We start from the raw sequence: 124,785 nt of genomic DNA, 5'->3' as shown, positions 1-124,785 counted from the left end.
TAAAATGAAAGGAGGCTTTTAGGAGCTGATTCACATTCTCCCCATGTGAATTGCTTTTGGTCACTAGCCCTTCTTGTTCAGTGTCCAGCTATATATAATATAATCTTTTAATAGTTATGATAGTGATTAAAGCCACTGATGTAAAAAGTACAAATATTTAACTTGCAAACGTTCTGGGGGTTTTTTTGTAGTTTTTTTTGTTGTTTGTTTTTTGAGACGAAGTCTCACTATGTTGCCCTTGATAGGCTCACAGCAACCTCAAAGTCTTGGGTTAAGGGATTCTCTTGCCTCAGCCTCCCAAGTAGCTGGGATTACAGGTGCCCGCCACAACGCCCGGCTATTTTTTTTTGTTGTTGTAGTTGTCATTGCTGTTAGCAGGTCCGGGCCGGGCTGGAACCCACCAGCCTCGGTGTATGTGGCTGGCGCCCTACTCACTGAGCTACGAGCGCTGAGCCAGTTTTTTTGTTTTTTAACAGTGGGTTTGTTTCTTGAGACAGGGTCTCCTCGCTATCACCTGGGCTAGAGTGCTTTGGCGTCATCATAGCTTACTGTAACCTCAAACTCCTGGGCTCATGTGATCCTCCTGCCTCAGCCTCTGGAGTAGCTGCGAGTACAGATGCTACCAGGCCTGACTAATTTTTTCGTATTTTTTTTTTTTTGTAGAGACAGAGTCTCACTTTATTGCCCTCGGTAGAGTGCCGTGGCGTCACACAGCTCACAGCAACCTCCAACTCCAGGGCCCAGGTGGTTCTCCTGCCTCAGCCTCCCGAGAGCTGGGACTACAGGCGCCCGCCACAATGCCTGGCTGTTTTTTTGTTGCAGTTTGGCCGGGGCTGGGCCTGAACCCACCACCCTCGGTACATGGGGCCGGCGCCCTACCGACTAAGCCACAGGCGCCGCCCATTTTTTTCTATTTTTTGTAGAAATGAGGGTTTCCACTCGCTCTTGGTCAGGCTGGTCTAGAGCTCTTGAGTGGTTTTTCATTCCTACTTAAACATCTACATTTCTATTAAAGTTTTGCTTTTCTTCCTTCTAGTTTCAAACAACATATTTCATGTCTTATTACCTTTTTTTTTCTTTTTTCTGAGATGGAGTCTCACTTCGCTGTCCCAGGCCCTAGGCTTGAGTGCCTGGGAGTCACAGCTCACAGCAACCTCAAACACTTGAGCTCAAGTGATCCTCTAGCTTCATCCTCCAGAGAAGCTGGGTCTACAGACATCCAACACCATGCCTGGCTAGTTTTTTTCTATTTTTAGTGGAGACCAGTTTTGCTCTTGCTCAGGCTGGTCTGGAACTCCTGAGCTTGAGCAATTCACCGGCCTCTGCTTCCCAGTGCTAGGATTACAGGCATGAGCCGCTGTGCTGGGCCAATGTCTTATTACTTCTGCCCAAGGAACAGAAAGTCTGGAAAATTGGTACAAATGGGAAAAAAGGGTTTCATTAATGAAATGCAAAGCAAGCCAGGTGCGGTGGCTCTCGCCAGTAATCCTAGCACTTTGGGAGGCCCAGAAGGTGGATTGCCTGAGCTCACAGGTTGGAGACCAGCCCAAGCCAGAGCAAGACTTTGTCTCTTAAAAAAAAAGAAAGAAAGAAAGAAAGAAAAATAGCCAGGCATTGTGGCAGGCACTTGTAGTTCCAGCTACTTGGGAGGCTGAGGCAAGAGAAACACTTGAGCCCAAGAGTTTGAGGTTGCTGTGAGGTATAACACCAGGACACTCTACGGAGGGTGGACAAAACTAAACTCTGTCTCAAAAAAAAAAAAAGGGAAGCAACTCTAAAGTCTTTTTAAAAAGCATCAGTAGAGGGCGGCACCTGTGGCTCAGTGAGTAGGGCGCTGGCCCCATATGCTGAGGGTGGCAGGTTCAAACCCAGCCCCGGCCAAACTGCAACAAAAAAAATAGCCGGGTGTTGTGGCAGGCCCCTGTAAGTCCCAGCTGCTCGGGAGGCTGAGGCAAGAGAATCACGTAAGCCCAAGAGTTAGAGGTTGCTGTGAGCCATGTGACGCCACGGCACTCTACCTGAGGGCGGTACAGTGAGACTCTGTCTCTACCAAAAAAAAAAAAAAAAGCATTAGTAGAAAGCAACTGTGTAAAATGGATTTATTTCATGGTGAAATCCTTTGAAATCCCTACTCCTTGAGCCACAGGCACTACCCAAAGTCATTTTTTTAAACATCTTTTTTTATGGCTAAGTGGGTAGGGCACCGGCCCCATATACCAAGGGTGGCGGTTCAAACCCGGCCCTGGCCACACTGCAACAAAAAATAGCCGGGCATTGTGGCGGGTGCTACTCAGGAGCTGAGGCAAGAGAATCACTTTAACCCAGGAGTTGGAGGTTGCTGTGAGCTGTGTGAGCCACAGCACTCTACCTAGGTCAATAAAATGAGGCTCTGTCTCTACAAAAAAAAAACAACTTTTTTTATTTGTCTCTAACTGAAAAGGAAGATTATAAATCACAGAGTACATTTCTAGCATTGCCATTATGGTTATTCTTTAATATTTTTTTCTTTAAAAAAATATTTTTTCTTTAAATATCTACTGTAAAAAAAGAATTACACTTTTTGATGATAATACTGTATTTACTATTCATTTTATTCCAGGGCTAAATCATATTAAATAGGTTTGTGAGGGTTCTTAGCTTTTGGCTAGCTTTACTGTGATTGTTCTTTTTAATTTTTGAGACAGAGTCTCACTATGTTGCCCTCAGTAGAGTACAGCTCACAACAACCTCTAGCTCTTGGGCTGAAGTGATTCTCTTGCCTCAGCCTCTCACATAGCTGAGGCTACAGGCGCTCACCACAAAACCCGGATATTTTTTGTTGCTTTTGTCATTGTTGTTTAGCTAGCCTGGCGGGTTCAAACCTTCCAGCCAGGGTGTATGTGGCCAGCACCCTACCCACTTAGCCATGGGCGCCGCCTTTACTGTGATTTTTTTTTTTTTTTTTGTAGAGACAGAGTCTCACTTTATGGCCCTCGGTAGAGTGCCGTGGCCTCACACAGCTCACAGCAACCTCCAACTCCTGGGCTTAAGCGATTCTCTTGCCTCAGCCTCCCGAGTAGCTGGGACTACAGGCGCCCGCCACAACGCCCGGCTGTTTTTTTTTTTTTTTTTTTTTTTGGTTGCAGTTTGGCCGGGGCCGGGTTTGAACACGTCACCCTCGGTATATGGGGCCGGCGCCTTACCGACTGAGCCACAGGCGCCGCCCTACTGTGATTTTTAAAATAATATTTTTCAAAGACTTTTCACAAATCTTTAGTGTCCCTTATTTTTGCAGAATTGCATTTTGCCACATTTGTCATTAAAAAACTCACTTCCTTTTTTTTGTAAGTTAAGTTTTTCCTTTCAGCAAACGTAGGTTGCTATCTTGAGCACAGCAGAACACAGACTGCTGAATTATCATTGTTTTTTAAGCTTTCCCCTCAAAAAAAGCAGAATGAAAATGTCTTTGTGCACTATTTAGGAAAATAATTTAATGATTTGAAAGGTCAGACTCTTCAATGGAAGATTTGCCAGAAGACACAAAATTGATCTGGCAATGTATAAAAAGGTTCATGATCAGCTTAATTTATTCTCAGGCTTGTAAAGATTTTCTCTAGTGGAAAATTGTAGGTCCTGTTTATTTCAACTATGTTCTAAAACCAGATGGACTGTGGCAATGTGAGATTATATATATTATACACACACACATACACACACATCCTCCCTGGTTACTCATTTCTTTGTCTCTAAATGCTGTTGAGGCAATGAGGCATTTTAACAAGCCATTCAGTTGCCATAAACAGTTGCAAACAAAATTACCACAAAGCTAAACTGAGCCAGGTAAGAAGCCTGTTATGCTTAGACATAATAAGAAGTCAAAGAAAGCACAAAGGAAAACTAACAGATTTGAGGTTTTATATATATCAGGGTTAATTTGTTCCAAGCTACACCACAGGCTGGTAAAATGAGTCTAGGTTCATGACTTAACACTCAACTCAGCCTCAATTCACTGAGCATCTTTGTGATGACATCTTGCTAATTATAATTTGAGCTGGCTTGTTGCCCATAGCTCAGTGGTTAGGGCACCGGCCACCTGCACCAGGGTTGGCGGGTTCGAACCCGGCTGGGACCTGCTGAACAACAATGACAACAACAATAAAAAAATAGCCAGGCATTGTGGCGGGTGTCTATACTCCTAGCTACTTAGAAGGCTGAGGCAAAAGAATCACTTAAGCCCAAGAGTTTGAGGTTGCTGTGAGCTGTGACAGCACAGCACTCTACCAAGGGTGACATAGTGAGGCTCGGTCTCAAAAAAAAAAGAAATTATAATTTGAGAAGCAAACAAGACAAATGATAGGTCAGTAGGAAAAATATTATATAGAGATACAAAGGATTATAAGAAGAGGGAGGCAAAAAAGATGGTGAGGAAATAGGAAAATAATTTTATTAACAATTGGTCAAGAAGATTCATGGACTTTGCCTACAGTCGTCTCTCCTGCTATCAGAGTTGTGTCTCAGGTGTGGGACATAGTAAAGCCTTTTTCCTTTTCAACATGATTTGGTGAGAAAAGCTCAGAGAATCCAGGTCCCAAGTTTAGAGATTTCTCAGTGCCCTATAAAATGGTTCTGTAAAATGAGGATAAGGACACCCAACCTACAGGGCATTTGTAAGAAGTAAATGAGATCAGAAATGTACAGCATCCAGCACAATCCCACACAGATAGAGGGAGCCCAGAAAGTAGTAGCTATTTTCATGCTCAGAGCCCTTGAGTCCTTCATCAGAATGCAGGTTTAGTGGAGCCATTAGTATTCATGATTAATAATGTTTATGGGTCACAGGCAAGGGAAACAACTTGATCCTTCTGCTGGAGGAGAGGATGCACTCAAATAATCCAAAATGTTTAGCCAGCGTTGTAGCGGGTGCCTGTAGTCCCAGTTACTTGGGAGGCTGAGGCAAGAGAATCACTTAAGCCCAAGAGCTGGAGGTTGCTGTGAGCTGTGATGCTACAGCACTTTACTGAGGACAACATAGTGAGACTGTGTCTCAAATAATAATAATAGGGTGGCGCCTGTGGCTCAGTGAGTAGGGTGCCAGCCCCACATACTGAGGGTGGTGGGTTCAAACCCTACCCTGGCCAAACTGCAACAAAAACAAATTAGTTGGGTGTTGTGGTGGGCACCTGTAGTCCCAGCTACTCGGGAAGCTGAGGCAAGAAAATCGCCTAAGCCCATGAGCTGGAGGTTGCTGTGAGCTGTGACGCCACCGCACTCTACCGAGGGCGACAAAGTGAGACTTTGTCTCTAAAAAGAAAAAATATAATTATAATCCAAAATATTGATCTGAAATTATTTGTATTTCTTTGCTCACTCCTATAGACACCTGAAAGTATGGAAATGGGGTGTAGGTTTAAAAAAAATTTTTTTTTTTTTTTTGTAGAGACAGAGTCTCACTTTACTGCCCTCGGTAGAGTGCCATGATGTCACAGGACTCACAGCAACCTCCAGCTCATGGGCTTCTGCAGTTCTCCTGCCTCAGCCTCCCGAGCAGCTGGGACTACAGGCGCCCACCACAACGCCCAGTTATTTTTTTGTTGCAGTTCAGCTAGGGCCATTTTTTTGTTGCAGTTCAGCTAGGGCCAGGTTTTTGTTTTTTTTTTGTAGAGACAGAGTCTCACTTAATTGCTCTCGGTGGAGTGCCGTGGCGTCACACAGCTCACAGCAACCTCCAACTCCTGGGCCTAGGAGATTCTCTTGCCTCAACCTCCCAAGTAGCTGGGACTATAGGCGCCCGCCACAACGCCCAGCTATTTTTTTGTTGCAGTTTGGCCAGGGTGGGGTTTGAACCTGCCACCCTCAGTATATGGGGCCAGCACCCTATCCACTGAGCCACAGGTGCCGCCCTGGGGCTGGGTTTGAACCTGCCACCCTCGGTATTTGGGGCCGGCGCCCTACTCACTGAGCCACAGGCGCCATGGGCTGGGCACAATAGCTCAAGTCTGTAATCCTACCACTTTGAGAGGCTGAGGCAGATGGATTGCCTGACTAACAGGTTAAAGACCAGCCTGAGCCAGAGTGAGACCCCATCTCTAAAAATAGTTGGGCATTGTAGCAGGCACCTGTAGTCCCAGCTACTTGGGAGGCTGAGGCAAGAGAATCTCTGAGTAAAACAATCACTTGAGCCTAAGAGTTGGAGGTTACTGTGAGCCATGACACCACAGCACTCTACTGAGGGCAACAAAGTATGACTCTGTCTCAAAAATAAATAAATAAATAAAATAAAATAAAATATACATGGGAGTTTAGTTGCCATTTTGAGAAAATGTACATTCCTTTTTTTTTTTTTTTTTTTGGAGACCTAGTCTCACTCAGTGGCCCTCAGGTTGAGTGCCATGGTGTCATAGCTAATAGCACCCTCCAACTCCTGAGCTCGAGTGATCCTCCTGCTTTAGCCTCCTGAGTAGTTGGAACTACAAGCACCTGCCACAACACCCGGCTAGTTTTTCTAATTTTAGTAGAGATAGGTCTCACTCTTGCTCGGGCTTGCACATGTTTCCAGTCTTTCAGTGAAACGCTCTTTCTAGGCACCTTACATATAACATCATAAATCATAGATCAAAGTCAATGTGAGTTGTTGACACAATACATAAGGAAGTAGTTCATAAAGTTAAGTGAAAAAAGTAAGGGGAAGAAAAGTATACATACTATTAATCCTAGAAATGAAAGGGTATGCAAATACCCATATAGACACACAGATACACAAACACACATATACATACATATGTTATATGTTATACATATATGTAGCTATACATGTTTATGTATGCATATATTGTTTATATATATTTTATATATTTATATATTTTTTGAGACAGAGTCTCGGTATGTTGCCCTCAGTAGAGTGCTGTGACGTCATAGCACAGCAACCTCCAACTCTTGGTTTAAGCGATTCTCTTGCCTCAACCTCCCAAGTAGCTGGGACTACAGGTGCCCGCCACAATGCCTGGCTATATTTTTGTTGCAGTTGTCATTATTGGTTAGCTGGCTGGGGCGGCTTGAACCCGCCAGCCTCAGTGCATATGGCTGGTTCTGTAATCACTGTGCTACGGGTGCCGAGCCTGTTTCTTTATTCTTTAAATAAAAAGATAAATTATAAATTTATTTTAAAGTGGTTACCTATAAAGCAGCGATTCTCAACCTCTGGGTCGTGACCCCCAGGAACTGTATTAAAGGGCCGTGGCATTAGGAAGGTTGAGAACCACTGCTATAGAGGGAGGGAAGGGATTTATATTTCTCCAGGCCATGTGTGGCAGCTCACATCTGTAACCCTAGCACTTTGGGAGGCTGAGGCAGGAGGATCACATGTGGCCAGGAATTTGAGACCAGTCTGAGCAAGAACCAGACCCCCTCTCTACCAAAAATAGAAAAATTAGCCAGGTATGGTGGTGGGTGCCTGTAGTCCCAGCTACTCAGAGGCTGAAGCAGGAGGATCACTTGAGTCTAAGAGTTGGAGGTTGCTGTGAGCCAGGGTGCTGCCATAGCACTGTAGCCTGGGCAATAGAGTAAGACTTTGTCTCAAAGAAAAAAAAAGGAATACTACTACAAAAGAATGAAACATATCAAATACATGCAAATCCTTGAGTTAATTATGGTACTAATTATGCGTTTGTTTTCTAGAGCTGCCATAACAAACTACTACAAATTGAGTGGATTAAAACAACAGAAATTTATTCTGTTATAGTTTTGGAGGCAATCAAGGTGTTAGCAGGGCTATATACCCCGAGAGTCCCAGGGAGCGTCCTTCTTTGCCTTTTCCAGCTTCTAGTAGTTGCTGGCAATCTTTGGCATTCCTTGCTTTGTAGCTACATCATCACTCCACTCTCTTCCTATGGCTGACTTCCCTGTGTGGGTATCTGTGTGTCCTCTCCTCTTATAAGGACACCACCCTGCTCCAGTGGGACTTCATCTTAACTAGTTGCATCTGCAAAGACCTTATTTCTAAATAAGGTCACATTCTTAAAACTGGGATAGACAGGAATTTTAGGAGAACATTATTCAGCTACAGGATTCAGTGTAACAAAGCAATGATCTCATGTGTCACCTTTGGGAAATTATTGGAGAGAAACTAATTTTTGTAAAATAGTAAATAAAAGGAAAGAATTAAGGATGTATCCCACTTTACCTGTTTGAACTCTACCTCAGGGGTTAGCAGGTAGTAGATAAAGATACAAAGATACATCTTTTTATAAATGGCTCCAGCTTACAAATAAAACAGAAATGTTAAAATTAGAGTATCACCATTTTGCAGGCATTAATGAATTAATGAGTTTAAGGAATGATCATTGATGGCTGCTAATCTCACAAAAACATAATCACAAATATGTGACTCCTGATAAAATACTATTGGGAAGGGGTGGCGCCTGTGGCTCAGTGGGTAGGGTGCCGGCCCCATATACAAAAGGTAGCAGGTTTGAACCCGGCCCCTGTCAAACTGGAATAAAAAAATAGTTGGGCATTGTGGCGGGTGCCTGTAATCCCAGCTTCTTGGGAGGCTTGGGCAAGAGAATCGCCTAAGCCCAAGAGTTGGAGGTTGCCATGAGCTGTGACGCTACGGCACCTACTGAAGGCAATAAAGTAAGACTCTGTCTCTAAAAAAAAAAAAAAAGAAAGAAAGAAGTACTGAGGCTCAGCATCTGTAGCTTAGCTGCTAGGGCGTCAGCCATATACACCTGAGGGTTTGAACCTAGCCCAGGCCTCTCAAACAGCAAGGACAACTACAATCAAAAAATAGCTGGGTGTTTTGGTGGGTGCCTGTAGGTCCAGCTACTTGGGAAGCTGAGGCAAGAGAATTGCTTAAGCCCAAGAGTTTGAGGTTGCTGTTAGCTATGATGCCATGGCACTCTACCCAGGGCAACAGAGTCTCTGGGTAGGCTCTGTCTCCAAAAAAAAAAAAAAAAAAGCAATGTCTAGCAAGAGAAAAAAACCTTTGATCTTATTTAAGCCATTGTCACTTTAGGTCCCTATCATTTGGACTGAAAGTAATCCTCATGAATATAGTGGATATCTTTTGTTTTTGCCTCCCCAGCCACAATTTCCTGTTCTCTTAGGGGGACTTTCTCTACCCTATTTTCACTACCCTGTGGTGCTAGTGGACTGTGAGTCATCTTCTTTTTCCCCCAATAGGTAGGTGACCAAACAAAACTAACTAAGACCCCACCCCTCAATCAGGAATGGAAACCTGGGCAGAGTGGCAAAGGGGCCCTTAGGCACACTGTTAAATTACTGTAATGTCAGTACCCCAAAAATAAGATCCTTTTGGGTCCCAGAGTAGCCCTGGATTTTATCTTTTGTGAATTCTGGTTACTCAACTTTTCATTTGGTTTTCCTTTTAATCTGTGAGCTGCCTACTATTCTTTCCACTAATGTATATGTGTGTGTGTGTGTGTGTGTCTTAATCTGGAATAACTTTCTGTTGCCTGCAACCCATGACCCACAGCTGATGTTCTCCCATCATTTTAATCTCTCTGTGCTACTATAACAAACTATCACAGACTGGGTAACTTATAAATTATGGAAATGTATTTCTTTTCTTTCTTTCTTTTTTTATTGATTTTTTTTTTTTTTGAGACCGGGTCTCACTTTGTCACCCTTGGTAGACATACCTCATAGCAACCTCAAACTCTTGGACTCAAGCGATTCTCTTGCCTCAGCCTCCCTCTGAGTAGCTAGGACTGTAGGTGCCCACCACAACACCCGACTATTTTTTTTTTTTTTTTTTAGAGATGAGGTCTCACTCTGGCTCAGGCTAGTCTCAAACCCATGCACTCAGGCAATCCACACACTTCAGCCTCCCAAGTGCTAGGATTACAGGCATGAGCCATTGCACTCTGTGCCATTTTTTTTTTTTTTTTTAGATAGAGTCTCAAGCTGTTGCCCTGAGGCATGAACCACTGCACCCCACCTCAACATAAATTTTAAAATACTGAATTCAGGGCAGCGCCTGTGGCTCAGTCGGTAAGGCACTGGCCCCATATACCGAGGATGGTGGGTTCAAACCCGGCCCCGGCCAAACTGCAACCAAAAAATAGCCGGGCGTTGTGGCGGGTGCCTGTAGTCCCAGCTACTCGGGAGGCTGAGGCAAGAGAATCGCTTAAGCCCAGGAGTTGGAGGTTGTTGTGAGCTGTGTGACGCCACGGCACTCTACCGAGGGCCATAAAGTGAGACTCTGTCTCTAAAAATAATAATAATAATAATAATAATAAATAAATAAATAAATAAAATACTGAATTCAGGGCGGCGCCTATGGCTCAAGGAGTAGGGCACCAGTCCCATATGCCCGAGGTGGCGGGTTCAAACCCAGCCCCGGCCAAAAACCACACACACAAAAAAAATTAATTGATTAATTTAAAAAATAGTTTACAAAAAAAAAATACTGAATTCAATTATTAGAAAACTTGTAAGTATATTTAAAATGACCTGGTTATGGGAATCTCCTCTTTCTTTTTTTTTGAGACAGAGTTTCACTATGTCACCCTCGGTAGAGTGCTGTAGTATCACAGCTCACAGCAACCTCAAACTCTGGCTTAAGTGATTCTCTTGCCTGAGCCTCACAAGTAGCTGAGACGACAGGCCCCCGCCACAACATCTGCCTATGTTTTTGTTGTTGTTGTCATTGTCGTTTAGCAGGCTGGGACCAGGTTCGAACCTACCAGCCCTGGGTGCATGTGGCCAGTACCCTAACCACTGAGCTATGAGCCCTGAGTGGGGATCTCCTTTTTCTTTATTTTTATTTATTTATTTATTTATTTATTTATTTATTTATTTATTTATTTATTTTTGTAGAGACAGAGTCTCACTGTACCGCCCTCGGGTAGAGTGCCGTGGTGTCACACGGCTCACAGCAACCTCTAACTCTTGGGCTTACGCGATTCTCTTGCCTCAGCCTCCCAAGCAGCTGGGACTACAGGCGCCTGCCACAACGCCCGGCTATTTTTTTGTTGCAGTTTGGCTGGGGCTGGGTTTGAACCCGCCACCCTCGGCATATGGGGCTGGTGCCCTACTCACTGAGCCACAGGCGCCGCCTGGGATCTCCTTTTTCAATGGTCAACTTTGCTGAATCTAAATACAGATCAAATATTTCTGATGAACATTTAGTGTCTGAATTGAGTTATGCTGTAAAAGATACACTGAACTAAGATGTAATGTAAAATATATACCACCAGATTCGAAGACTTAGTATGAAAAAAAGAATGTAAAAGGCTGGGCTCTGTGACTCACGCCTATAATCCTAACACTGAGATGGGTGGATTGCCTGAGCTCAGGAGTGTGAGACCAGCCTGAGAAAGAGCAAGACCCCATCTCTAAAAATAGTCAGGTGTTGTAGCGGGCACCTGTAGTTCCAGCTACTTGGGAGGCTGAGACACCAGGATCACTTGAGCCCAAAAGTTTGAAGTTGTTGTGAGCTATAATGCGTGACGCCAAGGCACTCTACCAAGGGCAACAAAATGATAGTCAAAAAAAAGGAATGTAAAAAAAGAACATAAGGGGGCAGTGCTTGTGGCTCAAGGAGTAGAGCGCCGGTCCCATATGCTGGAGGTGGCAGGTTCAAACCTAGCCCCAGCCAAAAACCACAAAAAAAAAAAAAAGAACATAAGGGCCAGGTACTCACGTCTATAATCCCAGTACTTAGTTGGTTTTTTTTTTTTGAGACAGTCTCACTACATTAAACTCTTGGGCATAAGAGAGTCTCTTGACTCAGCCTCCCAAGTAGCTGGACTACAGGTGCCAACCACAACGCCCAGCTATTTTTTTGTTGTAGTTGTCATTGTTGTTTAGCAGGCCCAGGCTGGGCTCAGACCCGCCAGCTTCCGTGCATGTGGCTGGCACCATAACCACTGTGCTATAGGCGCCAAGCCTAATCCTAGTACTTTGGCAGGTCAAGGCTGGAGGATTACTTGAGACCACCCACAGCAAGAGCAAGACTCTGTCTCTACAAAAAAAAAACTAATAATAATAATAGAAAAATTAGCTAGGTGAAGTGTCAAGCAGCTGTAGTCCCAGCTACTAGAGTGTGAGACAGGAGGATCATCTGAGCCCAGGAGTTTGAGGTTGCAGTAAGTTACGATGACACCACTGCACTCTGACCTTGGTCATCTTGTCAAAAAAAAATAATATATATATATATAATTGTGGATGTGGAAATTGGAATCAGCTAAGGAGTGTAAAAAAGTTATTGCCCTCCCCTCAAAAAAAGAATGTAAAATATCCCAACAATTCTTATGTTGATTACATGTTGAAATGATAGTCTTTTTTTTCAGTTTCTGACTGGGGCTGGGTTTGAACCTGCCACCTCCGGCATATGGGGCTGGCGCCCTACTCCTTTGAGCCACAGGCGCCACCCAAAATGATAGTCTTTTAGCTATACTGGGTTGAGTAAAATATGCAATGAAAATGAATTACATTTGTTTTCTTTTACTCTTTTCAGTGTTGCTACCAGAACACTTATATGTGCGGTTTGCAATGTTCTATGGAACATTCCCAGGAAGCGAAGCTGGGAACCTTAGAGGATAAAGGAACAGCTTGTATTGGGATCTGGAGGGGTGAGAGAGAATCCTGTTATCTCTCCTTCTCCAATTCCAGGACAAAAGCTGTGAGTAAGCAGGAAGGACTGGACCCAAGCAAACAGCTTGCCCTTGGGTTAGACTGTTTGGCTGACTCTGGTTACTCTCTGACAGTCCAGGCTCAGCTTTGCTGGCCCAGCTGGACCCTGGAGTTCTTCTTCACCACCACGCCTGGCTAATTTTTTTATGTTTTGAGGAGCTGGGGTCTCCCTAATTACCAGGCTTCCTATTAATTTAATAATAATAAAACAAAAGAAAAATCTAAGCCAGGCACTATGACTCAGCACTTTGGGAGGCTGAAGTGGAAGGATAACTTGAGGCCAGGAGTTGGAGACCAACCCGAGCAATATTGCGAGACCTTGTCTCTACAAAAATTTTAAAAATTAGCTGGAGGTGGTGGCATGTGATTATAATCCTAGCTAGTAGGGAGGCTGAGGTAGGAGGATTGTTTGAACCTAGGAGTTTGAGGCTGCAGAGAGCTCTGATCACATCACTGCATTCCAGCCTAGGCAATAAAGTAAGATGCCCGCTCTAAAAAATAAAATAAAACAGGCTCAGCACCTGTAGCTCAGTTGCTAGGGCACTGTCCACATACACTGGGGCTTGTGGGTTCAAACCCAGCCTAGGCCTGCCAAAAACAATGAGAACTACAACAACAAAATAGCCAGGCGTTGTGGCGGGCGTCTATAGCGCCCACCTACTTGGGAGGCTGAGGCAAGAGACTCGCTTAAGCCCAAGAGTTGGAGGTTGCTGTGAACTGTGATGCCACGGCACTCTACCGAGGGCAACATAATGAGACTCTGTCTCAAAATTAAATAAATAAATAAAGAAAAGAAAAGAAAAGAAAAGAACTAAGCAGTGAGTTATTAGTACTAGCTTGTTCCTCCCCATCTTTACAGCCCTTAGTGAACTTGTGGACCCATAGAATTGAGAACACAAAGTTCATTCTCCTCATTGTACAGATGAGCAAAAAGTGGTGACCTAGCAAAGTCACAGAGTCCATTGATGGCTAAGCTGTGGTCAGGCTGGCAGCAGCAGGGACAGTTCCTGGGCCCCTACCTCAGTGTTCCTTCCCCAGTGCCATGATTCCAAGATAAAATGGCAACAAGGCTTACATGATCAAGAAAATACAGTCATTTTCTCTGGGCCACTAGGTGCTCATATTTAAGGAAATCTGGAGCATACCCTGAGGCTTTGGTCCTTTTCATTAAGAAGGCAGAGTATAGTTATACACTCGGATCTTCTTAATTTCCTTTTTGAAATCTATTACAGTGAGTTTAATTTTTACTCATATTTTTGGTAGGTAATACATGCACAGAGTATAACATTTGAGAACAAAAAAAGGGGAAATAAAAGTATCCCTCACATTCCTCTGCTCTAGGTACCCAGACTCCCTCCCAAAAATCATCACTCTCTCCAACTTCTTGTCTCTCATTCCAGATATATTCTATGCATCCATAAGCATGTATACATAACAGCGAATTTTCCTTATTTGAGCAAATTTGTGAATTTTTTCCTGCCTTGCAGTCCACAAGAATCAGAAGACTCCTGCCAAGTTGCTAATTAAAAGACCAGCATAGTGATTGGCACACATACTAAGAATTCAACAGCATTAGCCACCAGAGAAATGCAAATTGAAGACACAATGAGAAACCACTAGAAACCCACCAGAATGACTACAATTAATAAGACAGATTAAAAAAAAAAAACAGCTTTCAACACCAAGCAGTGATGGGGATACATTATTGAGAATGTGAAATGGAACAGTCAATTTGGAAAAATGTCTTATAGTTTCTTATAAAACAAATTATATGACCTGACAATCCCATCCTATGAACTTACCCATTATAAATGAAAATGTGTGTGTAAGGGCGGCGCCTGTGGCTCAGTGAGTAGGGCACCAGCCCCATATGCCGAGGGTGGAGGGTTCAAACCCAGCCCCGGCCAAACTGCAAAAAAAAAAAATAGCCAGGCGTTGTGGCGGGTGCCTGTAGTCCCAGCTGCTAGGGAGGCTGAGGCAGGAGAATCGCGTTAGCCCAAGAGTTAGAGGTTGCTGTGAGCCGTGTGACGCCTCGGCACTCTACCCGAGGGCGGTACAGTGAGACTCTGTCTCTACAAAAAAAAAAAAAAGGAAATGTGTGTGTAAAAAAAGGTTCTTAGCAGCTTTACTTATTTTATTTATTTATGTTTTTATTGCAGTTTTGGCCGGGGCTGGGTTTGAACCTACCACCTCCAGCATATGGGGCTGGTGCCCTACTCCTTTAAGCCACAGGCACCACCCAGCAGCTTTGCTTATAACAGCCCATGTTGGGGGGCAGCACCTGTGGCTCAAAGAAGTAGGGCACCAGTCCCATATGCCAGAGGTGACGGATTCAAGCCCAGCCCCAGCCAAAAACTGCAAAATAAATAAATAATAGCCCATGTTGGAAATACCCTAAGTGTGTTCATCAACAGGAAATGGATAAGCAACAATATATCCTACAATGAATTGCTATGCAGCAATAAAAAGAATGAACTTTTTTTTTTTTTTTTGTAGAAACAGAGTCTCACTGTACCGCCCTCGGGTAGAGTGCCGTGGCGTCACATGGCTCACAGCAACCTCCAACTCTTGGGCTTACGCGATTCTCTTGCCTCGGCCTCCTGAGCAGCTGGGACTACAGGCGCCCGCCACAACTCCCGGCTATTTTTCTGTTGCAGTTTGGCCGGGGCTGGGTCCGAACCGGCCACCCTTGGCATATGGGGCCGGCGCCCTACTCACTGAGCCACAGGCACCGCCCAAGAATGAACTTTTTTAATTTTTTTTTTTAGATAGAGTCTCATTCTGTCACCCTGGGTAGAGTGCCATGGCACCATAGTTCACAGCAACCTCAAACTTTTGGGTTTGAGCAATCCTCTTGCCTCAGCCTCTCAAATAGCTAGGACTATAGGTGTCTACCAATATGCCTAGCTGTTTTTTTTTCTATCTTTAATAGAGAGTGAGTCTTGCTCTCACTCAGGCTGGTCTGGAACTCCTGAGTACAAGCAATCCACCCTCCTCCATTTCCCAGAATGCTAGGATTATAGCCGTGAGCCACCATGCCTGGCCAGGAATGAACTTTTGACACATGCAACATGAATAAACCTCAAAAGCATTATGCTGGGACAAGAAGTCAGATTCAAGAGTATGTTCCACACCATTCCATGTTTATGAAGTTCTTAAAAAGGCGAGACTAACCTATAAAAAGATCACAAGATCACAACAAGAGGGCAGCGCCTGTGGCTCAGTGAGTAGGGCGCCGGCCCCATATGCTGAGGGTGGCGGGTTCAAACCCAGCCCCGGCCAAACTGCAACAAAAAAATAGCTGGGCGTTGTGGCGGGCGCCTGTAGTCCCAGCTGCTCAGGAGGCTGAGGCAAGAGAATCGCGTAAGCCCAAGAGTTAGAGGTTGCTGTGAGCCGTGTGACGCCATGGCACTCTACCCGAGGGCGGTACAGTGAGACTCTGTCTCTACAAAAAAAAAAAAAAAAAAAAAAATCACAACAAGACTTGCCTTTTGGAGTGAGGCAGAGATTGATTGGAAAGAGATATTCTGAGGGATGATAATGTTTTATATTTCAATGGTATTTGCATTAAACAGGTCCAGGGACTTGTCAAAACTCAGTAAATTAGGTGGGCACAGCAGCATGCACCTGTAGGGTGAGAGGCTGAGGCAAGAGGATCACTTGAGCCTAGGAATTTGAGACTACCCTGGGCAACATAAATCCTGTGTCCAAAAAAACCAAATAAACAGATTTTAAACATTTAAATAATAAACTCTGTGACGAGCTACTCGGGAGGCTGAGGCAAGAGAATCGCCTAAGCCCAGGAGTTGGAGGTTGCTGTGAGCCGTGTGAGGCCATGGCACTCTACCGAGGGCCATAAAGTGAGACTCTGTCTCTACAAAAAAAAAAGAAAAAAATCTGTGACAAATAAACTTTTATATATATATATATATATATATTTTTTTTTTTTTTTTTGGTAGAGACAGAGTCTCACTTTATGGCCCTCGATAGAGTGCCGTGGCGTCACACGGCTCACAGCAACCTCCAACTCCTGGGCTTAAGCGATTCTCTTGCCTCAGCCTCCCGAGTAGCTGGGACCACAGGCGCCTGCCACAATGCCTGGCTATTTTTTGGTTGCAGTTTGGCTGGGGCCGGGTTTGAACCCGTCACCCTCGGTATATGGGGCCGGCGCCCTACCGACTGAGCCACAGGCACTGCCCTGTGACAAATAAACTTAAGATTTGTACATTTCATTATAATCTTTACCTAAAAAAAGAAAAGGAACTATAAGCAAATGTTGAACTCTAATTAATGATATGCATGCTGAAGTGTTTAGGGGTGTACTGATTTGTGTAATTTGTTTTCTTTTTCTTTTTTTTGCAAACTCTTCTTCCTGCACACTGAAGTAAATTCTTTTGAAATGCATCAAAAAAAATAGATGAATTATTGAATGGTATGTGATAAAGCAAGTATAGTAAAATGTTCATTGTAGAATTTAGGTAGATATATGAATATTATCTGTATATTTTTCAACTTTTCTGTGCTTTCAAAAATTTTTCTTTTTTGCAGTTTTGGCCGGTGCTGGGTTTGAACTGGCCACCTCAGGCATATGGGCCCAGCGCCCTACTCCTTTGAGCCATAGGTGCCACCCAAAAAATTTTTATAATAAAATTTGGGGAGAAAAGATAAAAGAGAAGTACAGGTATCAAGAATATACTTCTCTGGGCGGTGCCTGTGGCTCAGTCGGTAAGGCGCCGGCCCCATATACCGAGGGTGGCGGGTTCAAACCCGGCCCTGGCCGAACTGCAACAAAAAAATAGCCGGGTGTTGTGGTGGGCACCTGTAGTCCCAGCTACTTGGGAGGCTGAGGCAAGAGAATCGCTCAAGCCCAGGAGTTGGAGGTTGCTGTGAGCTGTGTGATGCCACGGCACTCTATCGAGGGCCATAAAGTGAAACTCTGTCTCTACAAAAAAAAAAAAAAAAAGAATATACTTCTCTGGCTGGGCTCAGTGGCTCACACCTGTAATACTAAGACTCTGGGAAGCCGAGGTGAGCTCGAAACCAGCCTGAGCAAGAGTGAGATCATGTCTCTAAAAAATAGCTGGGCCTTGTGACAGGGCCTATAGTCCCAGCTACTCGGGAGGCTGAGGCAAGAGGATCACTTGAGCACAAAAGCTGGAGGTTGCTGTGAGCTGTGACAACACGGCATTCCAACAAAGTGAGACTCTGTCTCAAAAAAAAAAAAAAAAAAAAGAAAGAAAGAAAGAAAAGAAAAGGATATACTTCTCTGGTGGGGTCTGATGGCTCACACCTATAATCCTAGCATTTTGGAGGCTGAGCTGGGAAGATCACTTGAGCCCAGGAGTTCAGAGCCCAGCCTGAGCAACAACACAAGATCATGTTGAAAGGACATCTTATTAACGAATTAGCTAATAGAAAAAGATAAACTATCAAACAAAAAGTAAGAGAATAAACTCATGGTACATAATTGCCCATTCAAAGAGAAAACTCACAGCACAAATGACCCCTTTGTTTTATTTGATTTATTTTATTTATTGATTAAACACCTGAGACTCAACTAGTCTTAAAGCCTACCTTGTTATCTCTAGGAGTTTGTTTTACAGAGTTGAAGAGTCCTAAATTGGCCAATGAGGTTGCTCACGCCTGTAATCCTAGCACTCTGGGAGGCACAGGCAGGTGGATTGCCCTGAGCTCACAGGTTCGAGACCAGCCTGTGCCATAGCAAGACCTCATCTCTAAAAATAGTGAGGCATAGTGGCAAGTGCCTGTAGTCACAGCCACCTGGAAGGCTGAGGCAAGAGAATCGCTTGAGCCCAAGAGTTTGAGGTTGCGGTGAGTTGTGACTCTACCAAGGGCAACATAGTGAGACTCTTGTCTCAAAAATAAATAAATAAAATAAAATAAATTAAAAAATGAAAAGAGGCATTCAAAAGTCTTTTCTTTTAATGCTTGGAAACTAAAATCAACGTAGCAAAAAAAAAAAAAAAAAAAAAAAAACTCAAGAGATGCTGGGCCCAGTGGCTTACACCTGTAATCCTAGCACTTTGGGAAGCTGAGGTGGGTGGATCGTTCAAGAGTTTAAGACCAGCCTGAGTCTCCAAGGTCCCTTGGCTCGGCACCCATAGCACAGTGGTTACAGCGCCAGCCACATACACCGAGGGTGGCAGACTTTTTGAATCTGGCCCAGGCTAGCTAAACAACAATGACAACTGCAACCAAAAAAAAAACAAAACCAAGAAATAGCCAGGCACAGTGGTGGGTGCCCATAGTCCCAGCTACTTGGGAGACTGAAGCAAGAGAACCCCTTGAGCCCAAGAGTTTGAGGTTGCTGTGAGCTGTGACGCCACAAAACTCTACCAAGAGCGACATAGTGAGACTCTGTCTCCACAAAAAAAAAGACCAGCCTGAGCAAGAGTGAGACCCTATCTCCACTAAAAATAGAAAAAATTATCAGCCTCAGCAAGAGCAAGACCTTGTTTCTACTAAAAATAAAAAAAAAACTAGCTGAGCATCATGGCAGGCACCTATAGTCCCAGCTACTTGGGAAGTTGAGGCAAGAGGATTGCTCAAACCCAAGAGTTTGAAGTTGCCATGAGCTATGATGCCATACCCAAAGCAACAGAGTGAGACTGTCTCAAAAAAAAAAATTTTTTTTTTTTCAAGAGAAAAGTTGGAACATCAAGTTGAGGGAATCTTTTAGAAAACCCAAAAGACATGGATAGATAGAAAATAGCAAACAATGAGAACACTAAAGAACCAGGAGGTCCAACCATTCTAGTAATATCCTATAACAGAAAATTATAAACAAAGAAAAAGCAAAGGAGAAAAACATCCACGAATATGTTCAAAGGAAATTTCCCAGACTTGAAAAACGTGAGTTTACAGATGAACAGTGACAACCCAACAAATGAAAATAGACCCACCCTGGAGTACATGATTGTGAAACTTCAAAACACAGAACAATGGGAACAGATAAGACCCTACAAGCTTCCAAAGAGAAAACACAAGTGTTAAGGAAACAGGAAATAGGATGGCTTCTCAGGTTTTCAAACTGTTACACTGGTGGGGAAACACTTTCAAAATTCTAAAGTAAAATGATTTTCAAATCATGTATAACACTCTAGAAAATTCATAAGGAAAATGATTTTCAAATGAGAAATCTATTCATAGCCAAACTATTGATTAAGTAGGCGGGTAAAATAAGAACATTTTCTGACTGACAAGTTCTGAAAAAAAGTTTTATCTCCCACACACCATATCTAAGGATGCTACTGGAACATATGTTGCTCCCAGAGGAGGAAATAAACTGCAAGAGGCTAAGAGAAGCAGAAACTGAAGATCCAACATTACAGAAGAGCGAAGAGGCCTCTCAGGTTATAGTGAATGTTCTATCCCATGTCGGAGCAGGAAAACTCTGTGGCCATAAACCCACACTGGGTCTATAACTGTGGCCACTTCCTCTAGCGTGAATAGCCTGGGACAGCAAAAACCAGCACTTTTGTTAACTGTCTCCACTCTGATGACAGCCATGGATGTAACAACAGTGAGAAGTACATTCTTGCTGTGTCGCCCAGGATGGAGTATCGTGGCACAATCATCACTCACCACCTGACCCAAGAAGCATGTTCTTTTTGTTTGTTTGTTTGGGGTCTTGTTTGGTTGGGTGGGTGGAGGTTTTGTGAAGTCTCACTCTGCTCTCTGGGTTAGCGTGCAGGGGTATCAGGTATGCAGGCCTGGGCCAGGCTCAAAATCGCCAGCCTAGGTGTATGTGGCTGGCACCCTACTCACTGAGCTACGGGGCCCAAGCCTGAATGCCCCTTTTTAAAGAAACAAAATCTCCTTCTTATCCATGGGTGAATTATATTCTCTTAGCTGAAAATATTAATACCCATTTTAAAATAAAGCATTTCCGTTTGCCCACTGTTTTTGTTTTTCCTCAAATTTATTTGTTCTGATTATTTTGATGTTTGGCTTCCTTTCTGGAAATTTTCCTCATATGTCTTTTAATCTTTGATTGTCTGTTGCTGATCAAGGATAAGAAATTAAAAGTTACTGGGTAGCTCTGAAGAGGTGGGAGGATTCCTGGAGACCCCTCCCCATGTTAATATCTGTTTGATTTTTCCTCCCGAATTGAGGAGATTCTCTAGGGAAAAGCACCTTACCATCTACCCTGCTACCAGAGGGAAATTATCAGCATGGAACCATGAAAAAGGGTGTTAGGAAAGTTTGAGATTCAGTCTACTAAATCCCTTTGTTTTTGCTTTGTTTTCCAGGCTCTATGCCTGGTCCCATAGTTCACAAACATATACCTTCTGGTCCACTCTCTCTTACAGAGGAATCTCCAGTCTTTTGAAGGGGAAGGAGAGAGCAGCCAGCTTGCCTCGTACATGCTGCTTAGAGGTATAGGTTTCCTTGCTTGCTTCTCAGGTTTCATCCCTGCCGGGAGCCAAAACATATCACAAAAATGCCCCTTGCTATCTTGATTTTACGAGCAAACTATTCTCAGGAATTCAACCGTAAACGGCAACGGTACTTTCCCCTTGCATATCTCCTTAAAAATGCACCCCCCGCCTTAGGGATCTTCTCCGAGTAATTTTCCAGAAACTAGCCCCCTCCCCGCCCTGTTAGGAATAGCCCTTAGTTACTTCCTCGTTTGTGTGCTTATAAGTCCAGCTGAAAAATAAACTCCACGGAGCTTGATCAGACTCTTAACTTGCTCTCATTCTTTCGTGTCTCTTGTCCCCTCATTCGACTGACCCCTTTGTTTCCCAGGTCCCCGTTGAATTCCCCGCGGGCTGGGGCACATCCCATCTTTGTTATCTTACTCTCCCTTTACTCCCAGTTCTAGAGGATCTGGGTGCTACTAATTCCCAGCTCTTTGATTGTTTGGTGTGGATGTGGTGTCATCTCCTTTCCTCACTGGCAGTCTAGGTGGTTAAACCAGTTATAACTGCTCCAGCCACACATTCCCTCTTTCCTCTTCACTCTGATCTAGGACTATGTCTTTTTTTAAATCCCTTTTCGGAAGTTCTAGTGGGATTTTGTGTAGAAATAAAATTAGGCACTTGCATTCGTTCCATCATCTTAACCTGGAAATGAATACTATGTATTCACTTGCTTATACTACATCTTTCCCAGTAGAATGTAGGCTCCCTGATAGCAGGGATCTCTTTGGTTCATTTCCCATTTTCTTTTTTTTTTTTTGTGGTTTTTGGCCGGGGCTGGGTTTGAACCCGCCACCTCTGGCATATGGGACCAGCGCCCTACTCCTTGAGCCACAGGCGCCGCCCCTTTCCCATTTTCAATACCTAGACCAGCGGTTCTCAGGTTGCGACCCCTTTGTAACAATGAAAATACATCCTGCATATCAGATATTTACATTACAATTCATAACAGTAGCAAAATTACCATTATGAAGTAGCAACAAAAATAATTTTATGGTTGGGGGTCACCACAGCATGAGGAACTGTATTAAAGGGTTGCAGCATTAGGAAGGTTGAGAACCACTGACCTACACAGTGACTAGAGCAGAATAAATGAATGACCTTGAATGAAGGACCTAAGCAGGGTATAGTGCTGCATACATAAGAGGCATTTAATAAATAAGTATATAGTACATCTGGAAACATACATGTGTAACCTGTATGTTTGAGATTCAGTCTACTAAATCCCTTTGTTTTTAGAGTATTTATATTTATTAATTTTAATTGAACTTCTTGGACTATTTGTTGCCATGGGGAACATTCCAAGTAGGTACTAAAGGGTAAACTTGAAGAGTGTTATCAGCCTTTAAATTAAAGCTGATTATCATATGTAGGTTTTATATTAATTTTATAGCCACAACTGAACTTGTATAGTGGACTTTCACTTTATCAATCTAGAGCAATAATGATCTCAATGTGGCTGTGTCACATATTTGCTCAAAAACTCACGTCATATCAGAGTAAAGTTCACATACAAGGCACGCTGCTATCCAGCCTGTGACATCAATAACCACCAAAAATTCTACCCAGACCCACCTTTCAACTCTCACATTTTTTTTTTTCCTGAGACAGAGTCTCACTCCGTCGCCCTGGGTGGGATGCTGTGGCATCAAGCTCACAGCAACCTCTAACTCTTGGGCTCAAGTGATACTCTTGTCTCAGCCTACCAAGTAGCTAGGACTACATGAGTATATGCTATCATGTCCAGCCAATTTTTCTGTTTTTTTTTTTTTTTTTTTTTTTTTTTGCAGTTTCTGGCCGGGGCGGGGTTTGACCCGCCATCTCCGGCATATGAGGCTGGCGCCCTACTCCTTTGAGCCACAGGCGCCACCCCCCGTTTTTAGTAGTGATGGGGTCTTGCTCTTGCTTAGGCTGGTCTTGAATGCCTGAGCTCAAGGGATCCTCCAGCCTCAGCCTCCCAAAGTGCTAGGATTATAGGTATAAGCCACCATGCTGGGCCCAACTCCATCTCTTTGATGAAAGTTGTTTTATTAGCATAAATAGTTTTTTGCCTGCTAATAAGTAACAACATATTTGTAACCCACTTAGAGCACCAAGCATAGTGGTATGATGGCAACTGTATCTCTGTCTTGTTCATTTATTACTGATCCATTAGGCAACAGTAGCAAATGTTTCTTCAATTGAATTAAATTATTGGCCTGAGATCCCAGCCTTTTTTTCCTCCTGGTCTAAAGACATGAAGATGATCATTTTATTTTTTATTTATTTTTTCTTTTTTTGAGGCAGAGTCTCACTTTGTCACCCTTTGTAGAGTGTGGTGGTGTCATAGCTCACAGCAACCTCAAACTCTTGGGCTTAAGTGATTCTCTTGCCTCAGCCTCCCAAGTAGCTGGGACTACAGGTGTTGGCCACAACACCCCGTTATTTTTAGAGACAAAGTGTCACTCTGACTCATGCTGGTCAGGAACTCATGAGCTCAGGCAATCCACCTGTCTCAGCCTCCCAGAATGCTAGGATTACAAGCGTGAGCCACTGCACCCGGCCTCAATGGAAATTTTCATCAGCAGTAACAGCAAAGGGGATGTTGTTGCTCTACATTCTTAAAATTTCAACCGCTCTTTAAGGGAGATTTTTATGAACAGAATAAAAAGAAGATATCTTTTGGCTCGGTGCCAGCCACATATGCCAAGACTGGTGGTTAGAACCTGGCCTGGGCCCACTAAACAACGACAACTGGAACAAAAAATAGTGGGGTGGTGTGTTGGGCACCTGTAGTCCCAGCTACTTGGGAGGCTGAGGTAAGAGAATCACTTGAGCCTAAGAGTTTGAAGTCGCTGTGAGCTATGACATCATCGCACTCTACCAAGGGCCACATAGTGAGACTGTTTCAAAAAAAAAAAAAAAAAAAGAAGATATCTTTTGCCCTGGGAACATACTTATTTTGAAATAATTATAAGATAAAGCGCTTTAAGAAATGTGCAGAAAAGGTATTATTTCAGAAAACTGTTAAAATACTGGGCAACAGGCCGGGCTTATGCTTGTAATCCTAGCACTCTGTGAGGCGCAGGTGGGTGGATTGCCTATACTCACAGGTTCTAGACCAGCCTGAGCCAAAGTGAGACCTTGTCTCTAAGAATAGGCAGGCATCGTGGCCAGCACCTGTAGTCCCAGCTACTCAGGAGGCTGAGACAAGAGAGTTGTTTGAGCCCAAGAGTTTGAGGTTGCTGTGAGCTATGACACTATAGCACTCTATCGGGGGTACAAAGTGAGACTGTCTTAAAAAAAAAAAAAAAAAAGGAAGAGGGCCGAGCCTGTGGCTTAGTGAGTAGGCCGCTGGCCCTATATACCGAGGGTGGCGGGTTCAAACCTGGCCCCAGCCGAACTGCAACAAAAAGAAAGAAATCCGGTTTAAATTTTATGTAGCCAGCCAAGTTTAGGACTAAGCATTTCTTTTTTTTTTTTTTTTTTATTGTTGGGGATTCATTGAGGGTACAATAAGCCAGGTTACACTGATTGCAATTCTTAGGTAAAGTCCCTCTTGCAATCATGTCTTGCCCCCATAAAGTGTGACACACACCAAGGCCCCACCCCCCCTCCCTCCTTCCCTCTTTCTGCTTCCCCCCCCCATAACCTTGTCATTGTCCTCATATCAAAATTGAGTACATAGGATTCATGGTTCTCCATTCTTGTGATGCTTTACTAAGAATAATGTCTTCCACGTCCATCCAGGTTAATAGGAAGGATGCAAAGTCTCCATTTTTTTTAAAGGCTGAATAGTATTCTATGGTATACATATACCACAGCTTGTTAATCCATTCCTGGGTTGGTGGGCATTTAGGCTGTTTCCACATTTTGGCAATTGTAAATTGAGCTGCAATAAACAGTCTAGTACAAGTGTCCTTATGATAAAAGGATTTTTTTCCTTCTGGGTAGATGCCCAGTAATGGGATTGCAGGATCAGATGGGAGGTCTAGCTTGAGTGGGGACTAAGCATTTCAGTAAAACATTAACTAGCAGGAGTGGCCTAGCACTCTGGGAGGTAGAGATAGGATGATCCCTTGAAGTTTGGAATTGAAGACCCGCCTGAATCAGAGCGAGATCCCCTCTCTAATAAACACAGAAAAATCAGCTGGGCGTGGTGGTGCACGGCCTCAGTTGCAGCAACTCCGGATGCTGAGGCAGGAGGATCACTTAAGTCTACGAGTTTGAGATTGCAGTGAGCTATGTATGATTGGTACGTGGGCACTAGTGTGAGACCCTGTCCTAGGGAAAAAACCTCCAAAAAACAAGTAATAGCAAATGCGTATGTGAAGAAGAAAGTTTAACACATTTTTGGCTGCAGGAACATTGGTTATCGCTAAATAAGGGTGTGGTGTATAGCATTTTTCTTATAGTTTTAGATTTCACAATTTCTAGAAGGACCTTATCTCACCATATATAGTTACCATAAAAAAGATGATGAAAACGAGGCAGCCTTAAGACATCCTCTGGCAGAAGCTGGTAAGTGGGAGCGCGACTCCCGGAAACTCCATCTCTTTTCAAGCCCAGAATCCTGACCCAGGTGAGGGACGCCCCCAGACCAGAACGCGCCCAGGCAGCGTTAGCGCGCAAAGATGGCGGCGGCCGCGCCCCGCGGCCGGAGCCGAGCGCTCCCGAGCTTTCCCGAAGCCTAGAGGAACCCCGGGAGCCGCGCGGGCGGAGCGGCCCCGCCCGAGCCTGGAAGCAGCGGCGCCGGCGCGGGGGAGGGGAGGCCGGATGTGAGTAGAGCGGCCATTTCCTGTTTCTCTGCAGTTTTCCTCAGCTTTGGGTGGTGGCTGCTGCTGGCCTTTGGCTTCCAGTGCGCGGAGGGCGAGGCAGCGTGGACAGCGGCTCCGGCATCTAGCGCCCGGCCGTCAGCAGCCGCGCCTCTGCTCGCTGCGCTCCGAGCCCTCCGCTTCCCGCCTCAGTGTCCGGCCGCCGCCGCCGCGGCCCAGCGAGCGGCCCAGATGCAGGCCATCAAGTGTGTGGTGGTCGGAGACGGGTGAGTGAGCGGCGGGGCCGGGGTCGGAGTCTGGCTGCTGGGGGCGCGCGGGGGTGGGTCGGGACTTGGACCTTGGCAGGCCGGCGCCCGCCGCGGGTTCGCGGGGGCCCTGCGCCCGGGCCTCTCTGCGGGCGCGGGGAGCGGACGGGCGCCCCTACCCCACCCTGGCCGGCCCGGGCGGCGCGTGCCTGGTTCCGGCTCCTGGTGGGGGAGGGCCTCGCGCTCGCCGGCCGAGGGGAAAAGTGAACTCCACCCTCGGCCTTCCTCCCGAGCCTGCTCTGCGTCTGGCCAGACGCCGCCAGCTGCCCTGCCCTCGTTGGCTCTAATTAGGTGGGCTTGGAGATTTTTGCCTTTTTCAAAAAGAAATCCTTTCTGTTTTTGCATGAGTCCTTATGAGAGCTATGGTGGGTAACAGAGATCAACTCGATCCTGTTGGATGAATGTTTGCACTGGCCACTTTAGTGACACTTAAAACTTAGGACCGGATTTCCATGACTTGCTAGTTGGCCACTTTTAGGATTCTTAAAATAACTATCTTCGCCTTTTCCGTGAAGAAACTTTTTGAGACGGTAGTCGTGAAGAGCCGGGCGTGATAAGGTCTGTTCTTTCCTTTGAATGAGATGTGGTTATTTTAAAAAGAAGCAAAAATTGTCCTGCGTGTAATGCGTTAGGTATGGGATGTTGCAAAACTGGCTCCCTGTGACTCAAGGCGTTTCTTTTCATTACTGTCCGTGGTGGTTACAGGCCCTAGAGGAAGACAAGACTTGTCTTATGCAGTTTTTTCTCCCATAGAAACAAGAATCTCAGTGTAATCCTAGCAGAATTGCGCCTCTCAGCGTTGCTTGTTTAGGTTAGTGTTAACCAGGAAGCTAGAAGAATTACTACCACTTTTCATCAAACTCATAATGCAGCTAGTCCAATTTCAAGTTGAGTAAAGTAGAAGGAAAGTTCTGGCATCACTCTTAATGTTAGGTTGATAGTCTTCAGACTCGTCATTAGGACTGATTTTTATGCCTCTAGAAATGAATTTATGGATTCTGGGGTTATTTACATAATTCTACGTTAGATATTTGAAATTGTTTCTAATTAATTCAGACACAAGCACAATCAACCACTGATTTTTGTAAGCTACCTGTTGGATTTGTCTTAGAAGTGTGAAGGATTATTAACACTTCATATCCCATAAAAATAATTAAAAATGGAAAGTTTCAGTTAGGAATATGCATCCTATTTACTTTTAAAAGAAAGCTTACTTTGTCACTTGGAGAAAAATGCTCAGTTAATTGGTTTGATAGTGAAATCAGTGAATTAGTTTACTCTTTTTTTTTTTTTTTTTTTGAAGTCTTGCTGTGTTGCCCAGGGTGGCCTCAAATGCCTGCCTAACCTCAGGCAGTCCCCCTGCTTTAGCCTCTGGGAGTTGCTGAGATTATTGGCTCTAGCTTCTGCACCCCAGACCTCTGCTGTTTCTGTAGGCTTTTTATTTATTTATTTTTTTAAATAAATTTATTTTTTTAAAAAAGCGGAGGGCCCTCTGGCATATGGGGTCAGCGCCCTACTCCTTCCAGCTACAGGCGCTGCCCTCTGTAGGCTTTTTAAACTAGTCAGATACTTGTTGAATGCCTGTGGTGGGATTTGGATCCTCCTTTTGAATCCCACTCCTTCACAGATCCACTAGAGAGTCCTGCATTGGGAGGGAGTTCTTTTTTTTTTTTTGTAGAGACAGAGTCTCACCTTACCGCCTTCAGTAGAGTGCCATGATGTACACAGGACTCACAGCAACCTCTAGCTCTTGGGCTTTCGCGATTCTCCTGCCTCAGCCTCCCAAGCAGCTGGGATTACAGGCGCCCACCACAACACCCGGCTATTTTTTGGTTGCAGTTCAGCCGGGGCTGGGTTTGAACCCGCCACCCTCGGTATATGGGGCTGGCGCCTTACTCACTGAGCCACAGGGTGGCTCTGGGAGGGAGTTCTGACTAAATCACATATTGAGTATTAAGTGCCTCATAAGGTGCCTGGCCCCTTGGTGAGTTCTTAGTAAGTTGCAGGTACCATTGTTATTTATTATTGCTCTTTCTACTGCTGTGAGTCTTTGTGAGGGACATTAGGGGTAAAAAACACAGTTCCTGGCCTTGAGTTTTCAGTCCACTTTTCTCATACTGTATTTGATGGTGATGTTGTTGACTAAGGCTAAGTGATGTTAGAAATGAAATGTACTTTTACAAAAAACTTTAGGCCATATTACTTTTTATTTTGTTATTTTTAAAAATACTATTTTATTTATACTCATGTATGAAAAAAGTGGCTATACTATCATGTTTACAAACATATTGATATTGGAAACAGAATTCAGTAAAAAATCATTACTTAAATTTTATAAAGAACACACGAACATTAAAACACTGATTGGTTATAGAAAGCAGAATTGGGGGGAAACTATTAGCTATAATTTTCATTTTCATTAAAGAGCAGCACTCTGAGAATAATCAAACCAATTAGTAATATTCACCTATACTGCAAAATAATATGTACGAAGGAAAGTTAGTGATTGTACTGATTTTATTACCTTTATTAAGCCATTTATTTTTCCTCACACTCAATGCAAAGAAATAAAACATAATCTGAAGAAAAATATGTCCTTATCATTATTCACAATAAAAAGAATCTGCTTCATTCTGCAGGGGTGGGCAAACTGTACAGTAGGGAACACTTAATGGCTCAAGTGGATCAATGCACCATTTTGATTCTGACCCACTGAATAGAATCTCATCCATATCTGGTGACTGTAACTCCATGGGAGCTGTGAAAGACTGAACCAGATCTCACTAAATAAGAAAAGACCCTATACAAGAAAATATAACAATCAATCTGTCTATAAATTATATCTTTAAGCTCTTTCTTTAGTATAAGGTGGAAAAGAGGGCCCTTTCTGGAGCACATGGATGGAAGTATTACTATGATCTAAACACTGTTGGATTGATACTATGTTGCTATAATGAACATAAGGTACACATTGAAACCACTGTCAGATTAAGAAACTTCCACAATGGGCGGCGCCTGTGGCTCAGCGGGTAGGGCGCCGGTCCCATATGCCGGAGGTGGCGGGTTCAAACCCAGCCCCGGCCAAATTAAAAAAAAAAAAAAAAAGAAACTTCCACAATTTGTCTCAATTCTTCAAATAATGGAGCAAGTTCCTTTTCTAGGCTGACAATTAGTCCTGTATTGGCATTGCTGCTGGCTATGAAACTTACCACCAGAGGTAACCGATTAAATTGAACCACCTGGTAGGTGTTATAGTAACAGATCATACTTTTATTTTTTGAAAGTCCAAGTTTGCTTCCTTGGTCTGTTGCAAGGGCAAAAGTAGATAAGAAACCAGGTCTCAAAGCATGTTCTGGAGCATTATCATGGGCTACTTTAATAACAGGTACTCCATCTCTATCAAACACAATGATAGCATGGAGTCCTTCAACACTTGGTAACTTTTTATACAGGAATCACTTTAGGTCATCTGCCATGATGAACCCCTTTCTCCCGCAGGATCAATCTCCACGCCTGGGTTTCTGTCTACCCGTTTCTCTCTGCTGTCACTTCAGGGACAGCTTCAAAGACTGGGGCTTCAGCAAGCCACTGAGACATGACTCTTGACCTAGTCGGAGCTCCAGGACTAGCCCCTATTACTTTAAGTAAGGAAGGGTTTACAGTAAACATTACTAAAGTGAAAAGCATATAGGTACATAATTTTCTATAGCAAAAATGTGTTGTTTTTTTTTTTAATCTTTTAAATTTGTTTTTATTTTTTATTTTTTGTAGAGACAGAGTCTCACTGTACCGCCCTCGGGTAGAGTGCCGTGGCGTCACACGGCTCACAGCAACCTCTAACTCTTGGGCTTACGCTATTCTCTTGCCTCAGCCTCCCGAGCAGCTGGGACTACAGGCGCGCGCCACAACGCCTGGCTATTTTTCTGTTGCGGTTTGGCCGGGGCTGGGTCTGAACCCGCCACCCTGGGCATATGGGGCCGGCGCCCTACTCACTGAGCCATAGGCGCCGCCCATGTTTTGTTTTTTGTTTTTTTTTTTTTGCATTTAAGTAAATAAACTATATTCCTGATGATGAAGTTGGAATTTTTTCCCCCCAAAATTGGTAAAGCTGTTAAGTATGGCCCCAAATTTTGTAGCATTAAGAAACTATTTAGGGCGGCGCCTGTGGCTCAGTCGGTAAGGTGCCGGCCCCATATACCAAGGGTGGTGGGTTCAAACCCAGCCCCGGCCAAACTGCAACCAAAAAATAGCCGGGCGTTGTGGCGGGCGCCTGTAGTCCCAGCTACTCGGGAGGCTGAGGCAAGAGAATCGCTTAAGCCCAGGAGTTGGAGGTTGCTGTGAGCTGTATGAGGCCACGGCACTCTACCGAGGGCCATAAAGTGAGACTCTGTCTCTACAAAAAAAAAAAAAAAAGAAACTATTTAATTTTGTGGAATTTCAAGCAACGAAGGGCAATTTAAGCAGTGACAGTGAACTATAAATTTCATGTTTTCTTAAAAAAATGTGTTTTTTTTTTTGAGACAGAGTCTCACTTTGTCACCCTCAGTAGAGTGCAGTGGCGTTACAGCTCACAGCAACCTCAAACTCCTGGGCTCAAGCAATTCTCTCTTTTTTTTTTTATGTAGAGACAGAGTCTCACTTTTTTTTTTTTTTTTTTTTCCCTGGGCTTAAGCGATTCGCTTGCCTCAGCCTCCCGAGTAGCTGCCCGCCACAACGCCCGGCTATTTTTTGGTTGCAGTTTGCCCAGGGCCGGGTTTGAACCCGCCACCCTCGGTACATGGGGCCGGCGCCTCACCGACTGAGCCACAGGCGCCGCCCCAGAGTCTCACTTTTATGGCCCTCGGCAGAGTGCCATGGCATCACACAGCTCACAGCAACCTCCAACTCCTGGGCTTAAGCGATTCTCTTGCCTCAGCCTCCCAAGCAGCCGGGACTACAGGCGCCCAGCTATTTTTTGGTTGCAATTCAGCCGGGACCGGGTTTGAACCCACCACCTTCAGTATATGGGGCCAGCGCCCTACTGACTGAGCCACAGGCGCCGCCCTCAAGCAATTCTCTTGCCACAGCCTCCCAAGTAGTTGGGACTGCAGGTGCCTGCCACAAGGCCTGGCTATTTTTTTGAGACGGGATCTCATTCTTGCCCAGGCTGGTCTCGAACCTGCGAACTCAGGCAGTCCACCCACCTCGGCCTCCCAAGTGCTGAGGTTACAGGCGTGAGCCATGCGCCCAGCTTAAAAAAACATTCTTTTTTTTTTTTTTTTTTGTAGAGACAGAGTCTCACTTTATGGCTCTCAGTAGAGTGCCGTGGCCTCACACAGCTCACAGCAACCTCCAACTCCTGGGCCTAGGCGATTCTCTTGCCTCAGCCTCCCGAGTAGCTGGGACTACAGGCGCCCGCCACAACGCCCGGCTATTTTTTTTTTTTTTTTTTTGGTTGCAGTTTGGCTGGGGCTGGGTTTGAACCCACCACCCTTGGTATATGGGGCCGGCGCCTTACCGACTGAGCCACAGGCGCCGCCCAAAAAACATTCTTAAAATATATTTCTTGTATCTTTTGCTTTGACCCTGTGCCCTGGCTATAATGGTGTCATTTCTGGCTATAACTCCCTCCAGTTTGCCCTCCTCCGTCCTGGGCTTCTGAGGAAACACTGCTCCTCTTTGTTTCTTCATCCCCTGGGGTAGTATTGTCTTCTCACTATTGCTGGGCTTTGGGTGCGTCCCTTCTTATTTTGTCTACAACTTGGTAAATACCTCCTTCATTAAAATAAAATCTCTTTATTTGAACCCTATGGGATGAATTGTTTCCTTCTGGGACCTGATAATACACCTATATGAAAGTAGTCAAAGATAATTTAGAAAGCTTGTTGGAGGCTGGGCCTGGTGGCTCACACCTGTAAACCTAGCACTCTGGGAGGCTGAGGCTGGCGGATTACTTGAGCTCATGAGTTTGAGACCCATCTGAGCCAGAGCGAGACCCCATCTCTTAAAAAACAGCCCAGGCGTTGTTGTGGGCACCTATAGTCCCAACTACTTGGGAGGCCGAGGCAAGAGGATTGCTTGAGTCCAAGAATTTAAGATTGCTGTGAGCTATGATGCCAAGGCACTCTACCAAGAGTGACAAAGTGAGATTCTGTCTCAAAAAAAAAAAAAGGGTAATCTTATCATTCTGGGAGGCTGAGGCGTGTGGATTGTCTGAACTCACAGGCTGAACACCAGCCGGAGCAAGAGCGAGACCCTGGTCTCTAAAAATGGCCCGGTGTTGCAGCAGGTGCCTATAGTCCCAGCTACTTGTGAGGCTGAGGCAAGAAAGTCGCTTAAGCCCAATTGTTTAAGGTTGCTGTGAGCTGTGATGCCAGAGTACTCTTCTAGAGGGTGACAAGTGAGACTATCTCACAAAAAAAAAAACTGGCTCAGCTCCTGTGGCTCAAGCAGCTAAGGCACCACGCACTACACCTGAGTTGGCAGGTTTGAATCCGGCCCGGGCCCGCCCAAACAACAATGATGGCTGCAACCAAAAAAATAGCTGAGCCTTGTGGCAGGCGCCTGTAGTCCCAGCTACTTGGGAGGCGGAGGCAGGAGAATTGCTTGAGCCCAGGAGTTGGAGGTTGCTGTGAGCTGTGATGTAACAGCACTCTACCCAGAGCGACAGATTGAGGCTCTGTCTCAAAAAAAAAACAAACAAACAAACAAACAACTCTTTGATTTGGAGTTACAGTTAAAAGCTATGTCAGAACTACATTATAACAAGGGTGGGTTAGCCTGTATTCTTCTAATGGGTCATTTTCTATTTATTTACTCACTTTTTTGTGACAGTTTCACTTCCTTGCCCCCAGTGGAGTGTCGAGTCACACCTCACAGCAACCTCAAACTTCTGGGCACAAGCAATCCTCTTGCCTCAGCCTCCCAAGTAGTGGGATAAGTTATAGGCACCCAGCACAGCACCTGGCTGTTTTTTAGAGATAGGGTCTCGCTGTTGCTCAGGCTGGTCTCAAACTCCTGAGCTCAGGCAGTCCACCCACCTTGGCCTCCCAGAATTCTAGGATTATAGGCATGAGCCACTGTGCCCAGCTTATTATTTCCTATTAAGCAATATGATTGGTATTCAGGTATATAGTATGAGATACGATTTGATCCTTTTTTTTTTTTTTTTTTTTGAGACAGAATCTCACTATGTAGCCTTCATAGACTCAGTAGTGCTGTGGCATCACATCTCACAGCAACCTCAAACTCTTGAAACTTAAGCGATTCTCTTGCCTCAGCCTCCTGAGTAACTAGGACTATAGGACCCTGCACACAACGCCAGGCTATTTATTAGAGACAAGGTCTCATCTGGCTCAGGCTGGTCTCAAACCTGTGTGCTCAGGCAGTCCAATGCCTCGGCCTCCCAGAGTGCTAGGATTACAGGCATGAGACATAGCGCCTGGTTGGATTTGATACTTTTTTAATCTAAGATAGTCCTTTAATACAGGGCCTGTTACCTTATTTGCGGGGGACCTTTGTCTTAAGATTTTCTCTCAGTTTTACTAGATAATATAGCATCCTGCATTCAAGTATTTATAAGCAACTGGGTTTTTATGTTTGGAGAGAGTCTCACTCTGCTGCTCAGGTAGAGTGCTATGGCTTCAGTCTGTCTAGCTCATAGCAGTCCTGAAACTTCTGGGCTCGAGTGATCCTCCTGCTTCAGCCTCTATGAGTAGCTGGGACTACAGCCACATGCCTGGCTAATTTTTCTGTCTTTTTAGTAGAGATGGAGAATGGTGGGCGTCTTACTTATGCTCAGGTTGGTCTCAAAACTCCTAACCTCAACTGATCCTCCTCCCTTGGCCTCCCAGAGTGCTAGGATTACAGGTGGCTCCTGTGCTGGACCTAAACAACTGTTTTTAATAGTGTTATTTTGGCTTTGGTTGACTAGAAGGCTGTCTGAAGTGAATGACATCAAGCGCCTCAGTGCACTCTGTACAAACTGGTATCCAGAGTGGGCTAGTGGTCTTTACAGTCCGGTTTCTGTCTTAGATATATACCAGGTTTTTTTTTTTTTTATTGTTGGGGATTCATTGAGGGTACAATAAGCCAGTTACACTGATTGCAATTGTTAGGTAAAGTCCCTCTTGCAATCATGTCTTGCCCCCATAAAGTGTGACACACACTCAAGGCCCACCCTATTACAGTTTTATTAAGCATAATAAATGCCTTCTGTGACATTAACTAGAGGAATATATACCATTTACTCTTACTTCCATTTAATAGTGATGGTATGATCTATGACTTTATTTAAGCTCTAATGGTCTTTCTGTGATTTCCTCTGGAGACATGGAGTTATTTATTACAAAGAGATAAAAGCAAGACTTTTTAAATTTTATATTAATATAAGGGTACAAATAATAGAGTACATTGTTTGCATTTTTTTAGGTGGAGTCCAAGTTGTAGTTGAGCCCTCCACCAGGAAGTGTGCCATATACCCTTACATTGTGCCTTTAGCACACCAACCTCCCCCTCACTCTTCCTTTCCATTTATGAAACCAGTAGAACAACTGCACTCCCACAAAAGGGAAAAACAAGACATATTTTTGCCCTGTTATAAAGGTATTTGAATTTTGCACTAGCTTCCAAATTTAGGTTTTAGCATATGGCTCTGATCTTGTTTGTTAATATTATACTTTATGATTTAAAAAAAAAATTCCAAATGATCCCAGTAAAAGTTTGAAGTTGGGTTAAGTGGAGGTTTATCAGGAAGCCATTTTTAGAAACGTTAAATCCATACTTTATCTATCTTTTGCATTCGTCTTCTAATGTCTTAGTGCTTTCTACTTTTTTACTTCTGCAGATAGTTCTATCTTATAATTGTAGTCTTGAGATGTTTTTATTAGGAATCCTGCTACCAAGGCAGTTAACCACGTATGATCAGGAGGAATATTTTCCTAACAATATCTTAACATGAAAAATTTCAAACATATATAGAACTTTTAAAAAAATTGTAATAGTCAACACCCACATTATACCTGTTGCTTAGATTCTGTGATCAACATTTTGCTCCATTTACTTCATCACATGACGTCCCTCTATCAGAGGGAATATCTTTTTTTTTTTTTTCTTTTTTAGACAGAGTCTCACTATGTTGCCCTAGGTAGAGTGCCATGGCGTTATAGCAACCTCAAACTCTTGGGCCCAAGCGATTCTCCTGCCTCAGCCTCCCAAGCAGCTGGGACTGCAGGTGCCTGCCACAAAGCCTGGCTATTTTTTGGTTGCAGTTTTCATTGTTCTTTAGCAGGTCCGGGCCGGACTGGAACCCGCCAGCCTTGGTGTATGTGATTGGTGTCTTTCTTACCGAACTACCGGCGCTGAGCCACTGGCGCTGAGTCTAGAGGGAATGTTTTTTCATTTTCCTTATTGAGACAGAGTCTCACTTTGTCCCCCTCGGTAGAGTGCTGTGGTGTCACAGCTTGTTTTTGAACTCTGTACGGTCAGCTGATTCATATCAAATTACACCAGGGCTAGACTTAATTCTAGAAGGACAGTCTAGAATAAAGCCTGCTTCAGACTTCAGCTGTACTAGTGGTAACATCTTTAGCCTGAGTGTTTGGGAAACTTTATGCCCATTCTTAATTTTTTGAAGCCTTTAATGGTGATGATGGCTAGCTTTCTGTACTTTGGTTGTGATGTCACCTCTAAGTAGTAGAATATCACCTCTTAGTAGTAGAACATTAGATTTTAGTTATTTAGTGTTTTTGTAGCACTAGTCGCATCATACATTTTTCCGAACAGATTGTCTGAATAGTTATGCTGCATTTGTTGAAGGGCTCTGTTACAGAATCCCCATACTTTATTTCTCAGTATAAATTGAGGACCTTTATTCAAGGTCTTTACTCATTCATTAAGTATGAATATAAGGGCTTGGTGCCTGTAGCACAGTGGTTAACATGCACCCAGCCCAGGCCAGCTAAACAACAATGACAACTACAGCAACAACAACAATGAATATAAGGTGACTATGAAAGTTTTGAGACAGGTTATGTCTCAAGAACAGCTCACAGCAACCTCCAACTCCTGGGCTTAGGCATTCTCCTGCCTCAGCCTCTGGAGTAGCTGGGACTACAGGCGCCTGCCACAACGCCCGGCTATTTTTTGGTTGCAGTTCAGCCGGGACCGGGTTTGAACCCACCACCCTCGGTATATGGGGCCAGCACCTTACCGACTGAGCCACAGGCGCCGCCCCACAGCGACCTTTCTGATAGACCTGTACAAGTTTCAACTTGCTTGGCTTATGGGTTTGCTAGGAGGGCTTCATTTGTTTCCATCGGTGCAGATTTTACATTTCTTGATTTTTGTGGATTTCAGTACTTCTATAATGACCCACATACTTGATACATATAATTTTACTAACTTGTCCTTAAGATATATGCTTTTAGACAGTAATACGTGCTCTGTATTTTGGCTTCTAGTAGTAATTGGTATTGGAAGAGTTTGTTTTTTCTGTCCTAAGATCACCTTACATTGTCGTTGTTTTTGTTTTTTATTTTAAAACAAGGGCTTTCTCTCTTGCTTGGGATAGACTTCAGTGACATCATCATAGTGCACTGCAACCTCAAACTCCTGGCCCCGCAGGATCCTCTTGCCTCAGTCTCCTGAATAGCTGTGACTACAGGCATCCCTGGTCACACCCAGCTAATTTAGGGGTTCTTAGTATTGCCTAGGTCTCAAATTCCTGACCTCTAGCAATCCTCTCCCTCTTCAGCCTCCCAAAGAGCTAGGATTATAGGCATGAGCCATTGCACTTGGCCCAAAAGTTCTTATTTTGAGCTTGTTAAATTCCTTATTTTTGTTAGTGTTAGGAAATTGCCAGCATTAATAGATGTATTGATTTTATGTCCTTCTAAATTTTGGTTTACAGATTTTGGGAAGTAACTGACATCTATCCAAAAAAAGTAAAGAAAAATTCTTTTGGGGGGTGGGGGGAAAGACAAGAGTCTCACTCTGTTGCCCTTTGCAGAGCATCATGGCATCATAGCTCACTGCAACCTCAAATTCTTGGGCTGGAGTGATCCTCTTGCCTCAGCCTCTCAAGTAGCTGGGACTATAGGCACCTGCCATGACAACTGTCTAGTTTGTCTGTTTTTAGTAGAGATGGTGGTCTCGCTCTTGCTCAGTCTGGTTTTGAACTCCTGAGCTCAAGCGATCTTCCCGTCTCAGCCTCTCGGAGTGCTGAGATTATAGGTGTGAGCCACTTTGCCTGGTCAAAAAGTTCTCTTTTTTTTTTTTTTTTTGTAGAGACAGAGTCTCACTTTATGGCCCTTGGTAGAGTGCCGTGGCCTCACACAGCTCACAGCAACCTCCAACTCCCGGGCTTAAGCGATTCTCTTGCCTCAGCCTCCCGAGTGGCTGGGACTACAGGCGCCCGCCACAACGCCCGGCTATTTTTTTTTTTTTGGTTGCAGTTTGGCCGGGGCCGGGCTTGAACCCGCCACCCTCGGTATATGGGGCCGGCGCCCTACCGACTGAGCCACAGGCGCCGCCCCAAAAAGTTCTCTTAATAGAAAAATGAAGAACATAGTAGGAATGTAAGTTATTGGCTTTAATCTTGTTTACTTTTCTACAGGATATGGCAGAGGAAGACAGATAGGTTAAAAAAATGTAGTGTCATGAACTAGGGGGAAATCCAATATAGAACTGCTATGAACTTTCTTCCAGCAGACTCATGTTCCTTTTCTGGAATTATGGTGTCTTTTTTTTTTTTTTTATGGCCCTCGGTAGAGTGCCATGGCATCACACAGCTCACAGCAACCTCCAACTCCTGGGCTTAAGCGATTCTCTTGCCTCAGCCTCCCAAGTAGCTGGGACTACAGGCGCCCACCACAACACCCAGCTATTTTTTGGTTGCAGTTCAGCTGGGGCCGGGTTTGAACCCACCACCCTCGGTATATGGGGCCGGCACCTTACCAACTGAGCCACAGGCGCCGCCCAGAATTATGGTGTCTTTCAAAGATTCAAAAGAGGTTGAACTAAGCAGTTTAGTTTATAAAGTTAGAAATTGCAAAGGAGGGGGTGGCGCCTGTGGCTCAAGGGCAGGGTGCCGGCCCCATATGCCAGAGGTGGCAGGTTCAAACCCAACCCTGGCCAAAAACCACAAAAAAAAAAAAAAGAAAAGAAAAAAATTGCAAAGCAAACAGTAACTTCCAGAAATTCTGCAGCAGCATCAGTCAAGGGCTTGTGGCCAGGTATGGCTTCCATTCTCCAGAGGGAAGGCCATGGAAAGCTGTTACTTTGCCTAGTGCAGAAGTCAATTTTGGTCTCTAGAGTTGATTTGTACAGTGTTGACAAAGAATGAATAAATATGCTCATGGGAGGAAAATCTTTTTTCTTTTAGCTATTTTAAGAAATTAAGTAAAAATTCAGTCCAAAGGACACACACTTTAAAAGCTAGAATCCTATAATTTAATCATGTTCTTATAATGATGGGTAGTAAAATTTCAGTCAGTACCAGATTATGCCAGTAACTTGAATTCCTTCACAGTTAAGCTTTTCAAAAGATAATGCCTCAGATGAAGATGTAGTTCAGGAAAGGAAGTTTTGGAGCATTTTAGACACAAATGGTTGTATTTATAGTAAGGGCTTTGTTCCTCACATCCATAGAAGAAACTTAGGACAGGATCTTAAAAGAAGTGCTGATAACATTTTATTGTACGTGTAACTGTCAAAACTTTAGTTACTTATCTTTGACATTAAATGGCAAAAATTAACATTTTTTAAACTCAACATTTGTCATTTTGAAAAGGGTCTACTTAGGTTCGGTGCCTGTGGCTCAAGTGGCTCAAGTAGCTCAAGTGGCTGAGGCGCCAGCCACATACACCTGAGCTGGTGGGTTCAAATCCAGCATGGGCTCACCAAACAACGATAGCTGTAACAAAAAATAGCTGCGTGTTGTGGCGGGCACCTGTAGTCCCAGCTACTTGGGAGATGGAGGCAGGAGAATCGCTTGAGCCTAAGGAGTTAGAGGTTGCTGTGAGCTGTGATGCCACAGCACTCTATCCAGGGCAACAGCTTGAGGCTGTATCTCAAAAAAATAAAAAAGAAAAAAGATAAGGGTCTACTTATCATGGCCTTAGCCTCCACTCTCTTCCTTATCCAACCCAGGGCCAAAGATTCTTGTTTTACTTGGCATTTAGGTAGCCCACAAAACTGTCCACTTGTTTTTGCTCTCTAGTCCCGTCCCCCTCCTGGTCCAGACTACCATGGGTGGTTCATGGAATGCAGCAGCTTTCCTTATTTTCCTGCCTTGGATCCCAGTGTCCTTACTCCTCTTGCTACAGTGTAGTTAGAGGCTTCTAAAATTTGATGTTTTCTTGGCAATTAAAAAACTCCTATGGCAAGAATGATAACCTTTACATTTCCGTCTGCCATTGTCTCATTTTTTTTTTTTGTGGTTTTTGGCCAGGGCTGGGTTTGAACCCACCACCTCCGGCATACGGGACCAGCGCCCTACTCCTGGAGCCACAGGCGCCACCCATCTCCTCATTTTTTAACATTAAATGCTGGCCTTATTTCTTTCTTTCTTTTTTTTTTTTTTTTTGTAGAGACAGAGTCTCACTGTACCGCCCTTGGGTAGAGTGCTGTGGCCTCACACGGCTCACAGCAACCTCTAACTCTTGGGCTTACGCGTTCTCTTGCCTCAGCCTCCCGAGCAGCTGGGACTACAGGCACCCGCTACAACGCCCGGCTATTTTTTTTGTTGTTGTTGTTGTTGTTGCAGTTTGGCCGGAGCTGGGCCAGAACCCACCACCCTCGGCACATGGGGCCAGCGCCCCACTCCCTGAGCCACAGGCACCGCCCATGCTGGCCTTATTTCTGTTCTAGGCCTCATCATATACTTTGCTCTCCTCATTCTTTCCCCACTTCTCTTAAAGTCTCCACACACACTGCATCTTCCTCCAACTGCCCCCAGATTAGGTTAGATATTTTGCTGTATATTTGTAGAGCATCTTTTTTTTTGCGATTTTTGGCCAGGGCTGGGTTTGAACCGCCACCTCTGGCATATGGGGCCGGCGCCCTACTCCTTTGAGCCACAGGTGCCACCCTGTAGAGCATCTTTAGTAACACTTGTAACACCTATAATTTTATGTAATGATTACATTCTTCGTTTTTTACAAATTTAATAACAAAATACACTCCACAATGTCTTACTCATTGTAATATCTTTAGTACCTGGTACACTTTTTTTTTTTTTTTTTGAGACAGAGTCTCACTCTGTCACTGGATAGAGTACTGTGGTATCATAACTCACAGCAACCTCAAACTCTTGGGCTTTGGCAATCCTTTTTGCCTTAGCCTTCCAAGTAATTAGTTGTGACTATCTGTAGGGCATGCACCACTATGCCTGGCTAGTCTATTTTTCTTTTTCTTTTCTTTTTTTTTTTTGTAGAGACAGAGTCTCACTGTACTGCCCTGGGTAGAGTGCCCTGGCGTCACACGGCTCACAGCAACCTCTAACTCTTGGGCTTACGCAATTCTCTTGCCTCAGCCTCCCAAGCAGCTGGGACTACAGGCGCCCGCCACAACGCCTGGCTATTTTTTTGTTGCAGTTTGGCCAGGGCTGGGTTTGAACCCGCCACCCTCGGCATATGGGGCCAGCGCCCTACTCACTGAGCCACAGGCGCCGCCCTTCTTTTCTTTTTTTTTTTGGAGACAAGAGCCTCACTTTGTCACCCTTGGTAGAGTGCCATAGTGTCATAGTTCACAGCAACCTCAAACTCTTGGGCTCAAGCGATTCTTTTGCCTCAGTCTCCCAAGTAGCTGGGCCTATAGGCACCCACCTCACTCTTGCTTAGGCTGGTCTTGAACTCCTGAACTCAAGCAATCCACCTGCCTTGGCCTCCCGGAGTGCTGGGATTATAGATGTGAGCCACCATACTGAGGTGACACCCAGCCAGTTTTTCTATTTTTAGTAGAGATTGGGTCTTGCTCTTGCTCAGGCTGGTCTTGAACTCCCTAGTATGCTTTCTGACACAGCACACAGTTGGTATGAATTGAAATTAAATTAATGCTCAAAATAGTTTGGTTGGTGGTTTTGAATCTATAAAACAGAGAAAATTGAGTCATAATGAAGTCAAAATTTGCCCAGAAATTATAGCTGGTAGGTGATAAAGTTTCCTCTTGGGTAGCAAATATAGATTTCTGACTCCAGATCTTAGGTTCCAACTCATACAGGTTAAAAGCTCATTCTAATCTTTTAACAAAATGTATGTGCAGTGAGTCATTTCTGTTTAGAATGCCTTTAGGAGTTGGACATTACCTCCTGATGTTGTAATGTTTGACTCTGAGGTCTTTGGGGTGGGTCATTCCAACTTTTGTTAAGCTCTGAATAATGTTTATGAGTGAAACAAGTATTGGCAAGACTGGATGGGCCTGTAATTTGCCCTTGTTGAGAGGTTTTAGCTTTAGGCTAAGCATGTGAGGGAAATTAGAAAAGCATTTCTTTGTGGTGAATCCTAACTTATAGTATTTGAGATTTGAGTGACAAAATCTTAAAAATTTTAACATCATTGTATCATCATGATCTTGGTAAATGGGTAGAAGGTAGAGGGTTCATTAAGGAGAAATTTGGTGAATTAACCCTCAGGATGCCAGAGACATGGGCTCACTGAAGCCTCTAAAATCACCCTATAACTGTTGTAAAATTTGGAGACTTATTTTTTGCTAAGGGTGTGATGATCTTAATTTTAGGTGGTATTCTCTCTCTCTTTTTTTTTTTTTTGAGACAGATTTTCACTATGTCATGCTTGATGGGGGCAGTGGTGTCACAGATCACAGCAACCTCAAACTCTTGGGCTTAAGTGATTCTCTTGCCTTAGCCTTCCAAGTATCTGGGACTACTGGTGCTCGCCACAATGCCCTGCTATTTTTTGTTGCAGTTGTCGTTGTTTAGCTGGTCTGGTCCAGGCTGGGTTCAAACCCACCAGCCTCAGTGTATGTGGCTGGTGCTGTAACCACTGCTATGGGCGCCGAGCCACGGTGATATTCTCTTCAGAGTTTTTAAGTGGTTATCAGCCACCACACTGATTTCTGCCTGACTGCACACTGGTAATGTTATTATCAGTCCTATACCGTGATCTGTTGTGCAGGTGGTGCTACTGACTCTGGAGTATTTCTCCATGGTTCTCTGGGAAGTTTACTCCATCATCCCTGGGCCATTAATTAATATGTCTGGGATGGAGTATGTTAGCCCCTGCTTAAAGGTTTATGGTGGTATGTGAGGATTGGGGCTGGTTGAGGTGGCAAATGAATACTAATTAATTAATGTGAGAGCAGTTAATGTAGGGTGGTTTATTGACTAAGTACTTTCTATTAAGCAATCAGTCATTACTGATAGCCAGAGAGAAGGCTTTAGGAATGTAGTAGGATTTTGAACTGTGTCACTTAGAGACAACAAAGTAAGTTACAGAAGTAACAGTGTAAGTTGCTGAGAAAAGCTGTGTTTGTTATTGGTATTAATCAAAATATTTTGAGGATAGAATTTAAGTTTCTTTCTTGCTTTCTTTTTGAGACAGAGTGTGACTTTGTCACCCTTGTAGAGTGCTAGGGCATTATGACTCACAGCAACCTCAAACTCTTGGGCTCAACTGATTCTCTTGCCTCAGCCTCCCAAGTAGCTGGAACTACAGGTACCTGCCACAACGCCTGGGTATTTTTAGAGAAGAGGCCTTGCTCTGGCTCATGCTGGTCTGGAACCTGTGAGCTCAGGGCAGTCCACCCACCTGGCCTTCCAGAGTGCTAGGATTACAGGCATGAGCCATTGCACCTGGCCAGAATTTAAGTTTCTTGGATGAAAGGCTTATACATGTGTTCAGAGAAGAGATAGATTTTAAAAAATGTTGTTCCTCTTGAACCTTGTACTTACATAACAACTATTAACTGTTAGTGCTAAAGCCACATACCTAAACAGAATTTGATAGCTCCTTACCTCTACCATTCTGATAAATTATAGTTTGTTTACTTTAAATTTCAGCATAAAATGTGTGTAATGTTAAAGGGTTATAGAAAATTGTTTTCTTTAATGCTAAGTAGCATATATTTGATTTTTTTTTCCTAGAAGTTATTTTAACAATAATCAATCTAGGATTACATTCGTGTTGACTAAGCAACCTTTTCTTTCTCTCTTTTTAGAGCTGTGGGTAAAACTTGCCTACTGATCAGTTACACAACCAATGCATTTCCTGGAGAATATATCCCTACTGTGTAAGTATCTTCAGTTAAATTGAGAATTAACTTGTCTGTGCTCTGTTTTTCAGAATCGTTTGACCATTTGTTTTGTTCTAAAGCCATTCTTAATCCTTAAAGTTTTTTGAGCTTTTTTGTTGAGACACTCTGTCACCCTGTGTAGAGTGTCACGGCCTCATGACACTCACAACAACCTCAAACTCTTGGGCTTAAGAGATCCTCTTGCCTCAGCCTCCTAAGTAGCTGGGATTATGGGTGCTTGTCACAATGCCTGGCTAGTTTTTCTGTTTTTAGTAGAGACAGACTTGCTCTTTCTCAGGCTGGTCTCCAACTCCTGATGCAGTCCATCTGCCTCGACCTCCCAGAATGCTAGGATTACAGGCGTGAACTACCATGCCCTGCTGGTATTATAGGCTTTTAAAAATTACTTAATCTAATGTTAAGTTTACTCATATGATGGAACAAACCCAGCCTTCTTAACTGATTTTTTTAGACATTTAGGAAAGAGAAAGTTAAATTAACTGTGAAATATCCTAGAGACGGGATAAGGTTGTTAAAACCAGAGTTGGACAAAAAGACTCTGACTGAAAGTTTGGTCAGCGGTAGTCCTTGTCAGTGTAAAGAGTTTCAGTTAAATTTGGCTTTCTGGCAACTGGAACATGAAGCATTCTATTATGCTCTAATTGGTCATAAGTTGGTTATGTGTGAGTGTTAAGTTACAGGGCTTTGGAAGTGAAACCTGGCTCTGTGGGGGTGGAGGGGTATATGGAAGGATGGTTTTTTCAATTGCTTATTCCCTATGGTCGGCAGAATTGGGTGGAGACGGGAAAGTGCTTTTCCCTGTAGCAGGGCCTCATAATGTGCTGCACCACCGCCATAGTGAGTGCTCACATCTGCATACTGGAGGAGCTACTACCTCAGTTCCCACCTATGCTCACCTCCCCAAGTACACACTTAGGTGCTCTCTGAAGTGTTGTACTCTTTTTTTTTTTTTTGTAGAGACCGAGTCTCACTGTACCGCCCTCGGGTAGAGTGCCGTGGTGTCACACGGCTCACAGCAACCTCTAACTCTTGGGCTTATGCGATTCTCTTGCCTCAGCCTCCCGAGCAGCTGGGACTACAGGCGCCCGCCACAACGCCCGGCTGTTTTTCTGTTGCAGTTTGGCCGGGGCTGGGTCAGAACCCGCCACCCTCGGCATATGGGGCCGGCGCCCTGTTCACTGAGCCACAGGCGCCGCCCTGTACTCATTTTTTTAATCATACTGTCCATGTTATCCTGAATCTATGGTAGGGATTTTCCTTATCTACATGTGTAGTTAGAGCTTAAATAATAATGATTATTTTGAAGTATTAAAACTGACTTAACCATTTGTTACTTGGGGGTGTGTATGTTAAAACAATGCTGTGTTGAACATCATTGCACATGTCTTTGTACACACCTGATTATTAGAAGTGAAATTATGTCAAATCAAAAGGCATTGGATGTTTTTTTATTTTTATTCTTTTTTATTTATTTTTTTTTTTTGTAGAGACAGAGTCTCACTTTATGGCCCTCGGTAGAGTGCCATAGCATCACACAGCTCACAGCAACCTCCAACTCCTGGGCTTAAGCGATTCTCTTGCCTCAGCCTCCCGAGTAGCTGGGACTACAGGCGCCTGCCACAACGCCCAGCTATTTTTTGGTTGCAGTTCAGCAGGGCTGGGTGTGAAACCGCCACCCTCGGTATTTGGGGCCGGCGCCTTACCGACTGAGCCACAGGTGCCACCCAAGGCATTGGATGTTTTAAGTGTTGATTACTACTAATTTTTTTCACAAAAGACTCACTTTCCTGGCTATGATTGAAATGGCCCCTAATATACACTGTTTAATGTGGGTTGAAAAGTTATCTCAACATTTGCAGGATTTCTGATCACCAGTGAGGAAAAAATCTTTCATTTAGTGTACAGTTTTAGCCACAATGCCTGGCTATTTTTTTTTTTTTTTTTTTGTTTAGCAGGCCCAGGCCGAATTCAAATACACCAGCTCTGGAGCATGGAGGACCCTAACCTGGAGCACTCTAACCACTGGGCTATGGCCCCCTGCCCCCCTTTTTGAGACAGAGTCTCAAGCTGTCACTCTGGGTAAAGTGTGTGGCGTCATAGTTCACAGCAACCTCCAACCTCTTGGGCTCAAGCAATCCTCTTGCCTCAGTTTTCCTATTTTTAGTAGAGACAGGGTCTCGTTTTTTGCTCAGGCTGGTCTCAAACTGATGAGCTCAAGCAGTCCATCCTCCTAGGCCTCCCAGAGTGCTAGGATTACAGGTATGAGCCACCACGCCCAGCCCCCTGATGGAACTTTTTGTAAATAAAAGATAACATTCTCTGTCTCTCTCATTTGTCTTTAAATTTTGTTATGGTACACCTTCTCTGGAATGCTGTCTAGGACAGTGACTTAGGTCCCACATTCCTGACTAACCATTTTTACTCTGTTCTACAGCTTTGACAATTATTCTGCCAATGTTATGGTAGATGGAAAACCGGTGAATCTGGGCTTATGGGATACAGCCGGACAAGAAGATTATGACAGATTGCGCCCTCTATCCTATCCACAAACAGTAAGGATTGCAACTAATTTCTAATGTGTCTTTTAGTATATATAATTCTTGAATGTTTAATTAATGGTATCACTATCAAATTGGTTATACATGTATTGCTGTCATTTGGGTATATCATATAATAGCAAATGCAGTTAAATTGGTTTGGTAGCAAATGTCCCCCTAAACCAGTGGTTCTCAACCTTCCTAATATCGCGACCCTTTAATACTGTTCCTGTGGGTCTCGACCCACAAGTTGAGAACTGCTGCCCTAGATGCAAACCAGGGTTTTTTTTTTTGTTTTTTTTTTTTTGCAGTTTCTGTTCAGGGCTGGGTTTGAACCCGCCACCTCCGGCATATGGGACCGGTGCCCCAAACCAGGGTTTTTATTTTTTGAACATCACTGGTTATTCTGGTGCTGTGCGTTTTACATTCTTCCAGTTAGTTTTAGGACAACCATATGAAAGGTAGAGGATTTTGGTTTGTTTTTGGCAAACCAGTTTTTAGTAGCAGTTAGTTTGAAGATGGCTTGCTTCGTGAGTTTCATACCACAGAATAAAATTAAGCAGTTACGATTAAAGTTTCTTTGAGCCAAGTTAGTGTCTAAGTGAGGTGGTTCATGCCTGTAATGCTAGCACTCAGGAGGCCAATGCGGATGGATTGCTTGAGCTCAGGAGTTGGATCAATAGCGAGACCCCATCTCTACTAAAAGAAACTAGCTGGGTGTAGTGGCACATGCATGCAGTCCCAGCTACTCGGGAGGCTGAGGCAGGAGGATTGCTCAAGGTCAAGAATTTGAGGTTGCTTTGAACTAGGACCCCATAGCACTGTACCCGGGGTGATAGACCATCTCAAAAAAAGAGAGAACCAAGTTAATAACTAATCTTATGGGTTTAATACATTTTCCCCATAAAATGCATAGTTTCTCTGGCTTTAGTGTCTAATTATTTTCAATTTAGATTGAGGTTTCAGTTTTATAAAATGTGTCCACTGTGTCCAATCAGAAGAAAACTTTTAGTTTTGCTTCTGTATCAGATAATAATAAATGATTTATTTATCAAAGCTTATTAGAACAGTAGCTGGCAAAGACAATGATTAGACGCTACTTTTCTTTAAATAGTTGTCTTACATGTGTGTCATTTGTTTGTCTTGTTACATATTCTTCATTTTTAAAAGTATTGTTTTGGAGATAGTGATTAACTAGTTGGAGCAAAACTTAAATAAACAGGAGAAATAACAGCAGATTGCTTGCGTTTAAATCCTGATCCTCTCACTTTTTAGCTGAGTTCCTTTTGGCAGGTTTCTTCATCTTTCTAAGTCTTTACCTGTTTGCTCATAGGACTAGGTGAGTTAATACATGCACTGCACATACATCAGTCCCTGGCACATCATAGACACTCAGTTGTACCTGCTATTAGGCTTTGTCCTTATTCTTATTTATGTGTATTGATCAGTCTAGAAAGCTCAGCAGTTTACCTTGTGCCCAAATAAGTGAAAGTTGCTGTGGGTGCTCTTAGTAAGCCTGGGTTGAGCAGAGGGCCTTGGGGTCAGAGTCAGAGACATCCTAGAGAAAGGCAAGCTTTGAGCTCTGATTGATGGGGCAGCCTTTGATTGGTTTAACCTTTACTTTCTTCTAGGACATACATGGATGGAAATAACCAGTTCTAGTCTACCAAAATCTCTTGTTTTGTTTTTTTTTTTTTTTTTTTAAGTGAACTTGTTTAGTAGTGGTGGTTTTAAACTTTTGAATATACTCTTTCCCCTGCAGTCATCACTATCTTGTATGTTTCCACTGAAAATATTGCCAAATAGTTGCTGTGAGCTTTAGATTTTTTTGGTTAGTTGTCTTTTAGTTGAATTCTAGTTAACAGTCCTAACTAAAGAAGTGCGAATATAACAGTGTAAAATGGGAAGTTTGAATTGGATGGTTCCTCAGTAATCTACAGCTAAAAATTAACAAATGATTGGCAATTTACACAGAAGCTCTCCCATGTCATTGGCTAATATTCCATAATTGAGTATAAAAGTGAAACAATCTAAATAAACTTCAGTATACTTTACTTATGCCTAATAAAGTAAAATGAAACTTTGTACATATCTTCTACATAATTTTTAATAACTTAATTCTGTAATGTCTGTCTTCACTAGCTATAGCTTGTATGAATTATCACGAAGATGAAAAAAATGTAAGGATTTGTTTGGATCTCATTCTGGTCATAGTTTTAGGAAATATTGGTTTTCTTTTTTTTTTTTTAGAGACAGAGTCTTACTTTGCCACCCTCGGTAGAGTGCTGTGGCATCACAGCTCACAGCAAACTCCAGCTCTTGGGCCAGGTGATTCTCCAGCCTCAGCCTCAGCCTCCTGAGTAGCTGGGACCACAGGCGCCTGCCACAACGTCTGGCTATTTTTTTGTAGCAGTTTGGCCAGGGCCGGCTTGAACCTGCCATCCTTGGTATATTGGGTATATGGGGTTGGCGCCCTACTCACTGAGCCACAGGTGCTGCCCGGAAATACTGGTTTTCTTTTCTTTTTCTTTCTTTCTTTCTTTCTTTTTTTTTTTTTTTTTGAGACAGAGTCTCACTATGTCACCCTCAGTAGAGTGCCGTGGCATCATAGTTTACAGCATTCTCAAACTCTTGGGCTTAAGCAATTCTCTTGCCTCAGCCTCCCACGGAGCTGGGATTATAGGCGCCACCATAATGCCTGGCCTGGCTATTTTTTGTTGCAGTTGTTTAGCTGGTCCGGGCTGGGTTCGAACCCACTACCTTCTGTGTATGTGGCTGGTGCCATAACCACTGTGCTTTGGTGCCAAGCCAAAATACTGGTTTTCAAGCAAAGGGTCTGTTGACCAGTTTTTTGTTTGTCCTATCGATATCAATAAATTGAGAAACTTGTTTATATCACCAGAACTAACTTCCATCCTTGGTAAAGTTTTAGCAGAGTTTTTATAAAATTATTCCATTTGATGGTGGTATAAATTAGTTTGAGAAACAACTAAATAAAAAAAGCATTATCAAAAAGTAAATCCAGTAAGAAAAAAGAAAGTAAGTCCAGGCTGGGCACAGTGGCTCACACCTGTAATCCTAGTACTCTGCGAGGTTGAGGTGGGTGAATTGCCTGAGCTCACAGGTTCCAGACCAGTCTGTGCCAGAGCGAGACCTTGTCTTTAAAAAATAGCCGGGCGTTGTGGCAGGCACCTGTAGTCCCAGCTACCCAGGAGGATGAGGCAAGAGAATCACTTGGACTTAAAAGAGTTTGAGGTTGCTGTGAGCTATGATACTACGGCACTCTATCAAGGTAACAAAGTGAGATTTTGTCTCAAAAAAAAAAAAGAAAAGAAAAATTCTTCCTGTCATGGTCAAAATTTTTGCAGCATTGGGCGGCGCCTGTGGCTCAGTGAGTAGGGCGCCGGCCCCATATGCCGAGGGTGGCGGGTTCAAACCCAGCCCCGGCCAAACTGCAACCAAAAAATAGCCGGGTGTTGTGGCGGGCGCCTGTAGTCCCAGCTACTCCGGAGGCTGAGGCAAGAGAATCGCTTAAGCCCAGGAGTTGGAGATTGCTGTGAGCCATGTGACGCCACGGCACTCTACCCAAGGGCGGTACAGTGAGACTCTGTCTCTACAAAAAAAAAAAAAAAAAAAAAATTTTTGCAGCACTAGAATTGTGATTAAATAACCTCAATATCTGGAAAATAATTTTTTTTTAATAATAAAATGAACATGATTGAACACGATCAAGAAAGCTTTTTCAGGGCGGTGCCTGAGGCTCCGTGGGTAGGGCACTGGCCCCATATACCGCGGGTGGCAGGTTCTAACCCGGCCCCGGCCAAACTGCAACAAAAAAAATAGCTGGGTGGCTCGGCGCCTGTGGCTCAAGCAGCTGAGGCGCCAGCCACATATACCTGAGCTGGTGGGTTCGAATCCATCCTGGGCTCACCAAATGACGATGGCTGCAACCAAAAAATAGCCGAGCATTATGGCAGGCAGGAGCTAGAGGTTGTTGTGAGCTGTGACACTACAGCACTCTCTGGAGGGTGACAGAGTGAGACTCTGTCTCAAAAAAACAAAAAAGAGAGCTTTTTCAATATCCTACATTTCTACATTACCCTGTGTGTTAAAAATTGGAATAGGAGGGCGGCATCTGTAGCTCAGTGGGTAGGGTGGTGGCCACAAACATCGAGGCTGGTGGGTTTAAATCTGGCCCAGGCCAGCTACAACAGTGACAACTGCAAGAACAACAAAAAAAATAGCCGGGTGTTGTGGTGGGGACCTGTAGTCCCAGCTACTTAGGAGCTCTGAGGCAAGAGAATTGCTTAAACCCAAGAGTTTGAGGTTGCTGTGAGCTGTGATGCCACTGCACTCTACTGAAGGCAACATAGTGAGACACTGTCTCAAAAAAAAAAAAAAAAGTTGGAGTAGGTAATACAAGTGCAGGGCAGCGCCTGTGGCTCAAGGTGTAGGGCGCTGGTTCCATATGCTGGAGGTGGCAGGTTCAAACCCAGCCCCGGCCAAAAAAAAAAAAAAACACACACACACAAAAAAAATCAAGGTAATACAAGTGCAAAGACAAGTTAATTCATGATCAGTTAGCAGTATGTTAACTGTGATTAATCGATACCCAGTGGGTGTTTAATAATTCCAGATTTTAAATGGTTTGAAAACACTGATTGGTACAGTGGAGTCTCCAACCCACTGGATACATCTGGAAGGGTGTGGTGTCACTTCTGAGAAAAGAGAACCACCCTAATGTGACTCAAGGGTACAGGGTAGGTTAAGGCCTTTTTCTCTAAGGGAGTCACTCACAGTAGGTCAAAGGTGACTTGGCAGGAGTCTCACTTTGTCTGCTGAGGAACACAAAGATGAGTAAGGTGGACTCTTCTCCACCTTAACTGAATAGAGTTGTAGTGTGTGAGGCCTGAAGTCAGAATGGGTAAAATTTTATGTGTCATCTGTGTAAAGTAGTACACTAAAGGGGAACCTAAATAAACTGTATGCTGAGAGGAAGTGGTCTCTGGCTGTTGGCTTTTTGGACTGTAGCATACTCATAGTTTCATCTTAGATTTCTGAAGGACCAGTTAGGAGATTTCTTACTTAGTCTTCCTACAAAGAGATGTTACATTTCCTCTGGTTATTTAATGTTAGTATCCATCTCTGTTGGAGAAGTTTAACTTAGCTCTGATGTCAGTGCTCTGGGAGATTTCTCTGCTTAGCAAGAGCACCATCACCATGCTAAAGCTGTAAGTCACAGGCCAGTTCTTAGATATCAGGGCTCCTTTTCCCTTTTTTCTAAGCTTGTTTTCTTAACAGTTCCACACTGAGGGCACATGTTCAACTTCTTTTAGTTCTTTTTTCTGCCATGTTTATATATCCTGATCTTCTCCCAGTGCATAGAATGTCTATATTTAAAAATATTCCAAGTCTGAAAGTAAAATCCAGGTGGAAAGCATTTGGAAGAGAATAAAATGAAAGAAAGAGAAGCAATCTTGCTTTTGGAGTAGTGAGATTTCAGCCATCTAAGACATCTGGCCACTAAAAAGCAGACTGTTTGTGGTGGTGCCACTGACGGGGAGGCAGCAGGAAGAAGTGCTGTTCTGATTTTTGCCTAGCAAGGAAGAAGTGGCTTGTGTTAGGGGCATGGTAGGAGTCTAGTGTAGTCAGAAAGAGGAAGGTTGCATTTAAGTGGACTGTAAATGGGCTGTTGACCAGAGACAGCCTATGGCTCTTACACATGAGGGACCTGTGAGGAAAGAAAGGGAGAGACCCTTATTGAGACATAGGTGGTGCTCTGAGGCTGAGTGTTGCAGAGAAAGGAAAGAGAGACTCCCAGCCACGGTGGCCTGCACAGTCTCCACGTGCTGAGGGATTAGGAAGCAACGGTTAGAAGGAATTAATGCTACAAAATAAATATCAGAAGCACCAGACATGTTTTCTGAAAGCTATATTTAGGATGGGGAAGAAAAAGGAACAGGGAAGGAACAGGCAGATGGCGTAATGTTAATGTAGGAAGGAAAAGTAGAATTGCTCGGCTTCTGTTGTGCATGGTTCTTCTCCATCAAAAAAGATGTTCCTTAGGGTTCCTGGGGATTAAAAAAAAAAAAACGGCGGCAACTGTGGCTCAAAGGAGTAGGGCGCCTGCCCCATATGCCGGAGGAGGTGGCGGTTTCAAACCTAACCCCAGCCAAAAACTGGGGAAAAAAAAAAAATTAGGGTATAATATCTTCCTGTTCTCTTTGTGTAAAAAAGGTGGGGGAAAGGGTGTAATAAATTTGATTGGTGGATATTTTGAAGCTGCATTTTTGTGACTGATCCCCAGGGAACTTCTGTATCACAATAAAGATTTGGCACTATATCAAGTCCTTGGGAGGACATGTCTTCAAAAATAGCCCAGAGATTAAACCAAGATAGCTATGGAAACTAACATTCTTTTTGAATTGTAAATCAGAGATGCTCGAATGAGATGAAATTAAAATAATCCTCTTGTTCTTTTATTTTTGTTTATTTATTTATTTATTTTTGTAGAGACAGAGTCTCACTTTATGGCCCTCGGTAGAGTGCCGTGGCCTCACACAGCTCACAGCAACCTCCAGCTCCTGGGCTTAAGTGATTCTCTTGCCTCAGCCTCTTGTTCTTTTCTTAAAAGAAATCTGGGGTTCTGTGCTGGAAGAACAAGTCGATTTTTATTAGAACAGAAAAAAATTGAAAACTGAAAATGTGACTTCTAAAACTTGTCACTGAGGGGTGGCCTCATCCAAACCTCAAAGGGACCATGAATTGAAAGTCTTAGGCTCAAATAGCCGGGCGTTGTGGCGGGCGCCTGTAGTCCCAGCTACTCAGGAGGCTGAGGCAAGAGAATCGCTTAAGCCCAGGAGTTGGAGGTTGCTGTGAGCTGTGTGAGGCCACGGCACTCTACCGAGGGCCATAAAGTGAGACTCTGTCTCTACAAAAAAAAAAAAAAAAAAAGAAGGTCTTTAGGCTCGGCTTCTCTAGCACAGTGGTTATGGCGCCAGCCACGTACACCAAGGCTGCTGGGTTCAAACCCAGCCCAGGCCAGCTAAACAATGACAACTGCAACAGAAAATAACTGGGTGTGTGGTGGGCACCTGTAGTCCCAGCTACTTGGGAGGTTGAGGCAAGAGAATTGCTTAAGCTCAGGAGTTTGGGTTTTTTTTTTTTTTTTTTTTTGCAGTTTGGCCAGGGCTGGGTTTGAACCCACCACCTCCGGCATTTGGGGCCAGCGCCCTACCCCTTTGAGCCACAGGCGCCGCCCAAGCTCAGGAGTTTGAGGTTGCTGTAAGCTGTGATGCCACAGCAGTCTACTGAGGGTGAGACTCTACCATAGCGAGACTCTGTCTCAAAAAAAAAAAAAAGTCTTAGTGTCAGCAACACTTGTTTCTTTGAGAGATACAAGTTCATAACCTAAAACTACAGTCGGATAGGAACAATATTTCTGCATAGGATGGCACCTGTGGCTCAAAGGGGTGGGGTGCTGGCCCCCTATGCCAGAGGTGGCTGGTTCAAACCCAGCCCCCGCCAAAAAAATTTTTTTTCTACATAGGAAGGCCAGGCACAATAGCTCATGCCTGTCACCCTAGTATGCTGAGGTAGGAAGATTACTTTAGGTCCAGAGTTTGATACCAGCCTGACCGAGAGCGAGGCCCGATCTCTACAAAAAAAAAAAAAAATATATATATATATATAAATTAGCTGGGCATGGTGGTGGGCACCTGTAGTCCCACATACATGGAAGGCTGAGGCAGGAGGATCACTTAACCCCAGAAGTTTGAGGTTACAGTGAGCTATGATGACGCTACTGCACTACAGCTGTAGAGACAGAGCAAGACTCCATTTCCAGAAAAGGGGAAGGGCTGGGCGCAGTGGCTCATGCCTATAATCCTAGCACTGGGAGGCCAAGGCATCTAGATCCTTGACTTTAGGAGTTTGAGACCAGCCTGAGTAAGAGTGAGATCCTGTTTCTACTAAAAAACTAGCTGAGCATTGTGGCAAGTGCCTGTAGTCCCAACTACTTGGGAGGTTGAGGCAAGAGGATTACTTGAGCCCAAGAGTTTGAGGTTGCTGTGAGCTATGACTCTATGGCACTCTATCCAGGGTAAAAGTGATACTCTTGTCTCAAAAGGGAAAAAAAATTCTGCACAGGAGACTTTGTGTTTAGGCAGCATTAAAACTGTCAGCACTCAGATCTGGCTGTGTTCTGGGAGAGCCCCATGTCTGGTAGGCATGTTTTATAGACAGATGTCTTTCCTGTTGTGGCTTCCTTCCACTGGGCTTCTGACTCTAGATGTGCCTGTTGGCTAGTGGATGCTGGTGATAGTATGTGAACATGCCTTATGGTAACAGCCCCTTCTTAACATCTCCAGCTTCATGGGCATGTTGTTGGCTCTGTGTTGCTGCCACGGCAGAAGTAGCAACTTTGTTGAATCCCCAGTATTTGCCTGACTTTGTTTTCACCATTGTTAAACTACCCAACGTGATAGCCTTTTTTGGCAAGGTTTCATAAGAGTGTTTTGGTGGCACTTTTCATCAAAGTCATGTTAGATTATTATATGCTTTTTGATTGCTTGGGAGGGTTGAGACAAAATTCTGATAAAAGAATCAATAACAGGTTATATTGATTGTTATTTTCCTCAGTTTGTACTAAACTCAAACCAAGTTCTCATGCATTACTAGGTTGGAGAAACGTACGGTAAGGATATAACCTCCAGGGGGAAAGACAAGCCGATTGCCGTATGTAAAATTTTCAATCGACTTCAGTTTCAAGCTTTATCTGTTCTCTCATTTCACTTAGTTTTCCTAGGATTTCTTACTGAACCTCAAGTTCCTTGAGTGTTTTATACTTAATCCACTCAAGGTTGGGGTTTGACCTACCAGCTGACTTAAAGCAGTTTGTGAACTGCAGTCTTCCCTCCTCTCAAGTGAAAGGAGGGCTGAGTGAGACAGTCTCTCTCCTGACTGGTTGGAGATGGCAGATGTAATGATTCCACCTGGAAGCTCACCTGGCTGTGTGCTGAGCCAGACAGGACTAACCTTGCTCAGGGCTTTTTTCTGCTTTGGTGTCCTGTGTGGTGGGGCTGTCTGGGGTGCGGCTATGCAGTGCTGGTGAGCTAACCTGACCGTGCTTTGAGATGGTTTGCTGGGATGCTGTGGTGATTCTTAGACAAGCTTGTGCATGCGCCAGCATTTTAAAATGTCATTTATAAAAAGCTGTTGTGTGGGATGTTTCTTTCCCTTTCAGGTACAAGATATCAGCTGGATGGTTTAAAGCATTAGCTTGGGAATTGTGTGCATTTTACAAAGTAGCATAATTGCTTCTTTCTGTGAAAATGTTTTATAAGCCTAGCATTTTAGAAACTCTTGGGCATTTCTTTTATACAGGTAAATATTTGAATTTGACTTTATATACAAGACAGAATGGAAGGAGAACCTCAGATATTTTACATTTAGCCAGAAATCTCCAAGTGTGTACTCTGCACCTACTTTTCTTTGCATCTCTACTTTAGCTATAGCTGCCCTGGGTGCATATTTTCCAGAAGACCTGGTTGTGTTTGACAAATTGTTACAGCATGAGAATGGTTGTCAACTATGAAGATGCCACTTACACATTAAACCATCCTCCTTGCAGAGGGAAGGGCTCCAGTAGCAAATATTTGAGTCCCTACTTTGTGTTAAGGACTGTGACAGTTTCTAAAGAAGCAATTACTTTGGAACCCAGTGATAATCTTGGGTTTAAAATGTTTGTACTTGACATGCCAATGCTAAACTTGATGAAAAGCATACCATTTGTAGATACTGGGAGGTTTTTTTTTGTTTTTTTGAGATGGAGACTCAGTCTGTTGCCCAGGGTAGAGTGCCATGGCCTCAGCCTAGCTCACAGCAGCCTCAAACCCCTGAGGTTAAGTGATCCTCCTGCCTCAGCCTCCTTATGTGACTACTGGTACATTCCACCATGTCTGGCTAATTTTTTCTAATTTTTGGTAGACATGGGGTCTTGTTCTTGCTCAGGCTAGTCTCAAACTCTTGAGCTCAAAGGATCCTCCCGCCACAGCCTCCCAGAGTGCTAGGAGTACAGGCGTTAAGCCACTGTGCCCAGCCTGTAGATACGGTTTTTAAAATTGACTCTGCTTTCGGCAAATAGACCTAATTTTATGGAAATACTGGAATAGTATCATCATACTTGATTTTGTCTGTTTAGGAAATAATGGGTAAGAGTTCTCCCAGGATCTAGTTCAATGCCTCCCTGACCTTGGATATAGCTTCCAGCATATTCTCTCTCCACTTTCCCTTTCTCACAGTAACTGATTGCTTGATAAGCTGATTCTGGTCTGGGAGCCACTGGACACACAGAGAGGTAGATCCAGGGAGCTTTGATAGAAGCTGCTGGTACCTGGTAGACATACTCCACATCCTGTGACTCATTCTCAACATTTAGAAAACAAAGTGCATTCATCATTTTAAGATTATTTTCTAAATGTCTTCTGTTTCCCTTTTATAGGATGTATTCTTAATTTGTTTTTCCCTTGTGAGTCCTGCATCATTTGAAAATGTCCGTGCAAAGGTAAGTAGTGTATTGTTACCCAGTGTCATTCTTAGAAGGAAATATTTAAAAATACCAGCTACTGGTAGAAATTTCAATTATTTAAATTTGTTTTAGCAATTTTACTTAGGTACATGATTAAATGTACCTAAGTAAAGTACATGGCTTTTAAGTATATGGCTTAAATATGTAGATTTTCGAAGCTTCAGGTTCTGATTCAGATGTTTTGTGTTCCTCAGTATAACGAAGCACTTTGGAGTCAGTCTGATAAAAATGACCATTTCGGGCGGCGCATGTGGCTCAAGGAGTAGGGCGCCGGTCCCATATGCCAGAGGTGGCGGGTTTAAACCTAGCCCTGGCCAAAAACCAAAAAAAAAAAAAAAAAAATGACCATTTCTTCCAGCATCTTTCACAGATTTCTTAGTGAAAATAACTAAAGAGAAAGAGACCCCTTTGGTTGTGGTGATCAGGGATGTTTTCAGTGGGGATTATGGTGGCAGAGCTGACACCTTGGTCTGGGTAGTTTGTTTATTCTTATCCCTGAATAGATGATGAATTTTCCAAAATGACCCTAACTTGTTTTGCCCAAAATAAAGCAGTTTGCTTTGGGGGGCCTGTCCTTCCTGCTATTGCTTGACTGGTAAAGCCCATTCTGTAGGATCCGTAATCTGGGAGGTCCTGATTGGCTATCAGATACCCCAGATATTCCTTACTGGTTCTTCAAGGTTTGAATTCAAGGTGTAACTGCATGAAGACTAAGTGGAGACGGGACTGACTGCAGTTGGGTGGCTGACACATGACCTATTGCATGTAGTTTAGGTGAAGGAAGTTTATACGGGAGAGTGTTATAACATTACTTTGTTCCTTTTTTTATATCTAGTGGTATCCCGAAGTGCGACATCATTGTCCCAACACTCCCATCATCCTTGTGGGAACTAAACTTGATCTTAGGGATGATAAAGACACGATTGAGAAGCTGAAAGAGAAGAAGCTGACTCCTATCACCTATCCACAGGGTTTAGCCATGGCTAAAGAGATTGGTAGGAAATCCTCCATTTTCATGTTTTGTACGTCTTTTATTTTAGAGACAGAAAGTGGAGTGCAATCTGAGAAAGTATAATGTGTGTTCTCTTACTCAGAGTCTGTCTTACTTTTGGGGAACCCACTAAGCAAGTCCCTTCTGGGTCTCTCTCTCTCCTTTTTTTTTTGAGACAGTCTCAAGCTGTCGCCCTGGGTAGAGTGCTGTGGTGTCAGAGCTCACAGCAACCTCCAACTCTTGGGCTGAGGTGATCCTCTTGCTTGTTTCTTTTTTTTTTTTTTTTAATTTTTTAGTAGAGACAGGGTCTTGCTTTTGCTCAGGCTGGTGTTGAACTCGTGAGCTCAAGTGAGCCACCGTGCCTGGCCACCCTTCCGGGTCTTAATGTTAGCACTGGAAAGTAGAAGCAAGGTTAGAGAGTTGGTTCTGCTGTGCCATGCTAGCAGAAGGTGCTAGCTTCGAGGTTATCTGCCTCTTTGTTTTGATCAGAAGAGTCATGCGAAGAGAACAATGCCATGTGGCCATGTTTCTTATAGGTGCTGTAAAATACCTGGAGTGCTCGGCTCTCACACAGCGAGGCCTCAAGACAGTGTTTGATGAAGCTATCCGAGCAGTTCTCTGCCCACCACCGGTCAAGAAGAGGAAGAGAAAATGCCTGCTGTTGTAAACGTCTGAGCCCCTTGTTCTTGGTCCTGTCCCTTGGAACCTTTGTACGCTTTGCTCAAAAAACGGTGGAGCCTTTGCACTCAATGCCAAGTTTTTGTTACAGATTAATTTTTCCATAAAACCATTTTGAACCAGTCAGTAATTTTAAAGTTTTGTTTGTTCTAAATGTAAGAGTTTAGACTCACATTTTATTAAAATTTAGCCCTAAAATGACAAGCCTTCTTAAAGCCTTATTTTTTGAAAAGCCCCTGTTCTTGCTCAGAATAAGAGTTGCCAAAATACCTTCTGAACTAAGTTGCATTGTTGCGCTATGAACACTAAGCACTAAACTGTTTAAAGACCTTTGTCTTTAAGAAGACTGAAATTAGGAGATGTAGACATTTTCTAAGTAGTTTTCAGATATGTAAAGCAAGTCAGCCTCTTTAAGGAAATGTTGCCATTTAATGCATCAATAATTTATCAGCCCACATTCAACACATAACATTGTACTGTATATCATAATGGAATGGGTATAACACCTCTTTGGATCAGTCTTTTTGATTTCATAGTGAATTTTTAAAAAAGATAGTTGATCAGCTTTTGCTGAGTTTGAACAGAACACTTTACTCATGTTTTTCCTCTAATGAAGTATTCTGCTTAGTTGTGGGTGTGCTAGGGTGGAGTGTGTAAAACACTTAACATGATCAAAGGATGAAGACAGTATTTTGACAAAATAAGAAGTAGCGATTAATTTACACTACATTATACAAGAAATAAACTGAATAAAAGTGTCACGGGTACAAATTTTAAAAGGTTAATTTCTTTTAAATGCAGATGATAAAGTTGGTATTATCAGTAAGTGTTTTCTTAAGATTTTCCTCTCACATTTGCCATCCCTCTCAAAATTGGGCATTTAATTCATCTTTGAACTGGTTATTCCCTTAGTTGCTTACTGTTTTTCTATAGAATTCCTTCTTAATGAGCAATATGCCTCCTTGTATTATAAATCTTTCTGATAATGCATTAATTTTTTTGTAAATTAGTAAAACTGCTTTCCTGTTTTCATGTTACTTTAATCAGAGCTAATAAGTGCTTTTCTTAGTTTTCTAGTATCTAGGTGTAAAAATCATGTGTTGCAGCTTTTTAGTTTTAAAAATATTTTAGATATTCTTAAACTTTGAGCCTTCCTAATATCACTGTCTTGCCAGATTACTAACAGTCACTTGACTAAACTGCCCCTATTTACCTCACCCACACGGACACATGCTTCCTGTAATTGCTTTGCCTAACAATGTTACTTGAGTATGTGAGGTTCTGTAAACTGTGCTAGTGCTAACAATGTTCTGTACAACTTAACTCACTGGCAAGAATACAATGTTGGACCTTTCAACCACTAGAACAAAATTTTTTAAATTGACAGTTGCAGAATTGTGGAGTGTTTTTACATTGATCTTTTGCTAATGCAATTAGCACTGTTTTGCATGTATGACTTAATAAATCCTTGAATCATATGACTGGTAATACTGAATTTTTGAGAGACTCGATGAACAAGCTCTTGGGTGTATGTTTGTTTACCTCACTTTAAAATCCTGGGTTACTGGAAATGTTCATGGTCAACATGTTTTCACACAGGAGGGACAAAGGGAGTGCCACCTCCAGGGTGAGCGAGTCTGCAGCTAAACAATACAGCGGGGGTGGGAGGTGACTCAGGTTTAGACCTGTTGAGTGGTGGAGAGATGCTTACATGGAGATACAGCGGGTTGCGTGTGAGAGCATCTTGGTCCAGTGCTTGGGGCTGAAGATGCAGGTGTTGAGAGCCCCACACAGGACAAAGATGGACTGACTACACAAACTTAAGGTCATTTCCTGATCCTGAACTTGTACTAGAATAAGGTTCGTGGTAATATTCATGTTCTATCAGGGGTCCTCAAACTTTTTAAACAGGGGGCCAGTTCACTGTCCCTCAGACCGATACAGGGCCAGACTATAGTTTAAAACAAAACAAAACAAAACTATGAACAAATTCCTATGCACACTGCACATCTTATTTTGAAGTAAAAACAAAACAAAACGGGAACAAATACAACCACACCACCTCATGTGGCCCACAGGCCGTAGTTTGAGGACCCCTGTTTCCTCCTTAGTGTTTTGAAAACTCTCGTTTTGAGGGTTTTTTTTTTTTGAGACAAAGCCTCATTATGTCACCCTCGGTAGAGTGTTATCACATTACAGCTCACACCAACCTCAAACTCTTGTGCGTAAGCAATTCTCTTGCCTCAGCCTCCCAAGTAGCTGGGACTACGGGCAACTGCCACAATGCCTGGCTATTTTTTGGTTGCAGTTGTCATTGTTTAACAGGCCCGGGCTGGGCTGGAAACTGCCAGTCTTGGTGCATGTGGCTGGCACCCTACTCACTGAGCTATGAGTGCTGAGCCTGTGTTTGACCCTATGTTGCCCTCAATAGAGTGCCGTGGCATCATAGCTTACAGCAACCTCAAACTCTTGGACTTAAGCGATTCTCTTGCCTCAGCCACCCAGGTAGCTGGGCCTACAGGTGCCTACCACAATACCTGGCTTTTTTTGTTGCAGTTTCCATTGTTCTAGCTGGCCTGGGCTGGGTTCAAACCCACCAGCCTTCATGTGTGTGGCTGGTACTATAACCATTGTGCTACAGGCACCGACAGTCTTAACTTTGTTGCCTGCTGTAGAGTGCCATAGTGTCATAGCTCAAGCAACTTCAAACTCCTGGACTCAAGCAATTCTCTTGCTTCAGCCTCCCTAGTAGCTGGGACTATAGGCACCAACCACAATGCCAGGCTATTTTTCTTTTTTTTTTTTTATCAGGCCTAGGCGGGGTTTGAACCCACCAGCCCCTGTGGGTGGGCTGAGCTATGGGCACCCCCCCCTACTTTTTTAACCAAGGACAAATACAAAGCTTTTAAAAAATCAACTTATAAAGGTTAAAAAAAAATAGCAATCATTGGGGCAGTGCCCGTGGCTCATTGAGTAAGTAGGGTGCTAGCCCCATATACTGAGGGTGGCGAGTTCGAACCCTGTCCTGGCCAAATTGCAACAACAAAAAAAAATAAAAATAGCCAGGTGTTGTGGCAGGTGCCTGTAGTCCCAGCTACTCAGGAGGCTGACGCAAGAGAATCACCTAAGCCCAAGAGTTGGAGGTTGCTGTGAGCTGTGACAGCACAGCAAATAAGACTATCTCAAAAAAAAAAAAAAGGCAGCTGGGAATGGTGGCTCACACCTGTAATCCTAGCATTCTAGAGGTCAAGGTAGGAGGATACCTTGAGATCAGAAGTTCCAGATCCACCTGAGCAAGAGCAATACTTGGTTTCCACTAAAAATAGAAAAATTAGCCAGGTGTTATGGTGGGCACCTGTAGTCCCAAGTACTCAGAAAGTGGAGGCAAGAGGATCACTTAAACCTAGGAGTCTGAGATTGCAATGAGCTAGGCTCAGAGGCCATGGCTTTTTAGCCTGGGCAACATAGTAAGACTCTCTTAAAAAAAAAAAATAATAATAATAATAATAATAATGGGGCGGCGCCTGTGGCTCAAAGGAGTAGGGCACCGGCCCCATATGCCAGAAGTGGTGGGTTCAAACCCAGCCCCGGCCAAAAACTGCCAAAAAAAAAAAAACAACCAATAATCTTCCTACTCTTTCCCAGTGAAAATATTTTAACATTTGCAGTTAATTTATCTACTTTTTGATACTTGTCTCCATAGGTCTAAATCATTTACTTGTTAGTTGAGTCTTTCAAGTTCAACCATTACTGTTGACATTTCCACTATGAAAGATGCTTGGTCTTCTTTCCCAAGTGCACTGCACCCTATCCCCTGCAAACACACCTTTCCCATCCCCTTAGAGTGATGGTTTTTGTGGGCTCTTACTAAAATAAGCATAGCCATGCTGTGTAGGAACAGAACTTTGCACTTTGCCTTTCCTGCACAACTTTTGGTTTCCTTTGGGATAATTAATGCTTTGTTTTCAATTGTGAATTTCTTGTATCTAAATTTCATGCTGATATGCATTGTGTATTTTATTAATTTTCACTTTTCTATATGCTCAGAATCATCTGACTTTTACATCTCATATATTGGCCTTTATTTCCTACAGTCTGTTTTTTGATTAACTCATCCTGATGAGTAGCTTCTTCAAGAGCTTCCTGAGAAAGGGTGTGTGAGAAGTATACATGTATCAGTCACATGTCACATGCATGATGTTTTGGCCAACAGACTGTTGATATAAAAGTGGTCCCACCAGATACAATACTGTATTCTGCTGAACTTTTCTATGTCTAGATATACAAATATTTAAGACTGTGTTACAGTTGCCTACAGTATTCAGTACCATAACATGCTGAATAGGTTTGTAGCCTAGGAACAGTAGGCCATACCATATAAGCATTTTACTTAAAAGAAAGAGACAGGACCTGACTATGTTGCCTAGTCTGGGCTTGAATTTCTGGGCTCAAGTGATCCTCCCACCTCAGCCTCCAAAGCAGCTAGGACTAGAGGTGTGCACCACTACACCTGGCTTCCCTTCAGAGCCATTTCCTTTGGGATGTACTTTTTCTTTCTTTCTTTTTTTTTTTTTTTAGAGACAGAGTCTCACTGTACCGCCCTCGGTGGAGTGCTGTGGCGTCACACGGCTCACAGCAACCTCTAACTCTTGGGCTTATGCGATTCTCTTGCTTCAGCCTCCCGAGCAGCTGGGACTACAGGCGCCCGCCACAACGCCCGGCTATTTTTTTGTTGCAGTTTGGCCGGGGCTGGGTTTGAACCCACCACCCTCGGCATATGGGGCCGTCGCCCTACTCACTGAGTCACAGGCGCCGCCCCGGGATGTACTTTTTCTTATTTATGAATATTGTGAGATTTTCCTTTTGTCTTCTATGTCCTAGGGTTTATTTTTATGCTTTGTACTAGACGCTCTTTTTTTTTTTTTTTTTTGAGACAGAGTCCCAGTATGTCACCCTCAGTAGAGGGCAATGGCGTCACAGCTCACAGCAACCTCAAACTCTTGGGCTTAAGCAATTCTCTTTGCCTCAGCCTCCCAAGTATCTGGAACTACAGGTGCACACCACAACACCCAGCTATTTTTTTGTTGCAGTTGTCATTATTGTTTTAGCTGGCCAGGGCCGGGTTCAGAACCTGCTAACTTCGGTATATGTGGCTGGCGCCGTACCACTGTGCTACGGGCATGGAACGTAGAAGCTCATCTTTTAATTTTCTCTTTTTCTACAACTTTCATTGAAATATTGGAATTCCTGGAATGGTCTCTTGACCTTTCCTTTTCCTGATTTGTCTCTTGAGTTTTGATTTCAGCTCCCATTAAGTTTCAGGTGTTCTTTTTCACCCTCTAAATACGCATTTTGAGCCTCCTGCGTCAGTTTTGGGATTACAGCATTTTTTCTGTGTCCTAAGCCATTGCTGAGGTTGTCTGGAGTTTCTGCCCACATCATGTTTCTTGTGGCCTCTTGTTCCTCAAGTGTGGCCATCCTTGGCTCATGCTTAAAGGTTGAGATTGGAAACAGCACACCAGGAGGGTTAGTGTGCAGTCAGATCTCCTATCTTTCTGCTACTAGACAAATGTAAGCATTGTGCTTAGAAATGAAACTTGTAGCAGCTTGATGCTGCCACGGCATTTCAACTGTGAAGTTTTAAAAACTGTCCTTTGCAGCTTTTCCAAAGTTCTACAGTGGCATGGCTGCCATAGCTGAGGAGGGTCCCTGAGACACAGTATCTCTTGAGGTCAGCTTCCCTGGAAGATTTCTCTCTTTGAAGATCCTGGAAGCTGAGTGAGAAGAGCTGAGGAATATCATCTCCTTTCCTCAGCTGTGTTGGTGTTGGTGTCCAGTCCTATCCTACCCTTCACCTCAGAGCACAGGTTGGGCCAGGTTTTTTCCACCTTTCAAGCAAACCTGCCCTGTGGCTGGTTCTTGTCCACTTCATTCCCATATCACAGGTGTGTGGGGAATCTGTCTCAGTGGCCAGGTGAACTCACCTTACCTTCCCCCTTAGCATTCTGTTTGACTCTAGCCATCTGGGTATTCTTGTCTCCTCTTCTGCATCTTTTAGCCTTTCCTCTTAAAACATAATTGCTGTAAAACCATCCAGCAAATAGACACCTACCTGGAAACCTCCAGTAGAAGAGCACATTATTTACTACGTAGACAGACACTGTAATGACATGTGCTTTATTTATTTTTATTATTATTTTTTGAGACAGCCTCAAGCTGTCGCCCTGGGTACAGTACCGTGGCTTCACAGCTCACAGCAACTTCCAAGTCTTGGGCTCAAGCAATTCTCCTACCTCAGCCTCCCAAGTAGCTGGGACTACAGGCACCTGCCACAACGCCCGGCTATTTTTTGGTTGCAGCCGTCATTGCTGTTTGGCGGGCTCGGGCTGGATTTGAACACGCCAGCTCAGGTGTATGTGGCTGGCACCAAGCCAGTTTTTTTTAAAACTCTCTCTAAATCCAATGGGTGACCTCAGAGCCAGAAGCATACTTCAGAATTAATCAACTTGTTGCCAAAATATCCGGATAATGTAAACAAGCTGAAGTGCTACAGCTCTGTGAAGGGCAGGAGCCGTAGTCTCCACTCACTTTCTCAACAAGATTTTGTCTGCATTCTCAGAGCCCTGGGCTGCACTTGAGTAACCCAGGAGAAAACTCTAGGCTGCACCTTCATGATGGTTCTGTTTGTATAGTCAGGAAGACTCTGAATAAACTGCACACCTTTAAGCCAAGTTTAGTGAAAAGGGTTGCCTGTTGGGTAGGAGTCTATAGATCTCTTTAGGTTCTTCAATGACAGTTCTCAGATGGCCAAATGATCTCTGGGCCAGGATAACAAACAGGGCTTCCTGAGGTTCTCGCCATGTTCACTGTCAGCATCAGCAGTTCCATCACCTCAATGAACTCTCCTGCCTATTATTATGACCAAAATTATTTGCCATAAGTTGTTTGGTCATTTGGAAGACCATCAAACTTAGTACCCATCCAATTCCTGCTGAAAGATAACTTGCTATGTTGGCATCACAGGTGTCACTCAGGACAGTTTAAGAACAAAAGCAGGACAGTTCCTGGGACAGTTTGTAGTAGCCCTGGTTATGCCACATCCACATTAGAGACCTCTTGTGCTGGACAGGAGATACAGGCTGCTGTGTTGGAGACCACACTGTCCAAGGCTCTCATAAGAACATCTGGCACATGGTCTGTTAGCATCTTTGGGCCTATGAGTATTTTGCTGAATTCCGCTTCATGTGACCACTTTGCACTATACTGAGCAGTAGAACAGCAGCCAAACCTTAAATGGAAAAGGAAACATCAACTAGCAAAGCTACACTTGACTTTGACCTCCAAAACACGTGCTTTCTTTCACTGGTGGTGAGTAGATTGTACTTAGCAGACCTGAAGACCTGTCCCCACTCACCTCCCTGAGCTGTCCTCTTCCTCTAGGTGGATGATCCTTCCAGGAGGAAACAGAGGGGGATATTTGGGTGGAGAGTCCAGGGGAGAATCGCTGGAGAAGCTGTAGGCTGGGGACCAGTGTGTCAATAGACTCTGTTCCCCGAGAAGGGGCTGCGTCAGGTCTCCCTGGTTGTCCCCATCCAGCTCAGTTGGAGAGTTGTCAGGGTTCACTCCAAACAGTTCATACCAGCACCCTTGCAGCAAGATCTTGTACTAAGGGTGAGACCCAAGAAGGCAGAATGTTGTCACTCCAAGGCATTCACAGTCATCACAGAAACCTCTTTAGGCCAGGAGCTGTGTAGGGTGGCAGCAACCCTAAGGACTCATGATGAACTCCCACATGGTCATGGGTCATGAATGTGGGGTATCTCTTGGATAATGAACCCCTCATACTTGGGGCAACCTTTTTTTAAAATGTAGACTTTGAGGGAAAATTACCCTGAATTTCTTTTTCTTTTTTTTTTTTTTTTTTCTGTTTGATGTATAGGGGATTAACTTATATTGACATATGTTGCCCAGGCTAGACTTGAACTCTTTAGGCTCTAGTAATCCTCCTACCTCAATCTCCTGAGTAGCTAGGACTATAGGCCTGAGCTTCTTTCCAGGCAATTCTGAAAATTAGTTTTACTCTGCTTATAAAAACATTAGATAATACTTCTAAAAAAATTTGGGAGGTAATTGATAAGGAGAAAATTTTGAATTCAATTTTATTCTGATTAACAACCAAAAGAAAAGTAAAAAAATAAGAGGTTAAAGAAGTGAAAATCATTTTTAACCCCATCATCCAAGTAAAACCAGACTTTGGCAAAATTCATATCTGTATCTCCTTGTCCCCTCCTTCTGCCTTGGAGCATATTTATTATTTGAGACAGAGATTTACTTATCGCCCTCGGTAGAGTGCCATGGTGTCACAGCTCACAGCAACCTCAAAATTTTCAGCTCAAGTGATTCTCTTCTTGCCTCAGACTCCCAAGTAGCTGGGACTATAAGCACCTGCCATAATGCCCGGCTTTTTTTTTTTTTTTTGGAGACAGAGTCTTAAGCTGTCCCCCTGGGTAGAGAGCCATGGCATTACTACTCATAGCAACCTCCAACTCTGGGCTTAAGCAATTCTCTTGCCTCAGCCTCCCAAGTAGCTGGGACCACAGGCACCCGCCACAATGGCTGGCTATTTTTTGGTTGCAGCCTTCATTGTTGTTTGGCGAACCCGCCAGCTCAGGTGTATGAGGCTGGAGTCTTAGCCCTTTGAGCCACAGGCGCCGAGCCACGCCTGGCTATTTTTTTGTTATTGTTGTTGTCATTGTTATTTAGCAGGCCCTGGCTGGGTTCAAACCCACCAGCCCCGGTGCATGTGGCCAGTACCCTAACCACTGAGCACGGACCCCGAACCTGGAGCATAGTTCTTAAGAATTATTATTATTAATATTGAGAGGGCCCCACTTTGTCACCCTCAGTAGAATGCCGTGGCATAATAGCTCACAGCAACCTCAAACTCTTGGGCTCAAGTAATTCTCTCACCTCAGCCTCCTGGGTAGCTGAGAATACAGGTGCCTGTTACAACGCTCAGCTAATTTTTAGAGACAGGGTCTTACTCTGATTCAGGCTGGTCTCAAACCCATAAGCTCAGGTAATCCACCCGCTTTGGCATGCCAGAGTGCTAGGATTACAGGAATAAGCCACCTTGCCGGGCCTAAGAATTATTATTATCATTATTATTATTTTTTTTTTGAGACAGAGTTTCACTATGTCGCCCTCAGTAGAGTGCTGTGGCTTCACAGCTCACAGCAATCTCAAACTCCTGGGCTCAAGTAATTCTCTTGCCTCAGCCTCTCGAGTAGCTGGGACTACAGGCGTCCACCACAACACCTGGCTAATAAGAATTCTTCTTCTGGGCGGCACCTGTGGCTCAGCGGGTAGGGCGCCGGTCCCATATGCCAGAGGTGGCGGGTTCAAACCCAGCCCCCGCCAAAAAAAAAAAAAAAAAAAAGAATTCTTCTTTTTTTTTTAGATATAAAATATTTTATTTGTAAATGGTGATCTTAAGAATTATTCATATATGTTCTGAGAAATGTGACTAAATAACAAAAAATAAATTTATTTTTGAGCTTGCTTTATTTATTTTTTGTCACCCTTGGTAGAGTGCTGTGGTGTCATAGCTCACAGCAACCTCAAACTCTTGGGTTCAAGCAATTCTCTTGCCTCAGTCTCCAGAGGAGCTGGGACTACAGGTGTCTGCCACAATGCCTGGTTATTTTTAGAGATGGGATCTCCCTGTTGCTGATCAGTCTGGTCTTGAACTCCTGAGCTCAGGCAATCCACCCACCTTGGCCTCACAGAGAGCTAGGATTACAGGTGTGAGCCATTGAAGCCAGCCCGTTAAGCTTGCTCTAAAAAAACTTTTCAGTGTGTCATAGATAACCTGTTTCTATTGATAAATAAATTTGGGTTTTGTCCCTCTCCTACCGCTATTGGTAAATATAAACTTCTATCACTATTTTTTTTTTTAGATCACATTAAAATTTGCTTTAATACTTCTTTGGGGGAAAAAAAATCACACTTGTAGTGAATGAACAAGAAACATTTTTACGCTATTATTTGTATCTACCATGCCATGAATTCATAGGGGAAGAGGTTCCAGTAGTTCAGGGAGGCACCTTGCCACTGAATGTGACAAAGTGTTGATTGACTTTTGAATTCCTGGGAAATTGGTTCCAGCACCTTGTATCACTGTTACATGGGGACTATTGGTTATCTTGTGTGCTATGCTGTACACCTATTATGCCCTGAGCTCATGGGGAATAAATAGGTTCTTGCATCTAAAAACATGGGTCCACTAGTACTCCTGTGTGCTATGTTATATGCTTATTATGCCATGAATTCATAGGGAATAGGTTCCAGGAGCTCAGGCTCCTTTCCGTTAGTTCTCACAAAGTGGGCTTCTCTGGGTGGTTCAGGCTGGCGCTTCAGTGGAACCCAGGTACCTCTCTCTTTGGCTTCCTTCTTTTTCTGATCATTTTCCTTCACACGTTTCAGGAAGCTATCTCGGCTCTTAGAGTGCTTAATATACTCAATACAAACATCAATCCTCTTCACGAGGATCTTGCCCTTAACTTGTTTACAACAATACCAACAGCATGCTGGGTGACACTGTAGACTCCTCCAGTTTTGCCATGGTAACATTTGTGTGGCATGCCTTTTTGAACAGTGCCCATTCCCTTGATGTCTACAGTATCACCTTTCTTGTAGATGCGCATGTATGTGGCCAAAGGAACAACTCCATGTTTTCTAAAAGGCCTAGAGAACATGTATTGGGTGCCTCTCCTCTTTCCCTTTGTGTTTGTCATTTTGGTGAATTACCTCTTCCGGCCGAAAGGAACTTCTATCACTATTTTTGATAATTGCATAATAGCCACAGTAGATACACCAGTACCTCTTAAATCTGTATTAGGCAGCCTTATTTTATTTTTTATTTTTTTTTTTGAGACAGAGCCTCAAACCTGTCACCTTGGGTAGAGTGCTGTGATATCACAGCTCACAGCAACCTCCAACTCCCGGGCTGAAGCGATTCTCCTGCCTCCACTTCCCAAGTAGCTGGGATTACAGGCACCTGCCACAACGCCCGGCTGTTTTTTTTTTTTTTTGGTTGCAGCTGTCATTGTTGTTCGGTGGGCTTAGGCTGGATTCGAACCTGCCAGCTCTGGTGTACATGGCTGGCGCCTTAGCCACTTGAGCCACACGGGCCGAGCCAGCAGCCTTATTGTCTAACCAAAAAGCATCAGAATACTGTAGGACTAAGAAGTTTCAGCAGAAAGCAAATCACTTAGCTGGGCGTTGTGGCGGGTGCCTGTAGTCCCAGCTACTCGGGAGGCTGAGGCAAGAGAATCGCTTAAGCCCAGGAGTTGGAGGTTGCTGTGAGCTGTGTGAGGCCACGGCACTCTACCGAGGGCCATAAAGTGAGACTCTGTCTCTACAAAAAAAAAAAAGAAAGCAAATCACTTATTAGAAAAGAAATGGTTCTATAATAGTATTTTCTTTCTTTCTTTCTTTTTTTTTTTTTTGTTGAAACAGAAACTGTGCCCTGAGCAGAGTGCAATATGTCATAGCTCACTGCAACCTCAGACTCGGGCTGTGGGCATCCTGCTGCCTCAGCCTCTGGAAGCCACTGGGATTACAGGCATTTGCTGCGGTGCCTGGCTGGGTTTTTCTTTCTTTTTTTTTTTGTAGAGACAGAGTCTCACTTTATGGCCGTCGGTAGAGTGTCGTGGCCTCACACAGCTCACAGCAACCTCCAACTCCTGGGCTCAAGCAATTCTCTTGCCTCAGCCTCCCGAGTAGCTGGGACTACAGGCGCCCGCCACAATGGCTGGCTATTTTTTGGTTGCAGTTTGGCCGGGGCTGGGCTTGAACCCGCCACCCTCGGTATATGGGGCCGGTGCCTTACCGACTGAGCCACAGGCGCCGCCCCGGGTTTTTCTTTCTATCTTTCTTTCTTTCTTTTTTTTTTTGAGACAGTCTCAAGCTGCCTCCCTGGGTAGAGTGCCATGACATCACAGCTCACAGCAACCTCTAACTCTTGGGCTTAAGCGATTCTCTTGCTTTAGACTCTCAAGTAGCTGGGACTACAGGCGTCCACCACAATGCCTGGCTATTTTTTTGTTGCAGTTGTCATTGTTGTTTAGCAGGCCCAGGCTGGTTTCGAACCTGCCTGCCTCAGTGTCCTCAGTGTATATGGCTGGAGCCCTACAAGCTGAGCTACGGATGCCTCTGCCATTTTGCTTTCTTATGCACCACATACACAGTTCTAGACAAAAGTCTGTTCAGAAGGTAGAAGAACTTCAATTGACAGCATAAAATGCCCTAGGCTAAGAAAATTCTTCTCAACTCCACATACCATCTCAAGGACAGGCCCAAGCTTCTTGCAAATCCTCTTAAAAGGACACCCCAAATTACCTTAGGCTTATTACAGTTAGCAATCACTCGCAAGATTCTTTTCTTCAAATCTTCCAAGTTGGTCACACTTAACCTGTTTAGGAAAAAGTCATATTGAGGCTTCGAATTCAATATTTCCAGTTACCCCAACCCAGAGACAAATCCCTGCAAACATACCTGGGAATCACATCCTTTCCTAGGACAACTGACACAATGAAGTTCTTAGAGTATTCATAAAGAGATTTGCTGAAATTTCAAAAAAAGAAAAGTTTTATGATTATACTGCCCACAGAGGACTTCAAAGAGAAGTCAAGTAACACTGCCAGGTCAGTTTTCACAGTTCTTTATCCTCTAACGGAGAGAAGAACTAAAACAGAGACTTCAGTTGTAGTAACTCACTGGCCAGATTGTACTAAAGTGACAATATACATTCAACAGAGACGTTCCACTGCTAAAATACTAGATCAAAATGGTATATGCGTTTATCATTTTTTTTTTTTTTAAAGAAATAATGCCTTGCTCTGTTGCCTAAGCTAGAGTGCAGTGGCATCATCATAGTTCACTGCAACTTCAAACTCCTGGGCTCAAGTGGTCCTCCTGCCTCAGCCTTCCTACTGGCTGGGACCCTCATGCTCAGCTAATTTACTTTTTAGTGAGATCTTGCTATGTTGCCTCAAGTGATCCCCTGCCTTGGCCTAACAAAGTGCTGGGATTACCGGCATGCAGAGCCATCGTGCCTGCATTTATCTTTTCACACAGCAACCCACTTGAAAGACTCTGTCAAAGACCCACAGGCAAAAATGTAAAAGGAAAGACCCAGAAGGCTATTCACTGAATAGCAGAGGCTGAAAACCTGAATATTCTTCTATAGAGAACTGTACTCAATTCAAAGACTACCCATACAATGAGTCTTTTAGAGCTGTAAAAAAGAATGAGGTTTAGCTGTAATGCTATGGGGTAATCTCAGGATATACTGTTAAAAGCAACAATAAATGCAGAGAAGTAGGTATAATATGCTACCTTTTATACAGAAGAGAGAAATACAAATATATAGCTATTTACTTATATACAAGGTATCCATAAAGTCTGTATGCATTTTTTACTATGTTAAACTATTGTACACGAACTTTATGTCCACCCTGTATATGAAAACAATGAGAAAGCAAGTAAAAAAAAGGGCCAGGCATGGTGGCTCACACCTGTAATCCCAGCACTTTGGGAGGCTGAGATAGGAGGAATGCTTGAGCCTAAGTGCCCAAGACCAGCCTGAGCAAAAGTGAAACCCCATCTCTTTATCTGGGCTTCCTAGAGCGCTAGGATTACAAACGAGTAAATAATAGAAAAATTAGCCAAGTGTAGTGGTGTGCACTTGTAGTTCCAGTTATTTGGGGAGGCTAAGGCAGGAAGATCATATAAGCTCATGAGTTTGAGGCTGCAGTGAACAATGATTGTGGCACTCACTCCAGCCAGGGCAGAAGAGTGAGACCTTGTCTCCAAAAACACCACACACTTTAAAAATGGATACCTCTGAGGTGAGAGACAAGATTTTTGAGGGAACAAGGAAAGAAACTAGATTTCTCTGAATATACCTTGTTTTATAGAGTTCTGTGGAACCATGCTGATGTTTTATTTTATGTAATTAGGAAATTAAATTCTTTTTTTGAGACAGAGTTCTTAAGCTGTCACCCTGGATAGAGTGCCATAATGTCATAGCTCACAGTAAACTCAAACTCTTGGGCTTAAGCGATTCTCTTGCCTCAGCCTCCCAGGTAGCTGGGACTACAGGCGCCTGCCACAATGCCCAGCTATTTTTTGGTTGTAGTTGTTATTGTTGTTTGGCAGGCCTGGGCTGGATTCGAAACCACAAGCTCTGGTGTATGTGGCTGGCACCCTAGCCGCTGAGCTATAGGCACTGAGCCTATGTAATTAGAAAATTAAAACATGGCAGAACACGTTTGTAATCCTAGCACTCCAGGAAGTCCAGGTAGAAAAACCTCTTGAGCTCAGGAGTTCGAGACTAGCCTGAACAAGAGCAAGACCCTGATTCTACTAAAAATAGAAAAGTTAGCAGAGCATTATGGTATGTGCCTGCAGTCCTACCTACTGCGGAGGCTAAGGCAGAAGGATCGCAAGCCCAGGAGTTTGAGGTTATAGTCAACTACAATAATGCCACTGTATTCTACCCAGGGTGACAGATCAAGTCTCAAAAAAGAAAAAGAAAAAAAAAAAAAGACAAGTAGAACAAGAAAGTATAATATTTGTCTAATTGAAGTCTTAAAAAAGATGAGGTAGGCTCAACCTGGGCGTTGTGGTGGGCGCCTGTAGTTCCAGCACTTGGGAGGCTGAGGCAAGAGAATCACTTAAGCTCAAGAGTTTGAGGTTGCTGTGAGCTGTGACACCACGGCATTCTACTGAGGGTGACAAAATGAGACTGTCTCAAAAAAAAAAAAAAAAAAAAAAAAAGATGAGGTAGAGAAGAGGCAATATGTGAAAAGACAATGACTAACAATTCAGAGATTAAAGAATCTCAGTCGGTAGGGCGCCGGCCCCATATACCAAGGATGGCGGGTTCAAACCCGGCCCTGGCTGAACTGCAACCAAAAAATAGCTGGGCGTTGTGGCAGGCGCCTGTAGTCTCAGCTACTTGGGAGGCTGAGGCAAGAGAATTGCTTAAGCCCAGGAGTTGGAGGTTGCTGTGAGCTATGTGATGCCATGGCACCCTACCGAGGGCCATAAAGTGAGACTCTGTCTCTACAAAAAAAAAAAACAAAGCAAACACCCATGTAACCTGAATGTATTTTGCTAAGATGAAAGAAGCATAACCCAAAAAGACTTCATTCTCAGATGAGCTGTTACATACACTTAAAAAATCAAAAAGCATTTGCAAACGAATTATGATTAAAAGAAAATGTTGCAAGGTTACCAGATAAAAATCAAAATACAGGCTCGGCACTCTTTTTTTTTTTTTTTTTGTAGAGACAGAGTCTCACTTTATGGCCCTCGGTAGAGTGCCGTGGCCTCACACAGCTCACAGCAACCTCCAACTCCTGGGCTTAAGCGATTCTCTTGCCTCAGCCTCCCGAGTAGCTGGGACTACAGGCGCCCGCCACAACGCCCGGCTATTTTTTGGTTGCAGTTTGGCCGGGCCGGGCCGGGTTTGAACCCGCCACCCTCGGTATATGGGGCCGGCGCCCTACCGACTGAGCCACAGGCGCCGCCCCCAGGCTCGGCACTCTTAAGTTGAGTGGTTATGGTGCTGGCCACATACCCTGGGTTCAAACCTGGCCTGGGCCTGCTAAACAACAATGACAACTGCAACAAAAAAATAGCCAGGCTTTGTGGCAGGTGCCTGTAGTCCCAGTTACTTGGGAGGCTGAGGCAAAGAATCACTTAAGCCCAAGAGTTTGAGGTTGCTGTGAGCTGTCGTGCCATGACACTCTACCAAGGGTGACATAGTGAGACTCTGTCTCAAAAAAACCCCCATCAAAATACAAAATTCTGTGGCCAGCAACAAGGCATATGGCAATACACCCAGAAACAAACAGAAATAGCAACAAATGCTCAGGGACTGATCCAATAAAAAGTGTGTAAGAGCTGGGTGCACTGGCTCACACCTGTAATCTCAGCTACTTGAGCTAATGAGTTTGATACTAGCCTAGGCAACACAAGAAGACCTCATTTCTTTTTTTCTTTTCTTTTGAGACAGAGTTTCACTATGTCGCCTTCTGTAGAGTGCCATGGTGTCACAGCTCATACCAACATCAAACTTTGGAGCTCAAATGATTCTTTTGCCTCAGACTCCCAAGTAACCAGACTACAGCGGGCCACCACAATGCCTGGCTATTTTCTTTTTTTGTTGTAGTTGCCATTGTTGTTTACCAGGCCCAGGGTGGGTTTGAACCCTCCAGCCCTGGTGTATGTGGCCAGCACCCTAACCACTGAGCTATGCAGAGCCAAAGACCCCATTTCTTTCTTTCTCTCTTTTTTTTTTTTTTTAGAGACAGAGTCTCACGTTATTGCCCTTGGTAAAGTGCCGTGCTGTCACAGCTCACAGCAACCTCCAACTCCTGTGCTTAAGCCATTCTCTTGCCTCAGCCTCCTGAGTAGCTGGGACTACAGGCGCCTGCCACAACACCTGGCTATTTTTTTGTTGTTGCAGTTTGGCTGGGTTTGAACCCGCCACCCTCAGTATATGGAGCTGGCGCCCTACCCACTTAACCACAGGTGTCACCCAAGACCCCATTTCTTAAGAAAAAATGTACGTGAGTCTTTTTTTTGAGACAAAGCCTCAAGCTATCGACCTAGGTAGAGTGCTGTGCTGTCACAGCTCATAGCACCCTCAAACTCCTGGGCATAAGCAATTCTCTTGCCTTAGTCTCCCAAATAGCTGGGACTACAGGCGTCTACCCCAATGCCTGGCTATTTTTTGGTTGCAGTAGTCACTGTTTGGCAGGCCCGGGCTGGATTCGAACCTGCCAGCTCTGGTGTATGTGGCTGGCGCCTTAGCCACTTGAGTAACAGGCGCCACACCTATATATGAGTCTTTATGGAGAAAATTATAAAACTTTATTGAAAGACATTAAAGAAGCCAGGTGTGGTGCCTCACACCTATAATCTTAGCAGTCTGGGAGACTGAGGCAGGAGGACTGCTTCAATTCAGGAGTTTGAGACCAGCCTGAGCAACAGTGAGACCCCTGTCTCTAAAAATAGAAAAAGTAGCCAGGCATTGTGGCAGGCCCCTGTAGTCCCAGCTACTTGGGAGGCTGAGGCAAGAGGATTATTTGAGCCCAAAAGTTTGAGGTTGCTGTGAGCTAGTCTGACCCCATGGCACTCTACCCAGGGTGAAAGAGTGAGACTCTATCTTAAACAAAAGAAAAAAGGAAAAGACAGACATTAAATGAAAGAGTACCTAAATATTTAGGAAGTAATACCATGTTAAGAGACTAGAAATTTCAGTAATGTAGATACGTGAATTCTCTCCCAAACGAACTAGAAAATAAAGGCAGTTGAAATTACAACTCCGGGCCAGGCACGGTGGCTCATGCCTATAATCCTAGCATTCTGGGAGGCCAAGGCAGGTGGATTGCTATCTCTAAAAATAGCCAGGGCATTGTGGAGGGCGCCTGTAGTCCCAGCTACTTGGGAGGCTGAGGCAAGAGAATTGCTTAAGCCCAGGAGTTTGAGGTTGCTATGAACTACGATGCCACAACAGTCTACCATGGGTGACAAAGTGAGACTCTGTCTCAAAACAAAAAATTAAGAATTGATAATCTGAAGACATGATTCAAGGAGTAAAAAGACACATCACATTGAGGAATGGAGAGCATATTTACAACATATACATGTATTGCAACAAACAAAATTGAAATACAGAATATATGATTACAAATCAAAAAAGAGAGACTCTAGAAAAATGGGCAAAAAGAACTTCACAAAGGTGCAAACTCAATAACCAATAAATAAGACTCAACCTCATTATTAATCAAGGAAATGCAAATTAAACCACAACAAACCATCACTACACGCATCATATTAGCAATAATTTTAAAATTTGATAATTCTAGTAAGTGCTGGTGAACTTAAACATTGCTGGCAAAAATATAAATTGGCATAGCTACTTTGTCAAATAAACCCTGGCAAATATCCAAAGATTGAGCATGAGCAACTCTACATCTATTTTATAGATAAACATCTCAGACAGCACTGTGTGTGATAGCCCCACACTGGACAAAATCCAATGTCTATCACCAATCAAACATAAAATAATGGATGACAAGGATATGATGATGTAATGAGAATTTACCGAATAACACTATATAGGCATGAAGCATACATAATATGGAACAGAAAAAGGAAGTCACATAAAAAAATACAGTACAATACCCTTTATACAAAGTTCAAAATCAAGCAAAATCAAACTATATTATTTAGAGACATGTATATATGTGGTAAAACTATTTATTTTTAAAACAAAGGAAGAGGCTAGGTGTGGCAGGTGCTTGGCAATCCTAGCTACTCAAGAGGCCGAGGGGCAGCACCTGTACCTCAGTGGGTAGGGCGCTGGCCACATACACCAAGTCTGGCGGGTTCGAACCCGGCCCGAGCCAGCTAAAAAACAACAACAAAAATAGCCAGGTGTTGTAGTGGGTGCCTGTAATCCCAGCTACTTAGGAGGCTAAGGCAAGAGAATTGCTTAAGCCCAAGAGTTTGAGGTTGCTGTGAGCTGTGATGTCATAGCACTCTACTGAGGGTGACACAATGAGACTCTGTCTCAAAACAAATAAACTAAAAAAAGACTAGTCTGGGTAATACAGGAAGACACTGTCTCTAGAGATAAAAAAAAAAATGTGCTCAGGAGTTGGAGACCAGCTGGGTGTGGTGTTGTGTGCCTGTAAGTCCTAGCTACTTGGAAAGTGAGGCAGGAGAATCCCTTGAACCCAGAAGTTTGAGGTTGCAATGACTTAGGATGGCACAACTGTTCTCTAGCCCGGGCAACAATAAGACCTTGTGTGTATAAAAAATAAAATAAAAATAAAATACATATTCTCAAGAAATATTTAGTATATAATGTGTATAGGGTATCACCTTAATTTGTGAAATACACACCTACACATATAAACAGCTGGAAAAAAACAAACCTCAATATAATTATTACAGTGGTGATTTCTGGGTAGATCTTTGGCCTCTCCACTTTTTTATATTTTCTAGATTTTCTATTGATGGATATAAATTTCTGAGATTTTCTTCTTTTATTATTAGGAGGGTTCATTTGTTTGTTAGTTTGTTTTGAGACAAGGTCTCTCTGTATTCTCCATGCTGGTCTCAAACTCCTGCCTTCAAAAGATCCTCCCAACTCAGCTTCCCAAGTAGCTGGGTTACAGAAGTGTGCCTCTACACCCAACATCTTCTTTTCATTTTTGATCGTGTATTTTATTTTTTTTGTGGTACAAATTTCTTTTATAATCAGAGCAAAAGGTTACATAGCACAGTCCAATCAGCAAAAAAAATCTTATTTTTCAAAGTCAAAAATGTCATTAGCCATCTGTCCAAACCTACAGAGTACACACCACCAGGAGAGAACCCTACTGTAAACTATGGATTCTGGGAATAATGTGTCAGTGTAAGTTCTCTGACTGTAACAAAGCTACCACTATGAAGGGGATGCCATAGTGAGGGAGGCTGTGCATGTGGGAGCCAGAGGCAGGCACATGGGAACTTTGTACCTTCTGCTCAATTTTGCTCTGAACTGCTCTAAAAGACAAAGTCTATTTTAAAAAAGAATCTTGGCCGGGCGTGGTGGCTCACGCCTGTAGTCCCAGCGCTGTGGGAGGCCGAGGCGGGTGGATTGCCTGAGCTCAGAGGTTCAAAACCCATATGAGCAGCAGTCAGCCAGAGTAAGACCCCGTCTCTACCAACAACATCAAAAACAGCCAGCACCGCAGGAGAAAGAAGAAAATCACCATAAAAGGAGTACTTCAAACAAACATGAACAAGCACACTGAAATTAAAAAAAATAAAAAAATAAAAAAATAAAAAAAATTAAAAAAAAAAAGAAAAGAATCTTGGAATTATATACTTAGGAAATCAAAGCTATGGTCGGACAGATCTAAGAAAGGCTATTCAGTCATTCTTCAATGAAACAGAGCTTCAAAACACAAACCTCTCCTGAAGATGAGAAATTGTAATTCAATTATGAATAAAAGATGAGTCTTGACCATCTGACATCTAAGTAGCAATTTGTTAGATAAAGGAAAACAAAGAATTACCTTAACAATCCCCGGGGTGGGGAGAAGGCATAGCCCCTGACTTGTGGGTATGAGGCTCTGAGCATGATGGCTAACAGGGCAGCAGCTCCACCCCCAAGGCTGTGCCCCACGATTACAAGCTGGTATTCCTAGAGGACAAAAAGCAGAATGAGGTCAAGGTTAGAAATATCGAATGGCTCATGACAGGAAAAGGAAATAAAAATTCAGTAAAATCTCACAGGAGCTATGCTGAAGGCTTGGCTCAAAATCCCATCATAGATAAGGCGTCGGTAAACATATCTGGCAGCCTGAGAAATCCCCTATAAACATAAAGAAGGTGGCTATTAATCCTCGGACAGGGCAGATTCAATTGCACTCAAAAGACAGGATTACACTATATATATGCTGATTTGATTCTCTTATTTTCCTAAAAAGGACATGGCATCATGAAGTCAGCAGTCACGCCCACTACTCACCATCGTGTTCTTGGCATCTTACAGAAAGCTTGCCAATAAGGCTGTGCTCAATAAACACTTAAGCTAGACCATCATAAATGAGTTCTAGGGAGGTCAGGTTTGGGTCTGACTTCAAAAATTAGATAAAATTTGGGTGGCACCTATGGTTCAAAGGAGTAGGGTGCCAGCCCCATATACCAGAGGTGGCGGGTTCAAGGCCAGCCCTGACCAAAAACTGCCAAAAAAAAAAAAAAAAAATTAGATAAAATTTAAAACCTTCTAATATATGCATGCGTTCTCATAAATAGGCTTCTGGAAAATTAAGCAGTTCCAACAGAAGAGAGCTAACCCTGTCAATGACAAGTATCTTCACAGTGCCTAATCATGGCAGCTCCTCTGCTAGGCCCTGAGCAAAGAAGACCTGGCTACTGTCCAGGACAGGTTATATTGTAACAGGATGAGGTATAGGTAATCTTGTATAAGATAGGAGACTGTTTTGGATCATCTCTAAAGCAACTGCAAATTCCTAAGATTTAACAATTCTGTAAGAAGAATGCTGAACCTGGCATCATACAAGACAAATCAAAAAGAATGCTGTTGGGCAGCGCCTGTGGCTCAAGGAGTAAGGCGCTGACCTCATATGCTGGAGGTGGTGGGTTCAAACCCAGCCCCGACCAAAAAAAAATAATAAATAAATAAATAAAAACTGTAAAATACAAAAAAAAGTGTTCCTAAAAAAAAAAGAAAAAGAATGCTGTGACAGTCTGTGTACATCATGACAACACTTAATAAATCATCACATTCTCTTTTACTCTTCTGCAACTGTACAATGCAGTCAACTCCAGTCAGCATTTATTAGGCTTCTACTAAGTGGCTGGCCCTGGACAATCAGAGCCAAACAGAATTTGGACTACAACTGTGGCTGGTGAGCACAGGCACTAAACAAATACCAAGATCATTTTTAGCTTCATAGGTTTGGACTCCAATTACCATGAAGAGCATCAAAGCTAAAACGTGGCTTTGGCACATTTAGCACAAGTGAAGCCAAGAACAGAGAACAGGCCTGGGAAGCGGCGGTTACTGAACACACACAAATATCTGCAGTGGGAGCTCAGCTTCCAGTCAGATCCCCAGAGCCTCAGCCTATGGTCACATAAAACCTTTCTCTGACAGGCAACAGCCTTAAGCCAGGCCTTAAGCCCAGTGGACTCTGAAGGTATCTGGGGCTGCCTTGTTGAAGTGTCTTTACAATAAGGTTTAATATTATTATTTTTCTTCATACATATCCAATGATAGTTGTTAAACTAGAGTATTCTGTGACTTGAGGCACAAAAGAAAGCTAAAGGTTAAAGAAAAAACATCCCCATTCCTGACTGTCAAGCTTCAGACTCAAGGCAGAACAAATGCTTCATCCTGGCTAGAGAACCCTGTGGGGCAGTCACCTGCAGCTACACTCTTAACACATTTTCTTAAAATAAAAATTAGACATTTTATTTAAAAAATGATTGCTACAGGCTCAGCGCTTATGGCTCAAGCGGCTAAGGCACTAGCCACATACACCTTAGCTGGCGGGTTCAAATCCAGCCAGGGCTCACCAAACAACAATGACGGCTGCAACCTGTAATCCCAGCTACTTGGGAGGCAGAGGCAGGAGAATTGCTTTAGCCCAGGAGTTGGAAGCTGCTGTGTGCTGTGAGCTGTGATGCCACATCACTCTACCCAGGGCAACGGCTTGAGCTGTCTCAAAAAAAAATTGCTACAGAAGTAGCACATATTTTGGTTATAAAAACTCATTAAGGCTTGGTGCTTGTAGCTCACCAGCTAAAGGGCCAGTCACATACACCGGAGCTGGTGAGTTCAAATCAACCCAGGCCTGCCAAACAATGAGAACTGCAACAAAAAAATAGCCAGGCGTTGTGGCGGGTGCCTGTAGTCCCAGATATTTGGGAGGTTGAGGCAAGAGACTCACTTAAGCCCAAGAGTTGGAGGTTGCTATGAGCTGTGACGCCACAGCACTCTATTGAAGGTGACATAGTGAGACTCTGTCTCAAAGAAAACACAAAAAAACAACCACATTAAGTGTACAATGCAGGGTCCAAGTCCATTGCCTTCTACACCTGATGCCTTGGTGCTTCTTCCCTAGAAGGAGCCACTGAACCTTTGAGCGTGAATCATTTCAGATTCTCTCCTAAATGTTGGAAACTCTGCACTGCAATGTCATTAGTCATCAGGGAAATGCAAATCAAAATCACAATAAGACCTTACTTCATAGGCCAGGTGCAGTGGCTCATGCCTGTAATCTTAGCATTCTGGGAAGCCAAGGCAGGTGGGTCGCCTGAGCTCAGGAGTTTGAGACCAGCCTGGGCAACAGCGAGACTGTCTGTAAAAAATAGCCGGGCACTGTGGCAGGTGCCTGTAGTCCGAGCTACTCAGGAAGCTAAGGCAAGAGAATCGCTTGAGCCCAAGAGTTTGAGGTTGCTATGAGCTGTGATGTCACAGCATTCTCCCCAGGGCAACAAAAGTGAGACTCTGTCTCAAAAAAAAAAAAAAAAAAGAAAAGACCTTATTTCTTGACATCTGTTATAATGGCTATAACAAAAAAAAAAAAAGAAAGAAAAATAATATGTGTTGACAAGAATGTGGAGAAACTGGAACCCTTGTGCTTTACTGGTGGGAATGGAACATTGGTGCAGCTATTGTAGAAAAGCTCAATGGGTCCTCAGAAAGTGAAACTCAGAATCAGAACATGACCCAGAAGCTCTGCTTCCAGATATTTACACAAAGAACTGAAAGAACAAATTCAAATCAGTATCTATAGATCAACATTCATGGTGGCAATATTCACAACAGCCAAAAGGTAAACAAAACTCGGCTCGGGGCCCACAGCACAGTGGTTATAGCGCGGGCCACATACACTGAGGCTGGTGAGTTCGACCCTGGCTCCAGCCAGCTAAACAACAATGATAACTGCAACAAAAAAAATGGCCAGATGTTGTGGCAGGTGCCTATAATCCCAGCTACTTGGGAGGCTGAGGCAAGAGAAAATCACTTGAGCTCATGAGTTTGAGGTTGCTGTGAGCTATGATGTCACAGCACTTTACCAAGAGCAACAAAAGTGAGACTCTGTTGCAAAAAAAAAAAAAGGTAAACAAAACTCAGGTGTCCAATGGATAAAGTATGATACATTCACATAATGCAGTAGTATTTATTCAACAACAAAAAGAAATGAAATTTTGACGTATGCTAGCATGGATGAATTTGATGACATTCCGCTCAGTGAAATAAGCAGTCATAAATGGACGAATTCTGTATGATTCTACTTATATGAGATTTCCAGAACAAGCAAATTCACAGAACTAGAAAGCAGAATAGAGGCTACCAGGGGCTGAGGATGGGAGGAGGGGAAGTGAGTATTTAACAGGTACAGAGCTTATGTTGGGGATGATAAAAAAAATTGAGTACAGATAGTGGTGAGGGGTACAGCGTGCTATGAATGCATTTAATGTCACTGAACCATAAACCTACAAATGGTTAGAATGGTTATTATGTATACTTTACCATAATTAAAAAAATTTTTTTTTTAAATCTGCAACTCTAATTCTGGGCAGGCGGGTTTCTATTCCTTCAGAAGCCTATGTTCCTGACACCACAGCACAGGAAGAGTGAAACTGAGAACCTGGGCCTAGCTACAGCTGCCTAGAGAACAACCCAAGGACAGTTTGCTGCCTCCTGAGGTGAAGGCTTATTTTTTACCTTATACTGCTCTATGCTATGATATCCTAAAGCTTTTTTGTATTGTAGAAATGTTTTACTTTAAGAGGAAAGAAAAGCCATAGACCTAGGTTCACACGTCCAATCTACCACTTATTCCAGTAACCATACAGCTTCAGGCAAGTCATTCAATTTCTTTGAACTGGCACCTCTCGTTTACAATAAACAAAACCCCTAAGTTCACAGGGCTGTTGATAATCAACACGTTAAGAAAAGAAAGCACTTACCTCACACAGCACAGTACATGGTAACTATTTATTACAGTTAACAGTAACAGGAAAGATTCACAAACCCTAGGGCTTATACCTTGTGTGCCCAACAGTCTTGTACCTCACACTGTATGTCGAGTACTTCACTCTCCGCTGACAGATCAGTAAGGATGTCCTGTAAAAAAGGGCATTGACAGAAGAAGCAATTATTACCTGACCGAGGCTACTTCATTGACAGAAGAGCCTGTGAAGGCACAGGGTGGGTTCCTGTGGCCACAATGCTCCCTCTGAGGGACAGCAGGAAGTCTCAGTCTCCTGGTAAAACTGAGAACTGAACCTGGATGCCTAGACTTGGGAGGGAAACTCAAGGCAGTAGCCAGGGTGCTCCTGAGGCCCCAACAGCATGACCAGGTCTGGGCCAGGCATGAATGGTGGGGGGAAGACAAGGAGGCACCCAAGACATTACCCTCTCCCTTATGCCATCGCATGCGTATACTTCAAAGACCCTGAAGCACAGAATGTGTACCAGAGTTTTGAACAAAGCATGGTTCTTGTCTCAGGGGCCCACACTAAACAGCTCACTGGAACACTGAGGCAAGAGGCCCCTCAACTAGAGCTATAGCAAGGGGTCAACTGGTGGGGTGGCTCCCTGGAGGAGGGGGGGTGCCTGAGCCAGGGCATGAAAGAAAAGCCTGATTCAGGAGCAGAGAAGAAAGGCAACTTCCCACACATCCTCACTGAGGAGGCAACAAGACCCAGAGCAGAAGCCTGGCCCAAGCACCTGGCAGCGACTGGGGTTCTGTACCTACACTATATAAAAAGCTCCACAGCTGGTTTAGATGGGTTGTGAACCACTGGCATGTGGTACACACTGTGTGAAGTGGGAACTGGAAAAGTAGCCTCGGTCAGGTAATAAAGCAATAAGAACATGAACTTTATATTAAAAGCAGTGAGAAGACACTGGAGGTTTCTGAGAAAGATGATAATAACCAACTCATGTTCTAGAAAGAAAACTGTAAGGATAATATAAACAGCCCTCTGACTGGGGGCATGAAAGACTAGACAGAGGCTCAGGGTCCGTAGCACAGTGGCTACGGCACCAGCCACATATACCAAGGCTGGCGGGTTAGAACCCAGCCCGGGCCAGCTAAACAATAACACCTGCAACAGAAAACAGCCAAGTGTTGTGGCGGGTGCCTGTAGTCCCAGCTATTTGGGAGGCTGAGACAAGAGGATCACTTAAGCCCAAGAGCTGGAGGTTGCTGTGAGCTATGTTGCCATAGCACTCAACCAAGGGCAACACAGTGAGACTCTGTCTCAAAAAAAAAAAAAAAAAAAAAAAAGACTAGACAGAGATTGGGACAGAAAACTATTTCATGGTGCAGGAAAGAGGACTGAGGATAGGGGGCCAGGGCACTGGAAAGAGAGAGATGATGTAAGAACTAGGGCAGAGGTAGGAATGTCACAAGCAATGGACTGGATAGTAAGTGAGCAGGGAAACCAAAGACAGTATCACTGTATCTCAATGGGCAACCAGGGGGACTGGCAGAGCAGACCTGGGAGGCCAAGGCTCTGGTTTCTCTGGTGCCTCCAGGGAGACCCAGGTATCTCTCAAAGGTTCAGATTACCTGGGGAGGCTGCCCAGAACTGGTAAGAAGGAGCAGAAGAGGAATGAGGGCATAAGCTCTGGAATCTCATTACATTTTCTGGGTCAGCAGACAAGAATCAAGAAGTGAGATTGAGGAGTGGCCAAGAATAAACTGAAGGCTGAGTGCAGTGACCCATGCCTGTAAATGGGAAGGGAAGCACTCTGGGAAGCAGAGGTGGGTGGACTGCTTGAGCTCATGAGGTCAAGATCAGGCTGAATAAGAGAGAGACACCATCTCTACTAAAAACAGAAAAACTAGCCGGGAATGGTGGTAGGTACCTGTAGTCCCAGCTACTTGGGAGGCTAAGGCAGAAGGATGGGGCTTGAGACCAGGAGTGTGAAGTTGCTATGAGCCAGGCTAATGCCAAGGCACTCTAGCCTGGGCAACAGAGTGAAACCCTGTCTCAAAAAAAAAAAAAAAAAAAAAAAAAAGAAGAAGAAGAAGAAACTGAACATGGAGGGAAGAAAGTTTCAACAGGGAAAAAGTTGACCAGGCGAGGTGGCTCAGGCCTGTAATCCTAGCACTCTGGCAGGCCGAGGTGGGTGGATTGCCTGAGCTCACAGGTTCGAGATCAGCCTGAGCCGGATCAAGACCTTGTCTCTGAACATAGCCAGGGCGTTGTGGCAGGTGCCTTTAGTCCCAGCTACTTGGGAGGCTGAGTCAAGAGAACTGCTTGGGCCCAAGAATTTCAGGTTGCTGTGAGCTATAACGCCATGGCACTCTACTACTGGTAACAAAGTGAGACTCTGTCTTAAAACAAAACAAAACAAACTAAACAGGGAAGTCGTCTGGTATCTCTAAGAGGCACAGAAGTCAGGAATAAGGAAGACAGAAGAGGGTTCCCCAGGCCAGGGATGGATAAATGGAGGCTCTCGCTAAACCCAGGGGTTGAGACTGGTGTCCATTTGGGGCCGGTGAGGACCTGGAATAGGAACTTGCAGTGGAGCTAGTAAACAGTGCTGACTTTCAGCAGTGAGACTTAATTTACTGTCCCCTTCTGGCTCTGGGTACAAGAAATTAGAGGGTCACATGAGCATGAGACCTGATTGGGTACATCCAGAGAAATCAGGCAGGAGGGAGCCAAGCAGGTACCCCTCTCAGAGCTTCTTGGGCTGGGAGCCAAGCCTGTGGCATCTGTTTCTGACAGTTCTCAGTTAAAAGGAAAATACTTTATTCCTTTTTGCAAAGGGAGTTATTTCACAACCCTAGACTCATCTCATTTTTTTTCCTTGGTGTTTTCTCTTTGTCTGATGCTATTACTTAAGAATGTTTTTCTCTTGAATGTTTATAGCAGCTCAATTCACAATCGCAAAAATGGTTAAAACAATGTAAGTGCCCATCAACCCATAAATGGATTAATAAACTGTGGTATATGTATACCATGGAATAGTATTTAGCCATAAAAATAAGATGGAGACTTTGCATCTTTTGTATTTACCTGGATAGATTTGGAGAACACGTTCCTAAGTAAAGTATCTCAAGAATGGAAAAGGAAGCATCCCTTGTACTCAGTACTAATTTGAACCAAGTAGATCAACAATTACAGGCCCACAGGAAAGAAAAACACAAATTCACAAATGGGGAAGAGGGGAGTGGGAAGGGGCTGGGTAAGTTCCCACCTATCACATACAATGTAGGGGTATATGGCATACCTCCTAGGGGAAGGACTCAACCACAATTCGGACTTTGGACTTTACCATACAAATCCAAATAATGTAACCTAATCATATGTACCTTCATATTAACTCAGAAAAAAAAAAAAGCTTTTGTCTGTTTTGAGTGTTTGCAGTTTGCTAACTTGGGCTCCTGGCTCCTGCCCCTGGTTCCTAGGTCTGATATTTAGGCTCCAGCATTACCTGCAGAGACATGGTCCCTCTCACGGCTACCACAACAGACTCCTTCCTGTGATCCAGAGCCACTAAAAATGGCAGCTCATATACCTGAAGGGGAAAGAAAGGAGCATGAGTTGTAAATTACAAAACATGCATCTAGCAATACAAAGTCAGACTATTCCAGTATCTCTAATAACACAGTCCTGTAAGACAGAAGGAAGGGAATACACAGACTTACCTCTCTCTATTCACCCTCACTACATGGTGGGGACTATTTTGATAATCTGTAAATAAAAGGCTTTCATAAAATATGCTACTACATGTGAAAAACTGTCTGTTTTCTTTCTTTTTTTTGTTTTGTTTTTTGAGACAGAGTCTCACTTTGTTGCCCTCAGTAAAGGTCTGTGGTAGAGTGCCGTGGCATCACAGCTCACAGCAACCTCAAACTCTTGAGCTCAAGTGATTCTCTTGCCGCAGCCTCCCAAGTAGCTAGGACTACAGGTGCCCGCCACAACGCCCGGCTATTTTTTAGAGATGAGATCTTGCTCTGACTCAGGCTGATCTCAAACCGGTGAGCTCAGGCAATCCACCTGCCTGCCAGAGTGGTAAGATTACAGGCGTGACCCACCAAACCCGGCTGTCTTTCTTTCAAGATAGCCTCTCCCTCTTATTGCCTAGGCTGAAGTGCAATGGCAACATTATAGCTCAATATAGCCTTAAACTCCTGGGGTTAAGCAATCCTCCTGCGTCTGCCTTCCAAGTAGCTAGGACAATAAAGCACACCGCCACACCTGGCTAATATTTTTTTTTTCCTTTTTTTTTTAAGAGATGAGGTCTCATGGCGGCTCCTGTTGCTCAGTGGGTAGGGCACGGGCCCCATATACCGAGGGTGGCAGGTTCAAACCTGGCCCTGGCCAGCTAAAACAGCAATGAGAATTGCAATAAAAAATAGCCAGGAATTGTGGTGGGCACCTGTAGTCCCAGCTACTCAGTAAGCTAAGGCAAGAGAATCACTTAAGCCCAAGAGTTGGAGATTGCTGTGAGCTGTGACACTACAACACTCTACCAAGGGCAACAAAATGAGACGTCAAAAAAAAAAAAAAAAAAAAAAAAAGATGAGGTCTCACTATGTCAACCTGACTGATACAGAACTCCTGGCCTCAAGCAACCCTTCAGCCTTAGCCTGCAAAAGTGCTAGGATTAAAGGTATGAACCACTGTGCCTGACATCAGGATTTTTAGAAACTCACCAGGTGATTCTAAAATACAATAGTTTAAGAACCACTAGGCCAGAGAGTAGTGGTTCCCAAAGTCAACTATACTCTGGAACCACTGGGAGGCTTTAAAACACCCTGAGCTGGGATTTCATCCCCGATTCTGATTAAATTATCCAAGGTCCAAGGTGTGGCCTGACTTTAGAAGTTTTAAAAGCTCCCAAGAGATTCTATTAGGCAGCAAAGTTAAAGAACCACTGTATTATACTAGTGGGTTTTTAATTTTGGTGCACATAAGACCTGGAGAGCTAGTAAGCAATGCTGACGCATGGATCCTGAAGCTGCACAGAACTGGCTTTTGTAGATTCATCCTGATAACTAGTTATCACTCTGATAACAAGCAGGTGTGAGATCCATTGCACTTCAGGGGTCCTCAAACCACAGCCCGTTGGCCACATGAGGCGGTGTGATTGTATTTGTTCCCGTTTTTTTTTTTTTACTTCAAAATAAGTATGTGCAGTGTGCATAGGAATTTGTTCATAGTTTTTTTTTTTTAAACTACAGTCTGGCCCTCCAATGGTCTGAGGGACAGTGAACTGGTTCCCTGTTTAAAAAGTTTTAGGACCCCTGCATACTGTTGTTAATGATTGAGACCCAGAATAAGGATTTTTAACCCCTAAAACTTATGTAGACGGAACTCATTGCTCTTCAATAAAATATGGGCGTAAGATACACAATATGGTATCTGATGAAGACCTCTTTATCTAATGTTAAACCTGGGCTTTGAACCTGAACCAATGGACCTATGTGGGCTTTCAAGGGGTTCTGTGAACCCCTTAAAATGGTACACAGGATTTAAGAGTGTGTGTGTGTCTATGAATTGTATGAAGGATAACCCATAACTTCCACTAGAATCCCAAAGGGCTCCAGGACCCAAGAAAAGTTAAGAACTGCTGTATTATACCATACCTTGTCATGAAAGCTTATGTGAATGAAATCCCTATACTGTAGCCCTGTAGTTTTCAGGATAGAGCCAAAATGACAGTTTAGCGGATCACCTCCAACCAAGTCATATTCTGTTGTTCTGCTTCTGCAACTGAAAAAAAGGGGGCAAAGATGTTACTGTGCCAGCTAGAGCCAGTTGCCAAGGAATGTCAACCCTCATCATCATGTATTTGCAGCAAACCTTAAGACTAGAGTTTACAATTCTTAGGACTTAGTCTGGCTCATATAGAAAGGCTTTTTAAAGATAACTATTTCTCTGTGCATACCTTTTAGTAGAGTTCTGACTTCTGGCATCAAGTTAATGCTTTATTTGAAAAAGAAATTAAAATCAACAAGGATGGGAGAGACCCTAAAACGGAATATCAAAAGAAGCAATAGAATATAGCCAGGCATTTTGGTGGGCGCCTGTAGTCCCAGCTACTCAGGAGGCTGAGGCAAGAGAATTGCCTAAGTCCAGGAGCTGGAGGTTGCTGTGAGCTGTGACGCTATGGCACTCTACCAAGGGCGATAAAGTGAGACTCTGTCTCAAAAAAAAAGAAGCAAGAGAATAAAACTCTTCTAAATGAACAATACATATAATCAACTCTGGAGAAGAAATAACAACAAAGGAACTAATCTAAGTAACTTCAGAATATGTCTAAAAAACTCTAAGTCTAAAAATGAAAAGAACTACAAAGAAATCATAAGCTCTACTTAGCAGATGACTTTTTGTATAGCAATTCTGAGTACTAGAGGAATGATGTTGTTGGGTGCCAGAGTTTTATTTGTGGAGAAAGTAGACAGCCATGATATGGAAAAAGACAAAGAAAAATTCTGTGGCTCTGGATCAGAATTAAAAAATATTAGTATAGGGTGGCGCCTGTGGCTCAAGGAGTAGGGCGCCAGTCCCATATGCCAGAGGTGGCAGGTTCAAACCCAGCCCTGGCCAAAAAAACAAAAAATATATATATATATATTAGTATAAACTCATGATTTTAAAAAATTTTTCTTTTTTGAGACAGAGTCTCACTATGTCACCCTGGGTAGAGTGTCGTGGTGTCATAGCCCCCACCAACCTCAAACTCTTGGATTCAAGTGATCCCCTTCCATCCGCCTCCCAAGTAGCTGGGACTGTAGGTGCCTGCCACAACACCCGGCTAGTTGCTCTAGTAGAAACAGGGTCCTGCTCTTGCTTAGGCTTGAACTCATGATTTTTAAAATAAATAAATATTAGGCTGAACCACATGAAATTATAATATCCCCCCCCAGATCTGTCCACTGAAAAGGCCTACAAGCAATAACACCCCAGGAGTAATATGCACATATAGCACTTAGATCTTAACTTCTAAATATAAAAGTCTGCCCTAAAAGAAGAGGATCCCCTGGAGAAATGATTCCAGGGAAAGAAAAGATGAATCGGCAACAACTTACATCAGAAAATCAGGAAGTGCTCAAATTATGACAGAGTCATATCAAAAAAAAAATAAAGAGAGGCTCGGCGCCTGCAGCTCAGCAGCTAGGGCACCAGCTACATACATTGGGGCTGGAGGGTTCAAACCCGCCTGGTCCTGCCAAAACAACAAGGACAACTACAACCAAAAAAAAATAGCCAGGCATTGTGGTGGGTGCCTGTAGTCCCAGCTACTTGGGAGGCTGAAGCAAGATAATTGCTTAAGCCCAAGAATTAGAGGTTGCTGTGAACTGTGAAGCCATGGCACTCTATTGAGGGTGACATAAAGACTTTGTCTCAAAAAAAAAAGGACACAAGAGGCTAGGTGTGGTGGCTCACACCTGTAATCCTACCACTCTGTGAAACTGAGACAGGCAGACTGCCTGAGCTCACAGGTTCAAGACCAGCCTGAGCAAGAACAAGACCCCGCCTCTAAAAATAGCCAGGCGTTGTGGCAGGCACCTTTAGTCCCAGCTACTCAGGAGGCTGAGTAGAAAGAGAATCAAGAAGCAAGAGAATCACTGGAGCTCAAGAGTTTGAGATTGCTGTGAGCTATGTTGCTACAGTACTCTACTGATGGCAACAAAGTGAGACTCTGTCTCATAAAAAAAAAAAAAAAAGACCAAGAACCCATCAGTAGGACCAAATCTGGGACATTTTGAACATCAAATAAACAATATGCTTACTACAGGGTGGCACCTATGGCTCAAAGGAGTAGGGCGCTGGCCCCATATATTGGAGGTGGCGGGTTCAAACCCAGCCCCAGCCAAAAAATACTGCAAAAACAACCACCACAACAAAATAATATCCTTACTACAAAGTATATTACCGTTGTATATATGTAATGTATACCATTACTGTGTATCTGTATATATATATACACATACAGATACACAGTAATGAATTATAACCCACTGAATAATGCCTATGAGTACATAATGATAATAAACTGTAGGGAAGAAAAGCTCTTCTTCACAGTAGAATGACAACTAATGTGGAGGAAATGGTAAATTTAGAAAATCACAATTTTGTAATCATTCTGGTAATAATTGATTCAGATAAGAAACAGGGCCAGTGGCGCCTGTGGCTCAGTGAATAGGGTGCCTGCCCCATTATACCAAGGGTGGAGGGTTTGAACCCAGCCCTGGCAGAATAGCTGGGCCTTGTGGCGGCCACCTGTAGTTCCAGCTACTTGGGAGGCTGAGGCAAGAGAATCGCCTAAGCCCAAGAGCTGGAGATTGCTGAGAGCTGTGACGCTATGGCACTCTACCAAGGGTGACAAAGTGAGACTCTGTCTCTTTAAAAAAAAAAAAAAATAGGATTGGGTGCAGTGGCTCATGCTATAATCCTAGCACTCTGGGAGGCCAAGGTGGATGGATTGCTTGAGTTCGAGACCAGCCGGGCAAGAGCAAGACCTTGTCTCTAAAAATAACTGGGTATTGTGGTGGGCACCTGTAGTCCCAGCTACTCGGGAGGCTGAGCCAAGAGTTTGAGGTTGTTGTGAGGTATGATGCCACAGCACTCTATCCAGGGTGACAAAGTTAAACTCTGCCTCAAAAAAAAAAAAAAAAAAAAAAAAGAATCAACTGATACTAAAGAGTACCAGGTGAAGTCTAGAGAGGAACAGGATATTTAAATGGTCTCAAACTATCTCCCCAAAGACGAATTCTGTGGCAAAACCTGGCATTACTACCTCAGTCAAGCAATCAACATTAACGTTACCAGGAATAGGAGAACCTGGTGTCATGTATCTCCTGATGTGATGTACTAAGAAGGGAACAATGTTCCTCATAAAGTATTCCATCCAAAAATTCAAAACTTGAATCTAATGACAAAAAAAATCACCACACAAATGGAAATTGACAGCCATTCTACAAACTATCTATACTGTTCTCTTCAAAATATCAATTATCATAAGAGACAATGGCTGAGGAACTATTGCAAACTGAAGAGACTAAGGAGACATGACAACTAAAAGCAATGTGTCATCGGGAATTGGAAGAAAAATTGCTGAAAAGGATATTACTGGGCTAATCGGAAAAATGTGAACAAACGTTAGGAAAACTGTGAACTTATAAATTAGCTCAAGATCAATGATAAATATCCTAAATTTTATAATTTTACTACATGAAAAGTTTGTTCCTTTGTTCTTAGGAAATTCAGGTTGAAGAAATTAGAGATAAGGGATTACAGTATCTACAACAAATTCTAAAATGGTTCAGGGGAAAATATGTAAATAGAATAAAAAAATTTATATGATAGGATATATATATATATATGTGTGTGTGTGTGTATCCCTCTCTCCCTCCCTCTCATAGAGACAGCCCATGTGACAAAATGAGTCACAATTGGTGACTCCAGATAAAAGATTTATGGGAGTTCTTCGTATTATTCTTGTAAGTTTTAGAAATATCTCCAAATAGACTTTTTAAAGGGAAATATGGAGGCCTCAGACAATGCCAACCTACCAGTCACCACCAATCTTGCACAGCCCTGTAAATGGGTTTCTATAAATGTAGAGTGGCCACCCATAGGCAGCTGCTGCAAACTGCATATAATGGCGGCAATTTTCTAATTCTGCATCCAAATCAGCTTCCTGGAAGAGGAAAAAAACTTATTTAGGGGATAGGGGACCTCATTATGGTTTAAAATCTTAAACCTGAACTCAAACTCCTAATTCCTCCTGCTCTTTCCTCATGAAGTAGAACTCTGAGAGGACAAAGGGAAAACTGGTCCCTAAATACAGATTGAGACAGACCCTCAATAATAGGAATGCAGCAAGTACAGACAGAGTTAACAGCCAAAAAAAGCCCTAATGACTTTTCTGACTCCTGCTGAAAATAAGCCAGTGCTTCCTACCTAGGTGCATTAGACTAGCAGATTTCCATGCCAATGAAACACAAGCTGCCAGGAACTGAATGCTTCAACAAGGGCCCATACATATATATGTTATGTGCAATTTTCTCTTTCCAAAATATAAAAATTTGTGGTAGTAAAACTATCATCAAGCAAAGCTGAACTATTTCTGCTTTACTGGCCAAGAGAAAAAAGCATATATTTCAGGAAGAATCACAAATTTCATCCCAGAAGGAATGTGTTTGATATGTAAAATCCAACAGCAAGTTACCTAAAAACAGAAGGCTTTAAGAATATAATGGATCGGCTTGGTTCCTATAGCTCAAGCGGCTAGGGCACCAGCCACATACACCGGAGCTGGCATGTTCGAATCCAGCCCGGGCTTGCCAAACAACAAAGATGACAACCAAAAAATAGCCAGGTGTTATGGCAGGCGCCTGCAGTCCCAGCTACTTGGGAGGCTGAGGCAAGAGAATTGCTTAAGCTCAAGAGTTTGAGGCTGCTGTGAGCTGATACCACAGCACTCTACCCAGGGTGACAGCTTGAGACTCTGTCTTAAAAAAAGAAAAAAAAAAGGATATAATGGATAGAGCACAGTTGCTTGTAGCTCAGTGGGTAGGGCATCAGCCACATACACCTAGGCTGGCAGGTTTGAATCTGGCCCAGGCCAGCTAAACAATGACAACTGCAACAACAACAAAAATAGCCAGGCATTGTAGGGGGCACCTGTAGTCCCAGCTACTTGGGAGTCTGAGGCAAGAGAATTGCTTAAGCCCAAGAGTTTGAGGTTGCTGTGAGCTGTCACAACCACGAGGGTGACACAGTAAGACTATCTCAAAAAAAAAAAAAAAAAGAATATAATGGATAGTGAACTAGCCAGGAATAAGCTCCAACTACTTGAATGTCAGGTGATGATGAGAAGCTTCACCTGACAGGTGGTAAATTACAACCATCAGAAGCCATGAATCAGATTCCAACCCAATTACTACTGAAATTATTGTTGGCTAGTTATGTATTATTGAAGATCTACAAAGAGATATAAAATAAATGTCTAAACTGTACAATCCAAAAGGAACACAGGCTTACCTGGGAGGGCCCTGGGGAGTGGCCGATTACCTCATCAGGCTCCTGGTTATTCCTGATACTGTCCTGTTGCTGACGGAGAAGAGCAAGACCTGCTGCAATGTCACTGACTACCAGATCTGTGTCCTGGGTGGGAAACCACAATGGGCCATCATAAAACTCAGCAGTCTATGAACTGTCTATGAGTTCTCTAAAATTCAATTTTACATAGTTCACAGGCATATACACACACACACAGAAAACAGATACATTTATTATATGTACAAAGGTATTTTTTTTTTTTTGTAGACAGAGTCTCACTTTACTGCCCTCGGTAGAGTGCCGTGGCATCACACGGCTCACAGCAACTTCCAGCTCTTGGGCTTATGTGATTCTCTTGCCTCAGCCTCCCGAGCAGCTGGGACGACAGGCACCTGCCACAACGCCTGGCTATTTTTTGGTTGCAGTTTGGCTGGGGCTGGGTTTGAACCCGCCACCCTCGGTAGATGGGGCCGGCGCCCTACTCACTGAGCCACAGGCGCCGCCCGCACAAAGGTATTTTTAAAATAATTTTTTTTGTAGGACTCCTTCTACATGTGAGTTTAATATTTTTTACATCCTTCCTTCAGTCAAATCCACTGGGGAACATGAAAAAGTTTGTTGATCTTCATTTTAAAATTTCATGTCAATGGCTGGGCACCCATAGGCACAGTGGTTACGGCGCCAGCCACAAACACGGAGCATGTGGGTTCAAACCCAGCCTGGGCCAGCTAAATAAGAGCAACAAAAAAACAGCCGGGTGTTGAGGCAGGTGCCTTGTAGTTCTAGCTACTTGGGAGGCTGAGGCAAGAGAATCACATAAGCCCAAGAGTTTGAGGTTGCTGTGAGCTGTAACACCACGGTACTCTACCGAGGGCAACATCGTGAGACTCTGTCTCAAAAAAAAAAAAAAAAAAAATTCATGTCAAGTGATTCATCTATTTTTAATCTACTTCCCAAATCTTTTCATAAAGTGAGGGAACAACTGTATACATTCTCTATCTTTGTAGTAATGCACAATTTTAGCCCAAGTTTATACTTTCATTTCTTAAGATGCTGTGAAGGTTTTGTTGAAACATACTCCATGGTAGAGATTTATGAGACTGAATTTATACTCACTGGGTAGAACAAGCCTCAAAATAATCCCAAGCTAGTAAAGCAAGAGAGTTAGTCTTTCTGAGCCTGACTATACTCTTTTTCTTCAGGATATGGAGGAGTCAGGAGTCCTCAACCACCTTCAGGTACTTCCCCCTCATGAGAGGACAATGTTCTGGCCACTTGGCCTCAAAGCCATCAGTCCTGTCTATGATGTAGATTAAGATATCCCCTAAAAATAAACCAGCTTTTCTTCTTTCTTCTTTTTTTTTTTGAGACAGAGCTTTACTTTGTCGCCCTCGGTAGAGTGCCGTAGTGTCATATCTCACAGCAACTTCCAAATCTTGGGCTCAAACAATACTCTTGCCTCAGTCTCCCAAGTAGCTGGGACCACAGGCACCCACCACAATGCCCGGCTATTTTTAGAGACGAGGTCTCCCTCTGGCTCAGGCTGGTCTGGAACCTATGAGCTCAGGGAATCCACCTGCCTTCTCTTCCTTCTTCCAAATACTTTAAGACTAGGAAATCATGCTTTAAATTATTGAGGGGACACACTTCTCTAATGCTATGTGGAAGCTGCTGCTATGGCCTGGCCTTAGCTATGGGACCAGCCCTGAACAACAGTGCAAAGCTGGACACCACAGAGATATGAAAAGAAGACTGGCAGGTGTACAGGATGTCCAGAGAATTCTTCCTCCCTTCTTTGGTCTCAGTATTGAGCATAACAGCAGTTTATCAGAGAACATAATATGAAAAGACAAAACCACATGCTACATATGAAAGGAAAACAAGGCCAGATGCGGTGGCTAATGCCTGTAATCCTAGCACTCTGGGAGGCAGAGGTGGGAAGATAGCTTGAACTCATGAGTTCAAGACCAGCCTGGGCAAAAACCAAGACCCCTATCTCTACTAAAAATAGAAAAACTGAGGCAAGAGGATCACTTGAGCCCCAGTTGGAGGTTGCTGTGAGCTATGATGCCACAGCACTCTACCCAGGGCTTGAGACTGTCAAAAAAAAGAAAGAAAGGAAAACAAATAGTTCTAAATCACTGAAGAAATCGCTCTATAAGGATGATACCCTTTTGCCCTATAATAATCTATTCAAATATTCCTTCAAAAGTAGAATAAACTTTCTCATAGAAATAAGCCAGAAAAAAGGTAGAATAATCTGTCATTACACCTTGTGATAAAGTAGTAAGAAATCTCTATCTGATACTACCTTCAATGCACGACACTGGCTATACTTAGTATCTGCTGAGGACTGCTTAGATGATAAATAAAAAAACAACTGGCAAGTAATTCCCAAAATATACAGGTTCCATTATTTAGTTCCTTAAAAATTAATTCAAAATATTGGCAGTGTGGTACCCGACCAGAGAGGCAGGATCTAAAAACACACAGCCCTTGCAAGTTAACTGCTCCCTTGAGTTCTCACCCTGACAGAAGCATATCCTCCCCATCCTCACATACCCCCAAATTCTAGGTTCTCAAAAGCTGTTAACAACAGGGCATTGGCTCAAACTGCAGCGTAATCACATAAGAAGCATTTACTTAAACAGAAGTAAAAGACCAAACCACATCCCTTCAGCTTACTGAAAAGTAGGTTGAGAAAAGCTCTGCCGTACTCGAAAAAGCAACTCGAGTATGGTCATCTTTCCCAACGCAACAGCACAAGATCTTGATTCTGCTTTCCCACACGCTTGTAGCTGCTGTCTTGAGGCCATTAAGAAACTGGCTAGAATCATGAGTATCAAGGTGACTGGGACCAGCAGAGGAATATGGAGCCATTTTCCCCCCCAGGGGGTCAAAGACAATGATAACGGTAACCACAGTGGTGATGATGATGATCCAACTGCAAAACAGAAAGAGGAAAGATTTGATGACTGTGGGCCCCCTCCAGATGCAGGCTCTCTCCTTTGGGCTGTTTCTGCATCTTTACAACTGAGGGTCCAGTTCCCAAGGAAGATGAGGATCTCTGAGAACAGGCTGAAGTGAGCAGCTCATTTCTTCCAGAAAGTTCCTTGGGAGCATACAGTTAATCCAGGCCCCCCAAAGATCAGAGCCCTAAAGTAAAAACCACAAAAGGAACACAAGGGCCATCTTGTATTGGCACAGAAGTAGCTAGAACTTGTTCTCCACAGCCCCCGACCATAACCCAGGCCCTTGCTCCTCATGCATCAGCATTCTCAGTAAAACCAAAAGAATTTCCATATCGCAGAATACTGATAGGTGTTTCAATCATATATTTAAATATTTCTACATGTCTGTGGTGTGCAAGACCCTAGATTCACAAACACACTGTGCTGCTGGGAAGACACACTTCTGTGACGAGGGTCTGATGCCAATCATCTTTAGGATTTTTAGCCTAGAGATGTGAAAACTTTATCATTGCAGAATATTAGAATGGACAATTAAATTTGCAAACTCAACCTACAAAAGTGCTACATACCTCACTGCTGAATATCACTATGGTCACTTTTGAAGTACTCCCCTTGGCCATTTGGTGACTGTAATGATATTCCAGCAATAAGGTATGTAGCACTTTTTCTAGGATGAGTTCTTGAACTTAATCGTCAGACCTTGTACAATGATAGCTCTAATGGCCGTTCAAGAAAGAGTTCCAAAATTGCTTTGAAGAGTATACTAGACACTGGCATCAGTGTATGGCTTCCCAAACGGAGTTTTTCAGAAGTGACAGGAGTGAAATTCAGCAATGAAGTAGGCAGCACTTTTTTTAGGACAAGTTCATGAACTTAATTGCCTGGACTCATATTCTTCCCTGTAGCAATTCTTGACACTATATCTCTTCTCATACCTTCGGTTTTAGTTTTTGCCCTTGTTTTGGTCTTTAGTTTTCTTCCTTCTTGCAAGGGATAAGACGGAATGAGAAGAGTAAGAACCAGTAAGAAAAAAACTACATCAATAAATGTACAATGAAAGATGAGTTATTTCTCATGCATAAACATATATGTCTAAATTTTCATGAGTTACTCAGAAAGGCCCAATTTCTAACTATTTTAGGAAGCCCATATGATTCCAGGCTATCTTTTGTGTTTGTCAGAAAGGTTTATTCACCTACATCTTAAATGCATTTATTTATTTACATCTCAAATGCATTTAAATGATAAGAGAAGGGAGACCTCACCTGACAATGACAGTTATGATGATGCCATTCTCAACTGTCTTATCACAACGAATACCATCTGCTATCCAGGCAGCCCCCAGAGAAGCCCAGAGCATCTCTGGCAAAAAGAGTGCCAGGCGGATATAAAGCAGTTTAGTCATAGACTTCCGAGGTCCAGGGTTACAAATGGTTCCTGAAATACAGAAAATATTCAGAGTGCTCATATGCTTCCTCAGAGATGAAGAACTTCCTTTGTACAAAAATAAAGCAAACATTTGTACTGTACCCACACCCACCAACTGACTTTTCTACGTGTAATTGGTAATCAATCAAGTATGAGAGCATGTGACAAAATGAGGATGGAAACCCATGACAAAAAGCCTTAGATTAGCCTTAGGGTCCCTTTTCCATTAGGATTGAAACCCATGACAAAAAGCCGTGGGTCACCCCTGTGATCCTAGCACTCTGGAAAGCCAAGGCAGCAGATCACTTGAGCTCACAAGTTCGAGACCAGCCTGAGCAAGAGTGAAACCCCCCACCTCATACTTTTGGAATACTTTTAAGAGCAAAAAAGAATGCTATTAATAATTATGCTGGGACAACAGGCATAAAACACACTGTTCCAGGCAAATAGGAAACCATGCAGATAGTCACTGGTGTTCTAACAGCCAGGAAAATAAACTCCACTTCTATCCGAACTATGTTGTTCTAGACACCATCTTAAAACACTATTATTCTTTAATCTTCACAATGATTGTGGGTTAGTCATTATCCCATTTTATGAACTGAGGTTCAGAGTTTAATGGCTACTTTCTAAAATAGAATCCAGGTCTGCATAACCTGGGCTCTTTGCCCCCACAGTCCTCATCTTTGGGAAGTGAATAATTCTGTTGTGTGAGACCACTTGAAGAAACCTAACATTTACACACATTTTTTGTGTATTTGTAAAACAAATCCAAGTATGAACAGATGCCTGTGCTCTTTAATTCTTAATGTAAAACATCTCTGTCCTTGGAGAAAAGCCGTAATAAACACTAAGTAGCATGAAATGGCACGTGATTAAAACAAAAACAATGACTAAAAAAAAAATCTAAGCTCTAAAGAATGATACGGAGCCAGGTGCAGTGGCTCATGCCTGTAATTCTAGCACACTCTGGGAGGCTTAGATGGGAGGATCCCTTGAGCTCAGGAGTTCCAGACCAGCCTGAGCAAGAGCCAGACCCTGTCTCTACTAAAAATAGAAAAATCAGCTGGATATCACGGTGGGCATCTGTAGTCCCAGCTACTTGGGAGGCTGAGGCAGAAGGATTGCCTGAACCTGGGAGTTTGAGGTTGCTGTGAGCTAGCCTGATGCCACAGTGCTCTAGTTCAGGTAACAGAGTGAGACTCTACCTCAGTTAAAAAAAAAAAAGAGAGAATGATTTGATAAGGAAATAAAATTATCTTCTTTAAGAACATTATAAAGTATTAGGCACTATTGGGCCTCATTTTTGACAAAAAGACAAAATTTTATAAGGCCATTAACTATAACAATACTCTGGGGCAAAGTTTGTTTGTTAAAAAACAAATAAACTCAGTCCTGTATTTGGAGTCTGTTAGTATATAATAATAACCAGTCACCCAAGAGACATAGAAAACAGTATCTGCATACACACTGCTTCCTGAAGGGTGGGGTTATAATTAAGGATATATTGTAATGTCAGCAGCACCTGAACTTGAAATTCCAATAGTGAGGACAAAGTAAAAAAAAACAACAAAAAACACTGAAGACAACTACTGATAACCGCATTAATGAAATAAACATAGACAAGGAAACAAGAAATGGAGTTGTTCTGATTAAGATTTCAAAAAAGAATAAGACACTGAAAAAGTCTCCTTCACATAGTTATGCCTACCTAGAAAACTGTTTTTTATTTTACATATTTCTTTTCTTTTCAATATAAAGAGATGGATTTAGTTGCTGCAGTAGGTCTCATGATGCAAATGGTCCCACAACTGAAGAGTACAACTGCGTTAAAAAGAGTATGCCCTTACTATAGTCTTGATTAAACAGCCCTATTACCCTTTACCAGGCATAGCCACTTATATAAGAGCAACAGAAAGAAGATCTATGTCACAGTCACTACAGCAATCTTCTCCGGCATGAGATTAGAAATGAGCTGTCGAGCTTGGTGCCTGTAACTCAAGCAGCTAAGGCACCAGCCACATACACCAGAGCTGGCAGGTTCAAATTCAGCCTGGGCCTGCCAAACGACAACTACAACCAAAAAATAGCTGGGCATTGGGTGGCACATGTGGCTCAGTGAGTAGGGAGCTGGCCTCATATACAGAGGGTGGCGGGTTTGAACCTGGCCCCGGACAAACTGCAACAAAAAATAGTTGGGCATTGTGGCGGGCGCCTATAATCCCAGCTACTCGGGAGGCTGAGGCAAGAGAATTGCCTAAACCCAAGAGCTGGAGGTTGCTGTGAGCTGTGATGTCACCGCACTGAACTGAGGAGGGCGACAGAGTAAGACTCTGTCTTAAACAAACAAACAAACAAACAAAACAGCCAGGCATTCTAGTGGGAGCCTATAGTCCCAGCTACTTGGGAGGCTGAGGCAAGAGAATTGCTTAAGCCCAGGAGTTGGAGGTTGCTGTGAGTTGTGACTCCACGGTACTCTACCCAGGGCGACAGCTTGAGGCTGTCTCAAAAAAAAAAAAGAAAAAAAAGAAATGAGCTGTTGAGATACAAATGCAGAGGAAATGCAAGAAGATGTCCCATAATCAAAGCCAAAGATGGCAAACAGCAGACTTTGTATGGTAGACATGAAGATGGCCCGTCCCTAATTAAACTTCCCACAGATAGCAACATTAGGATTTCATCCGGGCGGTTCTCAAATCAAAAACAGAAACTACAATTAACAATACCATGAAGGGAGGCGCCTGTGGCTCAGTGAGTAGGGCGCCAGCCCCATATGCCGAGGGTGGCGGGTTCAAACCCAGCCCCTGCCAAACCGCAACAAAAAAATAGCCGGGTGTTGTGGCAGGCACCTGTAGTCCCAGCTACTCGGGAGGCTGAGGCAGGAGAATTGCCTAAGCCCAGGAGTTGGAGGAGCTGTGTGACGCCATGGCAGTCTACCAAGGGCATAAAGTGAAACTCTGTCTCTACAAAAAAAAAAAAAAACAATACCAAGAATGTTCCCAATTTGGTCCAGTGCAGTGGCTCAGCCTATAATCCTAGCACTTTGCGAGGCTGAGATGGGAGGATTGCTTGAGCTCAGGAGTTTGAGACCAGTCTGAGCAAGAGCAAGATCCTATCTCCACCAAAAAGAGAAAAAGTAGCCAGGCATTATAACAGATGCCTGCAGTCTCAGCTACTCAGGAGGCTGAGGCAAGAGAATTGGTTGAACCTAGAAGTTTGAGGTTGTTATGAAGTAGGCTGATGCCACAGCCACAGCACTCTAGCCTGGATATCAGAATGTAAGGCTGTCTCAAAAAGAAAAAAAGAGAGAGAAAGAGAAAAGATTTTTTTTTTTTTTGCAGTTTTTGGCCGGGACCGGGTTTAAACCCACCACCTCTGGTATATGGGGCCGGCACCCTACTCCTTGAGCCACAGGTGCCACCCGAGAGAAGAATTTTTCCCAACTAAGCTAAGCTACTTACATTTATGACCAGGAAAAAGAGGACTAGTCATTTGAATAAAGATGAATGAATTCTACTTGTTCCAAATGTTTCCTCTACAACTTATAATTTTTCTTGTAGAGGAGAATATCAGCCAAAAGCTAAATAAACATTGTCTTTCAGTTCAAAGGACAGATTATTGGGACTTGACTTATGAAATACAGAGACAACAGAAGTTACCAAAAAAATTACAAAATAAAATTTTAAAAAAACTTTAAAATATACCTAAAATTTGCAATTTGTAAAAAACTCATTGATTTTGTGCAGGTAAGGGATTGAAAGGTAAAAAAACCTAAATACTAAAATAGGTATAAGGTAAATTTTAAGTCTTATTTCCTACTCCTAAACTCCCAGTCCTTCAGTTACCTTCCCTAGAAGGAAACCAGTGACTTGGGTATCCTCCCAGAAAGTCTGTGCTTAAACAAAACGTACATAGCCTTTAGAAAAAAAGCAGCAAATTAAATAGACTATCCTGTGCCTTAGCATCTTGGAAATCACTCCTTTGTTCACAAAGAATTTTTTCATTTTTAACAGGTAAAGAGATCATCATATGGACAGTTTACCTAACTAGTTGAACTTTTTTGTTTTTGAGACAGAGTCCTACTGTGTGATCCTTGGTACAGTGCCATGGCGTCATAACTCACAGCAACCTCAAACTCTTGGGCTCAAGTAATCCTCTTGCCTCAGCATCCCAAGTAGCTGGGACTACAGTCACCCATCACAATGCCCAGCTATTTTTAAGAGATGGGTCTTGCTCTTGCTCAGGCTGGTCTCACCTGAGCTCAAGTGATCTACCTTCCTTGGCCTCCCAGTGTGCTAGGATTACAGGTGTGAACCACCTGCCTGACCCTAACCAGTTGAACTTCTGTTAGGCATTTAGCTTGTTCTGATCTTTGGTTCCTACAAACAACACTGCAATGAAGATCCCCACAAGTATTTGCTTGCACAAATGCAAATACATAGGGAAAAAACTGACACATACATATACAGAACCTGGTCTCCAAGGATTCAACCAATCTACATTCCCACCAACAAAATGAGCTGCCTGTTTCAGCATAGCCTCCCCAGCTCAGTGAACTAAGTGAATTTTTACTGTAGTTGAGGCTGAATATTGTATATGCTAGAAAACATTTATATTTCCTTTACTGGTCATGTTTTTTATCCATTCTGTCTACTATTTGTGTTCTTTTTTATTATAGAAGCCCTTGAATACTATGGATATTGCCTTTTTGTCTTATGTGTTACAAATATTTCTTCCCATTTTTCTTTTTTAAACCTTTACAGCATTCTTTATAAGATTTACATAATATTTTTTAATAAGGCATATGATGTTAATTATTTGTAATAACTGGCCAGGCACTGTGGCTCACGCCTGTCATCCTAGCACTCTGGGAGGCTGAGGCAACTGGATTGCTTGAGCTTAAGGGTTCAAGACCTGAGCAAAGACCCCATCTCTAATAAAAATAGAAAAAACTAGCCAAGCATAGTGGCACACACCTGTTAATTCAAGCCACTCAGGAGGCTGAGGCAAGAGGATTACTAAAGCCTAAGAGTTCAGGGCGGCGCCCTGTGGCTCAAAAGAGTAGAGCACCAGCCCCATATGCCAGAGGTGGTGGGTTCAAACCCAGCCCTGGCCAAAAACTGCAAAAAAAAAAAAAAAAAAAAAGCCTAAGAGTTCAAGGTTGCTGTAAGCCAGGCCAATGCCATGGCACTCTACTCAGGGCAAAAGGGTAAGACTATTTTAAAAAAGACAAAACTGTAGAACACAAATGTCTTAACACTGTAATTGGGTAAATGAGGTGAAGGCTATGTTAATTAGTAGGATGTAAGCACTCCAATTTGTATAAATAATCAACACATTGAATCCCATTAACGGCATAAATGTATTTGCGATCTATGTACAAATGACTTAATAAAAAAATTAAAAAAAAAAGACAAAACTGTAATAACTGGCAATTAAACTAACATGTTTTTATAAAATATTTTCAGTTTGGTTGGGATCTCTAGCCACAAGTAACAGAAAATTCAACTCAAACTATTTTAAAAGCAGGAAGGAACTGTAGTGACTCGGGACCGAAGCGCAGAGGCAGGACAGTGTCTGGGCTGCCTTGACTCAGGACTCTGGCTCTGTTCCCCTGTGCTTTTCACAGTTCTCTCCCCCTCTGGTCAGTCCAAGAATAGAGACATAGCATCATCCAGAAGAGTGGTATGTGGCTATTGGATCTTTCCTAGAGGAATAGGAAGCACTTTCCTAGAACCTTTCACCAAACTCTCCCTTTCATTGGCCAAATCAGGTCTCATGTCCATTCCTGAACCATTCACTGATAGGAGGGGTTCATTCTTGAGCTGGGCCTGGGCCTGCTTCTCTGATACATATTTGGTACATGTGGGATTGGGGCAGGGGACAGACTGACAAAACTGGGTTCCATTTGGAGATAGGCAAACACCTGGAACAATCTGAGACAACCTATAAGTGATTTCTGAGCTCTGACCACAAGTGCGTGATGTCACAGTCATCATGCAAGTATCTAGGAGGAAGGTACTGAATGAACATGAGCATCTATCACAGGCATGTGAATGTGCCCTGATACCAGCAGAACTATCTGAAGAAAAACAATTATTTAAGGGGAAGAAGTTTACACTCACTGCTTCCAACTTACTTTTATGTGGGTCACGATAAAAGTTCTGAGACAGTTCTGAAACAAAGTCAGAAGAGTCCTTTCTGATTCACTTGTGTAAGTTTCTATTTGCTCAGTTTATCAGTATTGCTGGGAGGGTTTCATTTGTTTTTATCCACATGGATTTTATGTTTCTTAATTTTTGTGGATCTCGAAACTTTTGTAATGACCCACATACATACAGTTATAAACTCAGTGCCCTAACCAGAATGTGGCATGAACAAAAAAGGCAAAAAAGTAAGATAATGCTACATCTAAAATTACCAGTCTAAATACTTCACCTTTTTTTTTTTTTTTGTAGAGACAGCGTTTCACTTTATTGCCCTCGGTAGAGTGCCATGGCATCACACAGCTCATAGCAACCTCCAACTCCTGGGCTTAAGCGATTCTCTTGCCTCAACCTCCCGAGTAGCTGGGACTACAGGTGCCCGCCACAACGCCCGGCTATTTTTTTGTTGTTGTTGTTGCAGTTCAGCCGGGGCCAGGTTTGAACCCGCCACCCTCGGTATATGGGGCCGGTGCCCTACTGACTGAGCCACAGGTGCCGCCCTAAATACTTCACCTTTATTAAGAACCCCCACAATGCTAAAGCCACGCAATATACTTAATGCGCACATTAAGTTTCTTCCTTTCCTTCAGCATCTAGCACCAATGACAACCTAGATCTGGGGGCCAACACTGACCACAGAACTGGAACCTTCTTTGTTCCAGACCCCATGCTCCATGTTTTTAGGGGCACAAGAGTCTTGGTGCCCGTGCTCAGTGGTTAGGAACCAGCCACATACACCAAGGCTAGAGGGTTTGAACCCAGCCTGGGCCTGCTAAACAACAACTACAACAAAAAAATAGCCAGGCATTGTGTTGGGTGCCTGTAGTCCCAGCTACTTGGGAGGCTGAGGCAAGAGAATCTCTTAAGCCCAAGAATTTGAGGTTGCTATGAGTTGTGATGTCATAGCACTCTACTGAGGGCGACATAATGAGACTGTCTCAAAAAAATAAATAAACAAAGTACACAAGGGCTCTATTTTCCATATATTATAATAGTAAGTAAGCATATGCCACTCTTTTTGGTTATCTAAAGCCCTAAGATCTTTTTCTCATGAAACACTTTGCCACTAACATTTCTCCCCTCCACATTGAGAGAGAACATATTTTATGTTTCAACCTATCATTCCAAATTGTCAAGATGATCTTGATTCTGATACCCATTGTATCACCTGCTCCTCTCAGTTTATCATCTAGAAGCTGATAAGCGTACCACATACATCTTGATTCAAGCATACTTAACACAATGCATGATGTCATGCCATACAGCCTGCCTCTGAGTGGTGGACTTTTATTTACTAATGCATCTCTTTATTAGTCACCAGAGTGCCCAGTTCATCCTAAGAACCAGAGCAATCAAACAAAGGTTTCCAACATTTCCAGATACATTCCCAGTTAAATGATTGCAGAAAATTATAACATGTAAAAAAAATTATTAAGAATAAGTATAACTCTTGGCTTGGCAACTATAGCACAGTGGTTACAGCACCAGCCACATTCACTGAGGCTGGCTGTTTCACATCCAGGCCGGGCCAGCTAAACAACAATGACAACTGCAAAAAAAATAGCCGAGCATTGTGGCAGGTACCTGTAGTCCCAGTACTTGGGAGGCTGAGGCAAGAGAATTGCTTAAGCCCAAGAGTTGGAGGTTGCTATGAGCTGTGACGCCACAGCACTCTACCGAGGGCGACAACTTGAGACTCTGTCTCAAAAAAGAAAAAAAAAATAGGTATAACTTTTACAACTCAGAAATAAAAGGATAAATAAACTAGTTTAAAACTGAGCAAAGGGGGCGGCGCCTGTGACTCAGCGGGTAGGGCGCCAGCCCCATATGCCGAGGGTGGTGGGTTCAAACCCAAAACTGCAACCAAAAAATAGCCAGGTGTTGTGGTGGGCACCTGTAGTCCCAGCTACTCGGGAGGCTGAGGCAAGAGAATCGCTTAAGCCCAGGAGTTAGAGGTTGCTGTGAGCTGTGTGAGGCCACGGCACTCTACCGAGGGCCATAAAGTGAGACTCTGTCTCTACAAAAAAAAAAAAAACTGAGCAAAGGATCTAAATAGACTTTTTTTTTTTTTTTAAGAGACAAAGTCTCACCCCTATTGCCCTTAGCAGAATGCTGTGGCATCACAGCAACCTCCAACTCCTGGGCTTAGGTGATTCTCTTGCCTCAGCCTCCGGAGTACCTGCAACTACAGGCACCCACCACAACGCCCAGCTATTTTTTTGTTGCAGTTTGGCTGGGGCCGGGTTCGAACCCACCACCCTTGGTATATGGGGCTGGTGCACCATCCACTGAGCCACAGGCGACGCCCTGAATAGACATTTTAATGTCTACTGATATAAAAATGGCCAAAAGCATGCAAAAGGATGCTCAACATCATTTGTCACCAAGGAAATTCAAATCAAAACCATGAGATTAAAAAAAAAAATGAGAGAGAGAGAGATACCACTTCACACTCACTAGGATGGCTACAATCAAAGTCAAATAAAAAGTGTTGGTAAGGATGTTGAGTAATTACAAGACTTATACACTGGTGGTGGGAATATAAAATGGTACAGCTATTTGGCTTAGTGCCCACAGCTCAGTAAGTAGGGCGCCGGCCATACACACCAAGGCTGGAAGGTTGGAGTCTGGCCCAGGCGTGCTAAACAACAATGACAACTGCAAGCAAAAAATAGCTGGGCATTGTGGAGGGGGTCTGTAGTCCCAGCTACTTGGGAGACTGAGGCAAGGGAATTACTTAAGCCCAGGAGTTGGAGGTTGTTATGAGGTGTGACACCCCAGCATTCTACCGAGGGCAACATAGTGAGACTGTCTCAAAAAAAAGTAAAGAAAAGAAAACTAGGCGGCGCCCACAGCTTAGTGGGTAGGGCTCCAGCCACATACACCAAGGGTGGTGGGTTCAAACCTGACGTTGGCCAGCTACACAACAATGACAACTGCAACCAAAAAAATAGCTGGGTGTTGTGGCAGGCGCCTGTAGTCTGAGCTACTTGGGAGGCTGAGGCAAGAGAATTGCTTAAGCCCAACAGTTTGAGGTTGCTGTGAGCTGTGATGCCACAGCACTCTACCAAGGGTGACATAATAAGATTCTGTCTCAAAAGAAAAAAAAATGGTACAGCTGTTTGGAAAAGTCTAGCAGTTCCTCAAGAGGTTAAACACAGAGTTACCATATGAGCCTGCAATTCCACTCCTAGGTATATACGTAAGAGAAATGAAAACATATCTGCACAAAATCTTGTATGTAAATACTCACCGGAGCATTATTTGTAATAGCCAAAAAGTGGAAACAATCAAAATGTCCACCAACTGACAAATGGATAAATAAAATGTGGTATATCCATTCAATGCAATATTATTTGGTCATAAAAAGGAATGAAGTACTAACCTTGAAAACATTATACTAAATTTAAGAAGCCAGACCAGGTTGGGCAGAGTGGCTTATATCTACAATCCCAGCACTGTGGGAGGCAGAGGCAGGAGGACTGCTTGAAGCTAGGAGTTCAAGACTCCCATTTCCACACAAAAGAAGAAAAATGAGCCAAGCGTGGTAGCATATGCCTGTTGTCCCAGGTACTTTGGAGACTGAGACAAGAGGATTGCTTGAGCCCAGGAGTTTGAGTAGCAGTGAGCTACTATGATGCCACAGCACTGTAGCCTGGGTGACAGACTAAGACTCTGTCTCAAAAAAAATTAAAAAAAAAAAAAAAAAAAAAAACTAGACCAAAAGGCCACATAGTGGATAATTCTGTATCATGTCCAGAATAGGCAAATCTATAGAGCAGTGGTTCTCAACCTGTGGGTCACGTCCCATAGGAACTGTATTAAAGTGCCGCAGCATTAGGAAGGTTGAGAACCACTGCTAGAGACAGAAAGCAAATTATTAGATACCTACGGCTGAGAGAGTTGGGAAGAAATGAAGAAAGATTGAAATCTAGAAATAATAAAGGGAAAATTATCTCAGAAATAATGGGTATAGGATTTCTTTTGGGGGTGATGAAATGTTCAAAATTGACTGTGGTGAAAAAAAACAAAACAAAACAAAATTGACTGTGGTGATGGTTGCCCATATTTGTGATTATATTAAAAATTAATGAATTGTACAGTTTAATGAACAAATTGTAAGGTATACAAATTACATTTCCACAAAGTTGTTAAAATAAAAAAGAAAAGGTGTGGAATAGAAAAGACTACATTTTACCTTTCATGCTGACACACACAATGGCTGCCACAGTACATATAACAACTGCCAGGAGAATAATGAGACTGATCAAGTAACTGCTGACCAAGTAACTGACTCCATCAGCACAGTCCCGCTTTGCTCTATGCATGAGATACAAAGTCAGAACGCCAATCTCACTGTGGAGAAACAGAAAGGGTTAGAAATGGAATCCAAAGAGCTGCTTTGTAAAACATGATACAAAGAAATAAAAAGAGTTAATATAATATTTTCCAAAACAAGGCAAGGTTCAGTTTGGAACATAATTTTCATTGGTAAAAGATCTAGTAAGTCAAGTAAAGAATATGACTTTTTTTTTTAGACAGAGTTTCACTTTGTTGCCCTTGCTAGAGTGCCATGGCATTACAGCTCACAGCGACCTCAAACTCTTGGGCTCAAGTGATTTTCTTGCCTCAGCTTCCCAAGTAGTTGAGACTACAGGCATCTGCCACAATGCCCAGCTACCCTGTTTTCCCGAAAATAAGACATCCTCCGAAAATAAGACCTACTTACAGGAAAGATAAGATGTCCCCTGAAAATAAGACCTAGCACATCTTGGGGGGGACACCTTAAAATAAGACACTGTCTTATTTTTGGGGAAACAGGGTATTTTTATTTTATTTTATTATTATTTTTTTTTTTATTGTTGGGGATTCATTGAGGGTACAATAAGCCAGTTACACTGATTGCAATTGTTAGGTAAAGTCCCTCTTGCAATCATGTCTTGCCCCCATAAAGTGTGACACACACTAAGGCCCCACCCTCCTCCCTCCATCCCTCTTTCTGCTTCCCCCCCCATAAACTTAATTGTCATTAACTGTCCTCATATCAAGATGGAAACAGGGTATTTTTAGAGACGAGGTCTCACTCTGGCTCAGGCTGGTTTCAAACTCCTGAGCTCAAGCAATCTACCAGCCTCGGCCTCCCAGAATGCTAGGATTACATGTGTGAGCTACAAAAAACAGAGTTTTATTCTTTCTATGCTTATATCACTGTTCTTACTCTGTGCTTGCTATATCCATAAAGTATGTCCATGAGCAAGGAAATATAATGTGAACTGCAGGAAAATACTCCCACTGTGACTGAGAAACACATAACTGGTAAACCAACAAACTGTATGTTTGATAAGTTATTAACAAGAGAATTTTGCACTCTGAGAGGCTGAGGAGGGTGGATTGCTTGAGCTTAGGAGTTAAGACCAGCTTGAACAAGAGGAGACCCCATCTCTACTAAAAATAGAGAAATTAGCTGGGTGTGGTGGTGCATGCTATCTGGAGGCTGAGGTAAGAGAAGTGCTTTAGCCCAGGAGTTTGAGGTTGCTATGAGCTATGACAACACTCTAATCTGAGGCAACAGAGTAAGGCTCTGTCTCAAAAGAAAACAAAAACAAAAATCAAGAGAATTTTTACTTCTTTGAATTAAGAAATTAACAAACACACATTGTAATCTGCTGTGTGCACTACAAAACCAAGAGGACAGGAAGCCAGTTATACAAAAATGTTCCACAAAAATGTTAACACTGATAAACTTGAAAGTACTGTGGCCTTATAACTATATTTTGTAATTTAGTGCAGAACATTGACAGCACCAATCAATCCAAAGCAATAATATACATTCATGAGAGGTCTTTCAGCAGAAAACAGATCGGCACCAGACAAGCGTGCCCTACTAAGGATTCAACTCTCCAAGTGGAATTGGACTATTTAACTGTTAATGTTTTTGTCAGTTTTGTGAGATTAGGACTTTGTATCTAGAAATAATAAAGGAGAAATTATCTCAGAAATACCTGGCCCTAAAATCTATAAAATTCCTGGGAAGCAGCCCATAACATTTTTATGTTTTTATACTCCTTTCCCTCAATAATCCACTATTTCATAACAATATTGCTCCTTGCCAGACCCTCTGGGAACTGACTGCATGCACCAATGTCCCTTCCCACTGACTGCCCTTGGAAAGGGAGAGTATCTGTCAAACCTGTCTGCTTCTCCAGAAATTCAGCCACACTGGCTCAAGAATGACGCTGAAATGTATTTTTTCCTAACCTTAATTTTGCAGATACAGGTTCTTTGCCACGGAAGGGAATGATACAAGTGGCTGCTCCTGGCTCGAGGAAGGAGACCTCGAGGCCATGGCTTTTGGTCCGTGACGACGTCCTCGAGGTCGCAGGTGGCAGCGCCGCACACGGAGGGGTGCTGGGGTCCTGCAGCGCGGACTTCAAGGACCTCCCGTGTGACCCCGGAAATGGCCTACCCTCTTTGGACTTCAGGATGCCGTCCATAAAAAGGAGAAGGCAACAGTACTACCTGCTCATGCGGAGGTGAGGCCTAGATAAGAGAATGCATGGCAAGCGCTAAACTGGCCACTATTACCGCTGTCTCGGGGCACAGACAGCTCGCCTCCCTCCCCCGACTCCCTCCTTGCGCGGTCCAGCAGCCCTCACAGCCGGTGGTCCTTACCACGGCACTCGCAGGGACAACTCGAACAATCCTGGGAAAACCAAGTCGTCGCTGGCGATGGCCCAGCGCCGACCGAAGAGCACCATGCCGGGCATGGCGAAGGTTCAGCCACAGAGCCACAGAGCCACAGAGCCACAGAGCCACAGAGCCACAGAGCCTCAGAGCCTCAGAGCCTCAAAGCCCGGAGACCTCGGACACAGCAGCCAAACTGACCGCGGCTCCGCGCAGGCGTAAGCGAGGGCGGTGCCCTGCGCATGCTCGCGCTGAGGTTGAGGCCGGCGCACGCGCCCTGAGGCGCTTTCTGCGTCTTCCAGAATGGGCTGATCCGGAAGTTGCTGTTTGTCTTTACTGTAGGTACCGGTATGTGTGAATTACGTTCTGGTGACTTTTCCACTTTATAGGTGAGGACTCTTCAGGCCCGGGGAGATTAATTATCCCAAAGACCCAGGTCTGTGAGACTTCCAAGTATGTGACGACGTTGCTGCCTTCTGTGCTCCCGCTGTAGGGTCCTCGAGTTCAGGGTCTAAACTCCCTGCGGCTGAAGGGTAGGGCTTCGACCCCTTCTTTCTTTCTTTCTTTTTTTTTTTTTTTGCAGTTTTTGGCCGGGGCTGGATTTGAACCCTCCACCTCCGGCATATGGGGCCGGCGCCCTACTCCTTGAGCCACAGGCGCCGTCCTTTCTTTCCTTTTTTTAAATTGAGTCAGAGTCTCATTTTGTCACCCTCGGTAGAGTGCTGTGGCGTCATAGCTAACAGCAACCTCCAACTCTCGGGCTCAAGCGATTATGTTGCTTCAGCCTCCCTTGTAGCTGGGACTACAGGAGCCTGCCACAACTCCTGGATTTGTTTGTTTGTTTAGCAGGGTTTGAACCCACCAGCCCTGGAGCATGTGGCTGGCGCCCTCCCCCTCACACTCCTTAGTACCATCTCTTCCCCGACCCTGGCCTGAACCACCTTCATCTCTTGCCTGGGCTTGTCACCCTACTGCGCTTCCCACATTCTGCCCTTACCCGCTACAGCCTCCGAGGATCTAGAACGTGGATCTAAGAACGCAGCCTGTTCTCTGCCTAGGGCCTTGTAAGGCTGCATTTTGTGGATAAAATACGCTCCAACACCTCACAGAGGCCTTTCCATGGTAATTACACATAAAAAAAATTTTTTTTTCTAAGAGAGTTTCACTTTGTCGCCCTCAGTAGAGTGCTGTGCAGTCACAGCTCACAGCAACCTCCAGCTCCTGGGCTTAGGCGATTCTCTTGCCTCAGCCTCCCAAGTAGCTGGGACTACAGGTGCCCACCACAACGCCTGGCTATGCAGTTTGGCCAGGGTCGGGCCCCACCCTCCGCATATGGGGCTGGCGCCCTACTCACTGAGCCACAGGCACCGCCCTACATATCAAAAATTTGTGTTTGTATATTTATCTGGCTACCTGTGTTAGGGTTAATACTCTCTCCCTCCACCACCCCATACCCTTGAGATATATCAAGGACCTTCTTGCCCCAGGACTTTTACATTCTCCCAGTTTCCTCTGTCAAGGAAGCTTTATTCCAGCCTCAGTTCAAGTGTGGCTGCCTCAGAGTGGCCCTTCCTAACTAGCTCAGGTCAGTTCCTATTCTTTATCTTGCTTTAGTTTTCCTCCTGTTCCCCACTCCAAGATTTTATCTGTTGGGATTTTTGTTTGTTTTTGTTCTTTGGCAGGGAGTAGATGGATGGGAGGCACATTGCCTCTTAGCATTGAGGAATGATACATTACAAATATTTCCTCAGTTCCTTCTTTTAATTATGAAGCATTTTATATAAAAATATACATTTCCCGGTGGCTTTATTTTTCTTCATAGCACTTAGTTGCTCCCTGACATTTTATCACATATTTATTATCTTTCTTACTCCCTCCCCATGAAGGTTTCATGAGTGTAGGCACTTTGTCCATCTTGTTCATTGTTGTGCACATAAAAGCACATTGTAGACATTTATTAAATACATGATGAATGAATGACCTTAACAGAACACTTGTCAGGAGTTAGTGGAGAGACCAAGAGACCCTGGGATGGTTGGAAGTTATCCAATGTAGTGGCAGGGGCTGGGATAAAAGAGGGAAGCCAAAGAACGGTTCCAGAAAATGGACATTAAGATTTTGAGGTCTGGGCGGCGCCTATGGCTCAAAGGGATAGGGCGCCAGTCCCATATGCTGGAGATGGTGGGTTCAAACCCAGCCTCGGCCAAAAACCACAAAAAAAAAAAGATTTTGAGGTCTGTGGGCAAATGTATTCTTAGACAAGGGTGTTAATTTCATCAGGCTTGATGAACATTCTGGAAATGGAGGACACCTCCATCTGAGGTATCAAGGGCTTTTTTCTGCATGTCAATAGTGCATTCTTCAACTCAAACTTGATTTACACCACTTTTCAGCCTGCCTTTGACAAGCTGCACCCCCAATTTTCAAAATCCGAGCCCCTTTGCATGGGAGGTCCTTCAAGTGTCCTGTCAGCAGGGAGCTACAGGGAAGCATTTTGGTCATTCCTGATCCGATTGTTTCTTAGCCAGATGGAGTATTAATTAGGCTTCTGCTATGTTTGCAGAGCTTGGGCAGAATGCTGAGGAGAAGCCAGATGTTTTCAGTCATGGACTAACCTTAACACTCTCTGGCTGGGGATGAGACTTGAGCTGGTGTCTCAGAGATAAGATTTGGAAAGTCAGTGTGACTTTGGACAAGGTACTTTGGACTTACGTCACTCACCTCCCAGTTATAATTAATACTGTTATTCCAAGAGAGGAGTCAGGGTAAAGGTTACTAGCCTCATGACATTGGGTTCTATGTAGGTAGAAATAGGGATTCTTGACTAGAAAAAATTCTTGACTAAAAAAGTCAAGAATTGACTATGTAGGTAGAAATAGGGATTCTATGTAGGTAGAAATAGGGATTCTTGACTAAAAAAAGATTAATTCAAGATTGAAGGAAGATAATTTGGGGAGGTGATAGGTATAAAGAATTAGGAAAGTGTTGTCTAGTGAAAATGTAATGTGAGGCACATATAAAATTTTAAATTTTTTAGTGGCCATATTTTAAAAAGTAAAAAGAAACAGGTAAAATGGGTTCAAATAATATATTTAATTTAACCTAGTAAATCCAAAAATATTATTTCAACATGCAATCAATATAAAATTATTATTATCACTAATAATTACATTCTTTCATACTAAGTCTTTGGAATCCAGCATGTGTCACCCTTTCAGCACATCTCTTTTTGGATGCTAATTTTTTTTTTAAGTTTTTATTTTTATTTATTTATTCATTTATTTTTGAGACAGAGCCTTAAGCTGTTGCCCTGGGTAGAGTGCTATGGCATCACAGCTCACAGCAACCTCCAACACCTGGGCTGAAGTGAGTCTTCTGCCTCCGCTTCCCAAGTAGCTGGGACTACTGGTGCCCTCCACAACACCTGGCTAGCTGGATGGTAATTTTTTGTTTTGTTTTGTTTTTTTTTTTTTTCTGATCTACAAAGTCCTATGTAATGGATGCTAACTTTTAAGTAAAGTAAAATAATGAATTTGTGTTTCATATGAAATTATTTTATACTGTTTCAGTTTTTAAATTTAAGTTTCAAATAAAATTAAAAATCAGTTCTGGCCATGTGCAGTGGCTCAAGCCTATAATCCTAGTACTCTTCTTGGAGGCGCAGATGGTAGGATTGCTTCAACTCAGGAGTTTAAGACCACCCTGAGCAAGAATAAGACCCCTGTCTCTAGTAAATAATGAAAAATTAGCTGGGCATCATGGCAGGTGCCTTTAGTTCCAGCTGCTTGGGAGTCTGAGACAGGGTGGTTGAGATCAGGAATGTGAGGTTGCTGTGAGCTAGGCTGGCACGTGACAAAGCAAGACTCTGTCTCAAAAAAGAAAAAAAAATCAGTTCTTCATTTGCACTAGCCACATTTCAAGTACTTAATATCTCTAAGTCACTGTCTTCCAAAGGTGGAGCTCTGGGTTCAAACCCAGTTCAGATCCTATTAAAGGCACAAATGGCCTAGCTCCAACTTGATCACCAGTTTCCTTGTATGAAGCCTCCTATGCCTCATCTTTAAGTTGGGTTAATAATAGTATTTTGTAGCTAATATTTGTGAAGTGTTCAGAGAAGTGTCTGGCATGCCATGAAACTGTATATGGAAAAAAAGTTTCCTAAGCAGTTTCCTTACCTGTAGCATGAGGATGATCATTCCTAGTCCCCAGGATTCAACCAGAGCCATATAAAACCTTGTGGATGGCACCTGATAAATATGATAAATACTCCTTTTTTTCTGCAGAAATACATCAACCTAATCAGTCATTTAAATACCATTTCAATAGTTATCACTTCGGAACAACTAAGTGATAACCATCTGTCTTAGCTGGTGGGGCAACTAAAACTAGAAGTACATTCCTGGATTTGATGTCAGACTTGATCATGCCACAAAAGTAATGGCTTACAATTCATTCAAAGTGAGTATTTGCTTTAGAGTGAAGGCCAAGATGTAAATAATAATGGGAACTAACCCTAGTGCTCATTTACTGTGTGCTCACTTACTATGTGCACTGGACTGTGTGGCTTTACACGTGCAATTTCCTTTGCTTCCCACAGCCCTCGTGAAGTAGGGACAACTAGAAGCCCAATTTTTTACATGAGAAAACTGTTAGAGACTGACCAAGCGGGGAACATTGTTATCATAGAGTTGGCTATCCTGACTGCTGAGGGCTGATCAATTTTCAGGAATTTTGTGTTCTGGTTGTTAAATACACCCACTTTTAAAAATTAAATTATAAACTTATGATTAAATATGTATTAAAAACACAGGTATTTTTAAACATTCAGAACTCATCACTTCCTCATTTTATTACATTTTATAGTTATTTTTGCTCTTGAGAATATAGTGTCTGTATGGTGAAAACAGTGCATAATGGTGAGCTACTATATTTCTCTTCCCAGCTTCATGTTCAGTAACATCATGTTGGTAGCTTTAAATCAGCTCTGGAACACTACAAATTGGTATATGATTTGTTGTTGATTGTTCCAGACTTAGGAAATGGGCAAAATGTTAATAATGCAGATTAAACTTAAAAGGATGTTATGTCTGTAGCCATTATATTGTGAGTGGTACAAAAAGTTGAGGAAATAATATTCCAGTAATTTGAAAACTATTACGTTTGAGTAAAGAAGTTGCTTTGCCATTGATAAAGAGCAAAGTACTGATATATATCTTCTTTCACTTTCCTCTTACTCCTTAAAATAAAGAAAAATATCAACCATTTGTGGAGAAGTACATCACTCATTAGTTTCAACCCTAGGTGCCTGTGAATGAGACACAAGCAAAAATCAACTAAAGCATTCTGTGAGAATTGACAAGGCTATATGTAATTTATAATAAAGAGTATTACAGGGCCAAGTGCAATGGCTTACACCTGTAATCTTAGCACTCTGGCCAAGGTAGGAGGATCACTTGTAGTCAGGAGTTTGACACTAACCTGAGCAAAGTGAGACCCCCCATCGCTACTAAAAATAGAAAAATTAGCCAGGTGTCATGGTGTGCACCTGTAGTCCCAGGTACTAGGGAGTCTGAGGCAGAAGGATTACTTGAGCCCAGGAATTTGAGATCACTGTGAGTAGGCTAATGCCATAGTACTGTAGCCTGGGTGACAGAGCAAGACTCTGTCTCAAAACAAAACAAAAAAAGAAGAGTATTATATATCATATTATTTGTAAATTATATATTACACATCTGTGCAGCAAAGGATTAAAACAACAGGCCTGGGTTGTTCAGACTCTGCATATTCCAAAGAAAGGATTGGCCCTTGACTGCTTTAACTTCTAAGCCCTTGGAATATTCTTCCTGATAAGTGTGTATTTGTGGGCTTGTTGCCCATACCTCAGTGAGTAGGGCACCGGCCACATACACCAAGGCTGGCAGGTTTGAACCCAGCCTGGACCAGCTAAAACGACAACTGCAACAAAAAATAGCCAGGTGTTATGGTGGGTGCCTGTAGTCCCCGCTACTGGGGAGGCTGAGGCAAGAGAATCACAAGCCCAAGAGTTTGAGGTTGCTGTGAGCCATGGCGCTCTACCAAGGGCAACATAATCAGACTCTGTCTCAACAACAACAAAAAAGAGTGCATTTGTGTACCTGGGGCTTTGGGCAGCATCACAGTTGATGCTAGCAGTAAAGTTGATGGTGAGAGCCTTGGGTGATGCTCTATCAGTTTGACCTTTGGGTATAGGGACCAGGGACTAAGTAGGTGAGATCAGTCAGTCACACAAGTGTTCCATGCCTACATGACTGACTTCCAATAAAAATGCTAGACACTGGCTCGGCGCCTGTGGCTCAAGCAGCTAAGGCACCAGCCACATACACCTGAGCTGGCGGGTTCAAATCCAGCCCAGCCCGCCAAACAACAATGATGGCTGCAACCAAAAAATTGCCAGGCATTGTGGGGGGCGCCTTTAGTCCCAGCTACTTGAGAGATGGAGGCAAGAGAATCGCTTGAGCCCAGGAGTTGTAGGTTGCTGTGAGCTGTGACGCCATAGCACTCTACCCACAGCGACAGCTTGAGGCTCTGTCTCAAAAACAAAACAAAAAAAACAGCCCTGCACACTAAGGCTCCGATGAGCTTCCCTGGTTGACAATACTTTGTGCATGTTATCACACATTTTTGCTGAGAGAATTAAGCACTGTTTATATGACTCCACTATGAGAGGAGAAATGGAAACCTATACTTGGTTTCTCCTGGATATTGCCTTATGCACCTTTTCTTTTGCTGATCTTAACTTTTATATTTTCACTATAAAAAACTACAACCATAACAGCTTTTCTAAGTCTGTGAATGTTTCTAAAACTCTCTAAACTTGAGGGTGGTTTGGGAGATCCCAACATAATTTCCTTTATATCAGTCAAATTTATAATATGAGGTTGGACAATTAAGATCTTGAACTCATCCTGGAAAACATGCTACATACCTCGTTGCTGAGTATAACTATGGTCACCTTTGAAGTATTCCCCTTGGCCATCTGGTGACTGTAATGATATTCAAGGGTATGTACCATGTTTTCTAGGATGGTTTGCAAACTTAATTGTCAGACCTCACATAAGAGTTCTGATGGCCATTCCAGAAAAAGAGTTCCAAAATTGCTCTGAAGAATTCCGTGTACTCAATTCTAATATAAGCCAGTAGACACACATAAGAAAAACTGAAATTCAAGGTGGGGGGTGGGGGCATGAGGGATTAGAGAGAGGGATTGAGGGTTACTGTGTATGGAACACCTCTTGGGGGCAGGACACAATTATAAGAGGGACTTTACCTGCATTTACCTAACACACGCAAACAGTATAACCTTTCTTTGTACTCTCAATGAACCTGAAACAACAGCTTCCCAAGGGGAGTACCTCAAAGGTGACGGTAGTGATATTCAGCAATAAGGTAGTTCTATGATGAGTTCAAGATCTTAATTGTTCAACCTCATAAATGTATGTGTATATATGCATATATTAGTTTTTAAAAGCCAGTTACTGAATGCCACCACATCATGCAATATACTATACTCTAAAAGCTGGGTTGGGGCTGGTGAATCTTTTTTTTTTTTTTTTTTAAGAGACAGAGTCTCACTTTAATCGCCCTGCATAGAGTGATGTGGCATCACAGCTCACAGCAACCTTCAACTCCTGGGCTCAAGCGATTCTCCTGTCTCCACCTCCCAAGTAGCTGGGACTATAGGCTCCTGTCACAACGCCCAGCTATTTTTTGGTTGCAGTCATCATTGTTGTTTGGCAGGTCCGGGCTGGATTTGAACCTGCCAGTTCGGGTGTATGTGGCTGGCATCTTAGCCGTTTGAGCCACTGGCGCCAACCCGGGGCTGGTGAATCTTAAGCCCTTAGTGATACGGTTTGAAAATAGATACAATATGGGCCAGGCATGGTGGCTCATGCTGGTTATTCTAGCACTCTGAGAGGCCAAGGCAGGTAGACTGCTTGTGCTCAGGAGTTAAGAGACCAGCCTAATAAGCGATAGTGAGACCCTGTCTCTACTAAAAATAGAAAAACTAGCCAGGTATTGTGGCAGGTCATTGTACTCCCAGCTACTTGGGAGGCTGAGGCAGGAGGATCTCCTGAACTCAGGAGTTTGAGGTTGACCTGAGCTGGGCTGATGCCACAGCACTCTACCTAGGGCAACAGCAAGATTCTGTCTCAAAAAAAATTATATATATATATATATATATATATATAGAATTAAAGAATTATTAACTATTGGTGTGATAAGTTTTTACCAATTAGAAATACCTCTTTTAGTATCTCCAGATGAAATATGCTGTATAGGATTTTCTTTACACAAAACTTGAAGGGGAGATTAAATAGGTGGGAGTTATTTCACTATTCTCCCTACTTTATGTATGTTTGAAAATAAAGTTTATTTTTAAATGATGCTTGTTCAACTTTGCCCATCTTCTTTGTAATTGTATATACAAACATATATGAATGTGTGCCATTATGTATGACTGAAACTATGAACCACCATTCAGTAGTAGGTTGTGCCTGTGATTACACTTATTCTTAAATGTAATAGTTCTCTTTTAAAAACAGGATTTGTACAGTTTAGTAATAACATTTCTGTATAAACTTTTGTTAGTAGATGTTGTGAACTTAATGTTACAGACAATAACAACCTATAAAACTATTTAATTTCAAAAAGATTATCTTTAGGGAAACAGTAGTATACAAAATTTTTTAAAGTAAATTTTCCATAATTTAATCACTGCCAGTATATTCTACCATTTCTGCACAATTCCATCAGTTAACTGAAACCTAATTAAAACAATATTATTCCATCATGTGGGTATTTCATATAAAGCATGCCCATTCCCTTATTTTAGATACTTTCTCAATTTTGTTACTAAAATACCTATTTTAAAATACAGTAGTCCCCCTTATCCAGTTTCAGTTACCTATAGGCCCAAAAACTAGGTAAGTACAATATTTTAACAGACAAAATTCACATAACTTTTATTACAATGTATTGTTACAATTGTTCTTAGTGTTATTAATCCCTTACTGTACCTAATTTATAGATTAAACTTTATCATAGGTATGTATGTATGGGAGGATTCCGTATTATTCATGGTTTTAGATATGCACTGGGTGGGGGAGCTTTTAGAATAAATATCTCTGTGAATAAGGAATGTCTACTGTAGATCTTTTAGAAAGATCTATTTTTTAAACTGAGCTCTTTAGAAATATTTAGACCAAAGCATAGCTCTTAAAAAAGTAAATAACTCATCATGCCTTCTTTTTTTAATGATGAGAATATTTCAGATAACAGAGATGCCTGGCACCTAGCCTAAGTATGTTTGAAAATAAAGTTTATTTTCAAGGACCTAAGGACCCACTGTGTGGATTTAATAAGGAATAACATCCTGCCATATTGGCTCTATCATGAATCTTTTTTTGGGAAAAAAAAATCCTTGATATCCTTATCTGCTTGGTCTTTCAGGCTAATTTCACCATTTGCAAATTACAGAAATTTTTTTTGTAGACTTTCTTGGCATTTCATCATATCTTCAGATTGGGAGAAAACTGAAATTTTCATTTTTTCAAATTGATTCATACCTTCCTCCCTCGATTTTCTTTGATTCAAGTAAATCCCTAAGTCTCAGGTAAAATTAATATCCATGTCTGCTGCTATTGTCTGTGTTGAGTTGGGGAGAGGAACTTGCATAGTTGTTTTTCTAAGCATTCTTTAAAGCCCTGAGATCTTTGGTCCTTAGACCTTGAAGTGAACAAATCATTTTTTAGTTTCAGGACATGCCAGTGTCCTTATTACACTCCATTGATTGTCACAAAAACCTTATTAGGTAAATAAATAGGTTCTGTGTTTTCATTTTGTTTTGGTAGCATAGTCAAGTGTAGTGTGGTATTTGCCCTTAAAGACTCACCTGTTAAGTACTCAAGGTGAAACTAGGACAAAGAGCTGGAGTATTTATTTTAAAATATTGTAAAAAATGTATCCTTGTTTAAAAGGATTAGTAGTATGCTGCAATTTGCTTTTAAATTGTAGGAATTGTTTCAAAGTCGGAGAAACACCCACAGCACCTACTCAAGATTCCACACTATAAAGGTCAAACCAGATAGGCATGGAGGAGTTCCAGCTGGAGGTACTAGGCCCACCTCTGCTCCCTAAGAAATCCCATATCTGGCCACTACAGGGCAAAGAGAGACAGAAAAAAAGCTATAGGGCATCCACATCCAATCACCAATCTTCAAGCCTCAGATGAGTGGGTTTGCACGGTATCTAGGAGTCAATTTTAACACAGTGACAATTCTATACATCTTCTCCTAAAAAGGGCTCTGAACCTTCTGGAAAACATATTAATCTCACCAAATGGGCCTCAGGGACTCCTGCCAGAACCAAGCTAAGTACAAGACAAGGAACAGGAGGGGTAAAGGGAACAACTGAAGTGATAAATGTTTATCATTCTGGGTTGTAAGCCCTCCTGACAGTGGCTCATTGAAATTTCAGAGGTCCTGGGGAGGAGTTGCTCCATATAACTGAAGGTGTGGGAGCCAAGACTCTTTGACAAGTCTGAGCCCCAAGCTTATCCTTTTCTTACTTAGGGTTCCCATAATTCATTATAATCTCTATTAAAACTACTCTAAAGGGTTCCCATAATTCATTATAATCTCTATTAAAACTACTCTAACTATGCCACTCTTGACCAGAGTGTGAGGAAGTAGAAAACTTTGGTCAATTGTATGTGATTGGACTGGTGTCTATAAGCAGCCAACAGCTTTTCTTACAGTTAGGAGCTACTGGCCAAATTTATGAACTTTGTCTTATCTTCATGTTCAAATTTTTAAAATTCACACAAATTAAAAAAAAAAAAGCACCTCAATAAAACATATTACCTGGTAACCTTTATTCAGGAAGTGAGAGGAACTATGACAGTGCTTCATAAGGTGTGTCACACAAGGCCTGTTTCCAACTTGCCAGGTTGTGACCTAGTCCCTCACTACAACTCTGGCACCATTATTATGAAGATGTCATCCTGGTTAATCACAGAACAGTAGTTACAACTCAGCCCATTTTACTTTCACTTGAGTAGAATGGCTGGCTATAAATGCCATCAATATGCTGAGATTCCATGTCCTGTTCTGTGCATGATGCTCTCCAATGAACAGTCCCTGCCTATGTTTGATTTATGTGTACAAAGACAGGTGTGAGTCCCCACTCTGCCCCAGTCCAGGCAGCAAGCAGTCTGCTCAATTTACTGTGACTTATTTCCCACCCCTCCTCCACACTCTTAGAAATCCTCCACGGAGGATAAAAATAGACCATAGAAACTAAAACAAGACTAGGATGCTGGAAAGATACTCTTACAATAAAAACATAAGGCAAAAGGGGAAAAGCAAAATGAGGGAGATAAAATGGGAGGTTAAACTATGCAGTTACACTGCCAATTTAGAAAGTGTTAAGATACACACTGGAAAAAAATAAAACCCATCCTGCTCCCTTCCTCCACAAGACATTTTAATGCAAAAAGCAAAACTACTACATTCTTCTTGTAGTAAGCACTGTTAGTATTCAACACTTTAATATTTATGGTGCATCACATAAAAACAAAATCATACTTCTCATAAACCAAAAAAGGGTAGCAAATCGATGTAATGGCAAAATTGGGAGGAAAAAAATTCTAGTATTTCCACAAAATACAGAAAGGTTTACAGATTATCAAGTGGATTTTAAATGTTTGTAGCCTTGTAGAGCTTTTGTTGCCAAATAAAAGACAGACAAAATCATCCCAACATAGGATGTTCCAAAAGTCTAATTCATAAAAGAAGACAAAATATGTTCATTTAGGATGGTAACACAAGATAAGTCATGCAATAGCTCAGTAAAAACAAACAAAAAAACACAAAAAGAAAGAATATAAGGAATGGTAACTGGTGCTGCCAATTAAAAATATTACCAATCATTTTGCCATCCAAAAGTCATAAGTAAAACTGTTTGAATCTGAGCATGAACATGGCTATGGTAATCTTTTGGAACTGTGAATTAAAGTAATAGGTAACTATTCGTGTTCTAGTCCTCAGAGAAGTAGAGTCATATATCCAAAATAGTCATTAATGTCCCTCCTGCCCCACGTTCAGATGGCAAGTGGCCAGCACCCCTGCTTACTGAATTTTTCAGCACCCCCAGGACAGTCTCAAACTGACACATCTCAGCAGGGGAGGAGGGCAGGCACCTTTGGTGACTCTTCACTGAGACTATCTACATTCAGAATCTTATAATTTTGGTAATAAAAACCATAAGGCTTACAAGTTATCCTTACCAACCTTAAATGTAGTGTAATGTCCACGGAAGGATTTCCATGTCAGGTAGGAGTAAATTTGAACAGATGTACCAAATTGAAATAGTGTCTCAGATTTCAAACAAATATAACTCATCTTTTGGCAAAAAATAAATATAGTGGAATGCAAATTTGATAGATGGAAGAATATGTAATCTACCAACGGTCAAGGAGTACAATTTCATTGCAGACACAAAGACTCAACAAAGTCAAAGAATTTTTAAAATAAAAAAAAGTTGCACTTATTCCTCACAAAGTCTTCACTTTAGAACTATCCCAATTGAAGCTACACACTGAATTTATTAATACAGCAGTAAGTTTCTTTGTGTAAAAAAATCTTTGTACATAGTAATAAAAAAAGATAAGGCAAGATGCATTAAACAGAAACCTTCTGGTTCTTTTCCTCTGTGTTGTCACAGAGCCACTGGTGATTATATGCAACAAAAGAGTTAAGTTTCTGATTTTCCGTATCAAGCATCTTATGCCTTTGCTGTGTTGTAAGAATTCTGTCCGAGCACCCTGAAGGACAGATGCTGGTGATGGTCTTTGGCACTTACGCTGGCAAACTGAGCTTCTTTCCCTTGAGTACTAGAATTTTAAAGAGATAAAGAGAAAAAAAAAAGGTTACTGATACTGACAAGCTTAACATTTTTCTTTTTTCCATTTCCAGAAGCATGTCATACACAAGATTCTACACAGTAAAGTATAAGAGAATAGCAATCGTATTTTCAATCAAATTTAATCAAATGTAATTTGATTTACAGCACTACCAAGTTCACAGCAGCTTTTTGTTATCTTGACTTTCACTCTAACCGGCATATGTTAAAAAACTTATACACAGGGAGCTCTATGAAATTTGGATATTTAAAAAGAGGTAAGATATACACATATATGCTCTTTTACCTACTAATTCCATCATCAGGAATTTTACTGTATAGCAGAGATTCTTAGCCTGGCATCTGTGGTTGGGCTTTAGGAGTTCTTAACCCCCCTTAAAAGTATATGTATACATTTGTGTGCATTACGTATAAATATGCATTTTTCTGAGCAAGGATCATAGCTTTCATCAGATTTTTGTAAAGTTCACATGTTCTGTGTTCACACAAAGGTAAAAATATACAAGGTAAGTGTATTATGGTCCATATACACAATGAAATACTCTACTGTTATTGAAAATTATGTTTATTTTATTTTTTTATTTTTTTTGAGACAGAGCCTCAAGCTGTCGCCCTGGGTAGAGTACTGTGGCATCATAGCTCACAGCAACCTCCAACTCCTGGGCTCAAGCGAGTCTCCTGCCTCCGCCTCCCAAGTAGCTGG

General features: G+C 43.0%; 3 protein-coding genes and 1 pseudogene across 8 annotated transcripts in view; 1 reads left to right on the top strand and 3 right to left on the bottom strand.

The window, feature by feature from the left end:
- Nucleotides 1-25,018: 25,018 nt before the first annotated feature.
- RAC1 (Rac family small GTPase 1) lies at nt 25,019-59,661 on the top strand. 2 transcript variants are annotated; one of them, XM_053554500.1, is made up of 7 exons: nt 25,019-26,100; nt 43,294-43,365; nt 45,824-45,941; nt 54,606-54,662; nt 56,428-56,490; nt 57,350-57,509; nt 58,042-59,661. In XM_053554500.1, the coding sequence occupies exons 1-7, from the start codon at nt 26,066-26,068 to the stop codon at nt 58,170-58,172; spliced, it is 636 nt and encodes a 211-aa protein (XP_053410475.1). In that variant the 5' UTR covers nt 25,019-26,065; the 3' UTR covers nt 58,173-59,661. The 2 variants fall into 2 exon arrangements, with proteins under 2 accessions (XP_053410475.1, XP_053410476.1); XM_053554501.1 differs by lacking the exon at nt 54,606-54,662 and having other exon boundaries at nt 25,027-26,100.
- LOC128561060 (ragulator complex protein LAMTOR3-like) lies at nt 26,632-30,042 on the bottom strand (annotated as a pseudogene).
- A 4,682-nt stretch (nt 59,662-64,343) lies between the features above and the next one.
- On the bottom strand, nt 64,344-111,284 carry DAGLB (diacylglycerol lipase beta). 5 transcript variants are annotated; one of them, XM_053554495.1, is made up of 15 exons: nt 111,111-111,284; nt 108,637-108,794; nt 98,070-98,241; nt 96,518-96,776; nt 93,815-93,937; nt 92,341-92,468; nt 88,408-88,534; nt 86,250-86,333; nt 82,842-82,919; nt 78,549-78,629; nt 78,331-78,458; nt 70,742-70,810; nt 70,586-70,658; nt 65,598-65,848; nt 64,344-65,471 (listed from the first exon to the last, which is right to left on the bottom strand). In XM_053554495.1, the coding sequence occupies exons 1-15, from the start codon at nt 111,203-111,205 to the stop codon at nt 65,273-65,275; spliced, it is 2,025 nt and encodes a 674-aa protein (XP_053410470.1). In that variant the 5' UTR covers nt 111,206-111,284; the 3' UTR covers nt 64,344-65,272. The 5 variants fall into 5 exon arrangements, with proteins under 5 accessions (XP_053410470.1, XP_053410469.1, XP_053410472.1 ...); XM_053554494.1 differs by lacking the exon at nt 111,111-111,284 and adding an exon at nt 110,697-111,076; XM_053554497.1 differs by lacking the exon at nt 111,111-111,284 and adding an exon at nt 106,023-106,136 and having other exon boundaries at nt 108,637-108,774.
- Nucleotides 111,285-123,603: 12,319 nt separating this feature from the next.
- Nucleotides 123,604-124,785, bottom strand: part of KDELR2 (KDEL endoplasmic reticulum protein retention receptor 2) — a 21,381-nt gene continuing 20,199 nt past the window's right edge. Inside the window, exon 5 of the mRNA XM_053554492.1 lies at nt 123,604-124,053. Coding sequence (XP_053410467.1) covers nt 124,019-124,053 — 35 coding nt within the window. The 3' untranslated portion in view covers nt 123,604-124,018. The remainder of the gene's footprint in view (nt 124,054-124,785) is intronic.

This window comes from Nycticebus coucang, chromosome 12 (assembly GCF_027406575.1).
Source record: "Nycticebus coucang isolate mNycCou1 chromosome 12, mNycCou1.pri, whole genome shotgun sequence".
NCBI classification, from domain to species: domain Eukaryota; kingdom Metazoa; phylum Chordata; class Mammalia; order Primates; family Lorisidae; genus Nycticebus; species Nycticebus coucang.
The sequence above is the reverse complement of the archived record's forward strand: the minus strand, read 5'-3'. Positions and strand labels throughout refer to the sequence as shown.

Coding starts and splice junctions, on each gene's coding strand:
- RAC1 (XM_053554500.1), top strand. CDS start 26,066: ATGCAGGCCATCAAGTGTGTGGTGGTCGGAGACGG. Junction 26,101..43,293: donor TGTGTGGTGGTCGGAGACGG/GTGAGTGAGCGG, acceptor CTCTCTTTTTAG/AGCTGTGGGTAAAACTTGCC. Junction 45,942..54,605: donor CTCTATCCTATCCACAAACA/GTAAGGATTGCA, acceptor ATGCATTACTAG/GTTGGAGAAACGTACGGTAA.
- DAGLB (XM_053554494.1), bottom strand. CDS start 110,932: ATGGACGGCATCCTGAAGTCCAAAGAGGGTAGGCCATTTCCGGGGTCA. Junction 70,811..78,330: donor CCACCCCGGGGATTGTTAAG/GTAATTCTTTGT, acceptor TTGAAATTTCAG/CAAATCTCTTTATGAATACT. Junction 70,659..70,741: donor GGAAAGGATGTGATTCCCAG/GTATGTTTGCAG, acceptor TTTCCTAAACAG/GTTAAGTGTGACCAACTTGG.